This window comes from Antechinus flavipes, chromosome 5, assembly GCF_016432865.1.
Source record: "Antechinus flavipes isolate AdamAnt ecotype Samford, QLD, Australia chromosome 5, AdamAnt_v2, whole genome shotgun sequence".
In the NCBI taxonomy this organism is placed as follows: domain Eukaryota; kingdom Metazoa; phylum Chordata; class Mammalia; order Dasyuromorphia; family Dasyuridae; genus Antechinus; species Antechinus flavipes.
The window spans coordinates 152,928,164-153,072,342 of NC_067402.1; the positions used below are offsets into that span (position 1 = coordinate 152,928,164).

General features: G+C 33.3%; 1 protein-coding gene and 1 pseudogene across 3 annotated transcripts; one reads left to right on the top strand and one right to left on the bottom strand.

Moving 5' to 3' along the window:
* Window positions 1–3,203: 3,203 nt before the first annotated feature.
* HGF (hepatocyte growth factor) lies at window positions 3,204–109,163 on the bottom strand. 3 transcript variants are annotated; one of them, XM_051961634.1, is made up of 18 exons: window positions 108,903–109,163; window positions 99,335–99,497; window positions 91,226–91,338; window positions 87,992–88,106; window positions 81,158–81,285; window positions 74,600–74,720; window positions 72,822–72,940; window positions 40,222–40,396; window positions 35,654–35,781; window positions 28,849–28,951; window positions 26,211–26,344; window positions 20,701–20,739; window positions 11,138–11,234; window positions 9,315–9,389; window positions 8,570–8,716; window positions 8,320–8,426; window positions 8,064–8,209; window positions 3,204–7,317 (listed from the first exon to the last, which is right to left on the bottom strand). In XM_051961634.1, exons 1-18 carry the CDS (start codon window positions 108,988–108,990, stop codon window positions 7,141–7,143), a joined length of 2,175 nt encoding a protein of 724 aa, XP_051817594.1. In that variant the 5' UTR covers window positions 108,991–109,163; the 3' UTR covers window positions 3,204–7,140. The 3 variants fall into 3 exon arrangements, with proteins under 3 accessions (XP_051817594.1, XP_051817593.1, XP_051817592.1); XM_051961633.1 differs by having other exon boundaries at window positions 81,158–81,300; window positions 108,903–109,021; XM_051961632.1 differs by lacking the exons at window positions 3,204–7,317; window positions 8,064–8,209; window positions 8,320–8,426; ... (8 more) ...; window positions 72,822–72,940; window positions 74,600–74,720 and adding an exon at window positions 79,932–80,924 and having other exon boundaries at window positions 81,158–81,300; window positions 108,903–109,160.
* Window positions 109,164–113,214: 4,051 nt separating this feature from the next.
* LOC127538105 (60S ribosomal protein L21-like) lies at window positions 113,215–114,082 on the top strand (annotated as a pseudogene).
* The last annotated feature ends 30,097 nt before the right edge of the window (window positions 114,083–144,179 follow it).

A 144,179-nucleotide genomic window follows, 5' to 3' on the forward strand; every position in this document is an offset into this window, starting at 1 on the left:
TGACAAACTTTCAAACTGGATTGATGTATCATGTTTGAATAGGCCAAGTAACCTTGGCCATGCCCAAGAAATCATTTATAAATTATCATGATAGTTAAAACTGGATACAAGAAAGAGGATGGAGCAAGAATAATATTCCAATAAACCTTCTTAAAAGGAACTAATTAGTGGAGTGGAGAATGTTGAAAGGAGGAGAGGCTTCATCTCTGGTTTTCTTTCTTTTACTCTCTTTTCTCAAAGGAGGACCTTATACACTTCAAAAGATCCAAAGGATTTTGGACTTTACATCTTCCCATCAGCATCTTAGCATCACCTCCCTTCCCCCAGGACAAAAACCTGGCAGCAGTGTCAACATCAAGAGCCAAGGACAGATTGGTTACAGATTCTCCATGTTTAAGGGTAACTTCTTGAAAATCTCACAAATGAAAGAAAAAGACTTCCAGAAACCAGGAACTGTGAGTTATCTCATTCCCACTCAAGCTCTTTAAACTTACCCAGATTTAAAGCATACATTTTTAACCTTTTGTTAATATAGTTTTAACTTTATTTGTTTGGGCTTTTAGAAGCTAATGGGATATTCCAAGTGAGAAAATGGGGCCTTCTATTAAATATAGTAAAATTTCAGAAGTTGGCTCCCCAAGGTTCCATATCAATATTCTATAGAAAAAATATTCTAAATACTCCAATGATTAGGGCCCCCATTAACCAGTCTCCCATCACATTCCAACTAATACAAAAGTGTCTATATGAATCCTGTGTGCAAAAGAAAAGGATGGGTGGAGCTCTCAAAAAGATAAGATTTGCACTGAATTGTTTCTTAAAGGGAGGTTATTTGGTGAATGTGAAATAGGATTCTCTTTGAGTTATAGACCTATAATATATATCTATGGCATGTGTGGGGAAGAGTAAGGAAGCAGACTGAGAAAAGAACTTTATACTAGGAGGATGAAAAAAAAATAAAAGATGCAAAAACGAAGTGGCATATATTCTAAAAAACAAAAAATACACTCACAACTTCCCCAAACACACACACACACACACACACTCACACTTAAGTATATGAAATAGCTTATTAAAACTCTTTGAGGGGAAAAAAATTACACAGGACAGTGTTCCTGAAAGTATTCAGGACATTTCTGATATGTAATGTTAGAATTATCATGCACTATAGTTTGAACCAGAAATTTTGGTTGAAAATAAATGAAGCTTCAGAAAACCTGAAAGAGATTTTGGAGAAAATTTACATACATATATATCTATTTACAATCAGAATGGTAAGAGATAGATAGCCAGTGTTGCTCTCTTGCAATGTTGGGGAAAATTAAGTAATATTTCTACATCCCCTAGCCCTGCCCAGGTAGATTATTCTCTTATGGCAAACATTTAGAAAGGTATGTTTCATTGTCCAAAAGATCAAAAAGGAACAGAGGAGTATCAATCTTTGTCACTAGAGGAAAGTCTCCAAAATAATGGAATAAACATTCATTTCAATAAATTTCCTTTGAACTTTGAAATTAATTATTATACAGTACAATGGCAAATGTAAGGTTATAAACTTCATTTTATTAATAAATACTACTGAATTCAGATTCATCATTCTATTTAATTAAACAAAAAAATTGAAAAATCTACATTTAATGATAAACTTATTTTTTTCAGAATATAATCTAAAACTGAAACAATTCCTTTTGAAATGGAAGGGCACTATATTACACAATATTAGTCCTTCAAATGAGAAACAATGTATTTTTTTAATTTTCAAATTATAGGAAAAGAATTTTTAGATTATATTTTATTAATCTTTTCATTTTCTCTTCCAGGAAATTTGTTAAGTGCAATTATCTATGTATTTCAGATAGGAATTTGGTTGATGATTTATTACATATACCTTGAAAACAATTTTAAAATATCAATTGAAACACAAAAATCTTGAGAAATAAGGAGCACGCCAAGTCATTATTAATCAGAGAAATGGCAAATTAAGACAACTCTGAGATACCACTACATACCTGTCAGATTGTCTAGCATGATAGATAATGCTGAATGTTGAAGGGGATGTGGGAAGATTGGAACACTGATACATTGATAGTGGAATTATGAATACATCCAGCCATTCTGGAGAGCAATTTGTTCAAAAAGTTATCAAACTGTGAATACCCTTTGATGCAGCAGTGTTTCTACTGGGCTTATACCCCAAAGAGATCTTAAAGAAGGGAAAGGGACATGTATGTGCAAGAATGTTTGTGGTAGCCCTCTTTGTAGTGGCCAGAAACTGGAAATTGAGTAGAAGCCCATCAGTTGGAGAATGGCTGAAAAAATTGTGATATATGAATGTTATGGAATATTATTGTTCTGTAAGAAATAACCAGCAAGAGGATTTCAGAAAGGCCTGAAGAGACTTACATGAACTGATGCTGAGTGAAATGAGCAGGACCAGAACATCATTATATACTTCAACAACAATACTATATAATGATCAATTCTGATGGACATGGCTGTCTTCAACAAGGAGATGAAACAAATCAATTCAATTTGTTCAATAATGAATAGAACCAGCTACACCCAGCAAAAGAATTCTGGGAAATGAATGTGAACCCCTATATAGCATTTCCAATTTTTCTGTTTTTGTCCGTTTGCATTTTTTATTTCCTTCACAGATTAATTTTACATTATTTCAAAGTCTGATTCTTCTTGTGCAGCAAGATAACTGTATGGATATGTATACATATATTGTATTTAACATATACTTTAGCATATTTAACATGTATTGGTCTACCTGCCATCTGGGGGAGGAGATGGGAGGAAGGAGGGGAAAAGTTGGAACAAAAGGTTTTGCAAGGGTCGATGCTGAAAAATTACCCATGCATATATCTTGTAAATAAAAATCTATAATCTAAATAAATAAATGAAAGGAGAAATAAGGAGCACGAATATCTTTTACACATTTACAGAGAAACTGAAACCCAGAATGTTAATAACTTAGCCAAGGCAATTGATTGTGTTGAAGAGAATAAGAATATAGTAAAATTTCTGTACTGAACATCTATATAAAGATAAAGTTACTCTAATTACAAAGGGATCAAAGTATATAATTTATCCATGTCTGTGTCCAAGATAAAAATTTAGCCACAATAAATTTCTTTCTACAATCAAAATCAAAATATTCAAATATTCTGAATTATTAAAATAAAAAACTAAAAGCATCTAGGTAAAATACTTTTATTAATTATAATAATATAATAAACAAGGTTACAAAAATAACTTTATTAACCAATAATGATGCCATTAATTACAGAAAATTTATAATACAAGTCATAACCACAGTGTTCCCTTGTTTGAGTAAGCTTCCAGCTACACCCATTCAATAGGCAGCATTATTATTTTTCTATTTACATGCATGACAAATGGTTGTAATATCCACAGTATTCTACTTATGGGTTCTCAAATATAAACACTTTCTGTGCAAATGGAAATAAGCCTATTTAAAAGGCACACTGTCAAGATTTAAATTGTCCAAAAGATTTCTTCATGACTTACATTTCTTTTTTGAAATTCTAAGGGTCATACTCATTTTCAGAGATTGAAAATTAACTTTGGTTTTGGAGTCTCTCATGAAAAAATACATTAAAAGGCACAACAGTTGTTTCTGTGAGATGAAACTTCCCTTTTCTCCAAAAAAAAAAAATCTTCAAAATGGCTACCTTCTGAAACTATTAAGAGGTTTTAGCTGCATCCTATTATTAGACAATATATTAATATAGTGTCAATATTCTCCTTGACATTTCTTTATCATGAATATAACAAATCTTCTCTCAAAGCAAATTGCATAGAAATATCAGGAAAATACCAAATGCAACCTAATTTTGAGCAGATAAAAGTGTTTTCATTCTTGACAGTGTTCCTTTTAAAGAAAAAACTGTGGCTATAACATTCACTTTGTACAGTACCATTGGTACCAACAAGAAATATTCACAGGAATAAGTGAAATACAAGTTTGCTATCACATCATTATTATTCTCTTTTCTGGCCCTCCAGTGTGTCTCATGTTCCTCCTTATTTCTTGAAATCACTTCAATACTTGGATAGCAAGCCCTAGCCTGATATAGAGATTTGACTCCATATAAACCATTTTACTGAGGCACTGCCACAGAAAACAGGTTTAAAAAAAATCCCTACACATCATATAATAACACCTCCCCCCAATAAAAGTACATAAAAAGGTTGTATGCCTTCTGCCCAGCAGAAGAATAATAACATATTTTAGGGTTTTTTAATCATTATTCTTAGTAGAACAGGATACCTATAAAAGTATCAATTAGGAAATATCCATTTTTTAAAATTGTCAAAACAGAAATTGATTGCAATCTTTTAATCTAAGAAGTCTTTCTTGATTGCTCAAAGTAAAGTTACCTTCTAATTAACTGTTTATTTCCTTTTTTTTCCCCAAAAAGATCTTAGATTTGCAAGGAAGATATATAAATGTTATTAGTGTTATGCTTTATTCTAGATAAAGAACAGTACTCAAAAATAGATATTTTATATATTTTACCAAAATTTATCAATGTGATTACACATTATCATAATAATTACAAGTGACTTGGTTTCTTGTCCTTACTTCTTCTCTTTAAATTCCTTTTACACTTTCCATAGTTCACTTTAAAACAAATGGATGTTTTCTAAGAATTAGATCAAAGTGGCAAATAATTCTATTTTTGGGGGGAGGGGATCAATTTTTGTGAATAAAGAATACATAGTTTTAAAGGGACAAAGTTGTGTCTTATGAATTTAGGTATATTTGATACCTACCTATTCATATTTCCATTCTTGAGAATGTATAATAGTTGACAGTGAAATTTTTTTTTCAAAAATATAGAGGAAACGTTTTTAAGTATTTAATAATTATATAAAACTGTTTTAAAAATAGTCTTTTATATGTGAGCTATAAATGATGATATTGAGGTCATGACTACCATAAAGGAAAGGCATTTAAGCATATGTGTCATCTTCTTTTCCAATTTACCTGGCTAAAATTGTGATTAGCAAAAGTGAATGAAGTCAAACCAAGAGATTTAGGATGGATTCATCATTCCCTCATAGATAACTCACTACAAGCACTAAATGTACCATTTCTTATCTTGAAGGATCTTGATTAATACATGCTGGTTTCTAGCATCCTTCCCTGAATGGATTATCTCAACACCAGATTTCTTTCTTTCTTACTGGATCTTATGCTAAACATTTTGCTATAATTTCAAAGAGGCTTATGTAAAAGATTTCTAAGACCTTATTGTGGTTCTAGATTTTAAGAGAGAGACAAAGAGATACATACAGACAGAAAGACAGAGAGACAGAGAGGGGAGACAGAGACAGACAGACAGACAGACAGAGAGCAATACACTTTCAAAGGAATACACCTGCAAACCCCAAATGAGTAAATAACTATACTTACAATATCAAATTCTGAAGCATTATTTGGATTTTTGTGATAAACTTTCCATTTTACTCATTATCATTATCATAAAGAACTGCAATGAAAAAGACAATTCAGATGCAGTTTTCCAAACAAAATGTATCTATGAAGATCCAGCTCAGAAGACCTTTTGGTCTTCTTTATTAAAAAATATGTAATTTTTTTTTCATCAAAAACTTCTTGTTGGCTTTTGAACAGATCAGTTCACAGTGAACTTGATATGATGTCATGCTAGAATGATTCTATTTCATCATTAAAGATGGATTTCTGCATAATTCTGTTCTTTCCTCCTCTAAACAGATTTTCTTTTGTGTGGTCATAATTTTCCAGCTAGGAGGGACAAAGAGGATAGCTTTTCCAACTCCATTAAAATTTTATATATCAAATACTGAACTCTAAAGAGAGAGTAAGAGGGTCATTATTAGCACACATTCTATAAATGGAACAAATAGAATTTGAACAGCATCTTCTGCCTTGAAACACATCACTTTATCCAAAAAGCATATTGCATTAGGAGAGGGAGTTTCCATTCATTTCAATAAATTCATATTGAGGGGTTACTTGGAAAGTTAGGCTATGTGATTAAAATAATATTTTTCAATATCAATCAAATTAGTTAACTGTTCTTAAGGTAATCTTGGTTCTCATCTAAGAATATAAGTTTTTAGAATTAACGTATTTATTGTTTAAATATAAGATTTATTTGGAGCATCCTTTTAATGAAAGAAATAAACATTTTCCTCTTATTTTATGTACCTACATCGAATCTAAAAGATTCTTTACATAGGTAAAGAGATATAAGTAACTTACATAAATAAATGGACTTTAATTGAGTAGGGAAAGATTACAGGGATATCCATATTATTCTCCCTCTGAAAAAGGAAACAAAAAGCATCAACAAAGCATTTAGCATGCTAAGAGTTGGAAAATACTCAGAATAGGTTTTCTTAATCTTCAGTAGATTATGGTTGTAGGGATATTAACCGGTTTTTAGTAATGGCAACGGATTTCATTATTTGAATATAAACTGTTAATTTCTTTTTAGAAAGTGCTGTACTGCCTGACAAGAGATTAGAATGGTGATGACCACGAACTATATGCTTTGACTCTGTATGTGTGTGTGTTTGTATGTATGCATACATGTTAGCGTACATGTGTATGGACATGCCCACATAATGGTATTAGAGGGCATGGGATAAAAAAAATGAAAATGATTATCTTATATGATAAAATGGATTATAATTTAAAGGAACTCATTGAAGATGGAGGATAATATATAATGGTGATGATTTTGACATGATAGTATTTTTAAATTATCTTTATTATTAAGGTACCAAAATGGAAAGTGGCACAGGGAATTGAACTGCCCTATTTATTTAAAAAATCTTTTGTCATCTATCAATAATAACTTTGTAAATTTTTTTAACCCATTCAAGTATCTTCAGGAGATATGTTACTGAACTTGCACATACCTTAATTCACTTCATCATTTACAAAATAACACTGACAGATAGAATGACAGAAAACACTCATAAATACCAATGAGAATCTTAATAAACTTGACAGTCATGTAGTTTGTTTGTTTTAAGATTTGTATGTAGGACATTTTAGTTTCATGCGCTCTATGTGAGGAGTTATAGTGGGAGAAGCGCCAGCGACACTTATTTCAGCTATGACTGAGATACTTTGTATGTCAACATAATTTTGTGAATCCATTTTGCATAATAAGCTACTCGAACAAAAATCCCAGGGCGGTTTGGAATGGCACAGCCACGACCAGGCACAATAACACCAATGACCATTCTCATTTTATGTTGTTCACATACCAATGGGCCACCATAATCTCCCTAGGAAAAGGATACACATAGCAAAAAAAATTATTTTAGAGACAAAAAAAAGATAATTCTTTATAATTTAATATAGTCCATTACAGTCACATGAAGTTATACACAAACAATTATTCTTAATCCCATACAAACAAAAATAATTATATCCTCTAACAAGAGGGTATGTATTGAATGGAAATTTGGAAAGCTGGGTGGGAGGCTGCATATTTTAGAGTTAGGGAATAATCTAATTTAAGTGAAAGATCTGATATCTTTAGGGTTGGAAGGCAAGGTAAGATATTAGAATGTACTGAACACCTTAGTTTTAGGTTTTCTTTCAAATTGAGATAGTCTTTTTTATAGCCCCAATTCTCATAAGATTTTTATTAATGTAATCATGTAATATAAACTATGGTTTATATCTTGATTTACAGTTGGGGAAAGGGAACAAAGAATACCAACAATAACTCTGAATAGCATCAGTTCATAAAGCCTTTAATATCTTGTGATCACAAGATACCATAACATTGCAAAACCTACAGAAATGCCATTAAGTTATCCCTATAGTCTATGGAACTAACTTCCCTGTGTAATTTAGCTTTAATAATGTCTTATTTTATGGAGTCCTTTAACAAAATGAGATGGATCATTCTGGTACATGATATACATAATACCAACTTTTTTGGTTTTTAATATGAGAAAAGTACAAAGGAAATATGGTGGAGAACATTATTCCTATTAAACATTTTGGGTTTATAAAGCTTTACCTCGCATGGTCCTGTTCCTATTTTTTCAGTTCCAGCACAGATTTCAGATTCATTCAGAGTGATCTTTCCTTGGTGATATTGACTACATTTCTCATTTCCCATGATAAATAAGTGTGCCACACGAAGAAGACCATCAAAGTTGATTACTTAAAAATTAAATAAAATCAAGGTTAATAGAAATAACATTATATTTAAGTAGAAATGCTTTTATTTAAGTAAGCAACATAGAATTTAAATTGAAAATTAAATGCCTTACATCCAGTGTATCCCCATCCATATACACTACACGTAGTCTTTTCAGGAATTGTGCAGCCATAATTAGGTAAATCAATTGTACTAACAAAGTCATCTAGTACTGCAGGTCTGAAAAAAAAAATCAACACACTTGGTTTTAATTCAACATTTTTAGAAATTGTATCTAAAAGAAAGCAAAGGTATACATTTGCTTTATGATACCAACTTCTTTTTAAGTTAAGAAAAATAATCTTCAAATTTTAAATATTAACCTTGCAAGCTTTAATAAAACCAGGTCTGATCCTTCAGGTCCATATACTAATTGAGAGATATTTAAAACTTGTTTGTGTTTCTCTTCTCCTCTTCCATGGACATCATGAATTCCAAGCCAAGCTTCATAGTCTTTCAAATCTTTAGTTCTAAATAAAATATTAAAATAAATATATAATTTTAGAACGACTTTGGAGGCTATACTTTTATGTAATTGTATTCTTCTTGGTCTATTTACATAATACAGAGAAAATCAAAAGTAATTAAAATAGCTGAAATCTGCAACATAACACTATGGTGGACAATACATTTGTAAGTAGAGATTTTATTAGATTTTGAAAATCATGAATACATAATTTTTGATATATTTAAAATTGCAATGCAAATAAACACAAAAATGTTTGCTGCTTTTAAAAAAGAAAGCAAAAAGGATCATGACTACTAAGAATTAGGTCAGGTGGAAGATTTCCTATCACTTGTAATATACTATACTGTGTCTCTTTCTGAGACTGATTTTCATAATAATTTGTTTAAAGGATGATGCATACACAGTTTACAAATGCCAAATGAAATGAGGCCAAAAACAAAGTCTGGGGATTTAAATATAAATAACAGTAATAAATTGTGTATTGTCTTCTTGTTTTATATCTCTAAGCTACAAAAATAAATGAATAGAATTAATAGCAACACAAAAATTAGCAAATCAAAATTATTCTAAATTAAAACTTAATTTTATAGATATCTTACCCAGAAGGGAAACATTGTCTTGCAGTTAAAATCCAACTTTCTTTAATTAATGAACCTCCACAGATATGTTTATTTCTATGAAGAAAGGAATAGGAAAATATAACAAGTAACATAAGTTTGATTCAACATTTATTAAAGCACATGCTAAAAGCAATAAATTGGCATGCCCTTTCCAGTAGCAATGCAACTACTGATATGCTTATCATTCCCACTATAAGAGGTAAAAAACCAAATAAAAAGGGGAAGAGGGCAAGGTTATTCCTAGTGTCTTGGTGGATGACAGGATGAACTATGAAGTATGGTCTAGAGCAGGTTGGAGATATAAAGGATTAAGGTGAGTTTGCACTCAATCAGTGCAATTAGTGAGATTAGATTTCACTTACTTCTACTAAGGCATTTCGTGATACCAGAATTAGCCTTTATCTTGAATGTTGTATTACATTGTTTCCTTATTTCATCATGCGTATCTATAATTATATCACTTCCACTAAAGCTTCTAATATAGGTGAATATAATATGTGAATATATGTGAATGTAAGCATGATCTGTGCATGTATGTATATATTGTAACATATAACACAACCTAAACAATATGTACTAAATGAAGAATCAGAATTGATATATTTATGTATATTTATTTATGTATATATGTATATACATGTTTATGCATAAATATGTATATATTTATATATGTATGATATATTAATGTTTAATATAACATTAAAATGAAAATTGTGAAAATTTTTAAGAATACTTTACTTAGTCTTGTATATGATCTATGGTAGCAATCAGTAGAATATTAGCTCCTTGAGGGTATGGATTGTTTTTAGGGTTTTAGAAAACTTTTGATTTTTTTTCTTTACAGTACCATCATTTCCAAATGTATACATTTTCTTCTTCTACTTAGGGGACAAATAAAGGAGGAAAGTAATTCATCAAAACTAGCTAACATATTACTCTATTCTGACAATAAATGTAGAATTCTTCTCACAAAATCCTCTACCTCTGTAAAAACAACAACAAAAAAGGAACAGAAGTAAGTTTTCTGAATTCTTCTTCTGGGATAATATTATTCATTATAAAAGTAAAGTATAAAATGCTCAGTATTGGTGGTTTGTTCTCTTCACTTATATAATTGTAGTATTGTAGACCCAGTACAAATACAAGAGGTTTTTTCATTATGTCTTTATATCTCCTCACCTAGCCGAGTAATTTGGATTTTTAGTAAATATTCACTTAATGGAATTAAATGATTTTTTTTTAAAGAATGTAGTCTGGAACTAAAAATATGACTGCATCATTATACAGCATCTAAAATTCCCCTCCTTTTAAAATTTACAATATTAAATTCTGATGGCTATTAGTTTTCTCTCCATCACTTGATTTCTATAATATGATAAACATATGAACAAAATTATTTGATGAGATTAAACTGCATCAGAGTCATGTTATATCATTTATTTTCTAGAAATAAATTCCTAAAAGAAAAAAATATTTTAAACTCTGGATATAATATCTGACATAAATGGATTTATACTAACAAAACAGATATGCACTAGATTGAACAATTATATAGATCATTTCTTTAAAAGGTTATTTATTGAAAATACACAAATATATAAACATGTGAACATGTGTATATACCCATATTCATATATATGGAGAGAGAAAGAAATAATATTCTTGGCATATGTAGACATATATATGTGTATGTGTACATTTTATATATACATGAATATAATAGAAATAGAAGTTAGAGCAACTTTTCAAAATTAGTAAAGTGTATACATTTTTAGACATTCTGCTTGAAATATTATAATTACCTGTATTTCAAACTAACCATCCATCCTACATTTGTTTGTGTTGGGATTCCATTTACTACTCGTAATTGTTTTGTTTTTGCACAGGAAATGACAGGATCTGAAAATAGTCCCAAACATATATTTAAAAACAACAATAACATATAAGCAGGCCTTTTTGTAGTGGCAAGGAACTGGAAACTGAGTGGATGCCCATCAGTTGGGCTGAATAAGTTATGGTATATGAATGTTATGGAATGTTATGGGCCAGAACTCTGTACTTAAAACAAGGATTCTTACAAGGTACTAACTAAATGGAATCGATAATACAACGGTTATCTAGTTTAGCATGGTGATTACTCTGCTGAAATGAAGGCTGGTCCAGAGACCTCTAGAAAACCAACCAGAACATTACACTTTGGCTTCCAAATGTGAGGCTACATCTGTGACCCAGAAATTAGGGTGAGTATAAAAATAGACAAGCAGGAAATTTTGTTAAGGGCTAAATAGTGTTTCAGCTGAAATGGGACAAATGTTTAGAAAGGAGCCTTCTCCACTACAAGGAAAGTATATAGAAAGCATGGTTAAACTGATTAAAAAAAAAAAAAAAAAAACAAGATTTGATTGTAACTTGGAAGCAGATCATTGAACTCTTCAAAATATTAAAATACATATCTCCTTGGTTCTCTAAGGAAGAATTAGATCCAGACAAGTGGAAACTAGTGGGAGAGAACTAATAGAATATTACAATAATAATAGTTCTGATTCAATTCCTAAAGAAACATTCTATACACATAACTTAATACAATTGGCTTTAGGAAATTACATAAGTTATAGAATAAGGAAAAAGAAGAAAGTGCAGGAGGGAGAGGTACTGACAAACTAGGGGAAAAGCATGAAGAATTAGACAAGAAAGGAGTTAAGTACAATTCTTATGAAATTCAGGAGTGTGGTGATTCACAGAAGGAACCATTAGGGCATTCTCCACCCCTGATCTACCTCCATCAATTAACCCTTCATGGGTGGAGGGAGAAGGAAGAGAGGGAGGGGCAGTAACACAATCAGCACCACCTATGAAGCAGGCTATGACACAATTACAAAAGGCACCACTTAAAGCTAAAAAAGGACAAGAAATATCTGATTTAAAAATAAATGTATACCCTGTTATTCAAGAGTTTGATTCTTCAGGTCAAAAAAAAGAAGACAGGGTCCTTGTTGGCAAGGGACTTCCAGAGAGACTCGTCAATGCGTTCAATGTGGTAAAATAGGGCATCTGAAAGCTCAATGAAGGCATAGAGATAGAGTGATAGGACAGATATGACCTAAAACTCTATGTCCAAAATGCAACAAAGGCTTCCACTGAGCCAGGAAATGAGAGGTAGGGCTCAGCTCCAAGACCTCAAACAAAAAACAGGTGGGGCATGATGGCAGCTGAGGTTATATCCAGAGAGTCTTTAGAAGCTAAATACTCTGATATGATCAGTCAGCAGAGAAGCAATCAGATGGGAGAAAGGGCTTACAATTGGGGAGAACACAGGCTTTTTAACCCAACAGAAGGGCAGTGTCCAGTGTAAGCCGCTTCAATATCATCGTCAGGTGATGAGGAGAGAGCCAGAAAGTGGTGAATGGTGGGACTAGATAGGTTAACTGCTTAGGGAATAGGATTTGCATGTATTTCTACAGATGGAGAAGGAATCACATGAGTGCCAATGAGCATCTTAAGAGAGACAGAAAAAAAGAAAAACCTCGAAACAAAGGAGAAGACTTAAGAAACATCTAACACTGAAAGAGCATGGCTGATAAAGCGACTGCTACAGAACTTCAGAACCAGCAGGAATCATTGGATTCCTTAAAATGAAAAATTGTTGATAAAACTGTTGCAAGACTTGAAAACCATCAGGAATCACTGGATTCCCTGAGACATGATGAGACTATTGCAGGACTTCAAAACTTACAGGAATCATTGGATTCCCTGACACATGAAGTAATGGACAATAGATTGGTTTTGGACTATTTCTAGGACTTATGGACATGTATAATTCCTCATGTTGATTCATGTTGTTTGTTAAATCATTACTAGCTTGTGTTATATTGCTATACCCCCTATATTAATGGATTTATGTGTATCTGTTTCATGTGAGACCCTTCAGAAACCTACTAATCTGGTTTGAGTCCCCATTTCCCTTTGGTGTTTTCATCTCCTTTCTTGAGACATCAGGGAGATCATGATCACCTCTTTTTTTTGGTGTTTTCACTCCCTTTTTCACCTCATTTTGGGGGTTCTCACCTACCTGAGAAGTCAGGGAGGGTGCTCTAAAACAAAAGAAAGCAGGAAATGTTATGGGCCAGAACTCTGTACATAAAACAAGGATTCTTACAAGATGCTAATTCAGTGGAACTGATAAGGCAATGGTTATCTAGTTTAGCATGGTGATTATTCTGCTGAAATGAAGGCTGGTCCAGAGACCTCCAGAAAACCAACCAGAACATTACAATGGAATATTATTGTTCTGCAAGAAATGATCAGCAGAATGATTTCAGAGAGGCCTGGAGAGACTTACATGAACTGATGCTAAGTGAAGTGAGCAGATCCAGGAGATCATTATATAGCAACAAAATAAAACAATGATCAATTTTGATGATGTGGATCTTTTCAACAATGAGGTGATTTAGGCCAATTTCAATAGAGTTGTGATGGAGACAGCCATATACATTCAGAAAGAGGACTGTCAGGACTGAATGAGGATCACAACATAGTATTTTCACTCTTTTTGTTCTTGTTTGCTTGTTTTTTGTTTTCTTTCTCTTTTTTCCCCTTTTTGATCAAATTTTTCTTATGTAGCACAATAAATGTAGAAATATGTATAGAAGAATTGTACATGTTCAACAAACAACTTTTTGTCTTGGATAGAGATGGGGGAAAGGGAGGGAGAAAATTTTGGAAGACAAGGTTTTGCAAAAGTGAATGGTGAATCTTTGCTTATATTTTAATAATAAAAAAGCTATTTTAAAAAAGAAAGCAAAAAGTTGGAAAACAATTTTTATAGCAGGGGTTTCTGATAAAGGCTTCATTTCTCAAATATATAGAGAATTGAATCAAATTTATAATAAGAAAAGTCATTTCCTGGTTGATAAATGGTAAAATGATATGACAAGGTAGTTGTCAGATAAAGAAATTGAAGTTATTTATAGTCATATGAAAAAATATTCTAAGCAAGTGGATTTCAGAAAATCCTGATGCTTACTGAAGTGGGAAAAATGAGGAGAACATTGTACACAGTAACCATAAGATTATGTGATGATCAACTGTGATTTAATTGACTCTTCTCAACAATGAGGTGATTCAAGACAATTCCAAAAGACTCAAGATGGAAAGTGCCATCCATATCCAGAAAAAGATCTATGGAAACTGAATGCAGATTGAAGCATATTATTTTCACCTTTTTAAAAATGGCTTTTCCCTTTAATTCTGTTTCTTCTTTCATAACATGATGAATGTGGAAATATGTTATGTCACTACAGGTATATAATCTCCATCAGGATGTTTGCCATCTTGGAGAGGGGAAATGGAAGGGAAGGAGGAAGAAAATATTTGAACTCAAAATTTTATTTTAAAAATGAATGATGAAAATTGTCTTTACATGTAATTGGAAAAAATAAAATAATATTTTGAAATATATACATGAAGTCCAAATACATGCATAGGTTATGTTCCAAATTACCATTTTAAATTGATTGCTCAAAAGTGGGAATGCATTTTTTTTCCATTTAAAAATGATGCTTACCAAATTGCAACATATAATCTACATGCCAGAAGTCTGCTATTAATAGTACAACAGAACATTATCACCATAAAGAAAAAGTGTTTTTAAATAGATAAAATAAAATACCTGAGATTACAAAGGATTATAAAAATGCTTTAAAAAAAAACAAATTATGGACCCACGTTAAGAACCTTTGCTCTAAGACATATCAGATAAAGTCTAGATGATTTAATTCTTTATCACCTGATTTCAGTGACTCTAAGACTAGTCACATTCTTGACAAGACTAATACTGGGAAGGAGGAACTGATGTCCTATTTAGTAACTCTAGAACTCATGGTGAGTGCTAGGGAGAGTTGCATAGAGCAAAAATGGAAGCAGTTTTAATGGTTTAAACTCCATTCCTTACTCCCCTTTCCTTTAGTAAGCATATGTCCTGTTTCTTATGCTCTCATTCTTAATCAGTCTTAGAATGACGTAAGAAATAGGGTGAAGTGGTGAAGTTATAGAAGAGATTGTCCCAACTAGCAAGAAATTGTAAATGAGAGGGCAAAAAGGAGAGCACAGACAACAGGAAGAGAAAGTGATTTATAGTATCCATTTTTCTGGGATAGCTATTCATAAAAATATTTGTTCCTAAAGAACAGAAATATATTTCGATTATGCAAATTTGTAACAACTAATCCAACAATTCCAAAGCAAATGGATCAATGTGGCACGGGAGATTCTCAAATAAAGACTCATGGTATCAAGACACTCTATCCCATATGATCAAAGGATTCAACATTGTTTTTAGCCTTCCACTATTCATGTAAGGGATGGGAGAGGACAAGGGTATGAAAAACTACTTTATTGCTGAGGACACACTATACTGCAATTGCAGTGATTTCTGATTCTTTTGGCAGTTGCCCTAAATGCTATGTTCACCAGTATTTTATAGCATGATCGAGGCAAAATGGAAAGGGTCTAGGTGTTCACAGAATCCTATGTCCTTATTTTACACATAAGGAAATTGGGCAGACAAAGGTTATGACTTTCTCAGGCTAATATATCTAATTATTATCTGAAACAGACTACGAACATAGTACTGTTCTAATTTCAAGTCAGTATGTCTCCCCTCCTATACCATGCTGCCTCCCAAAAGTATAAATTCACATACATTCCTTTTAAATATTATTGATAATTAAATGGTTGGAAATATATTTCTTTAGAAATAGAGTAAGATGCCCCCAGAGGTCGCTGCCTTATCATGGTGGATGGACTTACATAGTTCAATGAAACTAAGAAGCACGACTTGTAGGGTTACTCAAAATGAACAGGTCATAGTGAAGAATTCTGACAAAAGGTGATGCACTGAAGAAGAAAATGGCAAACTACTCCAATAGCTTTATCAAGAAAATTTCATGGACAAGACTAAAATGATGAAATAAATTACATTGGAAGCTGAGTCCTCAAGTTGAAAGATGTCCAGGACATTACTGGAGAAAGGTGGAGGACAATTAAAAGTAGCTCCCAGACTAATGAAGCAGATTGTGCAAAGCTGAAAAGAAAAGCTGAAGATATGTCTGGTAATAAAAGGAAAGATTGATACTATAAATATCAATATTGCGAATAACCTTAAATATTAGACCTATGAGCCAAGATAAACAATGTGGTCACACGTAAGATAGAAAAATTAAACATCAACATCTTATATGTCAGTGAACTCAAATCGATGGCAATGGGTAAATTTAATTCAGTTGATTATTACATATAGTATTGTATGCAAGAATCTCTTAGAAGAAATGTAATAGTTCTCATAGTCAATTGTTATTTTGTCCTTCATTGTAGAAGAGAACAGACTTTCAGGGAGGTTTGATTTAAGTGAGGAAAGTCTGACTCACTTTCCCCTCCAGAGACATGTGGGTCCAGTGGCAAGATACAGATCAAGATGATGAAGATGCCCCTGAATATAATGGAAGACCTTGACCTTTTTAAGCTAAGGTCTTCAACAGGTCTCAGTTTAACTGAAACTATACCCATTCAGTGATTAAGGCTAGTCAGCAATTAAGGCAAAGAATTTCCTCTTTTACCTAGTACAAAAAAAAAAAAATCTAATCCAATTCACTTGCATGAAATGACATCGCCTCCCTGATGTCATGCTTCTCTTTGACAGCAAAGGACAAACAACAACCTTTGTGAGTAAAGCTGGCCCACAGACTGGAATTGGTCATCTGGGAGATTCTGTCCTTCCTTCCATTTTTCCCTTTCTTTGTCCACATAGCACAGGGGTCCTCAAACTATGGGCCAGATGCAGCAGCTGAGGACGATTATCCCCCTCACCCAGGGCTATGAAGTTTCTTTATTTAAAGGCCCACAAAAAGTTTTTGTTTTTAACTATAGTCCGGCCCTCCAACAGTCTGAGGGACAGTGAACTGGCCCCCTATTTAAAAAGTTTGAGGACCCCTGATAGGGTATCATATGTATAAATGCTCTTAAAAGCATTTTTTTCCTTTTCTTTTGGACCTCTAAACTCCCCCTCCCCCCCCCAAGATATCTTGGAGTTTACTGGCCAAAACCAATTTGCTTCTCATTGGCTACCAATGAGTCCTAGGCCAAGCACCACTTGATTGCTGTTTAAATCCTGCTTGAGTCAGATTGGATGTAAATAGTAATCATTTCTGCTTCAGCCAGAAACTCTGAGGATCTCCCCTTCCCTCACAGTCAATATAAGAGTGAGAAAAGCAGCCTCCCAAAATAACATTTTATCTCTTTGAATTCAAGGCAAACTATCATGAGGCAAAACAGTAATATAGACTATACTTCTAACACTGATGCTAAAGAGGCCAAACTTAATTACCTACAAAATCTTCTAGAAGTAACATCAAAAAAAAAAAAAAATGTTACATTCATCATAGGGGTTTGGAATACCAAAGTATAAAAATCAAAAGATAATTGGAATAACAAGCAAAATTTGTCTTGGAGGATAAAATGAAGCAGGGCAGAGACAGAATTTTCTCAAGATTATTTGTTTATCATAGTAAACAATCTAGTTCAACAACCCAAAAGGCAACTCTACAAACAGACTTCACTAAAAAGTCAATATGAAAATCAAATTGATTATATGTACTTTGCAGTCAATAGTGGAGAAATTCTATAAAGTCAGTTAAAGCAAGATATGTGGCTCACTGTGGCTCAGATCATGATCTTCTTATTACAAAATACAGATTTAAGCTGAAGAAAGAAGGGAAAACTATCAGGCCATATAGGTAACCTAAGTAATATCCTTTATTATTATGTAGAGTGGGGGTGATGAATAGATTTAAGGAATTAGAGCTGGTAGATAAAGTGCTTGAAAAACCATGGAGAGATTGAGAATACTATATAAGAGGTGACTACGACAACAACAACAACAACAAATCCAAAGGAAAAAAAAAGAGCAAGAAAGAAAAATGGCTGTTGAGGCCTTAGAAGTAGTTGAGGAAAGAAGAAAAGCAAAAAGAAAAAGCAAAAGGAAAAGATATACTCAATTGAATGCAGAATTCCAGAGAATAGCAAAGGAAAATAAGAAAGTTTTCCTAAATGAACAATGCAAAAAAAAAAAAAAAAAAAAAGATAAGAGATCTCTTCAAGAAAATTAGAGATATCAAGAGAACAGTTCAAACAAAATATTCAAATCACTAAATAAATGCACTCATTTTACATGCCAGTAAGGTTGGTTATGCTTAAGATTCTGCAAGCTAGGCTTCAGCAATATGTGAACTGAGAAAAGCTGGCTGAATGCTTAACATCAAAAAAAAAAAAAAAAAAAAAAAACCCTAAGATCTTGGCACCTGGCTCTATCACTTCCTGACAAATAGAAGAAGAAATAGAAGTAGCATCAGATTTTATATTCTTGGTCTCAAAGATCACTGCAGATGGAGACTGAAACCATGAAATTAAGATACTTGCAGCATACTAAAAAGCAGAAATATCACCTTGTGGATAAAAGTCCATATAGTCAAAGCTATGTTTTTTCCAGTAGCAATGTAGAGCTGTGAAAGTTGTACTATAAGAAAAACTAAGTGCTACATAATCAATACTTTCAAATTGTGGTTCTGGAGAAGACTTTTGAGAGTCCCTTGGATACCAAGGAGATCAAATAAATTGATCTTAAAGAAATTAATTCATGCTATTCACTGGAAGGTCAAATATTGAAGATGAAGCTTAACTACTTCAGCCATATAAAGAGAACATGGACTTTTGGGGAAAGACCTTGATGTTGCGAAAGATTGAAGACAAAAAGAAAAGAAGACAGGAGAAGATGAGATGGATGGATAGTGTCATGGAAATATTGAACATGAACTTGGACAGACCTCAAGGGATTGTAGATGATAAAAAGCCCTGGCATGAGGTCATGAAGAGTTGGACACAACTGAATGACTGAACATAGCAAAATAACTATCTTTGAGGGATTGTTTTTTAATTTGCTTTATTCCAGAGGTAGATTACTGAAGCACTGTATTCAATCTGGGGCACCATACATTAAGAATGACAGCAACAAAATGAAACATTTCACAGGAAAGGGACAAAGATGATAAAGAGACTTGAAACACTATCATTTGATGACTGCTTAAAGGAACTGGGCATTTTATCCTGCTTAAGAGGAAAAAAAAAATTAAGAGAAGTATGCTTTCTATCTTTAAACATCTGAGGGAATTTACATTGGAGAGAATTAAATTTTATTCAGTAGTGAGTCAGTATCTTGGAGCCCAACAAAGATAACTCTGAAAAGAATGCCATCTCTTTTATAAGATGAAGAACATAATTCTCATAATAAGGTAATAATTCTGAAGAGTGAAACAGAATGTTTCATCTATGAAAACAAAAGACTAAAGGTTCATTAATGTGGTTAATTCTCATAATGTAACATTAGATAATGTGTGAGATCCATTTCAGCACTAAGACTTTTTTCTAAGGTGACTAGGCAAAAATTCAATTCAATAAACATTTTAAAACTGACTACTATGTGTATCAAAAGCACAGTGCTAAATGCTAGGGATACCAAAAGAAGAAAAAGATAATCCCTGCTCTCAAGGAGCTTGCAATCTATATTCATAAGCAATTATGAGGTCTTAAAGCAAATTAGCATTTTATTTCAGCCTCTATTTTTCATAGTTGACCTCTGTATTCATTGTTGTTTTTATGTTTTTCATACATCTCCAATGACAAAGTATTTATGTTATTTTCCCATGTACTTTGGCATGGCTCACTTGATTTGTGAAATTGAAAAAAAATTCTTTACCTCCTTAAACCTAAGAAAGCTGTAAAAATGTAAAAGCCTTCAGTTAGCTTAGATGAGTTTGGTGCTTAGTAGAGCCTTTTAAAATTACTTAAATAATCTCAAATAAAGTGAGAAATAGATAAGGATAATATTTTGAATATAAAGGAAAAACGGAAACAATTTTAAAATTATTTTTCTCATGCCTCCATAAAATCAAATTTCTATAAGTTCAGTACACTAACAGCTAAATCAGCTCAAAAATATATTAAATGGCTATTATGTCAAGCATGTTATGTTAATTGCATTGTTTATATGAATAATATCAGCCAAGACAGATGCTGCCCCTCTTTAAATTGATATTCACTTTAGTATTCATTCTAATTAAAATACAAAACATGTATCTAAAATCAAATAATAGTATATATCAATATTTTCCCAGCTTTTCTTTCTCTTTCCTTTACATACACATATAAAAACCCTCCAATAAAATTAATAAGTACATTTCATAAAATTAAAAAAATTCAACTATTTAATAATAATAAAATTCTTAGGAGGAAACAAACACATATGAAGTTTACTTACGGTCTAAATTGACTATTGTGGGTGTAGTATCACCTTCACCTGAAAAAGCAAACAAAATATTTTAAAATTGATTTTAAAAAATACCTGAAAAAAGTCCTAAAATAAGTATCTAAGTAAAGGAAACAAAATATTTCAAATTACTTTGCATATTGCTGTTATCCTCTCTCCTTTCTTTCCTTTCTCCTTCCCTCCTTTTTCTATCTTTCTCAAATCCTTCCCTCTTGTATCCCTTCCTTTCTCCCTCCCCCTTTATATATACACACAGAGAAATACATATATACATGCATATATTATATATAAATACATACATTTAGCAGGCAAGATATATTTGTGTATATATAATACCTCCCAAAGACATCAGAATTGTTCAAAGTAATTATTGTTATATTGGAAGAAATTAGATTGCTGTGCAATGATAATATATCTGCTTTCATCTTTTTTTTTAATATCACTTTTTAGTAACCTACTACGTTTCGGTTTTTATGTCAGTTGGAGAACGAATTTACAGCATTTTCAATTACATTATTAAAATTAAATAACTATTAATTTCTATTGAATTGACAAAAATGTCCAGTAATGGGAAATATATGATCTTTAGTAGGACTAAGTTATCCTTGAGGAAAATTATAGATAACACTGAACTACTCTGAACTAATACTGCACAAAGGTACAGAACTATAGGAAATGAATATATCATATGTATGTATCTAAGAAAATCCAAATTCTGAATCTGAACTAATAACGTAGTGGCTATTTTATAGCTGAATGGAAATTCAAGATTCTATTTCATGTTTCAGTATTACAAAATGGTGAGAAGTTAAGGGTGGTGATTTCTTTGGTAGATGCATAAAACATTCATTTCAATTTCAAAAGACACTACTTTTCACAACCCCCCTGCCAGGGGTTAAATACACCAATAGCGACAGGCCAGGAAGATGCTTGGGATAGGGAATAATTAAGCAATAATGAATGAGGCAAAAGGCATTTCCTGGAGCTAAATGACTAGCTGTTTGGAATTGATGGCCTATAGTGCAGTCAGGCACAATTAACAGTAGCTGGCTGTTAATCCCTGAAATTGTCTTGAACTCAAAAAAAAAAAAAAAATTAGCAATGGATGGAGGGTAAGGGGAAGAAACATAAGGATTTCTTTTTCAGAGATGCAAATTTGACAGTTATATGTTTTTAGGTATTTCTAGGTGATTAGTTCATATAAAAGACTTATTTTCTAATATTTAATTTAGAAACTTAGAGGAAAGATTGGTAAAAAAAAAAAAAATAGGAATATGAATTTCATCATTCTCCCTCCCTACCCCCATCTAGTTTTCCTTTAGCTTATTTTGAAGTGGATTTTGTCTTTGAGTTAGCTGTTGACAGCTTATTAGTTGGTATGGATAGGAGGTCTACAAATTGGGAGAGGTGCAGGCTAGGGAAATTAAAACATCAAGGTTATTGGTTTCTCCGCCCAAGTCAATTACATGCAATTTTTAAAATGAATAGCTTTGTGCTCCCTTGGTTGCTTTGATGTGAAAGGCTGCAAGACAACAGAATCCTCCTGCTAGCATCCTGTGAAGAAGGTGTGATTTGCAAGGCCTGTGGTTCTTTATTGGTGTTGGAAACAATATTTCATAATGTGAAAAGAAGCCTTAAATAAGTTACTTTTTTTTTCCTTCTTGCTCTTTTTCTCTTGGAAAAATAACTTTTGTGTTATTAAGCATTAGGCTGCTTTTCTTAAAGAGAAGAAAGACTATCAAAATATATCATAAGCAAAACCTTTCTTAATGATAAGGATTTTATAAATAGATACAGATATAGATACACATATATAAAACACACAAAGTATGCATGGAAATCAATATATGTCTATACACAGACATATAATGATTTCCAAAATGGCAAAGCAAAATCTAAGCCAGTAATTCAAATATTTAAACTTAGCTTCTTCTTTTGCTATGACCAAATCAGCTAAAAGAACGGCTTCCTAATTAACTGCAGCCAAATAAAAGTAGTGCCAAGCAAAGCAGGGACTGAAAGGTCACCTCAGAATCAAGAAAACGTGAGTTCCAATCCTGTATCTGACATACATTCTGTCAGTGTTACCTTGTATATCAATCACTTCACTCACATTTATTGAACATCTGAATTATTTTAGGTGCTGGGAATCAATACAAAAAGTGAAATAGTCCCTACTCCCAACGATTTTACATTCTTTTGAAGAGAAAACATGTACATGTGCAAATATATACAAAATTAATGTATACAGAACAAATAAAAAGGGATTGAGAGAAAGTAGATGGAAAAAAGCTGAAAATGCTTCATATAGGAGCTGATACTTCAACTGCATATTGAAGGGAGAAAGGGATTCCACAAGAGATGGATCCAAAGTACATTCAAAGTATAGAAAATTGCCAATGTCAAGGTATGTATATGGGAGGTAGAGGACCCAGATGTGAAGACCACAGAGAATTCAAATAAAAAGTTTGTCTTGATTATAGAAGGTATGAAGGGGAGTAATGGATAGTGAGCCTAGAAAAAATAGATTGAGGCTAGGTTTTGAAGTGATTTAAAATCCAAAGAGACACATTTTTATTTTATCCCAGAGGCAAAAGACTTTTTTTTATCATTCAAAGGAGCAACACGGTCAGATTTGTACTTAAGGAAATTAATTTTAGTATCTTTGTGGCAAATGTGTGAAAAAAGGGAAGAGGTAAAGCAGAGAGAACAACTAAGAAATCACTGGAATAGTCTAAACAAGAGATGATGAAAGCATGAATCAAAGTATCAGTAAGGAGAATAGGTCAGATGTGAGAAGTGATTTAGAGGAAGAAATAGTGAGATTTGTCAACTATACTTTGTAGACTTCGTCTTCATTGAATATCAAGATATCTCATACTGTATGTTTATTCATTCATCTGGCCATTGATTTATGCACACAGACATATTTTAGTTTGCTGAAGATTTCTATAAACTGTTGCTTGGAAATTAATCTAAAACTTCTGGGCTGTTATAATAAATAAAGTTTATTTTGTAAACCTTAAAGTTCTACATATAATTGCTATATAAATTATTGTCACTTTTATACTCTGGTTTTCAACCTCATTACTCAACTGATATGGTTCTCTATAGTGTTACCAGAGATCTCTTAATTAACACATTTGATGATTTTTTTTCATATAATCTCATTTTAATTTCTCATGTCAAATCTGGGAGCAAAGTACTATTATTATTTTCATTTTATGTTCAAGAAAACTGAAGCAAACAGGCATTTTGAGGCAAATTCAGGTTTTCCTGAGAGTACAGGACACTATTGACTAAACTACCTTCTTCTTTTGCTATGACTGAATCAATAAAGGAAAGGCTTCCTAATTCACTGCAGTCAAACAGAGATAATGCCAAGCAAAGCAGGTTTGATGTTGCTGGACTGACAGTTCACCCCAGAACCAAGAAAACTTGGGTTCCAATCCTGTATTTGACATACATTCTGGCAGTATTACCTTATGTATACAGTCATTACATCTCTCATTGCTTTAAGCAATTATCTAACTCTATATGTTGCAAAAAAGAATACTGATCTGAACTAGCAGAAAGTTAGCTTATTTGTTAATTCCCTATAACAATGAAATCATTCTTTCTATTAAGACAGAGGTGATACAAAGTATGGGCAAAGTAGAGAACTGCCCAGGGTACAACAAGCAAGAAAATATAATAAAAGATACTTAAATATTATTCTAATTGGGAAGATTTTTTTTTCCTGTCTTAAAAAAAAAAAAAAAAAAAAAAAACTCTTTTCCATGACACACATAGGCTTTATTTTATGATGATTTGTTGTATGTTTTACAATGAAGAAGTACAAAATCCTCCAAGGGATAAAAAAAAACAAAGAGGAGGATGGTCCCCACAAGTGGCAACAATATCTATAAAGCATAAATGTCTTATACAAAGATCTGGCATTCTGCCTTTCACTTAGAAAGGGTCTATGAGATTAAGAGGCAGTGGTATATCACAGTGTGCCTGTACCATTTGTATCCATGAGAGTACCTCTTCCATAGTTGTAGAAGTCTGTATTATAATTTTATTGTTGATAGACTTGAAATGTTTTCAGTCATGTCTGGTTTTTCGGGACTTCATTGGAAGTTTTCTTGGTAAAAAGACTTGCCTGAGATAAATATTTGAGTCCAGATTTGAACTTAAGTCTTCCCTATTCCAGATGTGGGACTCTATTCACTATTGCCACCTAGCTGCACTGTATTATTACATAGACATTATATTTACATCACAAATGGAAGGAAAAAATAAAAAATCAGAATAAGGACAGGGAAATGGAGAGATGTATCAGAACAAACGTAGAACAAAAGAGAGAGAGAGAAACAAGTTCTGGTTCTAAATCAGCAAATTTCATTAGAAAGCCATATATATATATATATATACACACACACATATATGTATATATATGTATGTATGTTACTTAATAGAGATATACAGAATTTTGATGCTTTTTTCAAACATAAGATACTTTATTCAACAACCAGCTGATTCTTGAAGGTATAATTTATGAAAGATACGCTATTAAAAAATGGGTTATCAGATTCACAAATCATTTTAATTTTCTTTAGAATTACTTTTAAAACACAGCTCACAAACCTAAAGCTCATGAGATCTGTTTTTTGTTTGTTTATTTAAGTATCCTTTCATTTTTAAGGTAATGAAATGTAGGACATTTTTATTGGGTTATTTAAAATGCATCTGGCTTTCCTTTGTCTCCCTAGCACTTAGCACAAAACCCAGCAAATAGTAGACACTTAAAATTAATTCTACTGAACTCTGGGATCTCATCCATGTGTATAGCTCTTTAACAGTTCAAATTGCCACCTATCCATAGCTGCCTGAATTGTAAAATTCCACAGTATCATTAAAAGTCCTTAGGGCATAAAAATGACAATACATTGGTAAAAGCCATCCCAAGCTCTGGAAACATCTATTGCTGTTGTTTATTCCTTAATGTCTGACTCTTCATCACCTCATTTAGACTTTTCTTTGCAAAGATACTGGAATGATTCGTCATTTCTTTCTCCAACCCTGTTTTCCAGATGAGGAACTGAGACAAACAGGAGTAAGTGACTTGCTCAGGATCACCTGAACTTGGGAAGATGAGTCTTTTTGACTCCAGTTCCAGCATTCTATTCACAGCACCATCTAGCTATCCTGGAAAGTTCTATCAAGATGAAAAGTTTTCAGATATGTTCCTAGCAAGATACTATTTTCCAATGACCAACTAAATTAAGTATGCATTGGTAGCCTGGCCACTTTTTGATGACTTTTTGTGCTATAGAAATTAGTGAACTCCAAAATGAATACCAGATCTATACAATCACCTTTCTACTTCTGCAACACAGTGGTAAAGCAATAGAACAGAGGCAGATCATGTGAAGAAATTATATCTCTAAATATTACTACAATAGACACAGTATAATTAAAATTTTGTACTAGAAAAGATTAGAAGCAAGCATACTTACAGCGAGAGATTGGGCAGTAATCCCAAGGAACTAGCAAATTGCCTGTGTAACACCATGGCCCATGAGCATCATCATCAGGATTACGGCAGTAATTCTTATTCAGTTTACTAGCATCTGGTTCCCAAAAAGTATGTCTGTATAAAAACATGTTACAAACATCATAAGCTGTTCACTACAACAAAACAAAATATTACCAAAAAAAAGAGTCCATAGCTTGCATTATAGATCTTAAACTTTTACCACTTATGTAAAAGTTCATGTATGTTTCAATGAATCCTTTCTTTAGAAACTTCCATCTTAAATTAGGGATATAAATGATTCACATACTTTTTATTTTATACTGCTGGAATCCTTTTCTGGCAAATAGAAATATTTTAGTTAGAAATATAAAAACTAGGATATGCAACTTTATTTTGCTATCTGTTTTATAGCCACTGCTCTGACGTGAAGAGGATGAAAGCATTCAAAATTCAGAAGTCTTCAAAGACAAAGAAAAATATATTTTATATCTAAATTCATATATAAATATATGGTTATCTGTATCTAGTCAAATGTTTGTAGATTTTGCATCATTTGCAGTTATCAAAAGGATATGAGTTTAAGTAATAATGGAAACTGAGAAGCAATCCAAAGGAAATCAGATTACAAAAAGTAAATGATATAATAAAAATGGAAAATAATCTTCATGCAAACCCTTAATTAATTTGAAATCGTCATGTTCATGAGATACAATATTACTAAGAAGTGTGAGAAGATCTACTGCAAAGTATTATTTGAATGAAATTTTTATATATGTATTTTATTAGACATAGCTAATGATGTTTTCAATTTAAGGCCATTATTGAGAAAGTAATAGTGTGCCTCTTTCAAGCATTCTCTCTCTCCTAAATTTTCATCCTTTCCTTATCTACTGCTTTCTTCCCTGTTATGTATAAACATATCCATTATCTTCCCCACCTTTAAAACTTGCACTGAATCCTAGTAACCCTGAATGCATCCTGTAAATCCACCTTTTTCCAAATACCTAAAATAAAAATCTACCAACACTATCTCTACTTTATCACCCTGCATGTATTTCTTAATTCCACTGCAACTAATCTCTTTAAGGTCATCAGTGAAGGAAGGAAAGGATCAATGTGTCTGTCATATTGATTCAGGCCCTTCTTATATTTCATCTAGCTTGGTGAAATAGTTTCCTAATTGATCTTACCAATCTCTCTCACTTCCAATGCATTTTCATCATGCTGCCAACTAATAATTTTAAGTCAGTTAGTAAAACTTTAATTATGCACTTAATATGTGTTAGATATAATGCTAAGTGCTAGGAATACAATAAAAGAAAAAAAAGTCACTGTTCTCAAGAAGCACTCATTCTAATGGAAGAAACAATATTAAAAAAAATCTGTATACAAGACAAAGACAGTGCAAAAAAAAAATTAATCTCAAAGAAAAGGCACTAGCAGTGAAGTAAGGGAGAATGGAAGAAGAGCCTCCTGAAGAAGGAAGTATTTGAACTGAGTCTTGGAGGATTCCAGGATGTGAAAGTGAGGAAGGAGAGTACTCCAATCAATGGAGACAGCCAAGTGACAAGGTAGGTAAAGATTATATCTCTCCCTGCCCTAAAAGTTTTAATGGTTCTGTTGTCTTTAGAGTTGGGCAGCCACATAATGCAGTGGGCAGAATGCTGTCCTCAGACACTTGTGTGACCCTGGGCAAGACACTAAGCCCTGTTTGCCTCAGTTTCCTCATCTGTAAAATGAATTGAAGAAGGGAATGGCAAACTACACCAGTATCTTTGCAAAGAAAATCCCACAAGGAGTTAGAGAGTGTTAGACACCACTGAACAACTGAATACCATCACAACTACCACCAAAATTGCCTGTAAAATACAAAGTGCTTTGTTTTGCATTTAAAGTTTTACAGTCTGGCTTCAACCTATATTTCCAGACCAAATTCACATCAACCACCCTAATTTACTCTATGTTCCAGGCAAAATGTTTTAATTTCTGCTCTTTAATCTAGGATTTCTTCATTCCTCTATACAGGTTTTCCAATGCCAGGAGCCCTTTCCCTTCTCAATTCCATCTCTTAGAATATCTAACTACATTAAAGACTGCACTAAAGTGCCAGCTCCTACATGAGACCTTTCCTGACCCCCCCCCACCATCACCACCAGTTGTTAGCATTTCTTCAGCCTTCTCTTGTACTCTAGAATGTAAACTACTGAAAACAGTCTCTATTTTCATTTTTATCCTTTTATCTTCAGTATCTAAAACAGTACCTGGCATGTAATAAGTAGTGAAATGACTACTCCAAATTTTAAATCCCAAATTTCTGTCAAAATCATGTTCCTTCTCCTCCTATTCCTGAGGTTCTTATCACATGGTATTTTTATGTATAGTCTCTGTCTTACCTCCCCAGGGATGACATTTGCTAATTTTCTTGACAGTGGGAAGTTAGTTGTCAGTCATCTACGTAACCCCTCCAAACACAGCCCCCTTTTCCCTATAGCACATTGCCTTGAAATTTGTACTTCTCATATTTCCAAATAAAGAATCATTTACATACTATATATATATATAATCCATACTTATGCTATTACCATATGTTGATTACTCCATAAATAAAATTTACTCACCGGTGTAAGTCTTCCATATTCTTGTCCCACATGGAACAAGTCAGCCCAGATCTTGTTTTGGACAAATTTCCCATATAATTCTTGCCATTTCCACGATAACAGTCTAGTTTTTAAAAAATAAAATGAAAGTTGAGGGAGATAATCATTGAAGAAATGTATGGGAGAATGTAAGGATAATTATTTCTTTAAAAGCAACAAAATGCAATAAAAACTTTTTTAAAAAACAAACTATTAACAATATAAATGATTCAGAATACAAAATTCCTACTCAAAGCCCAAGTCCTTTAATCTGGACCAATTATATGACACTTATTTTTTAAGCTAAATTGACAACTTAAACAAGTTCACCAATTTTCTATATTAAAAATAAATAAGAAATATTAAGAACCACTGCAGCAATAAAAAAATAAATGTATGTAGTATTAATTTTTAATGTAATTCTTTTGAGAATTGGAAAAGCCTATAGTAATAAGAGCACTTGACAAGGAACCTAGACAGGGCTCTCGTCAATATCATTAATTCTTTGGGCAAACTTGGGTAGCTCATTTGGGGCTAAATCATCAATTCTTAAACTTTTATGTGTATGTTTGGCTTTCTGGTGATACTTATATGCTCCTTTTCAGATGAATGTTCTTAAGGGGGAAAAACATAATTGAAGGAAAATGTAATGTATAATTAATGTTTAAAATTAAATTAAATATAAATTTAATTAATGTTTTATATATGTGTGTGTATGTATGAATAGACATAACGACAGACAGATAGAAAGATAAATAGATATGGATATAGATAGATATAAAATTTCCTATCCAACTTCACAGACATAGACATTAAACCCCCTTCATCCCCACAAATTGTATTTTATATACCTGAGGTAGGAGTTGAACATCTGGGGATGTCCTCTTCAAGCATTCTCTCCTAAATTTTCATCCTTTCCTTATCCACTGCTTTCTTTCCTGAATCAGAGGTTAACAACCTCTGATCTATTTTATCTTGAATATTTCTTTTGATGCTAATAATTCTAGAATGTTCTCAGGCATTTCTCTAACATGTTTAGTTTTAGTCAAGTGAATACCATGCTTAACTTCAATATTTGTCTGGGCATTTATCTTAATGCCATTTATTAAAGTGAGCTTTTTATATGTACATATCAACAATTATATTTAAAGTGCTCTGGGGGTAGGGAATATGCCTTCTATATCTTTTTATCTCATACTTTACCTATCACAGTAATTGAGCCCAATTAACTTCTTAAAACAAATTGGCTGATAATTTGAATAATAGTCATAGCCGATATTTGTATAGTGTCTACTCTATGACAGTCACTATGCAAAGTGCTTCACAAATAACTCATTTTAATGTCACAACAACCTTGGGAGGTACAATTATGTCCATTTTACATTTGGCAAAACTGAGGCAAATGATAGCTAAGTGCCCTGCCCAGGATGACACAGACAATATTTGAGGTCAGATTTGAACTTGTCAGACCACTACTCTATCCACCGAGTCACCTGAAATTTATCTTTTGTCTTATATTTAATTGCCTGTGTACTTGTCTATGTATCAATCCTGCCTTCAGTGTAAAATAAAGGCAAAAACTATTTTTTTTCTATCTCCAACATCTAAAACAGAGCTTTGTATGCAATATTAATAAGTATTTATTGAATATAATATTTTCTATAAAGTCATCTGTCTTTAATATGCTTTTCTGTTTTTCTTAAAGTCTTTCTTGGATAATTAACTTATAAATAACAATATGTAGAACTATATGTGCCACAAAGAATATATCTTTGTGCCACATCTAATAGTCCATACATTTTGCTTAAACATTCAATATAAGAAAAAAAATTACATATATGATTGTTTTGGGAAATTAGGTTTCATTAACTAAAGTTTAATTGGAAATTATATTTGACAGTATTATTAAAATAGTTTCTTAAATATATTATTTAAATTAACTGAATATATAAAAAATAATCTAATATTGAATTAAGATGATCTTACAGTGTCTTACATTTATAATTTGAAAATGAACTATCATTACCCATGGTGTAGACTCAAAATCTATAAAATTGGTCTCTGCTAAGTTTAGAACATACTATGATTTTTAAAAAAATCAGAGATGTCAACTTATTTTGTTATACCAATATAATTTAATTGAAATTTGATAGTGATTATATTTATATAGAGATAAGCATTTCTAAACTTTGTAGTTAGTCCCAAAGGTTTTCTTTCTCCTCTACTTTTCCCCTACAGAGAACTACTAAGAATGTTTAAGTGTGTGAACTTGATTCACTGATTCATGAAGCTTTTTATGAAAATTCCCCATCAATGTGATAGAAACTTGGAAAATAAATGCGTTTTTCCTACCAGAAAACTGTTTTGCTACTGTTGAAACATTCTTGAGCTAAAAATAAGGTTTTTGTACAGTTCTTAGTTGGTGATATTCCAAATAATTCAAAAATAAAGAATCTCGATATTGAGTCAAAATCTTTTTATATGTGATGATACACACACACACACACACACGCACACACACATAATTTCATATTTTAATAAAATGTAAAGCCCAATAATGATAAGGAGAAAATATGTCTCTAGTACTTCCATACAGATGTTAATCTCTAAATCTATTTCCTTTCTCAACTTCTTCCTAGAATTCCAATCAATTTTTTTCATTTAATGAGTCAGCAAGCATCTATTAAGTACTCACTATCTACCAAGCACAGGAGATAGAGTAAAAGCATATAGTCAAGGAAGTGATAGATATATAAAATAGATCATATAAGATGAATGCTGATGGAAAGTAATTCATGCTTTAAATTGCCTGTTGAAGGCTTTCACCTGAAACATTTCATTGAAGAATTCAAACTCAACATGCCTCAAAGTGAACTTATCAACTCCCATTCAAAACTGCCCTTCCTACTAACTTTATCTCAATTAATGATACTCAATCCTCCTGGTATCCCAGTTTCTCTGGTGCATAACCTTTGAATCACCTTTTTGCTTTTCTTTCTCCCTTAGCCCATTAAATCAATCTGTTACTAAGTCCTATTGTTTCTATCTTCTCGACATTCCACACTAAAACCATGCTAGTTCAGGTCCTCCTCCTTACTCAACTACATTATTACAATAGTGTTCTAATTGGTCTTGTTTCCATTCTATCATCTCGGTATTCCATCAGTACCTGAGTAATAAATTTTCTGTATATACTTTTATTGTCATCTTAGAGCTAATAAAAACTTTTGTGGCTAATAAATAATAGAGCTAATAAAAACTTTTCAATGGCTATCAATTATCTAGCAATGAAATTTTATACTCCTGGTTCTTCACCATCTAGTTCTAACATTTTGGCTAATTTTACCTTTTCACTTGCTTTCAAGTATTTTGCATTCTAGCCAAAAGAATTCTTTCTATATCCTTTTCTTCTCTTTATTGACCTGTTCTGAGACCTTGCTCATATCACTTTCACACACAAGTTAGGCTTTTTCTCTAATTCCAGACTTCTGTCTCCACTAATGTTCTTTCCTTCTTCAGTATCTAATTCAGAAGAAATACCTCTTTCAGGAAGTGAGTGCTGCCTCAGCAGATCTCTTACAGCATTTTCTAATTGGCCCTCATCACTTTCTTTCTTTCTTATAGCTTATGTATTCATGGGCATCAGGTAATAATCCCTCTGGCTTATCTCTTTGCACTATAAACTACCTAAAAGAAAAATCATTTATCTCTTTGTATTTCCAGTACCAAGCACAGTGCCTGGAGAACAGTAAAGACTTATTAATGCTGGTCAAATTGAATTGAATACACTGCATATATGCCTTAAAGCAATTTAATGCAAATCCATAATAATTTCACTCCAACCCAACACTAACCCCATTTTCAAAATCATTTTTTGTGAATATTGTTGATAGAAAACACAGAAGTTACCAAATCTTTTTTTAAAATAATTTGTTTCAACTTCTTGTTTTGACCATTACAAGAATATCTAAAGAATAGTAAAAACTGACTGGAGATTCAACTGCTTTCCCAGTCACAACCTTCTTTCTTTGTTATTAATGACTAATGGCACTGATAAGATGGTGAAAGTAGTTAAAAAAAAGAGTTAGTAAAAGCAATGGCTGTCATTCTTCTCTTTGTATTCCTAGTGCCTACTACCATGCTTTGAAAATAGTAGGCTTCAAAGATATATTGGTCAAGCTGAATTAAATACACTGGACATGTGCCCTAAAGTAGCCTAATAGAAATGTAAGTCTCATATGGGAAGAGACCAAGGATCTTGGGAAGATGGTGAAGTAGGTCATTAAAGTCCAAGCTCTCCAGATTTCTCCCACCAATATGGTAGACTTATCAGAGATCTATGGAAACTTTCACCTCCCAGACTGTGTGGGGAATCCAGGATCTGAGACTGCGAGGGGATTGAGGAAACCTCTGCAGAGTAAGAATGCCAGGCCTAGCTGTGCTGCAGAGACCTGACTCTGGATGAGAAGAAACCAGTAAACTTTGTAAGTGCAGAAGCAATGGGGCAGGGAACCTAATGACTATGGATACTTGCAAGAGGGTATAGTTTTGTTCTGGGGTTTCATGTCAGAGGGGAAAGCTGAAGCGAAGCCAGAAACACTATCTCCACCTTACTCCCTACCACTTACACTAATAAGCTCTCTTTAAAAGGAAAAAAAAAAAAAAAGGAGGGGGGGCAAGTAGAAGGAACTCAACTATAGAAACTTACTAGAAGAATAGAGAAAACCAGGGTTCATCTTTAAAAGAAGACAATGAAATTTTTAAAAATATATATATCTTCTACTCCAAAGAGTAATGTTAAATGACTACCTGCCCAGAAATAATTTATAGAAGAACTCAAAAAAGACTTTAAAAATCAAATGAAAGAACTGAGGAAAAACTTTTAAAAAAATTAGAAGTACCATTCAAGAAAAAACAGAAAAGGAGATCCAGAGTTTTGAAGAAAATAATTATTTGAAAATTAAAATTGGGCAAGGGGAAGCCAGTGAAGCTATAAAAAATAACAAAACAAAATATTTAAAAAATGAAAAATTAAAAGAGAATGTAAAACATCTTATAAAAAAACAAGTTTGGATAACAGATCAAGAAAAAAATAAGAATAATCGGAATAATTGATAGCTGTGACAAAAAAAGAACCTTGACACAATATTATAAGAAATAATCAAAGAGAATTCATCTGAAGAGATAGAATAAGAAATGAAAGAGAAAATAGAAAAAAAAATTCATCCATCACCACTTCAAAGAGATCTTACAAGGTAAACACATAGGAACATTATTGATAAATTTTGAAACCCCTCAGATCAAAGAGAAAATTTTACAAGAAACCAAAAGAAAAAATTCAAGTATGCTAGAAGTACAATTAGAATTGTATAGGATTTATCAGCAGCTACAATAAAAGATTGCAGCCCCTGAATATTACATATCATCAATCAAAAGAACTAGTTCTGTTCCTAAAAATATCACATCTAGCAAAAATTAAACATAATATTGAATGGAAAATGGAGCTTTGGTGAACTCACAGATTTTTGAGATTTTATCTCAACCAAAAAAAAAATTAACATATAACAGCCAATATCAATGGTTAATTTCAAGATTCTCAATAAGGACAAACTGTATTTTATATGTGGAAACTGAACCATATGTCTAAGATTGATGTCAATGACTGAGTAGTTCAAAAGAAAGTTGGGACAGAGATGAGCATGTTCTGACTCTATAAAGTAAAACTGTCTAGGAAAAGATAAAAATAGTAATTATGCTATATGAGTGAAATACAGAGGGAGAATTGAAACAGAAGCATTAGATGAGGGAGGAGGGCTGGTGGTTGTAAAAACCTACTCACATGAGGAATGGGTTAAATAGATAAGATTACATATATATGTATGTATACACACACACACATATAGAGAGGGGGGGCGGAGGAAGGATAAAATAGGTTATAGTGAAGTGTGTAGGTTAATGGCAATGAGACAGTGTGTAGATTAATGAGAAAAGGATTAAAAAAAGAATAGTATTGGATAGGTATAGGTATAGCAGGATGTTTATATTAATGGGAGTGGGATAAGATATGTAGATTAATGGGAATAGGATAAAGAAAGAGGGAAAAGGTAGAAGGAGAAAATAAGAGAGGGGAAAATATTTTGCAAAGCAAAAATAAAATTAACGAAATTTAAAATAATAAAAGAAAAAAAGAGAAAGCATTGAGGTAACTTACATAAACTGATTTTAGCTATATGAACAATTCAGATATGAGTTTACTATCACGAATTTGTCTATGTTGCTATCTATAGAAAGAAATACTTCTCTATTTATCCTTACAAATAAAGATCAGATAGTTGTAAACAGATAGGAATAGAGACAGTATTTGTGAATTCATTGCTTTAGAGAAGTCACAGAAGGGAGGAACCCCTCTATCAATGCAAATTGGTATCTTCTCTGTAATTATAGTCTTACATAGATTATGTAGATTATTAAGAGGCTTGCCTAAGATCATACCACCATTTTGCGTTAAGGCACTTGAACCTAGAATACTCCTGGCTTCTAAACTGTCCCTCTATGCACTATGCCATGCTCCAAATAAATAGAAAGACACTTACAGATGAATAGATAAATGATAAATATATAAGAAATAAATATATGATATATATAATTTAAAATATAGACAAACATGTAAATAATTTTATATGTATATATTGAAGCACCTGTCATTAATCTTCTCTTCAATTTATTAACGCTTATCTAATTTAGTACACAAAATGAATAATGCATAAAATGTATAATGATTCTGTACCTTGTTGATTTGAAACATCACACTTTGGAATCTGGGAACAATAGCCAATTCGAATGTTTGGATCTGTTGTAAAACACCAGGGTGATTCAGCCCCATCTGGATTTCGACAGTAATTTTCTCTTAGGTCTCTAGGGGAAAAAAAAATCATGTTAATGTAAATTTAAAGTTTCATGTTCATGGACTCTAATTCTTCTAAAAACTCAGAATTCCTGAGATATCATTTGTAATATTTTAAAAGACAAATGCAATTTTGTGTCGAATTTATCTTTACTTTATGTTAAGCTAAGAAGGGCCATAATTAAGGGTGATAATGGCTTTGATGGGTAAGGTATGTTATTCCTTTAAACATTTTAAGATGCAATATGACAAGAATTGAATTTGGAGTGTGTAAATACTTTTGAAATTATTATAAATGTTTTAAAATGGGAATATAAATAAAATTCAATAAATTTAACAAATATGCAATTGGATTTACACAATTCTTACTTTCAACTTCTATACATTTTTACAAACTGCACTCCCCCCCATAGTTAGAAGAGATTTTTTCCATACCTATATCAATAGCCTTCCTTCCTTCAAAGCCCAGTTCATGTTCTATCTCTTCCATAAATCCATTCTGATTATCTGAGGAATTATAATTCCCTTTTTTTGCAACCCACATGTATTTTTGTTGTCTTTTTCTATACATTTATCATGATTTAATTTGCATTATAATTTATGTGTATGTCTTAATCTCCCATGAAACTGTAAACCCCTTGAAGACAGATTCTGTCTTTTATTTCTACATCCACTGCTTTGTGTATATTTAAACTTTGATGGATATATAAAAGTATTAGAATCTTTCCTATATCACTCCATAAAAGCTATACATAGGAACTACCCAATAGGATGAATGACTTCTAAATTTTTGTTAATATTAATGGAAGTCAATATAGCACCTATATTATATATCTTTTGACTATAATTCTCCTTTTATGATTGGGTTACTACCTTTTCTGGTCATGTATATTCTTAATGACATTTTCATATCACATATATCATATTCAAAGCCATTTTTGGCAATATGCCTGTTTTGTCTGCCAGGTATCATTTTGTTACTCTTGGGGCCTCCTATAATTTTGATTCTTCTGAGATTATAGTTTCCTGTTATTTGTAGAAATAAAGGGATTCTTGGTCTGATAAGGAGTGAATCAGATTACCTTCACATTCCCTTTTAGTATTTAAATATTGTAATATTGATATTTAGAGACAGTTAAGTAGTGAAATGAATATAATGTCAGATCTAGAATCGGGAAGAACAAGTTCAAATACGGCCTTGGATACATACTAGCTGTGAGACTTTACACAAGTCACATAACCTACTTCAAGTTTCCTTAATTATAAAATGTAAATCATAATATCAGTGACCTTTGCAGAATTGCTTTGAGACTCAAAAGAGATAATATATGTTACTATAAGAGCATCAGAGAACACTTGGCACATTGTAGAAGTTTAAAAATTCTTATTCCTATTATTACCACTTAACATTGGGCTTTGACAGCAAAGAGGAGCTTAGCATCATTAAAAATGCCTCACAGTTTCTGAAATGTAATCCAGCTCCCTCTCTTCTGTCTATCTAGTTCTAAATCTAATTTAGGGTCCATCTCTAGATTCTCTTCATGATACACAGCCATATACCTTTACTTAAAGTTAAACTATATTTTCATCAAGTTTAGGTTTTATCTTCTAGAATGGAAGTGACCATATTTTCAATACTTCTGGTAATTAAGTGGAACTCATTTATGAGAACCTATAATGTTTCAGAACTCTATGAAATCATTCATCATCTGTAAGCAGGAGAATTAAAGAATCATAATAAATAGAGAATGCCCATTATATCTGGACTTTGTGTAACGACTCCTCCACAACTGGCAAATTCCTTTAAAAAAATGTATCCCTGTTACCTTTCACATGACAGCTACTTTAAAACGTTTTTAACATACTATTCTCTTTATTTTATCAGAAATTTAATTAGGAGAGCAGAAAAGTTCTATACTTAAGTATAGAAACATGCTGAAATACTAAATGGATTAACATAATTATAGAAAATACTTTCAAAATTATAATTGAAGCTCAACAACAAAATGTGATTTTAAAAATGGACACTTCTGGGAATTTTTCCCTATTTCTTTGCTTTCGTAGATATTACAAATCAGTGATTACTAATTTTATTGTAAGATTTCATATGTTCTGATTATAAAAGAAATTAATTCAGAAACACTTCAAAGTGTACTGCAAAATATGATTTTTTTAAATCTAAAGTGATTTTAGGTGGCACAATCACTTATTTATACCTAACAGGCCTATCTGAATTAGAAAACTTTTTAAAGGAATGAATGTACAACTGTCTATAATATTCAACAGTGAAGCTACCATATCATCTACCCAGTTTCAAGTTGACAACCACTGCTATTACATCTTTCATTTCATTTTTCTAACTGCCTTAAGTCCTAGCACAGACTGTTTTATTTAAAGATGTAAGAACATTGATTGCCAAAGTTTCAAACTCATTGAATGACATGTGTTCATAATTTGAGACCAAATTCAAACCTTTGGCTGCTCTAGTCCTTATGAAAAAGCCAATTATTAAGAAAAATTAATAAGAGTAAAAGTCTCTTTCTCTGTGACACCACATACTTACAATTTTGATAAATTATGTGTGAGCATGAAATGTGTATATTAGATTTCACATAAAATGTGCTTACTTTACAATTTTAAACAAATAAGTATTTGGTGAAATAAGATTTGAGTTTTTTTTTTTTTTAATTTGACCTAAAATAACTAAATGAAAGCATGAGGTACTCAATAACCCTGCATATTTGCCAATGCCAAATTCTGTGTAGTGTCTGAGGTGAGTGTGTCTAAATTTGGAAACACCTCATTAATCGGGTTTGAGCTAGAAAAGAAGACTAGATTTACCCTAATATTTTTCCTCAATTCTTTCCTCTCTATTGAAACATGAATTATGTACAGTTGCTAATGAAGTGGGACTAAAGCAAAGAGGTAATGTGATTCATAATGCTTCATCTCAGCTGGTATCATTAAATAATATACCTTGGCAAAGCTTCATTTAGGAAAAAACAAAAAGATTCAGCATCTGGAAGAAAGAGCATTTTAATGGTACTGAAATTTGATGTAAAATATTTAAAAAATAATAAGAAACTTACCAATGTGCCACTTTCTGCCAGGCCAACACACTATTAACAGATGAACTTATGAATACTCCATGGCAAAATCTTAAGTTAGACAATGTGGTTTTCATTCTTTATTTAATTTTTTTTGTTGTTGTTTGCATTTGTCTTAGTAAATTAAAGGATAATTCTTCATGAAATAATAGTTCTAAGGATAAGAATCTGACAAATTTCGTAGACCCCAATTACTACTTTGGCCTTCATAATTCACATGGATATGAAATATATGGGTTCAGAGCATATGCTCATTCTATATTCTCAAGTCAGTTGGGTGTTTATCACATAGTCTATGTAGTAATCTCTTAAATATATATCATACTCTAACATTAATCTAGAATAATTTAAGTGTTTCCCTTCTCTTTTTATAAGTATTTTTTGTCTTGCCATTTTGATTTTAATTTCTAATTTTGTGACATCTTGGTCAATTATAATTCATGATTCATTATGTAATCATGAAATGAGGGAAATATGGAGAAAGGGCACTAACAAGTTAATAACAAAATAATAAACTTAGTATGAGCTCCACAGTAGTTCACACATAGGAAAGGTATCTGTGGGAGGGTGGGAGTCAGAATGACCAAAGTACTTGTAACAGCTCTGCTACTTAAAACCTGCCAGTTTAAGGTCAAAGATTTATTTCTTGAAATATTAGAATTTAAAATTTTCTCAAACATTTAAATTTAAGAAAAAATAAAAAGTATCCTTAATCAAAATTTAAACAAAAATAAAGAACCTTACTTATGTATATTATATTTAATAAAGAGAAGATATTATTAGTAATGTTATATTTTTGAGAACAATCGTTTTCATCTTTTAACAATGAAGTGATCAGTTTAAGTTAATATATGACATTATGTTCCATCTTATAATAAAAAGAAACTAAAATATAAGTAATTTCATTTAACATTATAGTCATATAATTGCAATTCACATTAAAACTAGTTTTCTTTGGCTTAAATTGCTCAGATAATTACTTTAGTTTCCCACTTAATGTGATTTATTTAGATTTATTCTGAGAAATTTATTTGAGCTTTAAATATTTGCATATATTTAAATTATTGTAGTTTTCAAAGATAAATTCTTCCCCTGCTATAAAATTATGTCTAGAAAAGGAAACCCCATTTCTTTTCTTTTTTGGGGGAGTATTTTCCTCTAAAATCAATTTGCAAAATCAAGAACACATCTAAAATTTAGCATCATTGCATCCTTCAATTGTTATCAAAACAATTGGGAGGGGAGAGGGGTGAGGACATGTTAACGTTGACTACCCTGTCCCTTCCTTCTCAAAGCACATTAAATTGGCATGACTAGTAATATTTTTCATTATATTATACATACTTGCACTTAAAGTTCTCAGGAGTTATATCATGTTGATGAGGATACTGGGTGTCCCAGCGCTGGCACGGAATCCCATTCCATATTGTGTTGACAGTACCTCGATAACCTTCTCCTTGACCTCTGACACAGTGGGTTGTTTCCATAGGAATATCACTATTATTCATAGTACTATGAGCTATTTAAAATAAAGGATGGAAAAAGTACTCTTGTTAACTGACTTAGTTGCTCTTTCAAAGTTCAATTTTATTACTGGTGTATTCTTATCATTTTAGAAATTTCTTAAAGTTTGTGACTTCATAATATCAAATAACAGTTATAGATAGTATCCTGCATTCATATTTTCCCATGAACCCAAAACCTAGTAAACCTACCACTGACTTTTCTGAAAATAAAAAGTGTGTGTGCAAATAGACATATACAAATGCATGTATGTATATGTGTGTACTTACATATAACATATTACCTCATATTTAAAATTGCACAGTGCTAAAATTAAGTTGCTCCAATGTTCTAAAATTAAGAACTTTGCAATGTGTTCAGCCAAGATCTTGACTTTAAAAAAATAATTAATAACCCTATAAATGGATATTTGCACTTAAAGTTTGCTAATGTTTTAAAGAATACTTTAAATATTCCTTTCATTCATATTTTTCACATAGTATCACAATGTAACATTATGGTATCTGCTAACATTAATTTCTTCAGTCATTTTCCTAGATCTTCTATAGTACTTCCCACTTTTCTTGGAGGTTATGAAATGCAGTAACAATAAAAATTAGAAAAATTCAGTTTTTACTACAATTTAAAATCTTCATTTTTGCCATTACATCGATTCAGTTCTTAAAAAGCAAATAGTCATCTGCCACTTTAAAAATAAGATCCAAAATGTATTGAAGAACTATATCTGATGCTTTCCCAAATTATTACTTATGTATTGTTCTTAAGTCTCTTTACTCTAGACAATTTACTACCTAGACTACCTCTGTCTATGTATTTTCCCTAATTTGGATATTTTCCTTTACAAATACCGGGGACAAACATTGCACATAGAATGCAGGGATCGAAGTCATATTTAATGGAACAAATTTAAACACCCCAATCAATTCTGCTCCTCCAGATTCTTTTGCATGAGAGATAAGCAAAGAACCAATAGAAATGTTCTACATCAGAATTTCACATCTATGCAGCAATCCTGAACCAAAATGACAGAGAAAAGACAAAATGAAATCTGGCCTCAGCAATGGAGAACTGAAATGGATTTGTCTTGTTATTGGGCATCTTATCCTGAGCAGATACTTAAAATATATGTAAGCTCCTAGAACTCAGGAATTGTTTCATTTTTGCTTTCATATCCTTTGCATCCATATTGTGACACAGAAGGCTATTAAAATAAACACGTGTTCATTACAGATCATTACAGAATATTTTATGCAGAAGCATTAAGAGGTTACAACTTTTTCTTATCGTTTTTATTCATTTCTCTATTGGAGGGCAGTTTTCAATTTGGAAGATTATTCCCAGAAGAGTCGATCCCAATGTAAAATTCCAATCATAAACATTATCCTTGAATATTTACCCTTTTACCACACACAACCATTTAATTATCAAATCTACATCTCTTTTATTTTATACATCCTCTCTATTCATATAACCTTCACTGTCTTGCACCTGGATCCATCATATTCCTATTGGTCTCTCCTCTTCAACTTTTTTCTTCAACAACTCTTCCTGTACAACCTACCCCAGACACATACCCAATAGTTAAAGTGATCATCCTAGAGAGCAGTTCTGATTATATAATTCTCAATACATTGTATTAGTCAAATCAAATCAATATCATAATGCTCACTGTATACCAACTCCTATGCTCAAGGCAACAAGTACTAAAACAAGTCCCTACTCTCAAGAAGTTCACATTCTAATGAGGAAACAAAATGCAAAACAACTTTGTAAAAAGACTAACTTTGAAATAATCTTACAGAAAAGGATCCAACATCTTCTTACAGAAGGTTGGATTTTAGAAGAGACTTAAAGGAAGCCAGGAGACAGAAAGGGAAGGGAAGGGAAAACATTTCAGGAATGGAAATTCTCCTGAGAAAAAGCCAATGAAAAGGCACCAATTCAAGAAGTGGAATCACTTGTGAGAAGAACAGCAAGGAGACTATTATCACTGGACTACAGAATACAAGAAATGGAGTAAGGTGTAAGAAAACTTACAAAGGTCAGATATTTCTAGGTAATAAAATAATGACTTAAAAGACAAACATATGATTTTACTTTTTTCCCCATAGGCAACATATAGTTGTTGGAATTTAATGAATAGGAAAATGGCATAGTCATGATGTATGCTCTAGGAAATTATCTTGATAACTATCTGAGTATAGGATGGATTGCAATCAAGAAAGGCTAAAGAGTAGGAAACCAACCAGAACCTCTAGGATCACATAAAAACTCCTCTGTTAAGCATTTAAAGCCCTTCACAACCTGAACCTAACCTACCCTTGCAGCCTTGATATCCCTGTCCTGCATTGGATGATCCAGTCAAACTATATTCCTTACTGCTTGTTATATAGTACATTCCATTTACCATCTTCTTACCTGTGCACTGCATATGCTTCATGCCTAGAATGTATTTCCTCCTTCCCTCTACATTTTAAAAAACTTGTTTCCCTTAAGACTGAACTCAAGAACTACTACTTATATAAAACCTTTCTGGATTTACTCAGCTTCTAATGCCCTTCTTCCCAAAATTGGGTGATTTTTATTTTGTTTATAGTCTGGACACATTTTTGTATGAACAACTCTTCTAAAAGAATACAGGGTAGTTGAGGGCATAGATGCTCCATTTTTTCTAGGTTTCCCCAGAATTTAACACAGAGCTGTGCTGTGTCCTGCTTTCTAGAGCCCCCAAGTTTGGGTGACAAAACATATTGTTGCTTTCTAGAGCCCCCATGCCAGAGTGATTAAAATATCCTGCTTTCTAATGCCCCCAAATTGGGGTGATAAAACATACTGTGCTTTCTAGAGTCCCCACATGGAGGTGATTAAAATATTCTGCTTTCTAGAGCCCCCAAGCTGGGGTGACAAAACTTACCAAGTTTTCTAGTGCTCCCATGCCAGAGTGATTAAAATATGCCATTTAGTGGAGAAGTGATGAGGTGGGACTCCTGAGGATGCTGGGAAAATGGAGTCCCTTTATTCCAAGGACTTTTTTTCCTTTTATACCCTCATACCCTTGTGTAACAAAACCCTGGGCATGTGCCAAGTATATACTGCATACCTGGGACCACATAAATAACTTGTTATTGTATATAGTTTGACACCTGATATTACTCTTCCATGTGGTATCATTCTGCTTCATTCACAACACAGGTTGTCACTGCCCCCTCAGGAAGGTCAAGGGCTCTTAGGGGAGATGGGGAGCAGAAACAGACATTGTTAGCAGGTTCCCTCTGGGCTGAAGGGTCTTATACCTCACCCAGAGTTCCCCCACTGTCTTTGTCTCTCTATAATGCTATGCAACTATTGGGTACTTAATGAATGCTTGCTGAGTGACTGAATGTAACTGAAGTCTTAAAAAGAAAACCCATTTAACTTTAAAACAAATAAAATGGAAACTGATTAATAATATAAAATCATTGTTATGGCATTGCAGAATGTATTGTTTGGTTTTTTACTAAAATTGTTTTGCAATTTCTATCTCCATGCTACATTTTTGCAGAATGAAATAGACATCAGAGAATTATATACCATCTACAAGTAAGATAATAAAGAGAAGCCTGCATTCTTGGTATTTAAAATACTCTGCTAATACATAGGTACTGACCATTTAACTGACAAAGATAATCAAGAACTGATTCTACATGGAATCCAGTTCTAAAATGCAACTAATACAAGACAAACAAATGAAAGAATTAGAATATTGCTCTTCGTGTAAGTGATGTCCACATGTTAATGCTGGTCAGTTTGTTGTTATATGAGTTCAGTAATGTTATCCAGTGATGCTTTGGAGTTAATAACATTGACAGGAGAACTATAACATCTATATTACTTCAAAGATAACCCTACATACAGATCATTGCATTTTTAATATTTTAAAGTAGCTATAAATGGATTAAAACATAGTATAGTTCAGTGGAAAGAGCTCTAGTTTAGGAATGAAGAGTCTCTTCGAAACTTATTACTCATATGAACTTAGTATCAATAGACCTCAGTTTCCTTACTGATAAAGTAAACTAGATGATCTCTAAGTTCTTTAACTCTAGGTAGTAGATTTATGCACCTATAATCCTTTAATTTAATTAAACAGGGGCAATATAGAACTTTATAAGTTGAGACCATAAAAAGATACACATTTAAGATTATTTGAAAATATTTAATTTCTAATTATGAATTATGGTATAAATTAAAAGAAAATTAATTACATTGAAAAACATAATTTAATTTACTTAAACTTGTAATGATATCATTTAAAAATATTTATCCCCTATAGTATAGAGATATATCCTTTCATACTGGAGAGCTCAGTCTTGCCTCCAGACTCCTTCAGTGAGGGGCAAAGATAAGGAAAGAAAAGATAAAAAGAATATGTTCACGTGGAATACTTTGAAACTTATTCACTCGTCCTGTGAACTTATCTTCAAAGATCCCATTAGTATGCATAATAGGGATATTTGCTAGGCAACACTCAATACCATGGAAAAAAGAATTGCTGTCAGATAATTCTGTGGTGAGCATGGGCTATAAAGTTGTACAAAATTCCAAATGTCAAAGCAAGTTAAAAAAAAGATTTTTCTTCTCCTACATGCAGGGTATCTGTAGAAAGCTACAGATAGTGGGGGAAAACTCTGGGTGAAGTATAAGACCCTTCAGCCCAGGCAGAACCTGATGACAATATCTTTGGCTCCCCATCTCCCTTAAGGGCTCTCAGCCTTCCTGAGAAGTCAGCGGGCAGTGACAACCTGTGTTGTAATTAAAGCAGAGTGATACCAAGTGGCAAAGAGGCATCTACATATAATAGCAAGTTGGTTATGTGGTCCCATATGCTCAGTACATAGTTAATGCATGAGCAGTATTGCTAAGATTATATAAGGGTATTAGCTGCTATGATTATATAAGCCTGAGGGAAATTGAAATAAATGGACTCCATGATTGACCATCCACATGAGTCCACCTCATCACTCCTCCTCTTAAGATAAAGGACTTGGGCTAGTACCAAGATCCTCCAGAGAGCTAGTCTGGACACAAGGGATGTCATATATTCAATTGGATATAAAAATGTAAATTAGTACATACATTCAAATTCAAAATGAAATGTCTATAAATACTGATTTTTGCCTTCAAAAGATTTCTCATCTATGCCTTACACTACCACGATGCTGGTACAGGCTCTCATCACCTCAAATCATGACTATTGCAATAGCATGCTGGTAAGTTTTCTGCCTTGAACCCATTCCCACTCTAGTCTAACCTCCATTCAGCTAACAAAATGATCTTCCTAAAATACAGATTTGATTATATCAGTCCACTATTAGGTAACTTATAATAACTCTCTATCACCTCCAGGAACAAATAAAAAAATTCTTTGGCTGACTTTTCAAGCATTTCATACTAAATCTTTCCTACCTTTCCATACTTCTTATATCTTATTCCTCTCCTTATAGTCTACAATCCAGGGACATTGGCTTTTTTACTGTATCTTGAACAAGATATCCATTTTCACAGGCTGTTCAGAATACTCATCCATCTTATCTCCACTACCTGCCTTCCTTAACTTCCTTTAAGCCCCAACTTCTATTTCCCCTTCCTTTTATTTTTAATGTCTTCACATTGTTATTAATATTCTATTTCACTTGTATATATCTTCTTTCTACATAATTCTCTTTGTATCCTCTTCCCCATTAAACTTTGAAAGGCTTGAAAGCAAAGACTATGTTCTGTCTTTTCACCCAGAGTGCTTAGTAGAATGTCTGGCCCATAGTAGGTATTTAATAAATGCTTAGTAGTCAATCTGACTAACTAATGCTAGAGATTCAAAATAACTTTATATTTCAGTGATTAGGAATCACACCTGTGATTTCATTGTTAGAGGGAATATGAAATCATGTTTTCTACAACATATAAGCTTAGAGTATTGGTAGATCACTGAAAGATTAAGCAGCTTGCCAAATTTTACACAGCCAATATATGGCAAAGGCAGGACTTGATGCCAAGTACCCCTATCTACTCTTTTCCACTGTCTTTGAAAATGGCATATTATTATTATCTGAAGGAATATAAAATCATGGAAATTTTTTTCTATTATATTCATGTCTGGTTGGTAAAAATACATTGAGAGAAGAAATTGTTATTCACTAACATATGAGTCTGTGTGAAGTGAAATCAGAGAATTCAAATATTAATGTTGGGTGACATTTTCCATATGTTAACTAGAATGGTTCTTCTTTGAAGTAGAAATAGGGAAAAATAGACCTAAGATGTTACTCAAATTTTAAGCTGAACCATTATTATTTTTTTTAATTGAAGAAAGTGCTCCAGAGAGAGGTGATTTACCTACCAATATTAAACATATAATCTATAAAATTCTGACAAAGTCACTACAAAGCCCTAGGGAATGAAAACTAGATGCTGATCCACAGCAGATTTAAATCAAGAAATATATACATGTGTATATGTGTGTGTATATATATATATATTAAACATTTCAGGAATCTTGATGAAATAATAATTTCAGTCATTTACTTCACTTTCTTTTAAGTTAATTGCTTCTTTTCAAAATGTATGTTTTTCTGAAACTTCTCACAGCGGTTGTTGAAAAAACCACTGAATCCTTAAGGAAAAAAATACAAAAACAAAAGCAAAAAAATCTCTAAACCACACAAATGTAAACAGAAAAACAAAACTAATCCTCATTTTTCCAATTACTAAACAGTTCCTTGCTAGGGGAAGAAGTTAAAAAGAAAAAAGTTTATAAAAACTCTTTGGATTAAAAAAAATTAGAAGAGTACAAACATAACTAAAATATATTAAAATGCAGTTTGTAAAAATAAATATCAGCATCTTATTGGGCTTCATCAGGATATAGTTAATTCAAATATTTAACATTAATATATTCCAACTGATTGATATAAATATCATTATCTCAAAAAATTGTCATTTTCAGCCACTAGATAGTTTGACTTTTTTCTTTGGTTAGTTCAGTGTAACTACTCCCTAATTAGACCCACAAGTCATCAGTATTTAAGCCATATTCTCTCCTTATATAAAAGAAACAAAATCTTCTGAAGTTTATTAAGTTATATATGTGCTTTTTGGTCCTTTGTTTTTAGGAATGATGCTTATAATCAAATGCATAATTCCATTGTTTGCTTATGGAGAAGGTAGTATAACTGAGAATGTATTTACTTGTAAGAGAAGTACATGACTATTAAAATGATTTTTCTAACAAATTTTCCAAGTGGTATGCTGGAGTCAGCTCAAGAAAAATGATTATTAAATTTTCAGCATGAGCATTTACCACTCAGAAACTGGCAAATGCTATAAATCAGGATTTGATTTATTGTCTAGGCTTAAGAATATGATAAAGAAAATTTTAATATAATGGATTAAACTGCATTAATGCTTTACATATATGTGTATATGTGTACATATATATATGTTCACATATGTACACATGTGTGCATAATCTGATATTATTGTTTCTGGAGAGCAAATTGTCAAAAATGTATCCATGTACCACCATATAGCATCTTCAAAAAATGTATTTAATAAAAACAAATAATAATATTGATAATGAGCAGTCAGCCTACAGACTATTGAAGGATGTATGTTGCTGCTGCTAGTATATTGTTTGTTATTAAAATAGAATTAATTCTTCCTGAAATATAAAGAATAGATCTATTCTGCTGTCAGGACAAGTTGCCAACTATATCCCAAAGGCTTGGTGCAAAAAGAAAACAAATGTTTCACGCCAGTCAACTTGGGAGGGGATATAAAATGTTGGGAATGCTGCTTCTTTGGAAAAGTTCATTGAATTAGTGGCCTAAAAGAGCAACTAATTGTCCTTAGCTGCCAAACAAATCCCTGAAAATCAGCTGAAGCTGATCAACTTTAGCCAAGCAAACATGTTTTTAAAACACTGCCTCACCACATGCAAAGAGAGTTTTTGAAGATATGTATACTAGGCCTATACTGAAAATAATGGGCATTTTTTGAGAGTTTCTCACAAATAGAAAAGTTTGATGAGGGGGGATGTCAATGTCAGCCGCTCTTTTGAAAGAAATGTAAAAGCACTATTACATGATACTCACTGGCCTAAGAGCTAAAGAATGTTTTCCTCTGATGATTCAAACAAACTTTTCTGTTTGGAAATGCTTTTAGGAAAATAATATTTGCTATTGAGATCTCTCTCCAGGCTATTAAAACATGATCAAGTAACTACTTCTTGGAACATCAATTTAATTTTGCTTAGATGTGTCCAATTGCAAAGACCAAAGATAGTATTTAGAAGTCAGGTCAAAGGCTTAGTGATGGAGAGAATATTAATACCAGGGGAAGAAGCATTAAGTAATTTGAATTCTTGAAATAATCACTCCAGGCTCAATAGTTTATAGAGAAAACAGTGAAAGAAGCCCTTCTTTCAAAACTTAACCTTATTAATTTTCCTACATCTCTTAATAGGCCCACCACCCTCCCAACCACCCACGTTCAAAACCTTGACATGATATTTAATTGTTTTTCCCTCATTTTTCACATCCATTCAATTGCCAAGATCTAATAGTACAATCTCTTAAGTATCTTTCACATCTCTTCCCCAAATCTTCACTCAGATAACAATCACACAATTCAGGCCCTTATCATCTCTCTCTTGGATTTTTGTAAAAGTCTCTTAACCTAGTCCCCCTAGATAGCTACTATCTTTTAACTGCTTCAATTTAACATTCATATTGCTTCCATCTCCTAAAATGCATCTGATTGCATCATTTCTCTTCTTAATAATTTCCCTAGGTCCTCTATTGCCTATAATTAAAACGTGAACTCAAATTAGCATCCAAGGTTCTATACAATGTGGCTCCAACCAATATTTTTCATCCTTGTTTTAAACTACTTTTCTTCTCACACACACTGTGTTCCAGCCCAATTGGACTGATTACTTACTATTTCCCAGTGTTATCCTATCCACTCCTGCCTTTGTGCCTGTGATCACGTTGTCTCCATTGTCTAGAAAGGAATCCACTATTTTCAGATTTTTGAAATTTGTACCTGAAATTTCATAAATTCCAAAATCCATCTTAAGTGCCACCTTCTCTGCAAAATTCCTAGCTAGCAGAGATAGTTCTAAGCATTCATATTAATTTGTTTTGGCTTCTCTTTTGAATTTCTCATGCTTTAGCTTTTTTTATTATAATTATCTGCATGACTCTCTCTCCTGATAAACTTCATACTCCTTAATGAAAGGAATTGTCCTTGTAATTTTATAAATGTCCTTTAGATATTAAACATTTAGCAAAATGCTTTCTACATTGTATTTAATTGTTCTTATATGAAACATTAGACAATTGTCCTAGATAAATGACATGGGAGTGATTGGATTTGCAAAGGCTCTACTAATAAAGCACTAGCTCAAAAAAAACAAAAAAACAAACAAAAAAACAATCTTCTGCCATGCTGGAAAGGTGTTAAGTATGGACCTGGCAAAAGAAATGTTTTCTTTACAAAGAGCAGATAAGTTATTTGTGATGAGGCCCAGCAGTACAAAAATGGTCCTGTGCCCCTTTCTGCTTCTGTGACAGTGGCAGAATGACAGAAAAGAAAACAAATGTTAAGAATCATATTTTGATGACTGAATATAAACATGAATTGAGGAGATGACATTTTAAATGTGAAATTCTTTGACCAACATAAAGATCTGCATTTGGAGAAACTGATTTGTATCAATCTTTGTACCTTGTTACAGTTAATTACAGCAAGCATTTATATAACTTTTTTTTAGATTTTTCAAAATAATTTACAGTTATTATTTCATCATCACAACAACTCTGGCTGGTATGTGTATGCATTTTACAGATTAAGTAACTGAAAGAGAGAGGTTGAATGACTTGCCTAAGATTATGTAACCAGTAAAATTTTGAGCTAATATATGATTTTATATTTCTCTGACTCCAGATATAGTGCTCTATTTAAATGAAACAAGACTTATGGAAGTTGGAGTTAAATGCAAAGGCAGCTCATTGATTCTCTTTAGAAAAGCAAATAAAATAGTTGGTAGATTTCTTATTAGATGTTCAAAGACAATAATAAATATTTTTAATTGAGATGATATCTCAAACTGAGTTATTTGATTATCTCAGTGGAAGATTCACGGTGTGTGTTTGCAAAAAAAAAAATATTTCTATGAAAATAGTTATAGGTTATACACTACTATCTACAGCAGAGATTAAGAGGCAGAGCGATTTCTTTGAAGACCTAAATAGCACCTTCCAAATTAAGTCAACATATGTCTTCATGCTTGATGAATTTTAACATAGAAAGCTAGATGCTAGAAATATTCTGCAAACAATGGATTGGAACTAAGGGAGAATTCTGTTTTTTTTTTTTTTTTTTTTTTTTTTGGTCCAGAGTCACACAGTTAGTAAATGTAAAGTGTCTGAGGCCAATTTGAACTCAGGTTCTTCCTTGACTCCAGGGCCTGTACTCTATCCACTGTGCATCTAGTCACCCCTGGATTGGGACTAACGAATAATAAATGGTAAAGGTTTATTATTTACATAGAAAATTCATACCAACTAATCATGTCTAAATGATAAATAGTTATAAAATGTCATACCAGTCTCCCTCCCACCAATGTCATTTACATCTGTATCAAAAAATAATTTGTGCTTGTTGAGCTAGTTCATTGCTATGAGGATAGTTCTCTGATAAGGGTTACTCATGTTTGTGATTCTCAACCTGAGTCACTGTTAGCTTCATAAAGTAAGCCACTCAAACCAGCTAAGGAGACTTTATAAGAATTGAAGTCAATTCTACTCCCTTTCCATCCAGAAAATTGCAGATTACTCCATAGGTCACTGGGCAAATGCTTGATTGTCTTATGAGAATAGTCTAACTCTGGCTTCCAGCCATAGCATACCAAAAAAAAAAAAAAAAAAAAGTTTGATCTTTCTCAGTAGTAATTCCTAGAGAAATCCAGGACAGTGGTGAAACTTTTCTCTTATGAGCTTTACTAGTAACCTCCTGGTACCAAAGGGCAGAATAGAGCTTCATTATAAATTTAAAATGCCTCTCACTATAAACTGACATGGGAGAGTAGTAACAGCTTCTAATGCACAAACCTCAAATTGCTTGCACGTTTGCTTTGGATTTGAAGCCAAGATTCATATCTGAATTGTTCACTGGATTCTATCCAAACTAATATGAAAAGCTCAAGAGACAAGACTGTCTTTAAAAAAATCTTCAGAACTATTAGTTCATTATTATATTGTATTTGTATAATATATTTGCTTTGATAGGGCTTCTCAATATGTTCTCATTCACTTGCAGGTCAGCATGAGCATGAGGACATATGACTAATTTTCTATTTCTCTGAGTGAGAATACAAGTAGACAACTGGTTCCTGTCCTTTGTTGAATTATAAAATGCAAAAATGTAATCAACTTACATCAAATATGAAAATTTCATGAACTCACCTCTTTTTATCATATAGAACAAAGTAAATTTTTTTAAATAAATATTTTATTGATTCGTAGTTTTTACATCAAAATTTTAGTATTGGTCTAAAAATTAAAGATGCTGCACTTTTTATAAATGGTACAATTTACCTTAAAAAGGAGGCATGGCAACTCTGGAGGGGAAAAAAAAAATCTCTCAATTACCTAGACACCTGCCTTTTTGAAAGTTTCTCTAAAGAATTCTAGATTTGAAAGTAGATAGAGGTGAAGGGCCCATCAAAACAAAATCTTTGGCAGTGAAAAAACATTCAGTGAGAACTCAGCAACGTTGATAACTTGACAGTGTCCATTAAAAAAAACCAGCCTTCCCAGACAAAAAGGAATGGAGCATGAGAAAAGTGATGGGACACAGAAGAGAAAAAGAAAGGAAAGCAGGGAGGAGGAGAAGAAAGAAAGAAAGAAAACAGCCATGAAGATCAGCAGCAGCCCTGTACAGGTGGTGGCAATTAGAAGCCACAATGCCAACAACAATCAGAAACATGTTGAAAGGAGAGAAGAAAGCCAGAGGTAAAGAGACAAAAAATAGAAAAGCTCTGCTTACAGCCTGAGGGGAGAGGAGAGGCTAGACAAGTATTTATCTATGCTTTAGCAGTCTGAAAAGGTCAGTCCTTTGACATGCTAGAGGCACATTAGACATGGAACAGTGATTCAATTGCTAGATAATTGTAGGGCTCACCCTGGGGGAACAAGGTTTGCATCTGGTAAAATGTTCACCATCTTTAATGATAATAACTGACATTTATATAGTCTTTTAAGGTTTGCAAAGCACTTTGGCCACCTTATCCTTATTGAGTCTCACCCCAATTCTATAATATTGATCCCTTTCCCAGATGAGGAAACTGACATGCAGAGAAATCAAGTGAATTATGCTTGGTCACATAGCTAAGAGGTATCACAGACAAGGGTTGAATTCAAGTACTTTGACTCAAAGTCTAGCCCGTAACATTGTGCTGTTACTTCTTGATTGATTTTAGAGACTACAGAAAGAGCACTGACACTTGTTAGAAGTGGAGAATCTCAGCTACTAACTAGTTGTAACTACTAACTAGATTAACTAGTTGTAAAATCTTGAGCAAATAACCAAACAACATTACACCTCAGTATTCTCATCTGCAAAAAAGACAACAGTAATGCTTACTATACCTGCCTCATGTAATTGTTGTAAGGAAACTGCTTTGTAAGTGTTTTATAATTAGAATAGGGGAATATATCAATGTAATATTTAGAATATGAAATGTTGTAAAAGAGATTTACCTAGATAGCTGATTCATCAATGAAGCCATTATATAGTACATATTTTGGTCAAATAACTATCAAAATAGTTTTAATGTTGCGTGAGTCTATTAAAATCAAACATTAAGAAGAACTTTAAGAAAATCACGGCCTGGTGTCATATCTATAAAAAATGTCATTTTCTTCTGATAAGGAATTTATAGGCATTGGAATAAACTTTTTTCTAAAGTACCCTAGAACAAATTCAAGAAACTACAAATGTGGAGGTCTGTTGGGTCAGTAGAGGTCATCTGTCTTAATACCTAAGTGAAAGAGGAAGCTGGCCTACAAAGTCTTAGACAAGTTATCCAACTTGTGCTAGAATCTCTCCAATGATAGGGAGCTTATGATCTTACAAGGCAGTGTATTCCATTTTAATACTGCTTTAATTGTTAAGAAGTTCTCTCTTATCTTGAGTCAAAATCTGCTCTCATGTTAAAACTTCCATCTACTGGACTTCTACCCTCTGAAAATAAGCAGAACATGTCTAATGCTACTTCTAGAGAACATGATAATGTTTCAAGCATTTCCAGTCACATATATATATATATATATATATATATATATATATATGTATATATGTGTGTGTGTGTGTGTGTGTGTGTGTGTGTGTGTGTATGTATATTTCCTAATGAGACTTTTTTCTGAAGGGAATCTTCACCTGTCTAAAGATTGAACTATGAAATAACACAATAATAATTGGCATTTATACAGCATTGTAAGGACTGCAAAACACTATACATGTTGTCTTATGTGATCCTCACAACAGCTCTATGTATGTGCTATTATTATCTCTGATTTACAGGTAAGAAAAATGAGTTTAAAATGACTTGTCTAGGGTCATATTATCTAGTAGTAGTAAACAGAAAATAACTAAGGGAAGACTTGACTGAAGATTTCCTGATTCCACATCCCTTTGTACTACCTGGTTGCCTTTGCTGGGGTATGTAAAAGAAACAGAGAAGGAAGGAAAGAAAGAATACTGGACATGATCACATGGGACATATGTGACATATTAAGTTCTTCCTCTAAAGAGTGAGATTTACCCAAATGAAAAAAAAAGATCCTTGTTTATAAGAAAGAAGAAACATATATGGGCAATTGGTGATTCCCTATTGGGCAGTACCAACATAGTTATTTGTCAACTTCATATAAATATAATTAGAAAGATGTTGTCTTCCCATGCTCTATATTTGGCATACACTAGAGAGTCCCTGAGGATCATAAAACATGAAGTATATAGTCACTAATGAGAGGGAAAATTATGCCTCCAGAAGAAAATAAAAAGAAACCAAAGAAATAAAATCTTTAAGGGGTATAGACAGGGACTTTAGGTGACAGACTAATTCACCTTCTTAGATACCACTGAAACTTGGTAGAATACAATACAGGATTAGAATTTCACTCTAGAAGAGTGCAGCAGGGTTAAAAGAAATATGATATGCAAAAGAAGGTGCAGTGGAATTGTATATTTAGAAGATCAATACTTCATGTAAGAAAACTTACGAATCAGATGGGGATCATATAGTGGAGGGTTCTGAGGAAGATTCAATAAAGGAAGAAAAAGAAAACCTTGATATATACTGATGATATATAATTTTTTCCTATGACTTTCCTTCTTGTCTTTTTGATTTTTTTTAATTAAAGCTTTGTATTTTCAAAACATATTCAAAGATAAATTTCTTTTTTTATTACAGCTTTTTTATTGACAAAACATATGCACGGGTAGTTTTTCAACATTGACATTGCAAAATCTTCTGTTCTAACTTTTCCCCTCCTTTCCCCTACCTTCTCCCCTAGATGGCAGGTAGTCCAATAAATGTTAAATATGTTAAAAATATATGTTAAATACAATATATGTATACATATTTATACAGTTATCTTGGTGCTCAAGAAAGATCAGATCTAGAAAGAAGGTTAAAAAAACCCGAAAAGGAAAACAAAAAAACAATAATAGAAAGAATGGACTGCATAGATAAATTTCAACATTCACCCTTGCAAATTATTTTTTTTTTACTCTAGCCCTGGATTGAGAGTAATTTGGGGAGAAACTAGCTAAATGGTTTAGGATAATCCTTGTAGCCATGAGCAGATAATTGCTATCTCCCTTTATTTAGAGACATTCTCAAAATAAGCAGTAAAATCAGGTGTTCTAGAACCTGCCTGAAATTCAAGGTACTAGGGAATCTGAGATTTGTGTTTTCTTTTTAGTTTAGAAGTTTTGAGCTGCACTGAGCTAAGCTGAATAATTATCCACAATAAGTCCAGCATGGTTGCCATGAAATCCTGAATGTAGAGAATCCCCAAATTGCTAAAGGAAAGGTTAACCAACACACATCAAGAATGATAAAAGACTGGTCTTATGAATAGCCCTTATATTCCAACCTTGGTAAGATAAGAACATCCATTCTTTAAGAAAGAGAGTGTATGCAGGAAATCATGAAATAGGATAATTAAAGATTGTTATGAGACCTACACACTGACAATAAGGCACTACTTTCTTCTTCTCCTATCTACTGTTTTTGAAAGTCACTAAATGGCAACAGGATGTTAAAGGCCATTCTCCAGGGTTTTTGACCTCTGGGATTTCATGAGGTAAACTATAGAAGCCAGGAATATTATTGTTTGAGAACAAAACTAAACAAAACTAAAGTTAGTTTAGATACTGGAGAAAATACAGAGACTGGAAGGAGGATCTTGAATTCAAAATTGGGAGTCAGTGTAATTCTCAATGTAACAGTGTAACAGAGTCAGTGATCTGATGAAAGCACTGAATTGAAGCTCAAATGGTCCATCAATCGGTAAGCAATTGCCTATCAGATAATTGCCAGGTAATTAAAACAGTGACATCCACCTCCCTTGAGGCAGATGGTAGGGTTAGAAATACTTGAACCCAATGATCCAAAGATACTTGGTTGGCCATATTAGGTCACAGATAGAGTAATAATAATATCACAAGGAAAGGAAATATGGCATGATAGATATTGAGCCAGTTTTAGCCTTAGGAAGACTTGGTGTAAGTATTGTCACTAACACATACTAGCAATGTGACCCTGGACAAGTCACTTAACTCCAGGGCTTCATGCAAATTTTGGAAATATAAATAATTTATAAACATCCACAAATATTTATATAAAAATACATATATCAATATTATCCATAAATGTAACAATATTTCAATAACCTAGATATCTAGGACATATCCTCAATAAAATGTAGAGAAACACAAAGAGCTTTGATTTTGCTTAATGGTAGCTTTTGCTTTTCAAAGCTTTTTTTGCAGGAGGTATATCGAACTGTTATTCTAGACTTAATCTGGATTGACAAAGATAAAATGGTTACAGAAGTGGAAATGATAGAAACCTTGGTAAGAAGCAACCACTCTGTTTTTAAATTCATGACAGAAGAGATGAAAGCCGACATGTACAAGAGATTTGGGAACAAAGGATTTCAAAGAACTAAGAGAAAATATAGATAAAGTTTTATGGCCTAAAATGCCAAATGAAAGGCAGTTCAAGAGGTAGTGGAAGTTCTCAAGAATAAAATTCACATGGCACAAAAACAGAAAGTTCCCATCTGGAGGGGTATTATGGTTAAAGGGAACATTATAGATGCATAGGCAACTCATTAAAAATTTTATATTTTTAAGATTATACATATATGTATATATCTATATCTATATCTATATGAAACAAAAGTATACAAAATAATACAATGGTCTGATAAGAATTATTTCAATGCTGATAAGATACAAAATGGGCCTAGATTGGCTATAAATATTGAAGAAGAAATGGTGTTTTAACCATTTCAAAAAATGAGAGTAAGATTAAGATCCTCATATGTGGATCAGAAAAAGATAAAAATTAGGAATAGTGTAACAGAGCTGACATCCAAGAGAAATGGGGAAATTGCAAGAGAGCACCTAGATACTTTTAATGAGTTAAGTCAAGGGGATCAAGTGAATTATATGTCAGGGTAAAAAATATGATTCCTATATACTTTTCGGTGATCTTTGAAAAATCTAAGAGAATAGAGAAGAGTTGAAGAAAGTCAATTTCAACAAACTATAGATTGATTAATTTGCATTTTCTAATACTTTACAAAATCCTAAAATGGAATATTAACAATTATGTGAACATTTGGAAAGGAAAGCATTGGTTAACAAGAACCAAAATGGTTTTATCAGGAATAAGTCATGCCAAACTTACAACATTCTCCTTGGCAGAAACACTAAGCTCAGTGAGTAGCATGGAAAATAGTGTCAATATAATACATATGGACTTCAACAAAATGTTGTAGGTTTCTCAGGTTGATATTGTAGACAAGAAACAGAGGTATGAACCTAAGAGTTGTGTGGCTGCTGGTATATGAATCTGGAATTTGTTGAATGAATAGATGAATCTGTGGGTCAGTGACAATTTGGAGTAAGACCTCTAATGGGGTACTTTGACCATATTCTGATTATCATTTTCATCAATAACTCAAATAAAGTTATTCTATCAGTAATTTGTCTAAAGAGTTATTTTATTTATCAAATTTGGTGAACATGACAGGTCAAACTGAATAAGATAAAATTTAACAGAAATAAATAGAAAACTACAGAGGCTGAAAGAATCAACCACACACACGTGGGTTTGAAGATAGGTGGCCAGATATGAATTTCTAGAAAAATCATTTGGATTTTACTGAAATAAAGCTAAGTATGAACTAAAAGAATGACATTTTAGCCAAAGAAGCTGACACAACTTTATGATTCATTAATAACAATAACAACAGATAGTATCTACATAATGTTCTTATAGTTTTAAAATGCTTTACATATGTTGGCATTTAGGATGTATTTGGAAAAACCTCTGGGGTGAGAGCTAGCAAACACTTTTCAGGGATGCTTTCCACCTTTGGTGTCCATCTGATCCACCTAATTTTCCTCTGTGGCTTTAAGAAGCTATACTATATACACTGGCCACACCTTAGTAAACCATTTCAAAAGACACTAAACCAGGTTGAAGATATCTGAAGGGTGGAATGGGTGGAATGGGTGAAATGGGTGGGTGAGAATAGCTTGTACCAACAGCCCTGAAGGCAGCTGAAACAGACACTGTGGAGCACTTAGGGCTTGTTTAGACCTTGAATTTGCCAAGGTCATTCCCTGTATCTCAAGTCATCACCAGTAATCTTGATTCTGTCCTGCCACTGGACTATGATGACTGTAAGAGAGAGTAAAACCAACAGCTGTGTGCAATTCTACCTCTCTTAAATCCAATTTATGCAAAAAAAAAAAATCAAAAGATATCACTCATACCATTTTATCATTTTTATCTATCTCAAAGTCCTGTGGTGATAAGCAAATGATGAAACACAGGTGTAGATACACTGGTAACTGTAGTCACAACCCTGTACACAGGTAGCCTAGGCTATAGGATGGTTTTCCTACTAGGAACAGTCCTGGGGGTTAAGCAGCCTTTTAAGAAGTACATTGCTCACCTCATGGTGTGAAAAAAAAAGGGACTAGAAAGGTGTCCTAAAAATTATCTACTTATCCAACCATGGCCTGATTACCATGGCTGGTGTGGAATCCCACCCTGCAGTTAAAATGCAAAAATAGTGTATAAAAACTTCAGCAAAGATGATTCCACTTACCATTAGTACATGGAATATGAGCACACTTAGAGACAAAACAAAATCCAGGAGACCTGAAGGATGAACAGCTCTTGTTGTAAGAGAACTCAGCAGTTGTAAGAGAAGAGTATGACATCCAAATAGTAACCCTGAGTAAAACAAGGCTAGAAAATAAAGGCCAGCTTACTGAAGTCAAAGTGGGATACAGATTTTTCTAGAGTGGCTGCAGTAAAGGGGAGTGCTGTAAAGGTGGTGTAAGTTTTGCAATCAAAACTAATCTAATCAACAAGCTTATATGCCTACCAAAAGGAGTGGATGACAAGCTCATAACAATGTAATAATCACTTACAGGAAAGTGTCACAACACCATCATCAGTGCCTATAATCCCACCATGATTAACGCTGATAAGGTCAAACCAAAATTTTACAAAAACTTGGAGACCCTTATCGTCAATGTGCTAAAAGAAAACAAACTTCCAACTCTGTGTCTGACTACCAGACTTGGCAGGAAGTCCTTGGGAGGAATGGAGTCAGAAACAGCAACAGCAGTAATAACTCACTCCTGAAGACGTGTGCATGTCATGACCTTCTCATCAGCAACACTGTCTTTCATTTACCTAAATGCAATAAAACTTCGCAGATACACCCTCATAGCAAATATTGACATTTAAGAGACTATATAATTATAAATAAAAGAGACAGGATGTGAGAGTGATGATGGCAATACATGGCACAAAGTGCTGAACTGATCATAGACTTATCCTCTCTAAGCTAAATATTCATATTCAACAAAAGTGACAGCCCCAAGGCCAGAAGAATCAATGACAACAAATTAGAGTGATTTTTTTTTTTTTTTGATCAAGTAGTCTGTTGCTAGCCTGGAGGGCAAATTGAATCAACACATAGTTAGCAACAGCAGAACAGAAAAGGAGGGGGCAACTTTCAGAGATTTGGTGTAGAGAACTGCATTTACTTATCTAGTTCAGAATCTTTGCAAAATTCAAGACTGGTTTGATGAAAATGATGGGAAAATTCAGAAGCTATTAAATGAAAAATGAGAACTCCACAGGGTTTACCAGAAGTATAGTTTACCCATCTATAGTAAAGCAGTATTTAATTCCATCTAAAGTAAAGAGCAAGAAAACTTTAGGGAGATGTAGGCTCTTTGGCTCAATAAGAATCCAGATGAAACTCAGTTTTACACTTATAGTAACAATCCAAAGCACTTTTATGATATCCTGAAGGCTATTTATGGGCCAGACATATGGTGCCTCTCTATTCAGTGCTGATAGAGCCACAGTAATTAGTGATAAGGACATGATCCTGGAGAGATAGGCTGTAGACCATTTACCTCAGGTTGAAATCAGTTGCTCCCTAGCTGAAGTTCCAAGTAAAGAAAAGGTTTTAAATACCATTAAACTTATTTCACATGGGAAAGCACCTGGTGCTGATTTTATTTCATTGGAGATTTTTAAGATGGGAGATCCATTGCTCATACAAAAGGTGACTGAAATTTTCTGTATTTTATGGCAAAAGATTGTCTCCCAGGAGTTCAAAGATGCTTCCACTGTCCATCTTCATAAAGGTAAAAGATATTGCTAGCAAGATTCTTGCCAGACTCCTTCTCAATAGGCTAAAGATGGTTATCTGAGAGCCATTGTGGTCTTAGGAGGGCTGAAGGAAGAACAGTCAATATGGTGTTTGTGGTTTGCCAACTCCAAGAGAAATGATAGGAGTAGGACACAACATTTGTAGATTTGAATAAGGTCTTTAATAGTATCATTCATGAGGATTCATGGAAAACCATGTACACAACATTTATAGATTTGACTAAGGTCTTTGATAGTATCATTCATGAGAACTAATGGAAAACTATGTCAAAATTTGGTTGCCCTGAAAAGTTTATCAGTATTATATTTCAGTTTCATGAGGACATACTTCCCAGGTTTTGGATAAGAGTCGATGCTCTTGCACTTTCCTAGTCACTAATGGAGTGAAGTAAGACTATGTTCTTGCCTCTTTTAGCATGATGTTTTCAGCCATGTTATTAAACATCTTCCGTAATGACAAAAACTCATCAAGCTGAGCTGTCACACTGATGGTAAATTTTTCAATTTGAAAAGGCTACAAGCCAAGACTAAAGTGGAGAGAAGGTTGGTAAATTATTTATTTATTTTGTGTTTTACAGATGATTGTGCACTAAATGCAGCCTCTGAAGCTGAGATGCAACAAAGTATAGCTCAATTCTCTACTCCTTGTAGTAATTCTAGCCTAGCAATTAACACAAGGCAACAGAAGTGCTCCTTCAACCAGTACCACATATGTGGAACCATCAGTTACAGAAAATGGAGAAATTTTGAAGTGGATAAGTTCACTTACCTTGGCAGTATATTTTGCAGGGATGTACACATTGATATTGAGGTTGATGCATATATTGCCAGAACTAGCTCAGTGTTTGGAACACTCCATAGGAAAGTGTGGGAGAGAAGAGGTATTAGACTGACTACCAAACTGAAGGTCTACAGAGCCGCTGTGCTGACCTCATTGTTGTATGCCTGTGAAACCTGGGCAGTGTACCAGCGCCATGCCAGGAAACTGAATCACTTCCATTTGAATTGTCTTAAGAAGTTTCTGAAGATCACCTGTCAGGATAAGATACCAGACACTGAGGTCCTTTCTCAAGCTAAACTGCCAAGCATTCAAAGTCTACTGAAGAGAGCACAACTCCAATGGGCTATTCAAGTACCAAATGTATATTGCTTAAAAAAAAAAAAAAAACTTTTTTATGAAGAATTCATACTAGGCAAGTACTCACATAGTGGTCAGCAAAAGCAGTTTAAATATACTCTCTAGGTATCTCCTTAAATTTTTAAAAATCGATTCTGTAATATGGGAAACGATGGCATAGGCCCAACCAGCATGACTTGCCTTCATCACAAAGTGCTGTGCTCTATGAGCAAAGTGGAATTGAAGTAGCTCAAAAGAAATAAGAGATGCACAAATTTAGAGAATCTACCCCAAATGACCACATGGACAATTTGTGTCTGAACTGTAGTAGAACATTCTGAGCTCATAATGGTCTGATAAGCCACAGACACATTAAAACTTGACTTTAACACAGAGATGTTATTTTGCTCTTCTTTTAGAACAAAGGACAGCAACTAATATATTATTTCATTTGATCCACGCACCAACCTGATAAGGTAGATATTATTGATATTATCCACATTTTATAAATGAAGAATCTGAGATTAAATGATCTGCCCAGGATCACATAGCTAGTAAGCACCAGAGGCATACTCCACTATTGCTGGGTCCATATCTAGTAATCTATCTAATAAACTACTTCACTACCACATTAAGAAAAGCATAGCATCCAAAAATAGGAAGTATGTCCTAATTGAGGAATTCTCAACATTTTTATGTCATGGACTCCTTTGTCAATCTAGTCAATCATACAGAGTCCTTCTCAGAAAAATGTTTTTAAATGCACAAATTAAAATACATAAAGTTATAAAGAAAACTAATTACATTGAAATAGTTATTAATATTAAAAAAACAAGCTCAATTTAAGAATTCTTATTAACCATTAAGAAAATCTAAAATTAAATAATTTTAGGAGCAGCTACATGATGCAGTAGATACAGCACAAGCTCTGAAGTCAGGATGATCAGAGTTCAACTCCAATAACATACTAGCTGTGTGGACCCTAAGAAGTCATTTAACCCCAATTGCCTCACCAAAAATAACAAATAAAATAAAATAATTTATACTCTATTTTAAAAATTGAAATGAACAATAGAACATTTCCTTTGGAAAAAAATGCAAATATGGGACAACAGTAAAGTCCAAATCTTGCCTCACACTTATTAGCTGTGTGACTAAATTAATCTAAATTCTTTAAAAGGAGTCCAATACAACCTAAATGGAAAAACTTTGAATATGAGCCTAGTAATAAATTAGATATGTACTGTTTAAAACTAAGTTGTGTTAAATATGAAAAAGTAATATGGCATAGCAAAAAGAGAGTTGATTATGTAGTTGGAAAGGACCTGGGTTTAAGTACTGCCATAGAAAAATCCTGGTAATGTAACTCACCAAGAAAAATTCATCTAACTTTACTAAATTAAAATTTACTCATCTGTCAAATGAGAATAATAATATCTACAAAGAGTCACTAATAAGGATAAAATTACAGATGGTAAAACAGTTTGCAAACCTTAAATATACATGCACCTATTATTATTATCATCATCACCATGGGCTTAGTCACTTTTTATTCATCCTCCAGAACTAATAATGGTCATTTACTAAAGTTTAATGCTCATCAATGCAACACCTATCAGATCACAGATTCTTGAACTATTGTGGTTTGTGACATTTTAATAGACTAGATCTGTATTCTTATTTACTAAGAAATCCCCATATGAGTCAATCCCCTCAATTAATAGGCCAGCATCTTCTCTGCAATTTAAAATATGAGAGAACTGCTTAGAAAACTTAGAATTTCCGTGACAATGCCAGAGTTGAACTCCTGTTTTCTTGGAACTAAGGCCAGTTGTCTGTCCACTACATCAAAGAATCTCTTACATTCATCTAATGCTCTAATATTAAGAGATACATATCAGAGCCTGATTTTAAGGTTAGGTCTTCTAAATTGAAGGTACCCTTTATATTACAGCATATATTTTGCTGGTAATCAATTTTTATTTTTACAAATTAGATTCTAAACCAGCAGTTCTTAAAACTATTAAAATCTCAGACTATGTTTTTGGTAGACCACCTTGAAATCAATCCACAGACATCTGTGAGTCAGTGGACTCCAAGTTAAGAATCTCTACTCCAGTCTAGAAAAAGGTTCTTGAAAAGTACTTCAAGACTGAATCATTTAACATGTAAAATTGTTCCAAACTAGCCTAACATACACTGGAACAAAAAGTTCCCACCATGTCCAGTCTCCATCTGAAGACCTCCAAAGAAGAGGAATTCATCAAGCCCTATTGTAGTCCATTCCATCCTTAAGTAGTTTGAATTGGCAGGAAACTTGACCTAATTCATGCCTAGATTTGACTCTGCATCTTTCATCCCATGTGCTCTGAATTCAGCATTTTGAGATTAAGGAGAACTATCCCTGTTGAACAGGAAAGTCCCTGAAAAGCATGTAGAGAACTCTTCTGTTCATTCTTAATAAAATATGCCAAGTTTTTGAACTGATCTCAGATAGTATGATCTCAAGGCTCTTCATCATATTCTTATTTCTCTCATCTGGATGTTCTCCAGCTCATCAGTGTTTGTTCTACCATATAGCTACCAAAATTGAACTCAAGATACAAGATGGCATAACCAAGGCAAAGCAAAGAAAAACTATCAAGTCTTAATCCTGGATCCCTTGTCTCCATTAATGGAGCCTAATATCACAATTTTTCTTTACTAAAACCCTACATTATTAGTCCATTTCAAACTTATATTCCTTTAGATACCCAAATCAGGTTTTTTTTTTTTCCCAAGCTTCTATTCATGGTTTCTTCAAAAGTATTTATTAGGGTATTTTTCTCTTGTTTTTTAAATATATGTGCATTTAAGCTATACTCTAAGACAAAGTGACAGACTTTATAGTTATCCCTACTAGGTACCTTTATGTTTGGGACTCTACTATTCTTTTTAGCTTTTCATCATCTAAGAAACTGATATACAACTTCTATCTTCATTTCAGGTCATTAGTAAAATGATTAACTAGCACAGGGTAAAGAATAAAAACCTGAGACTTTTCACTATATCCTTCCTACCAAAATGACATCAAAGCATTGATAGGTTTTTTGTTTGTTTGTTTGTTTGTTTAGGTCTTACCATTCAAATAATGTTGAAACCATGCAGTAAAATATCATCTGCCCCCCATCTCTCATTGCTATAAGAATCGCATGACTTGGTCACATGATTTACTAAATTTAAATAAAGAATATCAACATTCCTCTGATCAACCAGTCTAATAAATTCATCAAAAAAAAAAAAAATCAACCAAGTTGTTGTAGTACAGTAGAAAGGGTACTACTTTTGGACTCAAAAATCTGAGTTCAAAGTCTTCCTTTCTCTTCATTGTATGACAAATCTTTTAATCTCTCTGCCCCTCAGTTTACTCATCTACAAAATGAAGGGTCTGAAACTGATGTCTTTTAAGCTTCTTTTCACCTCTAAATCCATCAATCAAAAAAGGTGGGTTTTTCCAACATATTATTTATTACACACTTTATTTTAAGCCTTGTGCTAAAAAAATGAAGAATATAAAAAAGTCTAAAATAGCCCTTGCTTCCAGGGAGCCTATATTCTAATGAAAGAAATAACATATATACATCAATACATTAAAAATTACAGAATGCAAGGAAGATAACCTTTCAAGAGAAAGAAGGAGTAGGTGTGGAAATAAGGGAAAGGACTTTTGGAAGATGTGGCCTAGAAATTATTCTTAATGCAGCCATGCTAGTTTTTTGTGAATATCACTTCTTGTTCTGCATATTTATGAATGACTCAAATAACACATCTAGAATTTGATCAGGAAAGGAACTCAAATCCTCTGATTTATAATTCATAATCTCTATTCATTTTCCCTTTTTACAATCTCTCGATATTTTCAGTACTTCTAGAATTAACCAAAATTTTTTAAAAATCATGGGTAAAGAGATTTATTATATTGACCAGTTCTTTAAGTACTCTGGGAAAGTACACCTTTCTAGAGGTATAGTCTTATAATGGGTCTCATCATACCAAATTTCAATGAAATATGATTTCAAATTTATTTCCTCGTCTTAACATCCCTAACATTGCCTTACTTGTTTCTTATGTGTATGTATGTATGTGTGTGTGTGTGTGTGTGTGTATATTTTTTTTAAATAGAAAACTGAAGACATGGATTTTTTTTCTATTTCCATTCCTAGATATTTTCACCCATGAATTTCTTGCTTTTTCTATTGCTATTCTCTATTCTACATCTGGCTTGATAGTTACTACCTATGATACCTAAGTTAATATTTTAAAAAATACATTTTTCTCCTATGTAGTCAATCAACAAGCATTTATTAAACACCTCTATTAACCAGGAGTTGTGCTAAGTGCAAAAACTAGTTGTTCTTAAAAAAAAAAAAAAACTCTACTTTTGAGAAGTTATTTTCTTTTATTTAATCTTTTAAAATCATTTTGTTTAAACTTGCAAGATTCCAAACAAATATATTCTTATCACCTTTTGTTAGATATACTTCATCACTGATCAAAAACCCATCAATCCTAGATTTTAATCCATGATACAGAAATCCAAAACTAAAATATCCAAAATGTGCTAAATTTCATTTTCTTGACTGACTGACTCTTGTTTTTCTAAATCTGCCTCTTTTTTGAAGTCAGTTTTTCATCAACTATAATGATCAGAGAGTTACTTGTACCCTTAAAATCTTGTCCCTTGCCTGAAATTTCACAAACATTAGAAATGTGTTTAAGGTTGGCAGTATCACTTATTTCTACATGAAATATATATATATATATATGTATGTATGTATGTATGTAATAGTCATCAAAAATCCTCTCTGATTTCTTAGACAGAAGTTGTGAATACTTATTATTCATAGGCTTTTTTGTCTACTTCCATCAGAATATAAACAACTTGTGATTAAACATTGTTTCATTCTTTGTATTTATATATCCCCAGTGCATACCACAATGACTAAACCATCCTAAGCATTTAACAAATGCTTGATAATTGAATGGTTACCATAACCTCTGACAATACAGCCCCCTTCTCTATTATTAGTTCAACAAAAATCTGCTTCAGCAGTCAGTCACTAATTACTGGGACTTGTTTTTTCTTCCTCTGGCCCTTACTGGATAATCTCTCATCTGATTGCATTGTAGAGCCACATCATCATTTTGTATATGAAAAGGAACAGCTCCAACTTCTATGGGAAGAGTTCTTATCTTTACGTAATTCCACACTTCCAATGACTCTTCTTCAGAATTCTGCTTTTCATCTTCTTTTCTTTTTCTTCTTTGTTTATACATTGAAGCTCTTCTGCACTTTAAGGAATACTTCATTCTCCCTGATAACTTGAAGAAGAGAATGATGTTCTGCCTATCCTTTTACACTGTATTGTAGGACTACACTGAACTTTGGAAATGAAGAATCTGTCAGCCTCAGTGTTCTATCTCTAAAATAGGAATTGTAACAACTTCCTCACAGGTTTGTCTCAATGATCAAATGAAAAAATATATATAAAGCATTTTATGAGCCTGGAAACACAACATAGATGCTAACTTATATTATTATAATTATTACTATTGTTGTTATCATTACTATACCATTGCAAATTTCTTCCTGTTCTCCAAATTTTCTGGAAGTAAGGTTTTCAAATCTCCTCTTATATATTAGAGTAGTTTTTATGATCAGCTCTCATGGAGAATCTGAGGCAGATTCTCTGTGATAGTTTTCAATTCTGGAGTCTCCTTATATCTAATTAATCAAACTAGTGAGTCTGATAGGTGTTAGAATCCTTATAAGGTGTTAAGTCACTAGAATTGATAGAAACAATGCTTATGTTTACACCTTTGAGAGTTCACACATTAGCACATTTGTTCACAAGTTGGGGAGATTCACAAGTCAGAAACCCACAATCCCACTCTTTCAGAGTTGGAGTCAACCTTTGGGTTCACACCTTTAAGAGATCATATATAAGAAGCTCTTAGAGCTTCAGTCAAGAGACTTGAAGAGACTGAGTGAGTGAAGAGTCAGTTGAGGAGATTGACAAACTAGAGACTGCAGTCAGGCAGAACTGGGGATTCAGAAGAGGAGAGGCTGAGGCTGGCAGAGGCAGAAGCAAAGGACTAGCAACAAGAACTCTCGGAACCAAGGAAAACGGGCCTATTTTGGAAGAGACAATAAAAGACTGTGCTTTAATCTCTGGTTGCATTTGAGATGATTATTACATGGAACTGAAACTAAGGCTGCCTCCACAAATCTCCCCAAGAAACCTGCTCCCAGAGAGAGCCATTATATTAAAGAAGAGAACATTACAGATAGGCTCACTCATTTTCTCTCCCCAGGCATTCCATCTTTCCCCCTTTCTTTTTTTATCTTTTGCTTTAACACTTTCTCCTTAAATCATTAGTTTGCTTAATCTTGAGTTCTGTTTGAAGATGAATCCCTCTTCTCTTGCTCTAAACCAAACTTTTCCCACTAAATCCAGAAGTCAAAAGATCTCTATATTTGTTGCATAATTCTGAATTTCCCATCAAATACTAGCAGAATAGCTGAAAAAAATCCAAAGCTTCTTCCTAAAAAAAAATATAGAATACTATTCAGATCCACTTCTGCAATCTACTTTGATATAACAATGGATGCAACTTTATTTAGGGAAGAACATAAATTATCGCAGCATAAAGAACTGTATAGAATCTCCTGCAAGAATTCTCTACATATTCAGAGAAATTTGACCTAACAGCACACTGAGGAAAAAATCAAGGTAATGAAGAATGTTAGCTGACTCAATATTAACCTGTATTTAGATGGATATATTAGAGAACTTGTTCAACAATATGTTTATCTAGAATAGACAATATAAATGACCAACAAAAAAGTCAGCCACTAAGTTGAAAGAAAGAACAGAGTGCGCAAAACTGATTTAGGAATTGCTTTTTTCTTTAATGACCCCCTTCTTTCCATGGAAGAAAAGGCTTATCTTTTCAATAATTATATTTTACTGGTGCTGTTCAATGGCAACAAGACAGAGTATAGCAGTGTCTCTAAGGAACTGAAAATAAATATATGCAAAGATCAATGGTAAGTATAAGAAGACTACAAAATATGACCAATGAAGAACTCTGTAGAACAGCAATAAAGGATGGCATCAAAACATCGTATGACAGGAAGAGAAAACGGGATCATCACATGAGTTGAGGGATGAAAGGTGACCAGAATACTCCATTGGTATGCTCAAGATACTGGAAGAAAGATTGGGACTTTACACAGTAAAGTTTTACAAGAACATGGACAAGGGTTACACAGGTATGCATAAGTTGTGATTTGGTCTTTTGTAGGAATGCCCCCAAAGATGAGATATCAGGACATTTGAATGTTATGTACTGCTGACTGAAGAGAGACGTTTCAGTTGATGATGAGGCTGAAACCAGATTACAAATGGGGATAAGGACTGCATGAAAGGATAGACAATGAGCATAGGTAGCCTTTTCCAAGAAGGCAGGGTAGAGATACAGGATAGCTCCCCATGTGATGGTGAATGTAAAGAAGTTAGTCTTACAACGGAAAAAGGACCACCTCATTAGGAAACTAATGAAATCTCAGCTGAGAACATATAAGGAAGCTTGTGAAGGGAACTTAAAATTTGAAATAGCTTCTGTGGGAAGAATAGAATCAATTAGGGGGGAATAAAATGATTGCATCACCACATTGAATTCATAGTTGAAGTTAGATGCCATAAATCTGTAGTACAGAGTTAACTTAGTTATAGGACTTTTTTCAGGATTTAGGGCTGACATGTAAATGGCAATTCAAGGATGTAGTTTGGCATGGGATACGTGAAGTAGGACAAAAGAGGAAAGGATCCAAAATAATGACAGAATGAAGTTAAACTTGTTAACTATAGGAAAAAAAAATTGACAGAGAAAGGGGAAATCAGAGCATTAAATAGTGGCCAACAGAAATACTAAGAAAGAGAAGCAGCCATTTATTTAGCAAACATTTATAATGTAACAGGAAGGGGCAACTAGTTGGTGTAGTGGATTGATCACCAGCCCTGAAGTCAGAAGGACTTGAGTTCAAATCTGATCTCAGACATTTAACACTTTCTAGCTATGTGGCCCTGGGCAAGTCACTTAACCCCAATTGCCTCAGGAAAAGAAAAAAAGAAAAGAATAGAAAAAGCAATATAACAGGAATTGTGCTAAATTTTTGGAAATAAAAAGAAGAGCAAAAATATCATTTTTGCTCTCAAGAGCCTCCCATTCTAATGGAGAACACAACATGAAAACAATGTGCAAGAAAATACATACATACATACATATATATATATATGTATATATATATATATTAATAAATATATGCACACATATTTATGTATATAGTGTAAATTAAAAGTAATCTTCCAGGAAAGGCATAAGTTGCAGGAACAGAAAAAGGCTTCCTGCAAAAGGTTGAATTAGAGGTTGAAATAAGGGCAAAGAATAATTTACAAGAACTAATACATGGGGAAAAAAGGAATCAAAAAAGGAGATTATGATCATGTAGAGGAATGTCATTTTTAAATTATGGAAATAGAATGTTTGTGTGTAATGTTGAGGCATAAGATATTACAATTCTATATAAAGATGAGGTGGAACAAAGTAGTCATTGAATTTGAGGAAACTGAGAAAAACCAATAGATTAAGGTTTTAGAAGATCCTAGCAAAAAGTTAGGAGTTAGAAAGATGAAGAGAGTGATCCAATTAATACACTTATTGTAAAAGAGAAAAGAACTATAATAGAGTATGTAGACCTGTTACGGGCCAGAGCTCTGAATGTGAAACAAGAATTCTTACAAGGTGCTAACTCAATGGAATTGATCAGACAATGGTTATCTAGTTTAGCATGGTGATTAATAGTTCTCTAAATTCAATATGATTGATTTAATCTTACAACAAATAATGGTTTCCTAGTGATTATACTCAGTGTAGAGCATATAAAGCTGCGATAAACTCAGCCAGAGGGAGAGCCAGAGACAGACTCAGAAGGACTAGAAGAGAGACTCAGAAGGGCTAGACACAGACTCACAAGGGAGGCAGAGCCAGATTCATTCACTTCATCTCATAGCACAGTGGTGACTCTCCTCCTTCACTTCTCCACTGAAACCAAGACTCCTGAAAGGCTCTCAAGAAACCTGGCCCAGGCCCCAGGCAAGGAAACTAGATTGTGAAGGAGATAATAAAGGATTTGAACTTTAACACCTGACTATTCTTGTGGGAATTGCCCCAAGCTGCCCCAAACCTCCAGAAAACCACCAAGAACATTACATAGACATAATAATTTTTTTTCTGAAACAGGTTAAGAACTAAGGGAAATTAGTTTTAATATAGATTGTGTAATGGATAGAGTATTGGGGGGTGGAGGGAGTTCCCCTCATCAAGAGTAACATCAAGACTACCATCAAAAGTTAGGAAAACTCAACTTTGTGAGTTTAAATCTGGCCTCAGACACTTATTAGATGTGAGATGCTAGGTAACTCATTTAACTTTATTTGCCACAGTTCCTCATCTGTGAAATGAACTAGAGAAGGAAAGGGTAAACTACTCTGGTATTTGTTCCATGAAATCCCCAAATGGGGTCACTATGACTTAGGACTAAAAAATGACTGAACTTTGGGAGGGAGAGCTATATGATACACTGGAAGAGCTGAGAGTCAAAAAAAAACTATCTTTGTGAATTCAAATCTAACTTCAGATATTTACTAGCTGTGTGACACTAAGCAAATAATTTCACTTTATTTGCCTCAGTTTCCTCATCTATAAAACAGAAAGAAATGCCAAACTACTCTAGTACCTTTGTGAAGAAAACCCCAAATGGGATCACAAAGAGTCAGACAGGACTGAAAAAAATGACAACATAAATCAGGAGTTCTGCAGTGCCTAAACAAAGAGATGAAAAAGTTAAGATGAGATGTGGGAGGGAAAAGTTAAAGTGAATAAAGGTTAGAAGTGGGACTTTAGGGACATTAATTTTTAGCCTCCTCCTAATTCCAGTAACACCTATATAGGTGTTATATGAATTTATGTGAATGCATACATGTGTGTATTCATGTGTATGCCATCTTGTTAGTACTTTTCTGGGTTTTTTTGAGAGGGAAGAATCACAGGAGGTAGAAAGAAGTATTTAGATCTGTTCTTTCCTCCACTTTAGAATCTCTAAGATATGGAAATTTCCTCTACTAATATGGATAGACAACTTATCTGTAAAATAAAAGCTGTGACTTACTCAGCTATTATGTATCATAGTCAGAACTTGAACTCAGATCTTCTGACTTTAAGGCTGGCCTATTTACTGCCTCTCACCTTATACAAAGCAAACATTTAATCTTAAATTGGCAGAATTAATCAGACGTAGGACAGGACCAAAACAGTGATTGCACGAAACAAAACAGAAAGGAGTTTATTACATGAAATTTTCCCTGCTAAAATTATCTTTTTTTCTAATTGCCAGTAGAGGTTACACAACTCTCCTTTTCCCCAACCTTCCCAACTAAGGACAGAAACTTCTATCTTTTTTCAATGCTTATCACACAGTATTTTGTTCACAGTACCTAATGAATGTTTTTTTTTGTAATTGAACTGAGTTATGAAACAGCCTGTGCAAAGACATGTGAAAGAAAGTCAACACTGAAGGAAAGAGCTGCAAAGGAGCAGACTGAATTGGAATTGTGTGGTGCAAATTGCAGATGAGAGCAGACAGCTAGGTTAGGATTAGCTAGTGGTACATTGAGAGTGTTAGAAGTTTCTATTAGGCTTATTATCCTTAATTCCTATATATGTCATTCATCAAGGGAGAGCCCAAGGTGCATTGGCAGCACATGGATTCTCTCCAAGGAGAAAATATTCTGTAACAGAAAGAGTGCAGGAGTAGAAGTAGAAAAACAGAGGTCTCAGTTTTCACTTCTCTGAAACCTCAAACATGTCTGTTAACCTCAATTTCTCTCCACATGTTCATCCTTTTGATATGATGAAGAACCTTTTCCTGTTTCCATACCTTGCTTATGAAATTAGATGTCTAAAGTACTTTGAAAGAATGACACTATATAAAAGGGTGAATACTCCATAATGAAAACTTTTTAAGATATAGGGAAAAAACAGTAAAATTCAAAGTATGGGTGGAATGAGTTGCTAACGTATCTCATGGATAATTGTCCACTTACACCCAGCCCTCAAGAGGAAAAGGAAGCAATAAATTTGTCTCTAACTCACCACATGTTTTAATTGCACAGTACTCCCAAGGGGTGTCAGGGTCAAGAGTATAGCACCATGGCCTCGGCTTGCCATCAGGATTGCGGCAATAATTATCATCAAAGCCCTTGTCAGGATATCTGCAAACCACACCAAGAAACGTGTCATGTAAATCTGCCTGGAAACACCACCCAACCCTCTGTTCAAGGAGTGCTTTTCAACTAAGATTTTCCTGTGAGCCAGAAAAAGAAACATTTCACTGGAGTTGTGCTTTATTAGAATTTGCTACCATGAGGTTGACATTAATATACTATTGAGTGCGGGGTGCTATATACAGTTAACTCTGCTAATTATTTAAGGCCTTTCTAGTAGCCCAGAACCAGAGACAAAAACTGAATCTCTATCACATAGAATCCAATTAAAAATGGATTACATAAACAAGACCTGCCATAGAATGCTCTTTAAGAAAACTGGTCCTTCTGTAAGACATCTTATTGAGTTTAAAATTAAAATTATGTTTCAATAGCTCCATTATTAATGACTGTTTTATTCCACTAATAGAGCATTTCTAGGTCATGCCCTCATCGTCTTCATAGTAAAAAATACATTGCTCTCTCCTACATTTAACTTATTAGAGTCTGAATTCGTTGTTTGATTTTAATTGTTACCATATTCCCTGAGGTATTACCTAAAAGAGAGGTGCCATTTTTTAAGCAGGGGTTTAATTAGAAAAGGATCAAACAAATGCCTTAGTAAATGCCCAAAATAAGAGGGGAAATGAAATTTCTTCATAATTATTTGTTTGTATTTTTGTTCATATATTTTAAATTGAAAAGACTTGTTTAAAAAGACATAAAATTTCAAGGCAAAATGAAATGAATAATAGAGATAATTACCAAAATAATTCATGCCCAAGCTATTTCTTGTGGGGGGAAAGTTGAGAGTTTGGATGCATCTACATTCATTTGTATAGTATTCACATACACAATCTGACTAATTCATCAGAACAAGCCTATGTTTTAGTTTTGCATTTGTTTTAATTCTTCACTTCTCATCACCTGTAGAGATATAGTTCATGTTAATAATATATGTGACTTGAAAAAGGCACATTAAAAAGCATCTTATTTCACGGGATCTACATTTTGGATGTAGAATTTGAAGATATCTTAAAAGTCCTTTAGTCCATAAAAAGAAAACCAAACTCCAAGAGAATGTAATTTGCCCAAGATCACTTAGGAAATAAGTTGCAAATCTGGGATTTCAACTCAATTTCTCTGACTCTAAATTTAGCAATCCTTTCATTGTATAATACTATCTGCCCTAGACACGCACTTAAAGGCCAATAGTAGTGATAGCCAATTTATTATCAGCTCCCACAGTTTAGATGTACTGGATTGTTAATGAATCTTCCTCTTCTATACCTCTCCCTTCCCTCAGGACATGCAAGAATTAAAGAAATGAGTCATGCAGATGTTCTGGTATACCCCATTTGCTACATTCTTTGTCCTCAGAAGTATCTTGATGGTGAGAATTCCAACCACTGAGGGCTTGAGTTAGTGTCAGATGGAGCCATAACTCTGTAATTATGTCCTCATCATAAACTCTTTTCCTAGAACTCTGATGGTCCTGAAAACTGTGTCTAAAGTATCATATATATTAAGGGAAAGATTCTAACTGTTTATTGGGCCACTGGTACAATCTACATCATCCCCAAAGTGGGAATGTAGAAGGGTTTGAACTGGTGATTAAAAGAGAACTTTCAAAAGTAGAGCCAACACAACATCAGGAGACATGTTTACCTCTCTGGTAAGAATTTGTGTCTGTGTGGTGTCTGGTGATCCCAGCGCTGACATATCTTGCCTGATTCAGTATGATCCATGGGACCTCGGTAACTTTCCCCATTGCAAGTCATACACTCAACTACCAAAAGAAAAGTAAATATTAGCATGTTAGTAGCCTAAGACAGGGCTAAAAAGGACACCACTGCTGTATTAAAATATCAATCTTTTTAATCATGAAATTTAAAAAAAATGATATTTTAATAGAGTATTCTAACATAGGATCCTATACAATTATTGTTTTTAAGCTTAGTCTAAAAATATTCCTTCAGCCAGCTTCAGAATGGTGTAATAGGAGATGATGTATTGAAAAATCAAATTTAAAATCTTAAATTTAAAACATATTTAGAATAGTGTCAGATTACTCTGAATGTGAAGTACTAGCTATCTAAGATTTGGTTGTTTCAACCAGATCAAGAACAAAATCAGAATTTAATCACCATACAAAAAGCATCTAGAAGATTTTAAACAGGGGTTTACTTTCTCCCCAGAAGTCCTAAAACCATTCATTTTCTATACCATCTGAGTTACTAACAGAGCAAGTTGTTCACCCTATAATGATCTAATAGGTTGTAATAAAATAAAAGCCAGACACCCAAAATAGAGGTCACAAGAAGGTAACCAACCAATCTAGGAAGTCATATTGTCTTGTGTCAGACACTATGTTTTATCCAATAGACATATTTAAGCATCCCAATTAATCCACAGACTGTATTAATAATAATAATAATGTTGACTAAAATAGGATTTCTCTTAAATTTTTCTTATATGTAGATATTGTACATAATTGTTAATACAAAATCACATAATAGAAATTGTCCTATATTTAATTTGTTGTACTTTCTCCTCTTTAAAGGTACTGAACCTGCCAGTTAACCAACTTTTATTAATCACTTATTTTTGTCAAGACATTGTGCTAGGTGCTGGTGATATACTGATCATGAAATAATTTATGTTCATAAAGACTTTACCCTATAAACAAACATTTCTATTTTAGACAACAAACTTTCTTCACAAATGTTATGCTGAGAACTCTAGTCTCACGATATTCTGGTCTTTTATCTTTAGCATTTCTTAACTGAACATGGGATTCTTCAAATGATTAAATGATGCTATGATATAACACATACAAAAGAAAAACATAAATGCTTATCTCCTGGAAATTATTCCTGGAAGTTTGTAATTGTTGTATAATTTGCTTGGGTACTACTCCTATTATTTCAGGGTGAATTTGGTGTCTACTGATATTAAGCTGAAGAGAACCCAACCATCTTCAAATATAATCTGTCCCAGGGATAAACAGATAAAACTAGAAGATTAAATTCAGGAATATATGTGCTTTTACTAATCATTTTATTATAATAATGTTTCAGGTATAAACACATCATTACTTTGTTTTCCCACTTTTGATTCCTTTCATTGTTGATTTATCAGTACATCAAGACAAAGCACTGAATCAGACTTTTCTTCATTCCCAAGATGAGAAGCCCTAGCTAATTAAATTTTGCAAGTACTTACTATGCAAATGAAAGGGGCTAACAACACATTGTTGAAGGGATTTGGATTGATCTATATCCTCTACACTGATCATTTTCACATTAATACCTTTCAAATAGGTCAGATGTCAGGACATTTCAGTTTCACATATGAATGGTTTACACAGTTATTTAGTTTTGACCCTTCTATATTTTACTGTGTTTTTATATAAGTAAAGTAAAATTCTTTGTTTCCTCCTTTTCTCAGAATAAGACTACGGAAAGTTTCATCATTGCATGTAAACAATATGTAAATAGTCAAATATAAATGTCTACTGTGTCTTCCTCTTGCAGGTGTAACTTTTTCTTAATAATATGTTTTAAACATAATTACAAGAATTGATCCATTTTTATTGTTAGGATTAAGTGAGATGATAAAAATAATATATTTTGTAAACTTTAAAGCACTATATGGATGTTGGTTATCACTATCAATCTCATTATCATGTATTGAACATATGTTTTATATTCCACATTATAGTTAGTACAATGGAAGATGGAGAAGAGGATATAGAATGGATACAAGAATAAATATAAATCTAAGTCTTGTGTTTATAGAATCCATAATCTAGTTGGAGAAGCAGATATACAAATATAATGGAAGATATATGATTGTTCATTATAGTAATTTATGATTATATGTTGGAATGTGTTGGAAAAGTAGATTTTGCAAGATAAAATGGGCAACTGAGATCAGGGAAGGCATAGTAGTGGAAATATGACTAACAATGTGCCTTAGAATATGGACAGCAAATGAGGAGTCAGAAAAACAAGAAAGAGGGAAAGCCATTAGGAAATTAGGAAAATATTAGGAAACTAATCTACAGCTGAGGGTATAATATAATCAAAGGTGCTCAGGGGTGGAACCCTCTAAGTAAAAGGAATGAGCTTACTGAATGAAAAGACAGTATTAATCAAATTAATCATTAATTAATTAACTAATCTTGCAGGGGTGCTGGAAGGGGGAATAGTAATAGAGCAATTGGTTGGGTAAGGTGACATCAGATTCAAAAAGTAAAAAGGCTTTAAAGTCATACTAAGGAATTTGAACAATATCCCTGAGATCTAAGATGTAATGGTATACACACATAGATATAGATTTATATTATATAGATATTGCATATAAACATACATATACGTACATCCACATGATCAGAAAACTCACTTTTACATGTAGTCAATCAAATCCTTCAGCATTTTATTCCCCTCTTCCCTTTCTAAATGGGGAAAGGGGCTCTCTGTTAGATACTTACCTGGCTGAGTCAAGGAGGAGAAAAAATGGGAGGAAAAAGGGAAAATGGCTTGAGCATCTTGCCCAAGATAAGTAAATTGAATTTTTTGGTGCTTCAGAAATCTTTTGCCCTAACTCATGTTTCTAGTCAAGATATAGAAGGACCACCTTCAAGTAATTCAATGCATGGCAAGAAAATGAGAGAAGAATAAACCAAGGAGTATCTTTTCTTCCCCATTCCATGTCCATACACAGTTTTCAGAATTCCAGATCTCAATCAAATTTGGCAGGAATGGTGTATTACCAGCAGCAAAAAAAAAAAAAAAAAAAAAAAAATACTTTTCTGAAAGGACTTCCCGCTGAAGGACTCCAGCAGCTGACAATAGTTCAATCACACTGTAAAGGATAAATATGGCCCTTTCACTTTGCTACTGGTCCTCCTCCACTTATTTTATCATCCTATTTAAAGACTTTAATAAAATCTTTATTATTTTCTATACCAGCTACAATGAAACCTTCACATTTAAAAATCAAAATAAAATATTGTATTCAGCCACATAATCAAAAGCCAAATAAAATTTTTAAGTAGCTTTCCTTTCTAAGAAAAGACATAACCTAAATGATGAACATAAAGTATAAAAAAAACAAGTCCATTAAGTCTGATGCAGCTTTAACATCTTTCTGATGGCAGCAATAAATGAAAAATGAACAGATTTGTTTTTATGTTCCATAAGTTGTTCAATGTAAAAGCATAGATGATATTCATTTATATACTAAAAGAATGATTTGTAAATATTCTGTAACTATGCCTATGCTATTTTGAATCCTTTTACTTAAGTTTATTATAATGTGTTAGGAAAGAATATCTTCAGATAAATACAAGTCGTTATGACATTTATTTATATATAGCCAATTTCTCTCTTCTTCTGAATTATTAATATTACTTCACAAACATCACACATAAACATAACATTTCTTTCTGTAAATGAATGATTTAATTGAATGAAGAATATATATAATAGGATCGGTTCATTGATGGGGAAACTTTTATAATATTGTGGAGAACAACAGATAATGACAGAACTTTTTCATTTGAAATTTTTTTTTAAATATTGTAATCCGCTTATGGTTTAACTTTTTAATCTTTTGTTATTTTCTAGATTGTTTTCTGTGTAAAAATTTGTCTATTAAAGTGTTTTCATTACATCATGTGTAACAGTTCATAATGTTCTGAGAAAACAAATGTTTCTATTAATTTCAATTAATATAACTTATAGGTGAAAGAGCCACTTTTCAAAGAAAAGCATAATTGATATCTAGTGTTAAATACCTAATTTATAACAAATTTCACTTAATTTCTAACAACTTTTAACTAGCTATTGTGGATTAGTCACTATCTTCATAGAAGCTAAAAAATTATAAATGATGTGTCAAATCATTTGTCCCACACATTAATAGAAAGTGATGCTTCACCATGACATGAAAGTCACTTCATCTATTAAAAGGCTATACCATAAAAAAATAAGCTTTGGTAGGTCTTAATAAGCTGAAAGGCTTCAAGTATGGTCCCAACCACAGATTATATCTGCTGTGGGGACCAGTCTTGCTAAATTTTAAGAGGGTTCTCACTAGAAATAATTACTAGATCACAAGTATTTTCATGATGGTGGCTAATCCATTCAACATAAAAACAAATACAAACTTTGTGTTTTAAATGATGAGCTAACTATCCTGCAAATTGCAACATGAGCAACAGAAATCTTTGTGCTGATCCCATTTAATTAATAATAATAATGATATGAACACGTGGGTAGAAGACCCAATACATGTTCTATTTAAGAGTTTTTTGATTTGCAGGTTTTCTTCTCTACTGCCAAATATATTTTAGATAATATCTATCTTTGAGTTTTTGTTTTGTTTTTTATGGAAATAAATCAAAATATACTTTTGTAATTGGAACTGTATTATAATCCTCTTAGAACATGGTTTATTATAACATTAATTCAAATAACCACTAAATAGTTCTCAAGCTATCAATTAGACTATAAAGATAATTAGTCCAAGCTCCTAAATATTATACTATTAGATTTCCATTTCATATTTAAAATAATTTCCAAATAATGTGATTATACACTGCAGTGATATGGGGGTGGGATGGAAAGGGAAGTAGGGTCCTCTCTTAGCCTTTGCTTTTACTCTGATTCCTAATTTTAAGCCTTCTTTTCTGAGTAAGAACAAATGCAGACAATTCAGAGACCAAAAGTGCACAGACTAATAAGATAAGGGAAGCTAGAAAAGTATTCTTTGCTTTCACTTCCCTTCTCACAGTCTATGATAGTCATTCAGTCAAGCAGCCAGCCAGTCAGTCATCTGACTGAAGTCAGTAGATTTGGGGGACAGCTCAGAACTTTTCCACATAAACTGTAGCAATGGAGACCCTCTAAAAATAGGAACTTCTCTCCCATGTGTAAATTTACTTCAAATACTTTGTTATACCCTTGTTCATACAAAACAGACTTGTTCATAGTTACCACAGACAAGTTTATTTTTTTTTTGAAGAAAACATGGAGAAAGTTATAATGAACAAAATGTGATACGGAATGGAAAGTGATAGTTTACAAAGCAAAAATGGAACTGGCTCTAGCACAAAGTTAAATTAACTTTAAATCAATGAACAATTAAAAAAATTACTCTATAACAATTAACCAACAATGATAGTAATGAAAATCATCCTAACATCAAATGAATGCATGTGGAGGATAAGGCCTCTGGTCCATAGCAAACTAATGAAACATCTTGCTTGAAAACATGGGCACTATTCCAGTAAACCCCTGAGTACTTTAAAAAACAACAATGAAGCATTGAATTCCTAATACAACAGGATTCATGTTTTGAATGTATGTTTTAAAAAGTCGAATTTCTGACAAAAGTCATAGTTCCAGCTATTTAGCAGCCAGATTTACCTAAGTAAATAAAACCACAGACAATGCTGAAATGCTTATTCTTCCATCTTGTGAGCCATTCAGTTTTCCACTGCAATAGTACGGACAATGCCCATTTATGCTGCGGGAGGAGGTAAAAAAATGGATTTGGGGTGCCTTCAATCAAGAAAGATTGGGAACCACTACTGTAACCTCTCAGATAATATTCTGCGTTGTGCTCAATGCTTCCCATATGTCCAGTAAAGCACAAGTACCAAGTCCTCCAAAGCACACAGAGTAAAAAGGCTTGCATTGTCCCAATCCTATATTCTTCTCCGGTGTCTTCTAGGACAAAGCTTCCACAGAAGCAGCTGTCTGGTGAGTGGAATTGATACACGACTAACAGGTCTACTCCCTAACCTGCCCCTTTGAGAATTGTAAGGAAGGGGCCGAAGCAAGGAGGAGCAATGTGTGTGTGCACATGTGCATACCCCTGAATGAGAGAGTTTCTCCCTCTCCTGCACTCCCCCTGAAGGGATTCCTGAAGCTACCTCAAGGCTCTCTCTGTGGGGTTTAACTCATCCAGCTCCTATTGCCACCTGCAGGAGAGAACCATGTTCATTATTTTGCATTCAAACTAGAACTATATTCCCTCCATATTTAACAATTCTTTTAAAAATTAATTTCTAAATTAATTACATATAAACAGGACTTCACTTCTAATGCCCATTTTCCTTGGTAATTTGATTAGTTACTATTAACAGTCACAAAGGTTAGATTTCCACTCTAAAGGGAAAGAGTATCCCACCATGCATTAATGTTGTTAATTTACCTTCTGAACACTGAGGAATGTCACAGACTTCATGGCGTACCTCTGGATTGCTTGTGAAACACCATGGTCCTCCTTCTTCCCCTCGAGGATTTCGACAGTAATTTTCCTGTAGGTCTTTCCCCCGATAGCTCGAAGGCAAAAAGCTAGTTTTAAAATGATAATCATTACAGTATAAGAGCATGCAAATCTTATAGCAAATGTTGCTTTATTATTCATTAGGTGCAGGGTTATTTCTTATGAACCCACCCAGACTCATTCATTTGAAGAAAATTACAACCTTCTTCCTTTGTTTTTATCAGAAAAATGCTCAAGCTTCATTTTTTTTCCTTTTGCTATACTGCTGTCACATTATAGCCATATGAAACTTTTGTGATTTGAATTACAAGGATAGCAATATTACTAAAATATATGTATGTATGTATGTGTGTGTGTGTGTGAAAGAGACAGAGAGAGAGGAGGAAGAAGGAGGGAGAGATGCAGAAGAAAGAAAAGAGAAGTAATACTTTAAATAAGTCTGATAGAATCCTAAATTCTGCTTGCTAGGCTCAAGATAGAATAACTGTCATTCTTGTGATGAAACTAATTCATGATGCTGATATCTAATTTGGGGATATGGTTTAATATTTTCACTCATGTTTGATTCTTTGTGACCTGTCATTTTTTTTTCTCCAGCTCATTTTATAGATGAAGATTAGATGACTTAACAGGATCACATAGCTAATAAGTATCTCAGGCCAGATTTAAATTTAGGTGCTACTGACTCTAGGCTTGTCACTCTTTCTACTTTGCCACCTAGTTGCCTTCTACTTAATGTGGAGTAGCTAATAAAAGGGATAGCTTTAGTTGGCCTTCCTCATAAGCCAGAATGACACTGTAGTATTGTTTTGATTTCCTAGGATGTTCTCTGCCTCATGGTGAAGCATGGAAGAAGTAAAAGCTACATGGATGAGATTCCAATCCCATAGATGTGTGAACATGTGGGAGAGGAAAAGGTTTCACTGTAGTTGATTTCCTTTGTAATCATAAGCATTTTTATAGATTTTAAAACATTATTCTGAGAAGGGATCTGTAGACTTCACCAGTCTGCTAAAGTGATCTACGCAGCACAAAAAAAGTTGAGAATTTTTACTCTCTGAGGTCAAGGTGACTTTTTTTTATCCCCAGCACTTAGCATATTGTTTGAAGTATTGATGTATAACAAATACATTCTCATTATTCTCATTCTCTCTCATTCTCATTCATATTCTCTTTCTCTCTCTCTCTCTTTTTCTTTCTCTGTTTCTCTCTCTCTCTCCCTCTCTCTCTCTCTCTCTCTCTCCTCCTATATATACACAAACAAACAGTTTAGTATGTATATATGAATGTATATTTTCTCCCTCCCCATGCATGCACATTCATTCACTGGTAGACAGTGGGATTTGTTTGGTTGTTTTTTTTGTTTTTTTTCTTTCTGGAAGAAAAATAATTATAAGAATCAATGACATTACAGTTTGGGAAGGGGGAAGTATGGGAAGAGAGTAGAAAAGAGGAAAAGAAGAGAGAAGGAAAGGGTAAGGGAAGAAAAGAGAATGAGAGTGAGAGCCAGAACAAGAGAAGGAGAGCTAGAGAGTGTAAGCAAGAGTGGGAGAACAAGAAACCTCAGGGAAATTTTTGTGGCCAACATTGCGCAGCCAGGGAATTTTAAAATTCCATTTTGCTTATACTTGTGAAGTATTTTCTAAACACAAACTAATATGTATGACAAATATGTATTTTTATATTTCTTTTCAAATCAGTTATTTTTCTCACAAGTAAGAATATATTAACCAGGGCTAAAAGGAAGTAAAGCTATGTTATTAAAAGTCAACATATTTTTATCTAATAATATTGTTTCCATCAATGCTATTTCATAAAAATGAGAATTTCTTTTTTAAATAAGACCTAGAAATCCGTTTCCTACTTAAGAAAAAAAAAATAACGGTCTGATATTTTTTAAGGCTTTGCCCACTCAAGAATGATATATATATATATATGTATATATATATATATATAAAAAGAGAGAGAGAGAAAGAAATATAGATATAGAGACACACATATCATAAATACATATAGCCATGTGATCTTTAACCTTTCTTGGTTTTGGTTTTCTCACTAGTAAAATGAAGAGTCAAGAGTTCTAAATCTGTGTTTCTACAAGTCTGTGCATCTCACAAGGCTGTTGTATGGAAAGTATTTCATAAGTCTTCAAGTATTTACACCATGTGAATCATTATTCTTCCTTTTAAATTAATAATATCTATTTCATTGACATAAATTCTAAATGAGGAAACTACTTCTACTAATGAAATCAGAGATACAGGAAAGCTAAATGCTTTAGTAGATAGACTGGTGGGCATAGGAAACCCTGAGTTTGAATATGTCAGGTACTAACTATGTGACCCTGAAAAAGTCACTCATCCACACTCAGCTTCAGTTTCCTCATCCGTAAAATGTAGATAATAATAATTTGTACTTCGAAGAATTGAGATATGAAAAACACCTGTCAAACCCTAAAGCCTTATTTAAATGCTAGTTATCATTATTATTATCTCAGTTTCTATATACTTCTGAATCTTCATATGATTTGTTTGTTTTATTTTGTTTTATTCTTCAATTTTTATACTGTTATCTGAAAGTTAACTCCATCACCCTAAAATTAATTTAGGCTATTCTTTTAACAAAAGTTAGGAATTTCCCCATTTTATGATTGTACATTACTAGACTTGAACCATATATACACTTTTCTGACCTTTTTTCTAACTTTTCACCATGACAATAGCTCCACAAACATTTAGTGACATACATATATACTGCCTTTTGGATAAGAGATGTATATTCTAAAAAATATGTATAAACATTTTTACTTTAAATACTTTAGTAGCTTTTATAGCAAGAAATGCAATGTGCCCCAAAAGTCCTAGTGCAGCTTTAAGCTTGAACAGATCAAAGCTGCACTAAGACTTTTGGAACTCATATATTATTGTTATTCTTTCTGTGAATAATGGATCATGACACCCCTGGATAGGATCACTGACCATACAGATAAAAGCAATGGAGTACTGGGGTCTTCTCTGCTGCTAACTTGTAATGTGTTGGGCAGCATTGCTTAACCAATCTGAGGACTAGTTTCCTTATCAGTAAAATCATGGAGTTAGGCTTATCTAATGAAGCAGGGTACATCTTAAAAAATGCTTACTAGAAGCAAATAAATAAAAATTAGTATTTTAAAATCATTTTTGTTCCATCTCATCATCTCACTCCAATCCACATAGATTTGGAAAGAAAAATGGTCACAAATATAAATGTAAATGGACATAAGTGTAAAAGAAGAGAGAATAGTAGGAAAAGAAATAGAACATTTTTTTTCTGGATGTAGAAAATGGGGAGAAAATTAAAAGTTAGCTCATTATTATAGTATTGGCCTTAATATAGCAGATTTACAATTTCTTATGCAATCACTTTTTATTGCACTGTATTATGGAAATGTTTGCTTTGTTGTACAAGTTAAAAATAAAATTTTAAAAATATTCTATCAAAAGTTTTCCAGGAAATCAAGATCAAATAATTCTCTTTTGATTCACCTTCTGTCTTTCTGTTGCATTGGATCTTCAAGGCTGACTTCTAATATAGTTGATAGAACACTGGATCTGGAGGGGGAAGACCTGTATTCAAATCCTATTTCAGTAACAGTAACTGTGTATACCTGGGGTAAATCACTTGATATCTGTCTGCCATAGTTTCCTTTTATGTTAAATAGGGACAACTCCCTATTTAACTTCTTATGTTAAAAAGTTCCTAACTCCCAAGGCTGCTATGAAAACACAATGAGAAAATACATGTACTGGACTATGCAAAACTTATATTGTTAGATGAATTCTAGGTATTAATAAGATTAAGTTAAATTAAGTTATTTAAAGCACTATTTTGTTCCAGGGACTGTGCTAAGTAGTTGTATTGATATTTCCAATGTTTAATCTGTGCTGAAAGTTCAGAGCTGTTTTTTGTTTTTATTTTGTTTTTTTTTTGTCACATTGTAAACAGCTAGATGGCTCAGTGGATAGCAGGGGTCCTCAAACTACAGCCTGAGGGCCAAATGCGGCAAACGGATGATGTTTATCCCCCTCACCCAGGGCTATGAAGTTTCTTTATTTAAAGTCTCACAAAACAAAGTTTTTGTTTTTACTATAGTCCGCCCCTCTAACAGTCTGAGGGACAGTGAACTGGCTCCCTATTTGAAAAGTTTGAGGATCCCTGGCCAATATAGTGTAGAACCTAGAATCAGGAAAAACTGAATTCAGATGTGGCCTCAGACAATGAGCAAGTTTGCCTCAGTTTCCTCAACTGTAAAATGGTCATAATATTTCACAGAGGTGTTGTAAGGATCAAATCAGATGATCATTATAAAGTGCTTAGCACAATGATGGACACTAAATAGGTGTTATATAAATCCTTATTTCTTCTCCTTCCCCATTATGTTGTACTCAATTTGTTCGCATAATGAAGTTTTGAATATAATTCATTTGTTCACTCTATATTTATGGAGCACTTACTTTGTGAGAGTTTATGCTATGGACTATAGTATACTAGAGTCACTACCCCTATTCATGAAGTTCTAGGGCATAGAATTTGACCTAAAAAGAATCTTGACATTATCTAGTCCATACTTCTTACTTTACAGATAAGGAAAATAAGTCAGAGAAGAGACTTCACACAGATGATTAAGAATACAGACAAAATTTGAACATTTTCTCTGACTTTGACTCTAGAAAAGCTTTTAAGGGAGGGGTGGGGGATGTGGCTAAGAAATTATCTGAAATGAAGTCCTCAAATTTAATTTTTTAAAATTTGGCTCAAAACTTCAAAATACTGGCCTGAATTTTCTTCTCTGAATATTTTATATGGATGCAAAATATTATGATTTTTACACATTCATTTACCTCATTAATGAAGATATTGAACAGCAAATAAAGAAACTAGATCTATATTCCTAGATCACCTGATTTTCCAGTTTTTCTTTTCTATTCATTTGACCATCCATCATCATGATGCCATTAAATCTATTTATAAAGTATTTCAATTTAAGGAGTCAACAACATACCATTACTTCAGCCAAGGGCATAGTTCTTATTCTATTACCCCTGTAATATGGTCCAAGAATCAAGCACTTCACTTTATTTTTGTATACCACACTCCAAAAGAATAACTAGTGGATGAAGGTCATTTCTTTCTAAAATAGTGTAAGCATAGAGAGCTTGCAAAAAAAAAAAAAAAAATGAAAGTCTCTCTGTAATAAGGCATAGTTGATAAAGCAACCAATTAGACTTCACAGGAAGACCTATTACAAATCCATCCCCTCTAGATCTGTGATGCCTCACCATCACAGAATATTGGGATTAAAATAAGACCTCTGTTGAGTCCAGTGCACATCCTGGCACTATGGAAGATCAATTTCAAATGTTATTTCTTTGTTCATGGATAACTTACATCATTTTCTGCAAGGGTATTTTAGCTTCCTAATTCAGGTAGTGAAATCCAGCTAATTTTTGAGAAGACAAAGCTAAATTATTTTCTTTTTAATTTAATTCAAGTACAGCACTATGTTCTAGGGAAAATTAAATGTCATTTTATTTTTAAATTACTTTATTTAGAATAAGAATTGTAAATCTCTGATACTGAAATGTTGCAGCTGGTTAACTCCAAAGTACTATGTTAATAAGAACAAGATCATGAGTACCCTTCTTGGGTTGGTCACCAGTTACCTTTGCTTTTTTCTATGGTCAGTGCCAATACCCACAATATAAGTTAAATACATAGTAAATATAGATTACTGAATAGTTAGTATGAAAGTACAGATGGATAGTGCAAATGTTTTACCACAACTTGGAGTAGAGGAAGGAACTAGGATAGACTATTAATAATGCCATTTTTCTTATTAATGGCATTGATGTCATTTTATATTGAAATAAGTCTAATTCTTAAATTTCCATTTTATTTCACCAGATATAATACAAACTAAGTGCTTATTTAATGAAATTAATATCTGAAATTAATCTTGGAAAATATTCTAAATCTTAGGAATTATTATCTCTTTAAGAGTTACCAGGGCCTTATGTTTGTCATCCTTTAACCACATACAGTATTAAATCTGTCCTTAACTCCTACACATCTTTAAATGGAAGGCACCAGAGTGCAATCTTCAAAAATTAATAGGCAAGTACTTCCATCAAGAGATTCCCTACCTCCCTGTCCTTGCATTTGATGGCAGTCATGACTAAGGAAAGTATCAATGAGGAAACAATAGACACTTGTCTAGTAAACCACAGAGCATTAGATTCCCCGAGTTTCTCCGAATCTAAACCTGATTCCTATTGTTTCTCTTCCAAAAAAAAAAAAAGGTTTGCATTGTTTGAAGTCAGTAGGCCATAGGCACAACCAGAAAAGGAATTTAGTAGAAAAATCCAGTTTCACCTTACTCTCCAAATTATACACATTTCACTGTCAGCATGAGTTTATAAGAATAGCTTGTATCAGTTATATTTTTTCATAATATATATAGTCATAAATAATTAATATACAGAATAAAAGCAATTGTAAAATAGGAGACCAACGAAATTATTACACTAAATCTTTAGGGATAAATTAGCAAATATGAAATATTTGACAAAGGACAGGTCAACTATGTATATACACACATATAAGTTGATTCAATGATTTGTATTATGATGGACATGTACTAAAACCTGCTTAAAGGACTTATTTTCTTAAATTAGCTTTTTAAAAAATGTTTAGATTATTATTTCTTTATATTATTCTTACCCGTGTTCATGTGGTATCATCGAATTCCATGGCTGACATTTGATACCACTCTTAGTTATAGATACGGTTCCTTTGTAGCTTCCCCCTTTACCAATGATACAATTTCTAATGTAGTCTATTAGAAGAAAGCAGAGAAAATATTAAAAGCATGTGAAGTATATGCTTTACTTTTTAAAAATGAAAATGAAAATTTCATTCAAACCTGTAAGTAATTAGCACAGACATATATTATTTCAATTAACAGAAAAGGTTCTAATATAATGAGAAGGTATTAAAAATAATGATACTACTGAAATTATTAATTTTAACATCAATTTTAAACTAAGGAACAACAGAACCTCTCATTTAGATAAATGAATCCATTATTTATTGTATATGTTTTATTCTTATCTAAATTGTTTTATAAATATTGCACTGAGATTTTTTCCTGTTCTTTCTTATGTGGGCTTAACTTGCCAAATTAAAGCAAAGATAGCAGAATTCATTACATATACACAAATATGTATGTGTGTTTGAAAGTGTAATCATCTTTTTAAATGTATAAGAGATTGATGTTAAATTCAACCAGAAATAGGGACCATTAAACCTTACTCAATATCTTCCAAACAAACCACACAGTGAGTTAGAAAACCACATATTAACATTAATATTAAATACATTCTACTATATTTTTATTTTTTAAATTATTTCTCATTTTTATTTATTCCGTTTTGGTTATTTATTTATTCTGGTCCAGTCACAGTCAAAACACTCAAAAGTGTTATGGACTACCTGAAGTAAGTTTTGACCCTTCTGGTATGACACTTTTGTTTCCTACCTCATGGAGAGGTATGTATACAAATTTATAGAAAAAAAAATTTCATAACCAGAGACTATTTCATTAATATAAATTCAGCATCACTAGCCATATCAGCGTCTAGCCAATGATGGGGAAAACAATCAAAGTGGATATACATTTTACACACATACATTAACACAACTAAAAAATTATCAATGTCCTTATAGGTTTTATTAAGCACTTCTATAATTTCTTTTAATTTCTTTAAAAGTTTCATTTTAAAAATGAATGTGTACTATTCGTTGCCATTAATAAAAGTCAAAAATAGACATATTTTATAAACTATAGCTCTGATGATTTCAATCAATAGGAAATATTATTGATATGATTAATATTCTTTGGTTATTTACCATTTAAATCATGTCTTAGAAAAAAAGAAACTTGTTAATATTCTCCATATTCTGTCTAGATATCAAAATTGATGGAGTATTTTGAACTAGATTTTGCTTTTTAAGTTTACTTAAGCATGCAATTAAGAAAGTTTTTTTTTTAATACAGAATATTCTCATTTTCCTCAAATCTCTCTATCAAAGCTATACCAAGTTTTTTTTTTTACTATAGTAGTTAAAATAATTTAAATTAGTGATTCACAAAAAATATTAATTCAAAATATAGAAATAAAATAAAATAACCTTTTAAAAATTTTATATTTGGTGATTTGCAATCACAGCTTAAAATTCAAAATTGACATATAGAATAGAATACCTTTTAATCTTATGACATAGCTTTTTTTTTATCATATGTAGTTATGATTCAGGGATATATTATGACCCATTTGAATCTTCTTAATAATGATTCATGTTACAATAGTATTCAACACTTTATATTAATTAGTGTTACTAAAACATTTTGATATTTAAAAATGAATATCATATATGCTGGCTTTCTATTATTCGTTGCATTTCAAACTTTGTACAAGGGAAAGGAAGCTGTCCTAAATTTTCTAGCATCTTTTCCCAGGAGATGAAATACTATTCATTTTATTAATGAGCTAGTGAGGGTTATATTTTTCTGCTGTACTGTAAGGTGACTACCCAGTGTGGTTAGAGCATGCCAGATGCAAAAAACAAGTCTATGGTTTGAAGGGGAGATTGCTAATTTCACCCACTTTGGGGAATTTTCTTCAAATACTTAGCACCCAGTACTGTATATATTTGACCAACCAGAAATCTGTCATGTAGAGATTTATAATAAATCTCCACAACACTAAGTAAAGATCTCAGAATTAGCCATTTGATTGATTATATATATATAAAATTGTACCACAAAATGTCATTTTTATTGAAAATTACTGAAATATTTTATCTTTAAGTCACTATTTTAAACATAAAATAGTTTTTAATATCTCTGCTTAGTTTTATTATAATTAACTAGATAAATTGTAATCTCCTCCTGAATCTTTCTTATATAGAAAGGATTTAATCACAATAATTTTGAAATCAGGTATCCAAGTTATAATTGTTGCCAATGTCGTTTCATGGAATTTTACAATTTAATTTGTTTGAAATAATAAACATATTTTTAATACTATATAACATATAGCAAATTTCATACCTTTTTCAAACCTGAAAAGCAAGAGGAATAGGTGTTACTAGTCTCATTTTATATACTGAAGCTTGGAGACTTTCAAAGCTATCTTTGGTAGTGCATACAAAATTCTTTTGAGGAACAAGTCACAATTCCTCTCAGAAGAATAGTCAGACAATCTCTCCAATCAAAGAAACCCTAACTAAAATGGTTTAGCATCTCTTAATTATTTACTGTTGAGTCATTTTTCCAATCATGTCCCACTCTGTGACCCATTTGGAATCTTCTTGGCAAAGAGACTGGAGAGTCTCATTTCCTTTTCCAGCTCATTTTAAAGATGAGAAACTGAGGCAAATAGGGTGAAATGACTTGCTCAGGGTCACGCAGCTTTGTAGTACCTGAGGCTGAATTTGAATTCAGCAAGATGAGTCTTCCTGACTCCATTGCCTGGCACTTTCTCCACTGAGATACCTAGCTGCCCCTCTTAATTATTTAACTGATGGCATAATGAATCTGATCAATTATGAAGAACCAGCTTTTAAGGTATTTTGAGGGGGGGATACTAATGAAGTATTGATTTGTTGGTAATATGTGAACATAGCATTAATCATTTTTATAAGGAAGTTTTGAATTCAACTGTTGCCCATCTGAGAAACAGCTAGGCACAGCAGAAAGAACACTGGACAGGAAACTGGGACACTCAACTCAAGTTCTTCCACCAACAAATTAGCAATCTCAGCAAGTCTCAGGACAGGTTTTCTTTCTTTTTTTTTTTTTTAATTTTGAGATTATATAAGATGATCTCTTAGGTCAATTAAAATTCTAAAAATGTGTGATTTTGGATGAAAATTTAAGGAGAATCAAGTTACCTTTGTTTTCATACAGATCAAATTCATGGTCATGCTTCTTTCTCACTCCATTTGACATGCTATTGAAAGGGAACCAATGACATCGTTTTTTTGCTTTGTCAAAAGCAAAGGCCCTGAAAAAAATATCTGAATGAAAAAAAGGAATACCACTTTTTACATAGCTTTTACAGTGGTGGGTATATAGTTTATCAAGGAAAAAATGTAAGCAAATAAATCATTACATAGGGACAAAAGAAACTCAAATGACATTCAAACCTTCTCATATGATCTTACAAATAAATAAAATTAACTTTCTCTAGTCTTGGCTTAAAATATCAGTTTTCTCACTTCTGCTTTTTCACTTTTAGTTTTACACTTTTCTTGTTAAAAAAATGTATTAAAATACCCATCTAATCCTATTTACTTTTTAAAATCACTCTTCTTTCAATAACAGAACTCAATAGGAACTTCCTGTATTTATTTAGAGAAGAATGATCTTTTATAGACTATCACAGTGTACCCAGTCTTATAAAGTGCTCAAGAAGAAAAAAAAAATTTAAGAAATTGCTAATGGAAAACATTACTAAGATCTTTTTTGTAGTCAATATTATTCTATAAAAGTATTATAAGTGAGAATTTGTTAAATATTTTTCTTCTAAGACAAACTTCTAGCAACTCAAGTACAATGCTAAAAGCACGATTGTCATTATAATACACCTAAATATTTTATTTACCTTGGTCATATATATGTGTATATGTGTGTATATATGTATATGTATATATATATATATATATAATATTATACATAAACACATTTATTTATTATAAAAATTTTGAAAGATAAATAGATTTTGAAGAAGTCGATGAAAGTCTCATATAACATCCACTTCCACAAAATTAATTTTGAGCCTTTCATGATTTTTATGGATACACTATTTCATAAGGTATCTTTATTTTCTAAAAAAAAAAAAATTACATTATACGTGTAAATAAAAATATTTTTGAAACTATTTCCCATTTGAAAAAGTAATGGTGGGAAGCAAAATTCTTGATTTTAAAAATTCACACACTGAATTGAAAAAAAAAATCTGTAAAACTGGGGTGGGGGCGGGTTGTACATGTTAGGAAATGATATAAGAGAATAATAGAGAAAGCCTGTTTTAATCAACTACATCGTTAATTTTATTTAGTGACAATAGTTTCATTGGGTAGGTCTAGTGTAACCACATTACGACTTAATGAATTACATCACCCTTCCTCATTGCATCTAATTAGGATTTTTTTCTTCTTTTTCTCAAGATAATGCCACCAAATTGTCAGTGTTATCATCCCTCTCTAAAACTCCTTTAGTTCATCAGCAAATTAAAATGTCTTGTTAAAGATCATCTATTCTGATATTATCGTTGTTATCTTAATTTTTCTCATCTTTATTCTGTTCTATTTATTATATAACCTGCAACTACATATATTGGTTATCTCATAGTATATACTTTATGAATTCTTCTGATTCATAGTGATAATGTGGAAAGAACAAGAGTCTTCACATAAAATGATCTGGGCTCAAATTTCTGTTCAGTCATGTGACAAGCTGTAAAAAAATTTGATATCTCTGTGCCTACTATAATAGGGGACAAACCAATGAAGTTCTAGTTCATAGAGTCTGCATTGATATGTCCTGCCTGCTGGGTTCTAAAGATCATATACAATATTACATTCCTGGTTTCAATAGAACTTCAGTAAATCTGTTTAAGCATGTATATTGGAGAAGCTCTTTGCCTTAATTCAGAACACTGACAAATATAGTGTATTTCCTGTCAGCTTACTGCATGATAAGAAAAGCAGTTGTATTCAATTCAATAAATATTGATTAAGCACCTACTATCTGCCACCAAAAAATAGACTGTCCTTGCCCTCAAGAAGCTTATAATCTAATGGGAGAGGACTATACAAAAGGAAGCTAAAAGGTGTTGATGATTGGGGTGGGTCACTGGAGAAAGGAGAAGAGTGAAGGTGAAGTAGTGTATGTCATTCTGTGAAGTTGAAGCCAAACAGAACTGCTGCTGAAAAAATGGCTGCTGAAAAGAAAACGACATTTAGTAGGTTAAAAGAAACTCCTAAGGAAACACTTTCTTTTTCCTGGTAATATTTAAGTGAAGAGGAAGAAACTCTAGAGTGAGCCTCAACGTGAGTAATGTCAGTGGAATGTCACAGCTAACTTATCTATATACCTGGGAACCTTGTGGCTTTGACTGCATGGTCCCTCAATTTTCTTTGCTTCTTTGTGTTTTTCTTTTTTTTTTTTTTCTATTTTGAATAAATGAATATCAGAAAAGGATGGACCAGATTAAGATACTGTGGGCTTTAAAAAGTTTGAAGAGCTATCAGAAGTTCTCTTAGCAACAGCACCCAATATAATCAATTGTTGGATTCAATGAGAAGGTAGCTTTTACGAGTGACCTAATTAACTCTTCCAGCTATGAACTGACCAATAATCCAAGAAACTAAGTCTTGAAATTGACTCATACAATTCCACAACAACAAACAAACAAAAAAAAAATGAATTTGTTGAGAACATCTTTATGGAAGAAAAGGATTCTCCAGAGACATAAAGTATCACTTTTGCCTTGGTTGGGAATAACCAATTTCAGTTTAGATCATTTAGTTCTCCTTTTGTTGCACTTCAATCATTGCTATACTTTCACAGTAAATAAAGGTCATTTTGTAAAAACTAATTGATGTTCATTAGTTAATTGGTAGTTGACAGAAATTAGCTAATTAAGTGATGTTGTAGGGCTTTATGAGTGATAAGTTTAGAAAATGACTATCAGTCCCTCAGGAACCCTTGAATGAAAGAAGTATTAGATACCTTTTAGGGATCTTATATGCTAATTTGAGTGATAGTTCAAAGAGCAAACCTATATCTGATGCCATACAAAATTTCTTTATTTTTTTTAAAGCATTTATTACAACTTGTACTACTTACCTAAAGGGGTTTTTATGGAAAAAAAAAAATCTTGGCAAACCTTTAAACCCTATGCAAAAGTGTGAGTTTTGTTAGATATAATTCATCTTACTTATCATATCAATTCAACATTCTTTCTTTAATCTTCAGCCCTACATGCATTTCACCATTGAAAATTTTTAATTAAATAGTAATTTAATTATAAGTAAACCATTCAAATTTTAGTATTTATTATGTACACGGTGCTATGGAGAAAAAAAATCAATACATATTATCTAGTGGAACAAGTATTGTATTTAGAGACAGAGGATCCACATTAAAATCTTGTTTCAGTGCCTCATTACTTATGTAGACTTTTACAAGTATTTTAACCTTCCTGGGCCTCAGTTCCCCTCATCTAAAGATGAAAGAATAGGTAATAAGTGACTTCTAAGTTTCCTTTATCTTTATGATGCTATAATTTTATAATCTTAGTATTGGAATCACTCAGTTCAAGGGTCGTTTTCTCTGTGTCTGAAGTCATTTCTGATCCCTCCAGATACTAGTACACTCCCACCCTAAAATGATCTTGTATTTGTGTGTGTGTGTGTGTGTGTGTGTGTGTGTGTGTATTCTGGATATATATACACATGCTATCTCCCCAGTGGGGTGTGTGCTCCCTGAATTCAGAAACCGTTTCACTCTTGTCTTTATATTCCTAACATTTGTCAGTAGATAGCACTTAATATGTTGTTGTTGTTCAGTTGTCTCTTTCACATCCAACTTACTGTCACCCCATTTGGGCTTTCTTGGCAAAGATATTGAAGTGGTTTCTAATTTCTTATTCCATTTAATAGATAAGAAAGTCAAGATAAACAGGATTAAGTGTCCAAGGCAACATAGTTATGGAGTATCTGAAGTCAAATTTGAACTTATGAAGAAGAGTCTTCCTGATTTTATAGCAATCCATCCACTGTGCCACCTAGCTGCCTTCTAGCACATAATAATAAGCTCTTAATACATAAATGCTTATGAATTGTTTGATAGTAGGAGTGTTGTCAGACAGGCAAATGAATTGAATGACCTGATTAAAATGCCACCAATAAGATATGATGACAGTTTAAATTAGTAATCTGCTCACCAATTTATTAACCTAAAAGATCTCAACACTAATTTTTCTATTTGTATAATAATTGTGATTTTAGATATCATGGATTCAGATTATATCTTTGGGGCCTTCTTCAATAACAAATGAGGTCAATCTAGAACACACAAGTTTTGCCAAATTTACACAGATGTTTCCACATATAGAGGTTGGTTTTTTTTATTGTTGTTATTCCATCATTCTTTTTTCATTATTTCATTATGGTAAAATATGTTTTCGTGTTATACACACTTTTATTATGCCTGTCCTTGAATTTATATCTTTTATGACTTTTTATCTTCAATCAATTTTAAAACCTAATCTTAACCCTCTTCTTATTTTAAACTATGTCTTTGATGCATTTTAGTTGTTTCCTCTCTAGCTGAGGATCAACTAATAAACATTTATTAAACACCAACATGTACCAGGCATCGTGCCAAGTACTGGGTATATAAAAAGTTAATCTCTGCTCTCAAGAAACCATCTAACTGGGGAGATGACAAATCAATCAACTGGTTATATTTTCTATAGAGCAAAGATGAGGCTTAGTCATACTGATAGTCAAGACCTTTCACACTCTGATCCCAAACCACCTTTTCAGTTTAATTTGTCAATATTCCACAACTCTATATTCAAGCCAAGAAACTTTAGTCATTCCTCAAGTCTTTTTCCTCCTTATGCCCCTTTGCCTCTATTAACAATGCTTTCCATGCTTACCTAAAATCCATTTCACCAGATACTTTATGCCCATCAATTTTTTTTATATCTTTTCCATTCTTTAAGAGATGGAGTAAAATACAGCACAGAATAAGGTGAAAAGAATAATGGTTTCAGATTCTAGTTCTAACATTCATGAGGACTTATATCCAAGGACAAGTCACTTCAAATTTTTCATTTGTAAGATGGAAAGAAAATAATACTTAAATTATCTATCATTCATGAATGTTGTGAGAAACATATTTGAAACCTTAAAGTACCATTTCAATATTATCATTATTATTTAAAGTCTGTTGCAGATACCATCCAGATCATCATAGCCCAAAATGATAGGCTCTTCATGGAAATTATCATATCAATTTGTTTCTATCGCTTTCAAATTATAATGTATATTTTCATAATATAAGTTGTATTGTGCTTTATATGTGTCCTTGGCTTATCTTCCTTATTAGATACATTCTTTGATATCTAGAACTATCTCATCTTTCCATTCCCAAGGTCTTAGCATAGTATCTTTTATTACCAGGCACTTAATGAACATTTTATATAACAAAATCAATAATAACAACCAAAATGCTTAGTAACATTTCCTTAAGACAAAACACTAATATTTACGTATGTGTGTTCCCTCTTGGTTCAAAGATGCTTTTGTGACCATGATGATTTTTTTTCCCCTAGAAGTTCATTATGGCTTCCTTGTCTTTGGCCCACTAAACAATGAAGAAAATATATTACTCCATGATAAGTTATGAACTAAGTTCGGAATATCAAAATTTTCACATATAATTGGAAACTATGAAATTGGCAAATGTGACTAAAGCAGAGAATTTCGTTTAGACTAAAGAGAGACTTATAAAGAATATCATCTCATGGCTGTATCCAGGGAGACATTTGCTATTTGTAACTAGGCCACAAACTAGAAAATGAAACTAGCATGATTTAGGGGAAAAGTTTACTGATCTAGGAGTGAGGAAAAAATGACAGAGTTTCAGATTCTTTACTCACTAGCTACACGACACTGAACCTCAGTATTCTCATCCATAAAATAAGGGCTTAAACAAGGTGGTAAGGTTCTTGATGGTTCTAAGTCTATAAGAATAAAAATAAGTGCTTATGCAGAACACTTAAGTTCTGCAAATCATTTCACATGATATGATTTTTTTCCTCACAAAAATCCTTTGAGATTGGTACTATATTATCCCTATTTTACAAAAGGGGAAACTGAGGCTAAGAGACATGAAGTGACATGCCCAGGGACATGTATTAAGTCAATTTCTGAGGAAGCATTTGAACTCGGTTTTTTCTGACTTCAGGTTCAGTACTATGCCACTGCTCTACTAAGCTACCCTTATTTCTAATAATAGTAACAAGAATTTGATTTGATACATCCTGAGAAGATTGAAAAAAAGTGGTACTCATTGAATGCACAGTCTAATGCCTAAAAAAAAGAGATATGTCTTAAGGAAAGTATTCCATTTCCCAATAGAAGAAAGAGAATGTTTTCTGACAGTCAGTTCCCAGTTTAGACTTATTATTTTAGCCTGCCTATAGTTGGGTACCACTTGCTCTGAACAAAAACATTTAGGGGTTTTAGTGGATTGCAATCTCCTAATGAGTTCACAGTGAAACATGGAAATTCAAAAAGACAATCTGACTAAAAGAGGAAACGATTCTAGAGTAAGTTGGTGATATTTCCACTGTGGATGCACCCCCATCAGAATTCATTTAGAAGATTATATTCAGTTATGAATGATACCATTTAAGAAAGACATGATAGAAGAGTGTCCGAAGGAAACTAATGAAGATGGAGAAAGGACTTGAGTTCATATCCTATTTGCTATTCATTAGGCTAAGAAAGAGAAGACAAGATGGACATGATAGGGGGACATATTTCCAAGTATTTGAAGAAATATTATGTGAAAATGAGATTAGGCTTGTTGCTTCTAACTTACCCTTTTCTGAAAATAGTGACTGAGAGAGATTGTTTATGTAACAATAAATAAATCAGCAGGTATTTAAGTGTTGTGTTAGAAAAGAAATAGAAGTCCCAACACAATTTCATCCATACATCCCTACTTCATTTCTTTGTCCTTGAATATGTATTACCCTCCATTTTTCCACTAAAAAAACAAACAAACAAAATCTTTATAGGTAAGAGGTTCAGAAGGAAGGAATCCTTTGTAACCAAAGTTATTACTGATTTACACTTTGAGATTTACAAAAAGATTGAAATTCTTCTAAGTAATTTGTGCAAGTATTATTATCCTCATTTTAAAGAGGAAATTGAGCCTAAAAGTAATTGTGACTTTTTCAGGTAATTCCAAGTAATACCACAAGTAAGTACAATTTCTTTCCCAGCAATACTATGCCATGTTCATAGAAAGAACCCTCCCTTACAACATCTATATAAATGTTCAGACTTCCTGAAAAAATTTTACCAGCCTTCCTTTTGCATCTCTAACTCTAATACTGTAGTAAAACTAATAATAATAGACACTTTCTCTGCAAATTCATTTCAGAATTGCCTAGAAAATTGAGAGGTCAATTGACTTTTTCAGAGTCACATAACCAGATGTGGAATTTAAACTTGGGTCTTCCTGGCTCAGAAGTCAACTCTCTTTCTCCATTATCATGCTACTCCTATCCTGTGGGATAGAGTTATTTTTCATTGTCAAGTCACACAAGAACTGGAATAGGATAGCAAGCCCTTCATTTGATTCTTGAATGCCATTTCTAATGACCTTATCACTTTTCACCTAGACGTTTATCATGTCTCCCCATTAATGCCTTTTCAACATTCTCTTTTGCCAAAACCAAGCTCTACAGATATTGTCTGAGTCTCTCAACACCTTATATTCTCAATCTCCAGAGCCTCTGACACAAGTTCCTATAAATCCTGGCTGTTGCCCAATTCTACAATTCATATTCTTAAAATTCCTTCAGTTTCTGTTACCAGTAAATATTTATTGTGAATACAAGACCTAAAAGTTTAAAGGCAATTAAAACCAATCCAAATGAATTTCATTTTTAATAATGAAAGCTGAATACAGAACAGAGGAAATCACAAAACACATAATTTTTTAAAGATACTTTTTTTCATTAGACATTGTTAACATTCTGTTCTCCACTCCCATTTATCCCTTGTGTTTCCTTCAATTATATCATAAGTCTTCTGTGACAAGAAGTTTAAAAGACCCAAGTCTAGATTGTATAGGCCAACTACTACATTGTACACTGGACACCAATAATTTTAAAACATGATGTAGTATATTTGGCTATATGAGTGTATTCCATTACCGGAAAATTCAAACAACAAGGAATAACTTACTTGCAAGTAAATGGAAGACCTTTATTCCTAATACATCTCTTGGCACATTTGTCCGTCGTGTTCAGCTTTTTGGTTTTAATATTCAGTGATGAGTCTATTCTGATAAGAGTAGTCTTTGCTGACTTTTTGAATTCATGTAGGGTGTTTCTTTTCCTCTGGCCCTCTAAGAATAAAGACATTAGAAAGGGGGAAAAAAAGCCTTAAAGGATGATATTCAAAAGAATTATTTTACCTGATAATGTCAACCTCTGAAAATATCAAGTTGGATAAATTATAGTAAGGGAAGAAAATGTTAGTTTATAAGGATAAACCAAGGAACTGTCATCATGCCTAGTCACTAATCAACAGTCTTTCAGAGAAAGGATGCATTCTCAAAATGGGACAGAATTAATTCTGAATAAATAAATAACATGCTCTTCTCCAAACAATATGGAAGCAAAAAACAGTTCCAGGAGCACATTATGTCATGTTTCATATTGTATTTTTTTCATTTCTTCCTGTATTTTACAAATTATTATATAAATTATAATAACTAGCAAAAGCCATTCAATCAAAGTTTGACAGAATAGAATTCACTTAAATCTGTAACACGTTGTCCATATTTGTTTTATACAACTATCAGGGACAGGGGGAAAATATTTTTGCTGTCATTTATTACATAAATATATCTTTCTTCCAGACAATAACTTTTTCTGTTCCTACTTGTTTCTCTTGCTACCCAGCCAAGTGTGGTTAATCAAAACTTCATCTTTTAATGTGAGTCTCATTTTTCCTTATAAAAGAGGATAGCCACCAGATAGCATGAACTTTCCCTTTAAAAAGCCAAATAACCCAGGAGTACATGCTATTCATTCTAAAAAGCCTTAATTTTATGTATAGTCTTGGAAGAATTGAAAATGTGATCTTTCACTTACCCATTTACCTCAATTGTCCCAGCTCTTAATTGCTACCATTACAGGCTCCTGCACAGTTAAGCCGGCTAATAGATTGCAGCTACTAGGCAATCAGGGTGACCACAGTCTATTTTATGCCTTATATGGGAGCCATTTCTGAGGCAAGAAAGCTTTCTCTCCTCTACTTTACTATTTTTCCGTTAGAACTACATAAACTTTGCCTAGGAGTAAAGGGGAGGAGAAGAACTATGCATGTCCTTTCTGTGCTTAATAGCCAGAATAAAGGAGAAATATTTATAAGAAGTCAGAAGATGTAGAAAGGAGGAAAAAACATGCTGAGGAAAAAAAAAAAACAACAAAAAAAAAAAAAAAAAGAAGAGGAGAAAAGAAAAAAGAAACCAAAAAAAATATTAAAAGTTCCAAGGAGTTGAGCTTTAGATAGGAGGCAGCCTTTTATGAGAGGACAATAGAAGCAGATATAGAGTATATTTATTTTTCTTTAATTAAATTTTGTTTTTGCTTTTCCAGTTAACAATCATTGCTCTTCTCCCATTTCTCCTTTGCCCTATACATTGAAAAATACAAAGAAACGGAAACTCTTGCATAAATATGCATAAGTGAAGCAAAAGAAATTCCCACATTGGTTCTTTCCAAAAACATACATTTCATTTTACATATAAGTCTACCTCTGTTAGGAAGTGAATAGAATTTTTCATCATCAGTCCTAGAATATAGAAGTTTCATTTTATTTTGTTCTGTTTTAAGGTGATAACATGTATACAGGTGAATTATGGAAGCATTTCCTATCAATTAAATATGCAGACATGAATGAAGAAGCAAGATAAACTGGGACTGTAACAGGAGGACATTAAACATGCAACAAAAAAGAAAATACCAAGAAAGCAAAACTCTATGTTCACAAAAACTTAGAAATATGGGGTAACACAATGAAATGCCAGAAATGGCATCATAGTTTTGACTTTGCCAGCAACCACTGGTTCCTGTTGGATTATTAAACATTCAGGTTTTATTTATCAGCTTCTGTTCTGACCTGAAGATTATTATAAAGAAACATATACTTTATTCTTTGTTTTTATTATGTCTCCAGAGCATGCTTTTCAAAATCTTCATGTTTCTTGAGACAATAATCATCACCCTATAATGTGTATTGGTATATTCCTATGTATATGATTATATCAAGAATCCATAATGAAATTTGAATACTCCATACTAATGAAGATCTCAATCCCTCTGTGCTTCTATAAATGGTCTGATAAATTGTTATTACAAAAGAAAAAAAGTTCATCTACTAATTAACTCTTTCAAATGATGAGGCTATCCAAAATTAGCCTGTCTCTTGATATAGACATAGAGTCTATCCTTTATTTTAAACTTTTCTAGCTTCAGTAGATCTTCTAACTCATGGGGTTTAGAGTCATTTAAGCCCTAAATATCATCCATGCCAACCCACCACCTTATCCCACATATAAAACAAACCAAGAGAGGCACAAATAGATAGAATGATTTGCCCAAATTCAGAACTCGGGTTTTCTGATGTCAAAAAATATCCCTTTTCCATAATTCCATAAGAATTATAAATCAGAGTCTCTTCACTTTTTGAGGAAGCAGCTAAATAGAACTTTAAAAGAAGACAGACTCATGTGGACACTTGGAACAATAAAGTTCAATCAAACAAACCAGTGAATCATCAATTATTTGATATTATGTGCCTAAGACAACACTAGGTGCCAGATTATAACTGTACCTTTCTTATCAAACAATACAAACTCATGTAAGAACCATATATCTCTACCTTTGATTTTTACCTGAAAAGTCATTTGGATGAGCGTTGAAGAGTAAGTGCTCATTAAAGATTTAAAATCTTAGATAAAAAGAATTATGTGAATTTGAAGTCTTAGGATCTGTACTTCCTTTTTTTGTCAGGGAGAGATTCAGAAGAAATCATTATTCTCTCAAGTAAAGGATATACAAATCTCTTCAACTTCTGGCTTCTATTACAGTATTCTATTAATGAGATAAGTTTTTCCATCAAGAGTTTCTACTTCCTTTGACCTCTGTGTGCTGTTTTCCAGCTGTTAGGAGTCATCCTAATCTTAAATATTTTGATTTCATTTTTCAGTTTGTCTATTTCCCAGAAAGTTGTGGAAGTTAACAGACACAGAAAATCTATCAAAATTGGGTGACTTCCTTAACAACAGCATGAGAAAAATCTATGGCCATTGGAATAGTTCTTCAAATGAATCATGTTACCTAAAAAGGTGGTCTTTATAATTTACACAATATCATCTTGTACAGCTAATGTGAAATGACTGTGGGCAGCTGGGGGCAGAGGATGACAAAGAAATTAGTAAGTCCAAAGGGGGAAAAAAAATTAAAGTCAGAAGAATGAGAGGTTTGTAAATGGTTTTCATTAGACAAGATAAATTAAATAGAACTTTTATGCTTGCATGGAGATTTTATGTTCTTATATTTCTTTCACATCACAAAAGAAAATAAGTAATAAACAGGTTTGGGTTAAAGTGAAGACATCTTTGTTGCAAATGCCATTTTGTGTACTGTGGATCATCAGATTGTTGATTTTTTTTTTTTATTGCTTGGTTAGTTTTTTGGTTATATCCTTATTTGTTGTTCTTCTATTTCAGTCCTTTAATTTTAAAAGTTCAGTGACTCATTATTCAAAATTCAGATTCTAGGCAGTGTCTCCATCATATAAAACTTCGGAACTCATAAACCTAAAAAAGTATCTCCTTTCTAATGAAAGAATTAAATGCAAAAAAACAGTCACTCAAAATGACAACTAAAAATGAAATTATCTGCACAAAATATTGTTCCAACTTTTCTTTTAATATGTCTTTATATGTATGTACATATGTATGTGTATGCTTGTACAATTGACTTTTATTATGCCAAAAATATCAAAGATTATAATTCAGAAGGATCTTATTACTTTTTTGAGCTGAGGGTTGGTTTTTTTTTTTTTTTTTTTTTTTGAGGGTGAACTGAGAATTGAGGGATATTGAGCAGAGCTCTGAAAATTTTTAAACACTTAACCTGTTTAAAGTATCTCTGCCTTCCCCACTCCTCGACATAGCCACACATACACACACACACACACACACACACACACACACATACTCATACATATATGCATTTATATTATATAAGTATGCCTGCCTATGTACCTTACATATATGATGAATATGTACTGCACATATACTTTGTATATACTGAACAGAGACTTTAGGCATTAAGAAGATTCAATTAGAGTTCTATGTAATATCTGCCCCACTAACGGCCTCAAAAAATAACAAAAAATATCCTTCCCAATTTAATCTTTAGTATTTTCAGTGCAATAAAAATGGTTATTTAAACATATACATTCAGATTGATAGATTACTTGTATATGTGTATACAGAGAGATAGAGAGAGACAGAAGTTGGGACTATATTTTGTTGCAAAGAATTGTATTTTTATGTGTCATTTTCCACATACATATATAAGTATATGTTCCACAGACCTCCAAAGGTGTCCACAAAGGGACCCATGAATTGGGACAGGATTTTTAAAAAGAATCTATAATTTCACTAACTTTTGATTTCCTTTGAAATATTATATATTTATTTTATGCATTTAAAAGAGGCTTTACCAGGCTGCCAAAGTGTTCCTTGACACAAATAAAGTTAACAGCCCTTGTTAAAACAGTGATTAAAATAAGCTATAATTATGTGGCCCTGGACAGTCACTTAAATTCTTTCATTCCCATTTTCAATTTCTATAAAATGAAGGTGAATTCAATAGTACTTACCAGATTATATTGTTTTGAGGATTAAATCAAATAAGAAAATGTATTTCAAACACTTTGCATACCTTAGAGAGCTGTACAAGTATCAGATTTTTTTTTTAAAGTATAATTACCATTATCTACTACTACAACTACTAGGACTACTGTTGTTGCTACTACTATTACTATATAGCTGATTATACTATATCATTCTCCAGCTAGGAAATCTTGCCTATAGAACAAAATACAAACTCTAAAACCAAACATTTAAAGTCTTTTACAATCTAGCTCCAACCAACCTTTCCCATTTTATTTTATTTTATGACTTTTCCTGAGTTCTGTATTGGAACCAAACTGTAGTCCCACATGTTCCTCAAATTCAACATTTCATCTTTTACTTCTCTGCTTTCCCATAGACTACAAGTCCTTAAAGAGACTACTTTTTTTTTTTTTTATGAAAGTTCACTTCTAATAACCTTAACATTCCTTGAAGGATCAGTCCAGGTTTCAACTAGTCAGGAAGTCTTCCCTGATCTCAGTCACATGTCTTCTAAAATTATAATCATGTAGATTGTTACTGAGTCCTCTCAGTCATATCTGACTCTTTGAGACTCTATTTGGGGTTTTCTTGGTAAAGATACTGGAGTGGTTTGCCATTTCTTTATCTGGCTCATTTTACAGATAAGACAACTGAGGCAAACAGAGTGAGGTGACTTACCCAGGGTCATACAACTAGTAAATGTTCAATGACAGATATGAACTCATGAAGATGAGTTTTCCTGATTCCAAGCCCAGTGCTCAATCCAATGAGTCACCTCCTTGCCCAAAATTATAATCATAACATGGTAGTTTTAGATTCATAAAAGACCTCAGGAGCCACTGAGTTGATAGATAAGAAAACTGAGTTCAGGAGAAACTAAATGATTTGCCCAAATCTTGCCAATTTTGCCTTTATGGGCCTAGCACAGTGGCTGGTACAAAGTAGGAGCTTAATAAATCTTTACTGAATAGATCATAAGTTTTGAATTTTGCTTCAAATCCATTATATATACAACATAGGATCTTCTATATTCACCTATGTACACATTGTAGCCATTCTCCAACCCCATAGCTAGGATATAGGAATTTTAAGAGCAAGGATTGCAGCCAGTCCCTTGTACATAATAAAGGTTTAATAAAGTTTGTTGAAGACAGTTTTGAGTAAAAAAAATAAAAGGATGAAAACATCCCTTAAAATCACTATCATTCCTTTACACTCTTAATAATACCCCCCAGGGAAAAACTCAGGATAATGGAAAAATTTGGGAGAAATGTTTCCTTTCTAGTCCCTTATTTAATTTACTTATTGGAGACTCATGGTTTTTAGGAACCAAGCAAAAAGTAATAGCAAAGAATGCCAAATGTATTGAATCCAAGGTGCTTTAAGAAAGACATATTTCTCTTTGGTCACTGAGCCAAATATTCATTTCTCTTAGTACCTCATATATTTTCCTCTATGTGGGAGCTCCCAGTGACTTCAAAGAGAGGTCAGTGCAGGAAAAGGATTTGCAGAGTGTGGAAAGAAACAGGAATCTGGCTCCATTCACTCTGAAAAGTCTGTCCACATGATTAAGGATTAGCAAGTATGAAGTGGTAAGATGTTAAGATGACAATAAACAAATAATTAAAGGAATCGAAAATAGAGGATATGAGACTGGAAAAAAAAGGCTCTGTAAACAAATTTATACTTCATAATTATTTTTACAGACAGGTAGAAATTCTGAAACACCAAAAGAAAACTAAAATATATAAAAGAAAACTATAAATTCCCAGCACTGCAAGATCCATAGATCCACTGATGGAAGAAAATAGTGCAGAAATCATACACAGATTTAAATAAATAGTTTATCTCTCAGAAATAATTCACAATGGTTTAGAAGGTGAAATGGGCTGTTCTATATAAACCTAATAATCCCTTTAATATAGATTTAGAGCTGAAAAAGCTTTTAGGTAGCATCTAGTCTTATTGATATTGTTGTTCACTTGTCTTCAACTTTTCATGATCCCATTAAGAACTTTCTTGATAAAGATCGTGGAGCAGTGTGGCATTTCCTTCTCTATCTCACTTTACAGATGAGGAAACTGAGGCAAAAAAGGTTAAAATTACTTGCCCAGGGCCACAGAGTTAGCAAGTGTCTGAAGGGAGATTTGAAATCAAGTCTTCCTGACTTCAGCCTACCCCCACACTCCCACTTTTACTTCTCACCTTCCAGAATATCCCTCCTCTATGGACTATGACATCTAGTCTCCTGCACTTATTTTGACTTCATTTTATAAACTGAAGAAATTAAGACTTAGAGAAGTTAGGTTACTTCTCTGAAGTCACATAGGTAATAAACGGCAAAGTCCTACTCTGAACCTAGATTCTCAAACTCAAACTCAATGTAGCATACTTTCTTCTTTGAGTTTATTATTGTGGGAAACTTCCTCTTAAGAAAAAATATGTCTAGTACCTCCCACTCTCCACTGATTGGTTGTCTGGCAAACCTTTTCTAAATGTTCACCTAGTACCCAGTATCATAGACCATTACAACTGCCCTTAGAGATCATGTCTTCCAAACTCCTCAGTTAACAGATGGGGGAATTGATAACTAGAAATAAAGTCACTTGCTTATAATCACTTAAGTATTATGATGGGAATTGGTGATTTAAAGTCCTATTTTTTTCTACCACAATGCACCGCTATTACCAGATTTATAGGTTTAAAATTCTCCTTCTGTTTTTTTTTAACAGCTTTATATTATACTTTGCATTTCACTAAGCAATTTTCTTGCAACAATCCTCTGAAAGTTATCATTGTTCTTGTTTTATAGATGTGAAAACTGAAACTAAAAGATTAAATGACTTTCATTTCACCTAAAAAGATGCAAAGAAAGGTTTGAAACTTATGTTTCCTGACTCCAAGATGAGGATCCTTTACATTGTACTAAGATGCCTCTAATACATAATTATAGCTCAATTTTCATATATTATAAAACCAAGAATACAATAAAAAAACTGAAGAGCTCATGCTGTTAGATGACAAGAAAAAGAAACATCCTTTTTTGTATATTTCAAAATGGTCTATCAATTACATTCGTTATACTGTACATAGTTCTAAAGCAAGGTTATACATCAAAAACTATCAAACTAAACCTACCTCCCAAGCAAAGTAGTATCAACTCTCAGACATCCACCTCATGAATTATCCATAGCAAATTTGTAATTCCCTTTTGGTCTTCCCCTACTAGCCAATACACTTCTGAGAATGCAAAATCATTTCAACATTAGCCAAAGTGAAGTGTAATTAGGAAGGTAAATCCACTGCCAAAACATATATTGTAATTCATTCCGAAAATAAATACAAGAATTCTTTCAATCATTTGCTGTGTGGACTTACATACAATTGAAAGGAAAGTATGGTTACCAATACTGTGCAATTTTCTTTAGAAATTATAACTTCCCAAATATTAGCCATTATTTGAACCATATTTTAAAACTTCCTACAGATGTTCCTGACCTATAAGAAACCACTATAATAAAATTATCAGTCATAATTTATCTACTTAATACAGTATATTTGAACATATCTAGAAGCGGAGTCTATTTTTTTTTTTTCCTTTTTTGCAGAAGTCTTATCAAAAAGCATTCTAGTTGACCCTTCTCAACCCAATGGCCTCCCTCCATAAAGGACAATTCACAAAATAGATACAATAAAGAGAAACCAATTCCCAAAGATTGATAATTATCTTTCCTATTTAGCTCATTCTTAGTATTATCAACCCCTGGATTCCATCAGAAACTAGATCGTGAATATGATTATTCATACTTAATTTAGTTCAAAAGATATGGCCAATTCTTTGTGTTGGGTTTGGAAAAGGCTTCATCTACCATCTGGTCATTCATTCCAAGTTTTGTATTCCCCCATGCCCTAGATGTTCACTGCTTTCTCACTTCAATATTCTAGCCACTACAATGATAATACAACTGAATACAGATGTTTCCTCTTGTCTTGATAAGGACTATAAATTCCTAGGAGCAGCAAATGAAATATTTTCTAAACTACCCAGACAATAGTCATTCCCCAATGACTCTTTTAGAACGCTGTAGTTTGGGGTTGAAAGTGAGAAAAAAAAAGGGTGAAGTTGCTCTTGAGCTTAATCAAAGCCATACCCATACCATTTTATGCCTTCCATGCATGGCAACTACCCAAGGACAGATACCCAAGGAGGGAGGGAGGGAGTAAGGGAGAGTAAGAGTGGGAGAGATATGGAGGGAGGGAAAGAGGAAGGGGGAGAGATAGGAAAAGAGGAGAGAGAGTTGAGAGAAGAGAGAACAAGATTATATATATTTTATAGCATGCACAAATTTGCTGTTTATATTTTTTTCAAATAAAACCTGTATAGATCACAATTACAGCCTAAATCTTGGATTGTAAAATGGATGCCTTGGTTGTTTTTGGAAAGGTGTCTTTAAATAGAAAAAGGATAAAAAATCCCCACAATCCTGTCCCATCACTCAGTTGCACTCCAATTCAAACCCTCTCCTCAGCTTTAAACTTCTCCCACAGGCAAAGTTCCAAACCAATAGCACTTTATTTCTATCCCACAACTTATACCCATTAGGCTAGTGAGGAAGGGAGGAGAGATATTGATGAGTTGTTAATTATCCTTTAAAAGGTTTTTCAACAAAAAAGAGATGTTAAAAAGAAAATATAGGAAGAAATTGTTTGTTAAGACATTAAACTTAGAGGAGAGGAGATGGGGAAGGTATACTGTTGTTTTGTTTTTTGTTTTTTGTTTTTTTTTTTTTTAATGTGCAAGAAAAAAGGAAAGAAAAAAAAAAAAAAACTAACCTGCAAAGGAAATGGTGATGGGAAGAAGAAGGAGATGTTGAAGAACCTGATGCAACACCAATATTGGCAGAAGTTGGGTCACCCACATGGTGCTGGTCTTGCTGGCAGATCACACAGAAGGAGATGCCTGCTTGAAAGGATCCTGTGTAGAGGCAGTTACTAAAGGAGCCAGCCTGCACCGAGCTGCTTTTATTACGATGAGCTAAGTTTGTTGTGTGATTAACTGGAAAGATCTAGGTCTGAACTCCCTCTTACGGTAAGAAACTGTTTAACAACAGCTCTTAACTCTTGTCCAACCCCCGCCCCCGACCCCCCTTTCCCCTTACGTCCCCTCTAAACAACACCAAACAGATTCCAGCCCCTTTCCCTAGCTTAGGAAGGAAACTTACAAAGAAAAGGTCACCTGGCTTGAGGCCAGCTTCAATTTGGAAGCGTAAGCACCAGATCCCTGTGACTCGAATGAGAATAGGGAAGAGGAGGAGGAAGATGCAGCCCCGCCAGTTAAAACTAGGCAAGGCAAAAGGGACAAATCCTCTCCATTTAAAAGCAGCCAAATACAAGTGTTCAAATGTCTATTTGGGAAAAAGAGGAAGGGGAAGCAGAAATATCTGAAACCAGAGAGTCGTCATCTAGTAAAATGTGCTCCAAGCTACTGATCCTGGGTGATTTCACTGCTAAAACCACCTGGGGCTTCCAGGTAAAGATAATCATTCCCTGGGGTTTGGAAGAATGGGGGAGGAGGGAAATCAGCCAAGCCTCGAGGTCGACCTTGCAAAAAGGTGGAGCCAGAGCAGGTAGAGAGAGGAATAATTAGGAAAGAGTTATAGTCCTGGGGAAAATACCCATGTTCTCAGGTGGGAAGGATCCCTGGTAGCGTTGGGCCAGAACACACACGTGCACACACACACGCACGTACGCACGCACACGCACACATCTCCAGGTGTTTGACAGATTTTGCATCAGAAACTTGCCTGTGTGGGGAACTGAGATAAAATCAGATGCCATCTCCAAGAACCTCTACAAGACTGGAACAAAAAGGTCTGTCCCAACGCCATCTTTTCCCCACCTCATTCCGTAAGTCAAGGTAAATAGACTACAATATGACAGGAAATATTTCCTGTGAGCTAGTTTTCTTTTTAAAGAGATGGGGAGGAGAGAACCAACATTTTCTAAGCTTTCTAGTAGGTGGTAGATCACTGTGCTGACTACAGAAGCAGTATACTTTAGAAAAAATATCGGCTCTCTGGTCTGAAGGACCTGGGTGCAAATTGCCAACCTCCAGTTGCAACTTTGTGCTACGGCTTCCTTGCATTTGGGAATTGGTGGGTTTGGGAGGTTTTTTCAGCCAGTCGGCAGTCAAACTTTTATTAAGCTCCCAGGACACTTAAGAAAGCTTAATGTATAAAGCATAAAGTGTAATGAGAGGGATTCACATGTTAAATCACTTCCCACACACTCTCTGGATAGTCCCCCGGGTTTTTTCTTTGCAGCTATTAACTCGGGGACTTGGTTTCTTATATCTTAGTTTGGGGGGAAATTGAGGATTTTGAGCAGAGTCCCGGACCCTGAGGCAACTTTGTACTAGCCTCAGGCTACATTAAGGTGCCAGGAGGAAATTAGAACTATTATCCTCCCAGCAGCTTGATCAATCTCTTGTTTACCTAGAAGACCTTTAGGAAATGGGAGAGGTAGAAAAGGGAAAATATAACTAGGGAAGTAAGAGCTAAAAAATATTATGGAGCAATCTTTTTTGACTCATAATTGGGGAGCAAAATGAAAGTCATCAAACCCCAGTCTCACCCCCATGCACCAAAAGAACGGGTTTCTTACCTACAACCAGGGATCTCTTCTTCCCTTTGACCCTCTCCTTTCTCCCTTCTCTTCTCCCTCCCCACTACCTACTCAAACTCAATCAATTTGTCTTATTTCTTCTCAGGCTACCTGGGAAATTTAGGAATTGGAATATTTGCATTTATGTGGATTAGAAGAATGCTAATATCACCACGATTGATCAGTGATTATTACTGTTCTAGTCTCTCTAAGAAACAAAAGAAAACAAATAACCTTTAATAGGTATTTCATAGAATCATACATGTTGAGTAATCAGTACTTCAGTTTTTGTAGGTAGCCAACTAACCTTCATTTTCCTCTCAACAAATGATCCCAAAATTCTAATACCCCATGCTGTCAGCCATTGCAACTTTCTGGCTTTTCAAACCATTTTTGCTCTGATAGAAGGGTTCATTGGATTAGCTAAAGGATAATTCCCCCCCCCCCCCAGGGGAGGAATTAGAATAAAGTGTTCATACACTTTCTTTGGAAAGTGGAGGTTACAGTATCTACAATATTGTTTATGTGTGCATGTGCCTCTGACAGGGCATGGCGAAGTTATAAAATTAAAACAAGTTTCATTACAGCGGCAGGCTTGACTAATGCTGACTTGCATTCAAAAAGCATTTATTAATTAATTATCATGTGTCAGGCTATGTTAAGCATTGGATATACTAAGGGAAAAATAACCCCTATCCTCAACGAGTTCACATTCTACTGAAATATAACACATAACAAGCAACTTTTAGAGTAGACAGGAAGTCATCTCATAGAGAAAAGTACTAGCAGAAGATGGTGAGATGGGGCTGGAAAAGGCCTCCTGGAGAAAGTGGAATTGCAGCTGAAATGTGAAGGAAGCCAGAGAAACTGAGAGGCAGGGATTAAAAGGGAAAGATTTCCAGAATTGTAAGGGCAACTACTACCTTAAAATGGAAATGAGAAACAACAAATAGATCAGAGTAAGTGTGGCGATAAGTGAAAATAAGAAAGTGTCACATTGTGAAATGATTTAAAAGGCAAAGGACTTTATTTCTGATCCAGTAGGAAATAAGGAACCACTGGAATTTATGAGGGGTGGCAGGGTTGGTTGACATGGCTAAATCTATAATTTAGGAAAATCGCAGAGTGGGGAGAAGCAGGAGCAGGGAATATTTAGTGAATCACAAAATTTCACAATTTTTGATTATCAGTGCTTGTAAGAACCACACAAAAATAGCAAACATTGAAAGAAATACTTTTATTCTGCATTTTCCCTGCCCCCTCTCACCTATAGCAAGATTATTTTACTTTTTTTTTTTTTTAGATTAGACCTTTCATTCTGCCTATTTTTTTTTTTTGTTTTTTGTTCCCCCCCCCCCCCCCCTTAGCTCACATATTTCTTTGGGATGGGAATGGCTGAAGGTTGAAAATATTGAAACTACGCATATGAAGATACTTTGAGAACTATTAAGTCATATAAAGAGTATCCTAAAAGTCTTAAACTAAGTTTATACAAATGTAAACAGCATTATCATAAGCTGTAACAAAACATTTTTGTGCCTTTCTAAATCAAACTCCAAAATCCCCTTCATTTTCTTCCTTACTTTTGTCTCTTGTTGAAAGTAAAAGCTAAAAAGTAACATTTGTTGCCTATAGTCAAGCAGTGTGTTCCACTAATTCAGCAACCAGTACTAATTTCAGATACAAGATTTTTAAGCAATGTAGCAACATATTTTAAAAATGAGATTGTAATTTACCTGCCTTGGATTGGAAAGTAGGCAAAATTTTGCCTTAAGCAAAAAAAAAAAAAAAAAAAAAAAAAAAAAAGATTTTCTAGAGGTCCTTTTCAAAACAAGTTTCACATTTGAAAAGTTCAGTGGAAAAACTTTTAAATACATATGGTATAAAATGCTAAACTAAGTGAAAATATATGTATATATAATAAACATACACATATATGTGCATATGTGTGTACATATATGTGTATGTACATATGCATGTATGTGAAAATATATTGAACATAAAAGACAAGCTGTTATGGTAGGAAAGATCAACTGGGCCAAGGATCAAGAAATCTGGGGTCAGCTAATCAGTCAGTCAAGGTGACTATTTTTTCCCATTTCCCATTTTTAAAATAAGGAACTTGGATTTTTACAAAGTTCTTTGGTCCCTTCCATATTCTATTTATTTTGAAACACTAATGGGTTGGGTTTTTTTTCTGATTCTATAGTCTTCTCAGCTATAACTTTCAAGAAACCCACAAGGCACAATGTGGCATTATTTATCTCTTTTCTGCATTGTCACATCCTTCTACTTTAGCTTTTCTCTAAACTCCATTCCTTTGAAAACAATACAGAATCAATATATATGTACAGAAAAGCTAATCCTTAAATTTTCAGTGTGAGTATTTACAATTGGGAAAGTGGCAAATTCTACCAATCAAAGTTTTGTGTATTGCTTTGTTAAATGTCTAAAGTAAAGAAAACTAGGAGAGAGTGTTAATTCAGCAGATTACATTAACACATTTGTTGTGTTATATTTTAGGGCTGGTTGTTAAAACATATACTAGCACATCCTGAACTATCCTATCTTGAAACTACAGACCTTAATTATTTATATTCATTGTCTTTAAAACCTAAAGCATATCACTACCACATAACTTTTTGATTGTACACATTTCTCTAGAACAGTAGGGACTGCCTTCAATTTCAATTAAATAATTTGCTGACTTTCTTTCCGCTGCTTCCACCATATTCTAGTGAGTTGCCAAAGTGATGAATACAAAAGGACAAAGAAGAGGGACACAATTGCATGTTGCCCAGGCCCTTTTAAAAACATGGTATTGTTTCTTTAGCTCCATATATGCAAATAAACAAGAAAGGTAATATTGTAGACATCAAGGATATGGGCATAGTTCAGCAAGGAATGCCCCATGAATGTTACCATGGGAAGATTGGACCCAGTCTATAATGTTACTCAACATGCTGTAGGCATTGTTGTAAACAAACAAATTGAGGGCAAGATTCTAACCAAGAGAATCAATGTATATATTGAGCACATTAAGAACTCTAAGAACAGAGATAGCTTCTGAAGAGGGTAAAGGAAAATGATAAGAAGGAAACCAAAGAAAAAGGCACTTGGGTGCCTAAAACATCAGCCTGCTCCACTCTGAGAAGCACACTTTATTAGAACCAATGGCAAGCAGCCTGAGCTATTGGAACCAATTGCCTATGAATTCATGCATAACTGATTATTAAAAAAAAAAATTATTGGAGTGTGAAAAAAATAATTAATTTGCCAAATGTTTTCTAAAGATCTGTTAGGTGTCATGTACCACTCCAAATTCTGGAGATAAATGACAAAAATTCTAACAATCCCTGCCCTCGATTATTTTACATTCTACTTGAAGGAAATAGAATGCATATAGATAAATAAGTACAAAATCTATTCAAAGTAATCCCATGGGTTTGGGGATACTAACAGTTGGTGAGACAAGAACAGATACTTTTTTTTTTTTAATATAGGAGATGGCATTTGAGTTTGGCCTTGAAGGTAAATTAAGTATTCATGAGGTGGGAAAGCCTTCCAAGCATGCATGTGTGATAGCCTTTGCAAAGGAGAATGTTGAGTTTGGGAAATAGAAACAACAATTTGAGTGGGATATAGCTTGTGAGGGGAGAAATTGGAAATCATTCTCAAAAAAAGCACTTTCAAATGTTAAGCTGAGGAGTCTGTAATTTTATCCCACAGGGATTTGATGCCCACAAAGATTATTTGGGCAGAGGAGTGACATCGATAGACCTGTACTTTAGCTTTTTAGAGGCAGAAAAAGATATAATATAATTAATGTTGTTGTTTAACTCTGTGACCATATTTGGGGTTCTCTTTGGTGAAGTTACCAGAATGTTTTGCCATTTTTCTCCAGCTCATTTTACAAATAGGAAATTGAGGCAGAATTAAGTGACTTTCCCAGGATCACAGAGTTAGGAAGTATCTGAGATCAGATTTGAACTCAAAAAGATGAATCTTCCTGACTTCATGCCTGACTCTCTATCCATTATGTTACCTAGATGACCACTGTTAATTCAGATTTTGAGACCATTGGTTGTTTTAAAATTGAAGTAATATGGGTATTGGATATGGAAGAACTACCAGTTTTAGGATTTATCCATTTCCCTGATGTATATAGGACAAATTGAAAAGTGAAAAGACTATAGACTTCAAGACCAATTAGGAAGCTGTTAAAATGTTCCAAGTTAAAAAGAGAATGAAGGCCTGAATTTCTAGAATATTTATCTTTGACTGGAGAAAATGGGATGCATATGAGATATGTTGTTAAAGTAGATTTACAAGCTTTGACAACTGGTTGAATATAGAGATGATGTAAAGGAAAAATTGAGAATGAATCCAATTTTATGAACCTGGATAACTAGAAGAATGATAGTGGATAGTAGACTAAGTTAAGAAGAGGGTTTGTTTTTTGGAGAAAGATCAGGAATTCCACTTTGGATGTTGAGTTTAGGATGCCTATTGGATGTCCAGTTGGAGATATCCAGCAGAAAGTTGTTGCAGGCTCAGAGCATGAGAGAGAAAAAGATGAATATTTGACATCAAAACTTATATGTAAAATGAGGTTGTTTTCTACCATCTGTCTGGGGATCTTCAAACAGAATTCCTTTAAAAAGTGCATCAAAGACCTGAAGATAAAAAGTCTGGGGGTGGGAAGGGATAAGAAGTGATTGAAAAAGGACATCTGGCCCTTTCCTCATGTCCTTTTCAAAGGTCACTGATTCAAAAGTATTTGTAAAATTAAGCAGATGACCAGCTAATGTTAAAGTTAAGAGATATAAACAAATGGATCCATTTGTTAATGATTCTAACTTCAATAATTCAAAGATAACTGACCATTATGATTTCCTCCCTCTACACAGATTGTAGTTCTTAAATGCATCAATAAAGGATCTTCATGAGTTAAAAAAAAAAAAAAAAATCTCCTATATTCTAATCAGATGATGAGAACTTTCTGCATTTAGATAGACTTGACATCAGACAATGGACACAGTCCATCATTGAGACTCTGTTCTAATTTCCAGCTTAGTAGAACTCATAGAACTTTGACTCTATTAACAAGCTTGTGAAAAACTAGAATCATCTATCATTCCATAGATGAGCCATTACAGTTGTATTTTAATTGAGAAACCTTAACACTTAAAACAGATGTTATCTGTTATCAATCCACTTAAACAGATGAAACAATCAGGGAATATAAATGCACCATAAACAGTCATGGTTGGCATATCTATTTAGAAAGTACCTTATGAGAGACAGTACTGTAGATCACCAGAGTGATTTAAATCAAGACTACATTAGTTTTATGACATCCATTTTCCTATTATGCACTAAGCAAGCAGTATAACAGTAAGGAAATCACTATTGTCTAATAAGCCAATTAAAAGTCTGCAATTTGATGAAATTATAATTTGGAAACACCCCATTTTCTTCACAATAATCTTAAATACTGAAAAATGAGATTAAATCTTTGATAAATTTCATAAATAATGGCATTTTTGCATACAATATTAGTGCTTAGAATAACCATGATAGAAAATTACTCATAAGGAGAAGCATCTAGCACAATCCCCAATTAAAGGATCAGGAGAACAGTATTGTATTTATGCACAGGTATTACTAAAGAATAATTGTCCATTTGGGGGACTTTAGGAACTAAATCAGATAAAAAATTCTTTGAAGTTTGTCTCATGCTTCATTTATCTATAACAGTAGCCTGCAAAGTGTGGACAAGCAAAACCTGAGTACCTGTAGTCTGAACTAAAAAAGATAATGGACTAATGCCAAAAGATGTGCTTTCAATTAATTGGGTAGGAAGATAGGTCATAGCCAGGGTGAGGTAGTTTTGTCTAGGTAGTTTTTTTGAGAGCTGATTGTTAAACATTTACCAGCATATCACTTTATCCCAACCTCCATATAATATTAACATTGGAATTTTATTTTAATACAGTCACACTCACCCTGGACCTCCAACATTTTCCCCAGTCCACTCTCCCTTTACTATACATATTTCAAATATAAGGACTATTTGTGTCTAACGTCTGATAGAGCCTTCCAAGCTTATATTGATCTGACATACCAAATCTTGAGTCTAATATAGTGATGTCATTTTGGTCTTTTCAAGTCCTTTTCAAGAATCAAGGACAATAGCCAATCAATGTGTTTCCAACCTCTCCCACTTTGGTCATAAGAGAGAGCTCTTCAGGTAAGTTATAATCTACATACTACTAAAGACAACTAAAGCAATAGCTGTGACATGTGCCATTAGAAGGAAAAAAAAAATTCCCTCCCTGACCCTCACCTCTGGAACAAGTACCAGTAAGAGACCTCGTTCCTTATATTTCAGTTTGGATGGGATAGTGATTTGCTAAGGATGAAAAGGCACAGATGGATTGTAATATACATGGATTGCATATAACAAAGATTATATTACAATTTCCTCCAAAATACACTGCTCTTTTGAATATTTCTCTCTTTTTAAAGAGCACTACTATTTTCCAGTCACATAGGCTATTATCTTTAAGATCATTTTCCCTGCATCCTCTGTCATTTTAGACTCTGACCTCTTCTCTTATCTCAATTATCCAATTTGTGACAAATGACACTTTTCTAATGCCAAAATATCTTTCATAGATACCCCATTCATTTGACTCAAATAGTCATTGCTCTAGTTCAAGCCCTTTTTATTGCTCATCTAGATTAGTGTCCTGGCCTTGTCATTGTTCTCTCTATCTTAACTCCTTGTCTTAATCAATTTATTTTTTATACAGCTGCCAGATTGATTTTTCTCAAGAACAAATCTGGCTGTGTGCTATTCCCCTGTATAATTAAATCCACTGATTCCTTAATGACTCTAACATCAAATATTGTTTCCTTCAGTAATTTATCTTTTTTTTTTTCCTAAATGCCTATTACATAGAAATGTAGTAGCAGTGTTTCATATATATTTTATATATGAATATATAATATATAATAATATATAGATATTTTGCATAAAACTTGATATTTATATATTGCCCTGTCAATTAGAATGCCTCTATCTTGACAGCAAGGTCTTTTTTTTTTTTAATTTTTACATTTCTCTGCATTCCAAACACTTAGTACACAGTAAACTCTTCAGAAATAATTGTTGAGTATTAAACTGATTATAATATAGTCTAATACATGTTTCTAATAAATATATATCAGAATTATATGCACAAAAAGTTTTCATTGATTGGAAATATCAAAAAAAAAAGTTGGAGGACAAATGATCTACCTGTTCTTAAAATAAAAACAAATTTTAAATAGATGATTTAGAATTTGGAAAACAAATCAGATCTACTATCTGGCCTATTGTATCATTTGTGCAAAACAACCATCATGGAGATAGCCAAATTAAATTATTTAGCCTAGCATTTATGTCTTATATGTTTTGAGACCAAACCTTTCCAGAATCATTTTATGTAGTACTTCTCCAGACTTAAAGAATGTGGATGTTCCGATGACACCACCCCCCCCATATGTACAATGTTTGTCTCTTTTTCTAATGTTATTTCCTTAAGCCTGGCATAATTTGTTACCCACTACATCTCTCCAACAAAATTATTATCCATCCTTTAAAGCACAATTCAAAAGTCTTTTCTGATCCCAGCCACCTTTCAGTTTCATCTAACATAGCACTTTGCTTGTATCTTAGGTATTTTCATTTATTATTTTACCTTAAAATTTTGAGTGTATAATATTCTATCAACTGCAAGAGGATATTTCTTAATCAGGGATTTTCCCTGGTCATTTCCCTCTGGACTCAGTAGACTCTTAATGAATGTCTACTTGAATTGAAACCAGATTAAGTGACTTTATATTCACAACCAGATTTTGCCACATACCCCAAAGAATGACTTTGTTATGGAATATTGTGGAATTTGTGGTGAGTTCTCTACACTCCTGAAGCAATACTGGAGGGGGAAAGAACAGTAATTAATAAAAAAGAATAAAACAAGGAAGAAATTTATTTGTATTTCAAAATAGCAGAATTGAATTTTGTCACAAAATGAAGTCATGCCTATTTAAGCAGAGTCACTTCCTTGTATGCATTCTCTGATGTCAGTAAAACAAGAAAATACTGACTCTTCTGAAAGTCCTTCTGAAACTTCCTAAGAATAGACATTTAATCACCAAAGAACTATTCTCTGATTTTTTTTTCTCTCCCCTTCTCTCCCTCCTCCCTCCCCCTCTCCTTTCTCTCCTCCTTCTCTCCCTCCCTCTCTCCTCCTTTCCCCTCCTTTTTCCTTTTCTCCTCTTCCCCTCCCTTTCCCTTCTCCCTCCCCTTCCCTTCTTCCTCCCCTCCTCCTCTCCTCCTCTGTCTATCTCTTCTCCCCTCCCCCGCACCATGTGTCTCTCTCCTGTGTTTGTGTGTGTGTGTGTGTCTTCTGTGTGTCCCTTTATCTCTCTGTGAGTGTGTCTCTCTCTGGGTCTCTCTGTCTTGTGTGTGTGTGTGTGTGTGTGTGTGTGTGTGTGTGTGTGTGTGTGTGTGTCTCCGTGTGTGTGCACATCTGTTTGTGTGTCTCTCTCTCCTGTGTGTCTTCCCTCTGTGTGTGTCTCTTTCTCTCTCTCTGTCTTTCTCTTTTCACTCTCTCCTTTCTCCTTCCTTTTCTCTTTCCATGTGAGTATAAGAAAGATACATGTTGAAAAGTCATAAACAAATCTAGGAAATTCTAGGTATAGCTGAACTCTATCATGCTGAATTTTCACTTTAATTTCAGTATTCTTTCCTGAGCCACAAGTGGCCCGTCTCTGAATCCAGGAGGGCCTAGTTAACTAACACTCATCACTCTGCACTTAAACCATAGCTTTTATGTATTTCCAGGTGTTAGCTGCTTTGTTAAAGCTGGAGTGCCCCCAGAGTTATAAAGCCCAAACACTCCACACCTGGTCTGTTAGGCACTGACATATTAGAGGAAAAAGCAAGAATTTGGGTTAATCTAGGAATTTTCCTGAATCTAGAAATCAGCACCAAGTTAAAAAAAAAAAAGTAGCAGAAAATTGAAGAAATGTTTATTTTGAGGTATGTTGTTTTTTTCCAGGTGACTGTTTAACCCATTTATTTTGCATCTTAAAAGCTATGTAATAAAGCTGGGTATTCCCTTTTACTGTATGTACATGTCGTGTGTTTATTGTAGTCTTGGGGATATCACAAGGGCAACTTCTTTTGCCAGATGGTAATCAATGACAGGGATTAAATTTCAGACTTACTTTTTAAAAGTTTCACCTGGGTACCCTCATTTAAAAAAAAAAAAAACTAGTATATAAACATGTAGAAAATGCATGATAGTGCCTCTTTACCAGAATATGTAATTTAAAGTTCTTTTTGACTATCATTTTATCCCATATAAAACATAAATCTTGGTCAATTGAAATTTTTTTCTTTTGCTTTGATGAGGCTGTCCTTCATGATGATCATCTGTCCTTTATAAGACGCTTACACTAAAGTTCCTAATCTATGACCTGATTGTTCTGATCCCAAAATACTTCATAATAATGTTGGCTTCTTTAGAAGCCTCATTAATTCTTCCAGAACCATAGGCATAGGAATCTTGGTTTCCTAGCAAGATAACACAAATTCTTCACTCTGAAGTTTTTATTTTGTGATCAAACAAGTAGAGGAGTCAGTTTTATTGTTCTTTAAAGCAGTGATTCTCAAACTGTTCTTCTCAGTATTCCTATATCCTTTGAAAAATTATTGAGGATCTGTCTGGAGAAGTTTTGTCTATGTGAGTTATATTTATAGATATTTACCATATTAGAAATAATTTGTAGGCCCTCTGAAAGGGTTTCAGAGATCCCAAAGATTCTCAACCACATTTTGACCACATTGTTCTAAAGTACCTAAATGATAGCCCTGGATATTTGCCTCATTTTTTGTATGTATTTTGTAAATAATCATAATAATATTGTGAAATAGAAACAACAAAAAGCACAAAGTTACAAGGAATAGGCAGGAGTGGGAGACAGATGGAGTACCTTGTTCAATCTGTTCATTTGCTTCTAAATGGAGGGAGAAAAAACTAACAGTAGAGTGAGCCAAAATTTCTCCACCATATAATTCTACGAGAATTAAACTTACTATATTGACTATGTGATGACATTCTGCAGAACACCCACTATGTAGAACATCAATCTACAGCTGTTCTTAAGCTACATTTTTTTGAGTTTAAAAGAATAAGTTAATAACCATTTTCTTAAAATTCAGCCTTTCTTATAAATAGAGTAAGTTAAAGTTTTAAAGCATAAAACCATCAAAGAATGTTACTTTATCGACTTTAGTTAAGTGGAATATTTATTCTAACAACTGTTAGCCTTCAAAAAGGGTTGATTTTGTTCCTGCCCCATCCATATATTTTCTTGAGATGAATGATCTATATATTTTTACTCCTAAGTTTATTCTGCTTGCTAGAATCAGTTACTCAGTTTTTTTTATTATTATTCTTTAAATTTTGAACATCATCAAATATTTATAGCTTTCAACATTTAAAAATTTAAAACAAGCAAAATTTAAATGTCATACTTTTAGGAACAAGTTCATCAAAAAGAAAGAAACCTTTAAACCATTAATTTAATTGAGAGAATATTAAAATTTAAAAGGTAGAATGTTGTCCTCCCATTTACATCAGAGGTGTCAAACACCCCTAGTCATGCAACACTCAGCATATGGCCTGAGTGATTCCAGAACCAAATTAAATGTAACTGGGAAATACTTAACAACATAAATAAAAATATACTAAAACATAGATGATATTAATATTTGGCCATATAATACATAGCTCTATAGAATTCTTATGTACCATTTACTGTCCCCTTTTCTATTTGAGTTTGACACCACTGATTTATATAATAATATTAAGAAGCTATTCTGAGTATCCCTTGACATCTTTCCAATAAACTCCATGCATATCAGGTAAGTTGATCATCCTGTTCAAGGAAGAAAAAGGTGTTGGACTAACTCTAAAATGACATAAAAATGGTTTCCAGGCCTAGGAAGCAAAAAACAGATTGTGGTAGTTTGTAAATCTCTGTCAATTGATCCGAAGGAAGCTATACCTTACTAAGAGGAGTCTGATGGTCCCCCAGAAAGCTAGCCCAGCTCCAGGCAAAGGAGACAGACTGTGAAGGAGATAATAAAGACTTTGGACTTTATTCCTGATTATTCTTGTGGTGATTATTCTGCTGAAACCAAGGCCCATTCGGAGGACCTCCAGAAAGCTAGTCCAAACCTTACATTTTGGCACCCAATGTGTGGGGCAAAGGATTTATACTCAGCAGTTCAACTGACCCAATGATCGTGAGTTCAGTGGAGAAGTCCCTGTGACTCAGAAATAGGGTGAATTCAAAAATAGACAAGCAGGAAACTTTGGTAAGGGCTAAACTAGTGTTTCAGATAAAATGGGACAAATACTTAGACAAAAATCTTCCCCACCCCAAGGGAAGTGAGTAGAAAGCATAGTTAGGTTAAGAAAATGGCAAGGTTTGATTATAACTTGGGAGCAGATTGGTGGACTCTTAAAAACATTAGAATGCATGTCCCCTTGGTTCTCCAAGGAAGAAGAATTAGAGACACATAAATGGAAACTAGTGGGAGAGCAACTAATTGAATATTACAATGATAATGGTACTGATTCAATTTCTAAAGAAACATTTTATATATACAACATAATACAATTGGCTTTAAGGAATTACATAAGTATTAGAATAAGGAAAAAGGAGATAGAGCAGGAGGGGAATGGTATTGACAAAATAGCTGAAAAGCACAAAGAATTAGAAAGGAATTAAGTACAGTACTGATGAAATTAAAAAGAGGGATGGTACTGACAAAGTAGCTGAAAAGCATAAAGAATTAGACAAGGAAGGACTTAAGTAGTACTTCACAGCAGGTGCCATTAGGGAATTCCCCATCTCATCACCCTCCCCCCTTTTCCCCTATGTGAGTGGAGGGAGGAAGTGGGAGAGAAAGGGCAGTGACACAATCAGCACTGCCCATGCAGCAACTTTGTCCACCCTCTATGATAAGATTACAAAAGGCAATAGTTAAAGCTAAAAAAGAAGGATAGGATATATCTGATTTAAGAATAAAAGCATACCTTGTGATTGAAAATTTTGATTCTTAAAGTCAAGCCAGGAAAAGATACACTCCTTTTGATCTGGAAATTATCAAAAATCTGGAAAAGGGTTGTACTCTTTATGGGGCTACATTGTCTTATGTTAAGATGGTATTAGAAAATTTGGCTTTTTGAAATTTTAACTCCTAGTGACTGGAAATCTATAGCAAGGACATGTTTAGAATCTGGACAAAACTTGTTGTGGCTTTTGGAGTATAATGAACTCTGTAGAATAAAAGACCAACAAAATAGGCAAACTGGAGTTAATATACCAATCACCTTTAATCAACTAACAGGGATAGGTCTTTATGCAGACACTTTAGTGCAGATAAATTACCCTTTGACAAATTGAGCTGCTATGAGCAAATTGCTGCTGCTGCTGCTATCAAAGCATGGGGCACCCTCCCAGGAAAACAAGATAGAAGGGAAGCCTTAACAAAAATAGAGCAAAGTCTGAATGAATTCTTTGCTGATTTCATGTCATATGAATTATTGGTAAAAATGCAGCAGCAGGAATAATGATAAAACAACTTGCTAGAGAAAATGCTAATGAGGTTTGTAGAAGAATTATACTAGGACTACACAAAGATGCAAAGATGCTGTGCCATCATGGGCACAAATCCCTTTTATACCCAGACTACGATATAGAACATGAGAAGACAGTCCCTTTTGGCAAGGGACTTCCAGAGAGACTCGTCAATGCTTTCAGTGTGGTAAAGTAGGGCATCTGAAAGCTCAATGTTGGCATAGAGATAGAGTGAGAAGACAGGGTGAGAGAACAAGATCTCAAAGCCTACGTCCAAAATGCAACAGAGGTTTCCATTGGGCATCAGAATGTAGATTGACTCGGGGAAATAGAACTCAAGACCCAGCTCCAGGGCCCCAGGCAAAAAACAGGTGGGACATGATGGTAGCTGAAGTTATACCCAGAGAATCTTTAGAAGTTCAATACTCAGTCATAATTAATCAGCCAAAAAACAACCTGATGAGAAAAAAGGGATTATAATTGAGGAGAATACAGGTTTAATAATCCAACAGAAAGTCAGTGTCCAGTGAGAGCAGCTCCAATATAATCTCCAGGTGATGAAGAGAGATCCCAAGAGTGATGAATGGAAGGGACCAGATGGGTTAATTGCTTGGGAGAGAGGCTTTGCTGGAATCTCTACAGATAGAGAAGGAAACAAATGGGTGTCAACAAGCCCTATTTGACTTGTCCATCAGAGAGACAGAAAAAGAGAAAAATCTCAAAACAAAGGAGAAAACTCGAGAAATATCGAGTAGTTCTATCTCTGACTACATGTGCCACTGAAAAAGCATGACTGTTAACCTAATGTGTGTGACAATTGACTCATGACCATCAAAAATTGTTGATAAGACTGCTACAGAACTTCAAAATCTGCAGGAATCATTGGATTCCCTAACACATGATGAGACTATGGCAGGACTTAAAAACTTGCAGGAATCATTGAATTCTCTGACACATGAAGTAATGGACAATAGATTGGTTTTGGACTATTTCTTGGCTGCTGAAGGAGGTATATGTGTGAATGTAATTTATATACCCTCCTTCTAGGTCTTATGGAAATCTTTTATAATATCATGTTGATTCATATTGTTATATTACTATTTGCATGTATAAATTCATGTTTGTTACCCCATATTGAGCCTGCAGCAGCTGTGGAGAGAGCCATCGTTACTAGCCTGTGTTGTAGTAATATATGCTTCTGTAATACCTCCCATGCTGATGGTTTTAAGGATATCTATTTCAAATGAGACCCTTCAGAAACCTGCTAACAAAATCCGATTTGACTCCTGTGATGACCGTGTTAGCACCCAGGATACTTTAGAATCAGCCAGAGTCAGGATAAGCAAAAGTCCTTGATCTTTATTCTTTGTGGATGTGAGAGTAATGGCACCACAAAGTGAGAGTAATGGTGACGTGAACCTGGCCAGGAGTCACTCTGGCTTTCTTACTCCACCCTTTTATCCCTCCTCCTCATCTCTCTATACACCAACAGATCAAGCCTGCACAGAATGGTGGGGCAGGCTATTTTCCAAGCAAATGCTAATAGAGTATTGTCCAATTGGTACTTAGCCTTAAGTACTTGCTTGTCTGAACCTCAGTGCATCTGCTCAGTTTCAGCCCATTACAGACTCCCCATTTCTCTTTGGTATATTCATCTCCCTTCCTGAGACATGAGGGAGGGCATGATCACCTCCTTTTTGGTGTTTTTACCCCCCTTTCTGAGAAGTAAGGGAGGGCATGATCACCTCATTTTTAGGGTTCTTACCTCTCTGAGAAGTCAGGTAGGGCAAGACCACCTATGTTCTAAAATAAAAGAAAGTGAGAGATATAGAGAGCCAGAATTCTGGAGAAGTATGCTTGAAACAAGGTGTTAACTCAGAGGAATTGATAAGATGCTGGTTATTTAGTTTACATATATATTTAGTACTTAGCATGGTGATGTAATGGTTCTCTTAAGTTCACATATAATCAGTATGCTGTAATGATGTAATTACAATAAGGTATATAAGAGCCAACAAGGACTGGAAGAGAGACATTCCATCTTCAGCACCCTGGTGGTTCTCCTGTCTCCTGCATTTCTCCTCTAAGACGAAGACCCATCTGAAGGTCCCCCAGAAAGCTAGCCCAGCTCTAAGCAAAGGAGACAGACTATGAAGGAGATAATAAAGATTTTGGACTTTATTCCTGACTATTCTTATGGTGATTTTTCTGCTGAAACGAAGGCCCATTTGGAGGACTTCCAGAAAGCTAGTCAGAATGTTACAGAAGAGACCACTGTAGATTAAAACTTTACTGTTAGATAGGGTACTGGGTTGTGGGTGAGTGCTCATAATCTCTGTTCCTAGCATCTGAGTCCTGGTGGAAGAGGGGAACTTTAGGGCAGGTAAAAGGAATGCAAATGTTGTATATATTCCCTACCCTATTACTCTGATTCTAAGGAATGTAGCTGATTAGGAAGAAGAGGAGGAAGGAGAGAATTTAGGAAAGATAAAGAAAAGGAATCTCCTACAATGTCTACAAAACTACCAAATTGGTCATTCTGAGACCACTGTAGAGCTGGGGGGAGATGTAGAAACAGCCAATAGGCCAGAAATTATCAATAATCTCTGAAGCATTTAGATTGTTGATCTCCTGGAACCTCTATCAGTTTTTTTCTGAAATTACTATCTCTTGGTTTTCCTGTCTACCTTAATTTTCCTTTGTTGTTTCTTTATTCAAATCACACATGACCTACCTCCTTGGTTTGTTTTGAAGCTCAGACGGTCAATGTATATAAAAATTCTATGGAAACTGTTAAAGAATAGAGAAATAATTAGCTATGACGTTCAAGCTTTTAATCCAGAAATTGATACAGGAATAAAAATATGCAAATATAATAATACTTTTCTCACTATCAGCATTTCTTATAAATCTTTTCTTTTAATTGTCCTGTTATTGTTAATCTTAGTAGTAAGTGAATAAATGAAGAATATTGGGTCTGACAAAAAATAATAATAAAAGATGGTAAAATAATTCACTAGAGTATAAAGCTAGGAAGTAAGTCAACACCAAACATATGACATAGGATAATTATATCAATGCCCAGAGGATGATTAGTTTTGTTTAAAGTGAACTCGGAATTTTAATACAAAGAGGTAAATAAAACTTTACAGATATAATTAAGACTAAATACTCTGGGACTCACAAATGAAATACAGTAATGAAAGTAATACAAAATGAAAGGAAAAGGCAAATAAATGTGTATATATGTATGTTTATTATATATGTATATATATTTTATAGATCTGTATATGTGTTTATAAGTATATTTCATATATATGTTAGTGTTTGTGCACATACACCCACATTTTATATCTTTATATATACCAGTGTGGAACTTCAATAAATATTTATAAAATAGCTAGTAAGTAGAGAATGACCAGCACAAAGATAAATATGAAACAGTCATTGCCTTTGGGGAGCTTATATTCTTTTGGGGGGAGGAATAATTGTGGAGAAGAGCATTTACATGAGGACAAGGGAAAAGAACTAGAAGTTATAACATTGTGAAAGTGTATTAGGGACTACCTTACCAGCTAAAGGAAATAGAAAGTATTTTCTTATTATAAAACTGAATTGTTGACAAGATAGAGAGGAAAGACTTTAATTCAAATTTTGTGAGAACTCATATTTTTGAGCCAGAAAATCTGAAAAATCCTTGTTTCACTTTGCTGATAACTTTATTTTTTCAGTAAGAGAAAGTGATGAGGGATAGTGATCATCTGAACTTAAATTGAAGCACATGGAGGAATTTATTTCCAATATGGAAGATGTGAGATACTTGAGAGAAAGTGATCCCGCCATTATAAAATTTATGATCGACAGAGAGGGAAATTCTGACCATATTCAATGATATATCCTAGAACAATTATGTCAAATTCAAATAGAAACAATGGGCCACTAAACCACAGGAAAATATCACTATAAGCCAAATATTTTCTTAAATAATACATATTAATATTATCTATAGTTTATCATGTTCTTATTTGTTTTGTTAAATATTTCTCATTGCATTTTAATCTGGTTCAGACCTCAGTTGAGAATATTATGGACTACATGCTGCCCATGGGCCACATGTTTGACATTTCTGGCCCAGAATATAAGAAATATAAGAATATAAGAAAACAATTTTTTTAAAGTTCAGAGAAAAACTAAATATGATCCCCTGATCTGAAACTCTGAAAGAGATTATAAACTAAGAGGGCTAAGCCTCTCTAAAATGCTATTTGGATAGTACAATATCACCAGATTCCTATAGAGGAAAAAAGAGGAAGTATCTAAAGTGATATGTACTTTCACAGAAGTTCAGAGGAATAGAATGACTTCAACTTAAGTCTTTCTTTGATGACCATCCATTCTAAACAATCCAATCTATGAAGACTGAGTTAGCACCCTGGATACCTTAGAATTAGCCAGAGTCAGAATAAGCAAAAGTCCTTGGTCTTTATTCTTGGTCTTTAAGGGTAGAAGTGAACAGGAAGGACGCAGGAACTTCCTTCTCTTCCTCTACTGCCAAAGTGATCCTAGCTTGTCTTATTCCACCCCCCTAATTCTTCCCACAATTCTCTGTATACACCAAAAGATTGAACCAGCCCAGAATAGTGGAAAGGGCCATTTTCCAAGTATATGCTAATAGAGTATTCTCCAATCAGTAGTTAGCCTTAAATGCTTGGTTGTCCGACCTCAGAGCATCAACTCAGAGTTTCAGCCCTTTACACCAATCCTTAAACATTTTTTAAAATATCTTCTGTATGTAAGGCATCTCTATTGGTAACAAGAAGAAATGAAAATAATCTCTTTCCTAATGGAGCTTACACTCTAATGTTCTACTGGAGTTATCCAATATGTAAAAAACTAAGTATACATGGAATAGCATGAGAATGAAGGAAAAACCATTAACACATAAAAATATCAAGGAATCAGAGCATATCTTATCTATGGAAAATAACATTTAGGCCAAGCCTTGAAGGAGGCTATGGATTCTAAGAGAATGAGGTGGGAGAAGGAGTACATTCTAGGCATAAGTAACATAAGAAGGCAGAAAATAGGCTGCTAAGTTTAGGGAACCTTTAGTAGACCAATTTTTCTAGTATGTAGAGTGTGTAAAGGTCAATAATTTACAATAAGCCTAGAAATGTAGGCTGGAGCTTTTTGTTAAGAGTTTTAAATGAAGTCAAATAAATAAAATTTTATGAAGTGTCTCCTGATATTGTTATTATTTGTTCAATTATATCTGACTTTTCATTAACTCCATGGATCATAGTATGCCAGGTCCTTCTTTCCTCCACTATTATCTTGAAGGCTGCCCAAATTATACATGTTGCTTCCATGACAGTATTTATCCATGTCAACCTCTGCCATTCTCTTTTCCTTTTGCCTTCAATCCTTCCCATCATCTTCTTATTATGTGGTTAAAGTAGTTAAACTTTAGTTTTAGTATTAGACTTTCCAGTGAATAGTCTGAATTAATTCATTTAAGTATTGATTGATTTGACTTCCTTGCTCTCAAAAACCTTCTTCAGCATGATAAATCAATAGTGTTGATTCTGTGATGCTCAGTTTTTCTCATATTCTGACCCTTATGGCCATAAATTGCTACCAGAAAAGCCCTAGCTCTAACTATATGAACCTCTATCAGCAAGGTCATGTCTCTGCTTTTCAGTATGCTGTCCAAATTTTCCATAACTTTCTTTCCAGGGAACAAGCATCTTAATTTCATAGTTGCAGTTACTGTATGTAGTGATCTTTGAACCCAAGATTATAAAATCTGGCACTGTTTCCATTTCTTTTCCCTTCTATTTGCCAGGAAATAATTGAACTACTTGCCAGGATTGTTTTTGTTTTTGTGTGTTTGTTTGATGTTAAACTTCAAGTCAGGTTTTCTACTCTCCTCTTTTTATCCTCATCAACAGGCTTCTTAATTGTTCTTCACTCTCTGTGATCTGGGTGTTATTATCTGCATATCTGAGATTGTTGATATTTCTTCCACCAATGTTAATTCTGGCATCTAAGGCATGGCATTTTGCATGATGTTCTATACATATTAGTTAAATAAGATGACAGTATATAGCCTTGTCACACTCATTTTCCTATTTAAAACTAATTAATAAATTCTAACTGTTGCTTATACAGATTCCTCAGGAGACAAGTAAGATGATTTGGTATTCCCTTCCCATCTCTTTGAGGACTTGCCTATTTTGTTGTGATTCTCACAATTAAAAACAATGCAGTCAATGAAACAAATGTTTGGGTTTTTCTTTTCTGAAACTCCCTTGCTTTTTTCATAATCCACTAGTTGTAGACAATTTGGTCTTTAGTTCCTACACCTCTTCAAACACCAGTTCCTCTTCTGGCAATTCTCACTTAACATATTTCTGAAGCTTAGCTTTCAGAATTTTAAGCTTAATCTAACCCACATGTGAAATCAGTGCAATTGTTTGGTAATTTGAACATTTTAGGATCTTGCCCTTCTTTAGAGTTGGGATGCAATATGACCTTTTCAAATCTGGTAGCCGCTATTGAATTTTCCAAATTTATTATCATATTGATTATAGAACTTTAGTAGCATTGTCTTTTAGGATTTAAAATAGTTCAGCGGGAATTCCATAACCTCCTCTAGTCTTATTATTAGCAATGCTTCCTAAGGCCCATATGATTTCATTCTCCAGGATGTCTGGCTCTAGATTAATAGCTACCATAGTGGTTATTACTGATGTTAAGACCTTTCTTGCACAGTTCTTTTGTGTACTCTTGCCACTACTTAATCTCTTTTGCTTCTATCAAGTCCATATCATTTTTGTGCCCATTTTTATTATACTCATTTTTACATAAAATATTCTCTTGTTATCTAATTTTCTTGGAGAAATCTCTTGGTTTTCCCATCCTATTTTCTATAACTTTGAATTGTTCATTTAAGAAAAAACTATCATTATTATTCTCTGGAATTTTGCATTGAAATATGTCTTTCCTTTCTCTTTCCCCTTTATTTTCCTGATTTCCTCAGCTATTTGTAAAGCTTCATCAGACAACCACCTTGTTTCCTTTTTTCTTTTTCTTTGGAATTTTTTTGTTGTGCTTCCTGCACAATATTGCCAATTTATCTCCATTGTTTTTCAAACACTCTACTAAATCAATTCCCTTAAATCTATTCATTACCTCTACTTCATAAGAGATATTTATTTAGGTCATGCCTATATGGCCTAATGGTTTTCCCTTCTTCCTCCAATTTGTCTGCATTTTGTAATAAGAAACTCATGATCTATGTTATAGTGAACTCCAGGTCTTGTTTTAACTAACTATATAGAGCTTCTTAATCATTGGCTGTAAATTACATCAGACTGATTTAGATTTTTACCATTTGGTTATGTCCATGTATAGAGTTGCCTTTTGGATTATTGAAAAGAGTTTTACTAGGACAAGTGAGTTAACTTGTCTAAACTAAACTTGTCTTGACTAAATTCCATTAATTTTTGTCCTTGTTCATTTTGTATTTCAAAGCCAAACTTGTCTGTTATTCTAATTATCTTTTAATTTCTTGCTTTAGCATTCTAATCTTTAAAAATCTTATTTTTATACAGAATTTTCATTCTGTCATTTTTGAGACTATATTCCAGTACTGCTTTTCTCAGCATTTTATTAATTATGAGAACTATTCCTTTTCTTCTAAGGGATTCTTCTGGCACATGTAATGATCTGAATTAAATTCCCCCATCCCCAATAAAATGTCAATGTTTAATCTTTCCATCTCCTGTTTGGCCACATCTAGCTTAGGTTCAGAGATCTTGCATTTCAGGTTCCTGTGCTGTATTTTCTTTATAACATTGGACTTTCCTTTCCTTAACTGAGCTTCCTTTCAGCTTTAATTCAGTTGCTTCATTAGTACTAGAGCTATCTCTACTTGTCCTCTTGTCTTCTCCAATATCATATTGGACACCTTTCAACCTGAGGGATTCATATTCCTTTTTTTTTTTAATAACTTTTTATTGACAGAACCCATGCCAGGGTAATTTTTTACATTATCCCTTGCACTCTCTTCTGTTCTGATTTATCCCCTCCCTCCCTCCATCCCTTCCCCCAGATGGCAAGCAGTCCTATACATGTTAAATAGGTTACAGTATATCCTAGATACAATATATTGTGCAGAACCGAACAGTTCTCTTGTTGGGAGAATTGGATTCAGAAGGTATAAATAACCCGGGAAGAAAAACAAAAATGCAAGCAGTTTATATTCATTTCCCAGTGTCCTTTCTTTGGGTGTAGCTGCTTCTGTCCATCCTTGATCAATTGAAACTGAGTTAGATCTCTTTGTAGAAGAAATCCACTTCCATCAGAATACATCCTCATACAGTATCGTTGTTGAGGTATATAATGATCTCCCGGTTCTGCTCATTTCACTTAGCATCAGTTCATGTAAGTCTCACCAGTCCTCTCTGTATTCATCCTGCTGGTCATTTCTTACAGAACAATAATATTCCATAACATTCATGTACCACAATTTACTCAACCATTCTCCAATTGATGGCCATCTATTCATTTTCCAGTTTCTAGCCACTACAAAGCTGCCACAAATTTTTTGGCACATACAGGTCCCTTTCTCTTCTTTAGTATCTCTTTGGGGTATAAGCCCAGTAGAAACACTGCTGGATCAAAGGGTATGCACAGTTTGATAACTTTTTGAGCATAGTTCCAAACTGCTCTCCAGAATGGCTGGATGTGTTCACAATTCCACCACAATGTATCAGTGCCCCTGTTTTCCCACATCCCCTCCAACATTCCGCATTATCTTTCCCTGTCATTCTAGCCAATCTGACAGGTATGTAGTGGTATCTCAGAGTTGTCTTAATTTGCATTTCTCTGATTAATAATGATTCGAAGCATATTTTCATATGGCTATAAATAGTTTTAATTTCTTCGTCTGAGAATTTCTGTTCATATCTTTTGATGGATTCATATTCCAATGTATTTTGTTTTATGATTTGAGTTTTATCCATGAAGTTTTCTTGGAAAATATAATAGATTAGTTTTCTATTTCCTTTTTCAGAGGATCCCCTTTTGGAAAAAAAGAAAAAGAAAAACAAAACAAAACAAAACAAAACAAACAAAACAAACAAACAAAAACCTCTTCACTGGTCATCTTGGGTAACCCTGCACATAATAGCTCATAGTTTCAATGAGCTACACAAATCTTCTACCACAACAAGGTAGTGATGAGAAAGGAGAAGGTAGGGATTCTCTCTGTTTATTATTTCCCATTTATCCTGTATATAGTAGTATATTCATTTGTATGTCATCTTCCTCATTAGACTGTAAGTCTTTTGAAGGCAAGGACTGTCTTTTACCTCTTTTAGTGTCCCTAATACTTAGAAATGAACAACTAGATGCTTCAGTGGATAGAGTGCTGCACCTGAAATCAGAAAGACATAAGTTCAAATCTGACCTCAGACATTGCTAGCTATATGATCCTGGACAATCATTTAACCCTGCATACCTCAATTTCCTCATCTACAAATTGATATCTTTGCCTGAGAGAACCCCAAATGGGGATCACAAAGAGTTGAACATGACTGAAACAATTGAACAACAAAAACACAGCACATTCCCTGGCATATAGTAGGCACTCAATAAATCTTTATTGATTAATATGGCAGAGAGGCAATTACAAATAGTACAAATGGATATATAAAATTTCAAAAATGCTAATGTATGATTTGCTCATGTCTTTTTATCTCTTTCCCAGACTCTTTCTTATTTGTACTTTTCTTCATGAACTCTGACTTAGAGCCACTGTTCCTTGCTGTTCCTCAAACACTATATTCCATCTCTTGATTCCAAGAATTTTTAATGTAATGCCTGAAATGCTTTCCCTCCTCATCTCCCTCTGCTATCTTCCATTCCTTCTTTTGGGTCTAAAGTCCCATCTTCTGAAAAAAAGCCTTTCCTAGTTTTCTTTAATGTCAGTGCCTTCCCCCTAAAACTACCCCAATTAATCCTGTATGTGTCTTGGTGATACCTAATTATTTGACTATAAGCACATAGGCAACAGAGATTATTTACAGGGTGGAGGTGAGAAGTGTCATTTTGTATCCTAAGAAGTACAGTGTCTGGTTCCTGAGAAGGATTTAGTAAATGCAAGTGCTAACAGTAATGCTACATGGTCTGACTAGTTTTGTTACATAGAAGAGATTCAATATGGGGTGAGTTAGTGAACTGACAGTAATCAAAAAAAAAATAGTTGTCAGAAGAAAGCACAAAAAGTATATAAATAGGGCAATTTTGTTTCTATCTTTTAAAATACTTTAATTGTAATAATCTATTACCAGCACTGCCTTCTTGATTTGACGTGAGTTCCATCATGTTTTAGCACTGTTTTCACATAAAAATTGTTATAGTCATCATTTATATTATCCTTTTGGGGTTGCTTTTTCTAGTATGCAGATTTCACATGCTGGTTCCCCATGTTTCTTCAGATTCTTCATATTCATCATTTCTTATGATGAAATAATATTTGTTGCAAGATTCACCTCACCTACTGATTGGATATGCAACGTGAATGAAGAATAAAAAGAGTCAAGTATAATGCCAAGTTTATGAACCAGGGACATTGAAGGAAAGATTGAACCACTGACAGAGAGAAAGAATTCTGTTTAGAAGGGGGAAGATGGGGCAAGGAGAAATAATGAGCTCAGTTTGGGATTTATTTAGTTTAATATGCCTCTGAGATGCCCTGTTTGAAATGTCTACTTGGCAATTAACACAAACTAAAATCCAGGGGAGAAATTGGGACTGGACATGAACACCTGATGTATACCTCCAGATATAAAGATAGAGAAATAATCATAGAAATAGATGAAATAGATAAGTCATCAACATAGAAGTGACAGTTAAATCCATGGGATCTAAAACTACTAAGAGTAAGAGTTTGGGGCAAGAAAAGAAAAAAGGACAGAACCCTTTGAGGTATACCCAATTAGAAAGTTTGATATGAATTATGAACCCACAAAGGAGGCTGAAATCGAACCTTTCATGTAGAAAAGAAAAGTATTAGGAGAAAGCATATTTAAGTGAAGATAAATAACCATTTCAAATGCAACCTCTAAGTTGAGAAACCTAGTCAAATAAGGAATGAGCAAATATTTGGCAACTAAAGGATGATTATTATCTTTAGAGAGAAATGCTTTGGTTACATGAGGAGGTCAAGAACCAGATTATCAAGGTTTGATGAGAGTTAGAGGAAAGAAAGTAGATTCAATGAGTGTAGACAGTCTTTTCAAGGAGTTTGTCTGAAAAAAGGGGAGATGGAGAACTATATCTAAAGTCAATGGCAAGGTCTAGTGAAGGCTTTTTTAATTATTATTATTTCTTTTTTAATTTGGAACTACCTGGGCATTGCTTAATAACAGTAGGAAAGAAACTAGCAGGCAGGAAAAAGTTGAACTTTAGAGACAACAAAGAGGGAAAAATCAGTTGGAGAAAATGAGAAGGGATCAAGGATATTTAGAGAGGAAGTTACTAACCAAAAGAGATAGGCTACCTCATTGTAAGAGACTAGGGGAAAGTTGGAAAGAGTGAGAAATGATGTCAGGTGATTTTGAAATGAAGACAAAGAGAGAAAAGGGAGCATAAATTGAATGATCTCATTTTTTTGTTTTTGTTTTTATTTTTCAGAAAGGTCAGAGGTAAGTCCTCAACTGTGGAAGAGGAGAAGGGAAAAAAAAGCAATGGCAGAAAGGGAGGCCAGTGCTATTGTCAGGGCTCTTAGGCTCTATCATCTTGAGCTGTCAAGGTCTGAAGAGAGATGATTGTTGAAATGGAATAGTTGTTTGATTGGCACATTAACTCCTGTCTCTCACTGATGGTACCGTGCTCCTACAATTGGTCTTGCTTTTCTGATTCTTTGCATTAATTGTGTGTGTGTGTGTGTGTGTGTGTGTGTGTGTGTGTGTCTGTGAGATTGTGTTGTGTTTTATTTTGTTTTTGTTTTTGAGGAGGAGGATTCTGGAGGGAGGGGGTATGATTGGCCCATTCTCTATAGGGATTTCTTTCCTGGAGATAAGAAATAGGGTAGAAATGGGATGAACAGAGTTGTAGGGGATGCTATTCCTGGGATTCTAGCTTACCTTGATTTGGGGAAGGACTGAATTCAAAAGCATCCCTAGAAACTTCCTAGCTGTGGCACTATAAAATGGGGATTCTTGTCAAAAAATGGAGATAATAGTACCAAGCCCTAGAATTGTTACGAGGATCAAGTGAGACAGTAATCATTATGTGCTTAGTACAGTGCCTGCCACATGGCAAGCACCATATAGATGTTAGCTATTAACTTGGTTGTGGTTGTTACTACATCCCCATCTATAACAGCTGGTCAGTTATTGGTATTGATGGAGCTAAGGAAGGCATAGTTCATTCTCCATATGGATTACTCCCCTCCATTATAGCTGTGGGGGTCAGAGAAGAAGCAAGACAGGCCATCAGAATATACCACTATTTTCAGAGCTCTTGGGTTTATATTGATGAGGTCCTGACTAACTAAGTGTAGTTGGCAGAGGACTAAAGTATTGATGTAATTACTCTTTGAAACCTTCCCTGAGGAAGAGTACTGATGGGGATCAGTACCTCATAGTCCTACCCCCTGTGGAGGTTCTGGGTAGCTCCACCTTGCTATGTCTAGTCTGAAATCCAAGTTATGTCAAACCCCTAAGGTTAAATTTTCCCTATGAATCTGTCCATGGCTCATGCCATCTTTTTTGAACCCCTTTGGGTTATCCCCCACCATAGTACTCTGCTTTGCAGTGTCTTTATTTTCTTCCTTCCCCTATGCTATAACATGTCTGTCCTCTCAACCCCTACCATGAGTCTATTCTTTCTTCTAAGGTGCTAAATCCCTTTTTGGTTTTAGCCTGCCAGCTAAGGGCATACTCCATCCCCATGGGGTGTTCTCTTTTTTCTGTCTAATTGTGAGTTCCACAACAGAACATGTCTTTTCCATCATTAATTGTTAAAAATCCCTTTCCTTGCTAACTAATGCTGTCCCAACACTATTTCATATTTATCATTTCTGGTGTCTATTGAATCTCTTCATTTTGTCTGTTTAATCTCTTCAAAATAAACTTACTTTTTTTTTTTTCAAAGAGAATGGCCATTGTGAATTCTTCACATGATCAAACCCCAACATTTGGTGCTTACAATCTCATCATTTGGTGCAAATTCCAAACACATTATTTGGAACTAGAAATTGTTCTCCTAAATCATATCAATGTGTCTGATTAGAGTTGGTATTCAAGGTTTGGGTGGTAGTTTGATTCACCTAGCATATGTCATGGTAAATTTTCTCACACACATTTGTATGTATGCATGTGTATGTATAAAACCCTTCTCTAGAATGTAAGATCTCTGAAAACAAAAACTTTTCCTTATACTTTTTTCAGTCCTTTATAACTACACCTTGATTTATATGTTTTAAACATTCAAAAATCTTTTATCATTGAAAATTTCAGTTTTTTTTTTAATTTTGAAAATGTATTAAACATGATGTTTATGTTCTTTAACTACATAATGACATTTGCCTCACCTTATATAAATCTGGTTATCTTGACCAAACTATTCTTCTAAAATATTCTTTTCATATTTATTAACTTATTCAAGGAATCGGGAAAGAATACAGAAATTACACTTGACTGTAGAGGAAGATTAACAAACAATAGCATTGTTTTGAAAGATAGAGAGATCAGTATCTTTCAAAGGGGAAGTTGCATAACTCTATAATTTTATCTCCTCAAATTCCCCAGGAAAGATAATTCTACAATGGTAACAAGCCTGGCATTGCTCCAGAATGGAGTTCACTTTATATCCTGAAGCTACAAGGAGACTCCTCTGGGAAGCAGATGCCCCAAAAAATTGTTTATGACCAAAAAAGCCTTTGCAAAATGAACAGAGCAATGCAGAAAATTGCCAAGTCATTTATTAAAAGAGGAACAAAGGGAACAGAAAAATATTAAGAGTAGTTGCAAAAAGTCTGTCAAACACAGATGTCTTTTGCTGAAAACTCAGGCCACATCCTCTACATCTTGGGGGTGAAGAATGGTTTTTAGGAAGTCTCTTTTTTTCCCCTATGCCTCTTTATGCTTTAGATAATTGCCTTATATACATGTTCCTTTACAAATATTATGTATAGCCCTAGTCTTGCACCTGTAATTATCTAAATGGCATTTATTTTTATTTGCTACTTCTCTAAGAGCTATGAAGTCTCTGAAAAGACATAGAAGAAATAGTGATTTTCTGGTCTGTGATTACCATTTACTTCAGATGTTGACTAGTGTAGTACCAGTAGCTTGGCAAAAGGAGGTGTTAGTGGTGCTGTAATACCAACCACTTGATTTGTTTGTAATGAAATTTTAAAAATCATACCTTTCTGTGTTTTTTAACTAACATATGCCCCTACTAGGATCATATTCTTTGTGAATATATTCATCAGTAGAGTCTATCTTTCCTGTAATGGAATACTTTATACTTGATAGATATAATACCCATAAGATGTATTTGCATTATAATTTAAAAAAAAAAGTTTTCATTTTGTAATTAGACTCAATATATCTATATTACTAGTGCAATGTGGATATATTCACTGGTCCCAATTCAACCCATGAAAAGACATTTAATACTGACTTCCTATTAGGCAATATCAGGAAATCCTTTTTTTGTTCTTATGGTATATTCCCTTTAATGTTCTCACTATCACTACTTGCTCTTTAGATGATGCTTTGAGATCTTTTCATTTTCCCTTTCCTACTCCCCAAGAGTGTGGGCATATATAAAATAAAAATCTCAGTTCAACTTAACATTAAAGTACTGCTCCACCTAGACACTAACAGCCTTGTATACCTCTACATGCATCCACAAACTTCATTTATAACAACAGAATTAAACAAAGTGTATTAACTATTCTTCCTTTTCTTTACTTTCTTTTGGTATTTGTCTTATTTTGAGAAAATTAGAATTACATAATCAAAAAGCAATAAATATTATATTGAAAATAAAGAAAATGGCAAATTAACAAATACCTTTCAAGAATTGAATATATATAATATGCATCTATATGTGTATTTATATTTGTGTGTATATATGTAATGCATGTGTATATAGACATACACACATATATACACATACACACATATATAAATGCTCAAATGGTGACTAGTGACACTTTTTCAGAATGAAAATAGTCCTACTGAATCAAAATGAAAATTAGAAACATGTATACTACATCATATTTTTTAATTTTTTTAATTTTCCCATTGTGATGTATTCTTTGATTTATAGCTTTATGCTTATATTAGCTCATAAATACATACATTGAGAATGATAGTTTTACTTGATTTCTAAATTCAATTTTCACAATAACTGTTTTTCTAAGTTGAAATGCCTTTATAATTAAAAAAAACTAGATATGTTATATGCTGGAGAAAATATTTTGTGGTTGTGAAAAAAACAAATGTGACAGAAGTTGCTGTGCCTCACACAAAGAAATCTTTGAAAGACAAACACACACCAAAAATTTAATTTTTAACAGGAGCAAGATTTAATCATGATATCTTTAATATCAAGAATGATTCCCAAATAATGTGTTTTATATTAACCAAATGACACCTTACACTTTTTTAAAAGCAGTCCAGCAACCTCTGATATTCATAATTCAAAAAATATAAGCAGACCTTTCAGACTTCACTGAATTTATTAAAATTTGGCAGAATGCCTGAAAAAAGTTTCAAAATGAAGTTTAAAATTGGAAAGAAAAATAACCTCTTAAAATGAACCAGCAGAGCATATGTAAGTTGTGTCTATACTGGTGAAATAAAGCCCTTTTTGTGCTTATCTATCATCTAATACTTCTTCCTTTTTAAAATAAAATTTCTTTAAAGTAAGTATTCAAATTAGATTTATAGCACTCTGTTTCTCTTCATTCTAGCAGATTTACCAAACTGTATACTCAATAGATACCATGGAATTTTAGGATGAAGGTAGTTGTCTGACTTTTAACAATATGATGCTCTTCAATGTTTTGATAGTTTTTTTTATTATCCATAAAGTTAAATCCAAAACTTGGTTGCTTATTTTACCATGTATTAGGCTTCCTTTAAGCAAACCTCTCTTCTGTGTTTGATTAGAATGTGGAGGTTGCCCTGGATTCTTAGAGATTATGTAAGAATACTAGCTCTCTTAGGGCCTACCAAGTTGGAAAGATTTCTAGTACAGGCCCAGGAACAGATCATATCTGTTTTCCATGGGCCACCCTCAGAAAGCTTCATCATCAGACTGTCTACTGAGTGATGAAATTTTTTGGCCACTTTGACTTTCAAATATCATCTTCTACATTGTAGAATGACTCTTAAAATGGATTTGTGGAGTCAGTACCCACACTGATGAAATCATATGTTCTCAACTATTAGATTATAATTTAAATATAATTCATGCTAAAAATAAAAGGAAATGATAAATTTAAAAATATCTTTCATACATTAAGTTGGAATCTTATTATCACCTAGTTTTGCTCACTCATACTTCTATTTCATTCCATTTCAAGACAATATTCTTGGTGCTATTACTATAAAGATAAATATAATACATATAAAGGACATCTGGAACATGCATAGAACCCATCAACACTCCAAGATGATGCAGTTCCCCACATGGCAAGAGCTGAGATAGCTACTTTCTGAGCAGTTGTGGAATGGAATAGCCTTGGGGAAACTGGAACATGTGTAGAAATTCTATAACTTGTCTACTAACTACATGATAGATAGCTGTCTTCTTGACTGGCTGAAACTGTGGAACCAATAAATGGTGTTATTGGTTTTAGTAAGCCTCAGCCTATCTCATCTCATTGATCTGATCCAGGGCAAAGTTTTATGGCTTCCCCTCCCACACCGGAATCTGGGTCTCTGTCTGAGCAACAATAGATGATACTAGATGAAGGTCTTATCAGCCAACTAAAAGCTCTGTTAGTTCATATGATGAAACTGTATGTTCCTCTTTGCTCTCAGATTCCTGCCATGGTTATTTTTTACAAGTCTGATAGATACTAGAACTTAACCCTATTCTTTTCCTGGGGCTAGAGACATACCTCTATTTTTTCTTCCAACTGCTCTCCTCCTTAGAATGTTGTTAAGAGCTTCCCTAACAAGTAACAGCACCTCTATATGCAGCTCCATTTCTCAGTCTGCCCAGGATTTGTGACCCAGGATTGTATAGTGGACCACAAAGCTACTACTTGGCACCTTTCCCCTTCATGGTTTCCTGAGATAATTCTATTGGTCCTTACCATAGGTTTAGGATTTAAGTGTGTCAAGACAAGAATCCACTTGTCCTGGTTCAAAGCCTCTCTTTGGACATTGGAATACTATACATGGCATATTCCTGACCTAACAGTTCCCCAATATCCAATATCTATCTCCCTTTTCTCAGCTAGGATTGACAATGACTTTTTCTGGTTTTCTCAGACAAAATTAGGTCTGATATATTTTCTATATCTGTTTGAAGGGGTTTGATAGTTTAGCTAAACTGCTTTGTCCACTTTGCCATTTTGATTCTACCTGGTAACAAATTTTGGAGAGTCTTTAATGCCTTCAATTTTCATTCAAGTATCAGAAATATATACTTTACTTAAAAAGAAATAGGGAGAAACTAATGATTTCTAAGTAAAGGGATGATATAATCAGAAAAATCCGTATGTGCAAAGACAGGATGTATTACAAAGGTAAATACAAAGACTATAGAATGAAAACTGGGAGACAAGAAGTCAAGTATATAAGTCTGGGTGAAGAGAGATAATATTCTGAAATAAAGTGGTTACAACTAAAATGGGAATCAAAATATAGATATAGAATTGAATATAGATATAAATTTTATTTTATTTTTAATTTATAAAATAAAGCAAGCATTTCCATAACATAGAAAAATAAAAATGATGATTGCACATGAAACTGCAAATGTATTCAATACAAACTTGCTATTTGTTTTAAATATATAATAAAATTATCCCATAAATATCTTTTTTTTTCCTTCTCCTTCCTACCCTAGAGAGGGTTATCATTAGACACAAATACATGTGTATATACACACATATATGCACATTTATGTCTATATATATGTATATTTATATACATATAGATGTAAAATTTTGCTTCTATTTATCAGTTATTTCTTTGAATGCAAATTTGTCTTTCTTCATGTGTACTTTATACTTAAGTTTGGGTATTTACAATAGTCAAAATTACCTACTCCGTCAAAGTTGTTCTTAAAACAATGTTTCTTTTACTGTATACAATATTTTCTTGGTTCTGTTCACTTTACTCTTCATTAGTCTATGCAAATCTTCCCATCTTTTCATGAGATGATTGATCTCATCATGTCTAATTTTTCTTGCTATCTTTGTGCAAAGTTCTATGGCTTCTAACTGTTAAAGAAGTTTAAGTGCTCATTTCTTAAATTTTGGTTCCCAATGTCCTAGATGCCCCATACTATTTATAGCTCCAGATGCTGTGATGGGGACTAGAAGATAAGAATTCTTAGAGATGTCAGACATAAATAAAATTTAACAAGATAATTGTGTGGAAGGGAAAACAGAATCTTAAATATTGGATAAAATGTTTATTTCAACTCAGTCATTTGTAAGTTCTTCTCCTAATCTCCCTATGATAAAAAATCTTTTATTTAAAACATACTAGAAAAAAATTAAAAATATATGAGGACTATGTTAAATGTTAGGCATATCTTTTTATACTAGCAGATATGTTGAACATGAATTATAATTATATATATATATGCAACAAATAGAAATTTTTATCACAAAGAAAATTGTTTTTGTCCTTGCTACTGAAAAACTAACTTCAAAATGACCTGTTTCTGTGATATTTTGGAAAATAAACATATTGGCCAAAGACTATGATTCACAGTTTTATTTAAATATTAGTTTTATATGTTAATATATTTATATACATATGTGTTATGTTATATTTTATCTTGTAAATAAAGACAAACCAGCAACTTTTTTTTTCAGTTACTACAAATTTTTTCAGAATAATTTTGGCAAGGAAATATTCCTACCTTTTAAAAATTTTAATTACAAATACTTCAGAATAAAATATAGTGAAACAAAAATTAATAATTAACATTACTTAGTTTCCATTAAAATCTGTATAAATTAAAGAAAAATAGCAAATCTGTTTTTTCTTCTCCTAAGATCTTCTCTGTCCAAATTGTAGCATTGGAATTGGGCTGTCCATAAGGATAAAGTAGATGATAGGTGATGGAGACAATGAAGATGCACTTGTCTGCAGAACAAGCAACTCCAGAAGACCTGGTTATTAAAGGCAAGTCTATATACTTAATAGGGATACAAAGGCAACATAACAGCAAGCATTAAATGGGAATCTTGTCAATCAAGGGAGTGGCTTCAGGGACTTCAATGGTGGGAAGCTCGTGGATGGAGAATGAGATCTCGGTTATCTGCCAATGGAAGTAGGCAGAGTTCAGTCAAGCAGGTGGCAGATGACAAATTCTGGAAGTCTGGCACCTTACAATTAATGACAACTCAGTCATAAGAGAGAATGTAGGTTATACTGACTTCCCAGGAGAATTGATGGAAGTATTAAACAGAAAATAGCAGGTAGGCATAGATGAATAATCCTAAATTTTAGATATGATATAAACTGGATATGAGATTTTATAGGAGGCCAGCAGCCAAGGTAGCAGGACAACCATTATGGATGCATGATTTCTAATTATCATGCATTAATAGGTAGATTAACTTGCAGGGACTGAAGGTGGTTAAATAGCATTGAGGGGAAAAATACTGAAGTAGGATGCCAAATCAGTCTTTTTCATTAGTTTTTATTCCTTTAGCTTACCATCCTGTATAAGCATTTCTCTTTACTACAATTCAATGGATTTTAGTTAGTCTAGGACATACATAAAGCTTAATCTTTCAACTATCTCCCTTGACCAAACTATACTAGTCCAGTCCTTCCTACACATGACAGCCCTTTAAATAATGAGGACATCTATTATGTCCATTCTGAATCTTCTCTTCTCCAGGCCAATCATAATTATTTCCTTCAACTAAACCTCTTATGACATGGACTTAAGACCCTTCTCCTATGCTAGTTACCCTCTGGAAATTCTTCATATCAATAATCTTCCTAACTTGCAGCACCCAGAAATGAACATATAAGATCCAACAAAGGTAGTATATGTGGTATGATAACCTCCTTATTCCTAGAAATGACCCCTTTTAATGAAGCCCAAGATTGCTTTAGAATTTTTTCAGCCATCTCATCGCACATCTTGTATTAAGCTTGCATTCTATTAAAACACCCATATTTTTTGTAGAGAAATTGCTTTCTTTTATTTATTTATTTATTTATTAATAACTTTTTATTGATAGAACGCATGCCAGGGTAATTTTTTACAGCATTATCCCTTGCATTCACTTCTGTTCCGATTTTTCCCCTCCCTCCCTCCACCCCTTCCCCCAGATGGCAAGCAGTCCTTTACATGTTGAATGGGTTGCAGTATATCCTAGATACAATATATGTGTCAGAACCAAACAGTTTTCTTGTTGCACAGGGAGAATTTAATTCAGAAGGTATAAATAACCCGGGAAGAAAAACAAAAATGCAAGCAGTTTATATTCATTTCCCAGTGTTC

Coding starts and splice junctions, on each gene's coding strand:
- HGF (XM_051961633.1), bottom strand. CDS start 108,990: ATGTGGGTGACCCAACTTCTGCCAATATTGGTGTTGCATCAGGTTCTT. Junction 72,941..74,599: donor CACAAATTCTTACCAGAGAG/GTAAACATGTCT, acceptor TGTGGTTTGCAG/ATATCCTGACAAGGGCTTTG. Junction 26,345..28,848: donor AATATGGAAGACTTACACCG/GTGAGTAAATTT, acceptor GTTTTTATACAG/ACATACTTTTTGGGAACCAG.